The sequence below is a fragment of the Mustelus asterias genome, chromosome 24 (genome assembly GCF_964213995.1).
Source record: "Mustelus asterias chromosome 24, sMusAst1.hap1.1, whole genome shotgun sequence".
NCBI lineage: Eukaryota > Metazoa > Chordata > Chondrichthyes > Carcharhiniformes > Triakidae > Mustelus > Mustelus asterias.
In genome coordinates, this window is record NC_135824.1 from 51,682,875 (window position 1) to 51,811,866 (window position 128,992).

The window sequence follows — 128,992 nt, forward strand, 5'->3', positions numbered from 1 at the left end:
CCTCCAACTTAGCATCATTCTCCGCAACTTTGACCAGTACGGGGTGGAGTATTGAACCAAGGGGAGGGGGGCACAGGACTTTGTTACAGTCAGTGAATATTGACTGGGTGCCCCACATTCCTCCGCACTTGCTCCATTTTTGTTTTACCTCGCGCCTTCCGGAAACTTCTGTCACCTCGGGTCGCAGGCGAGGTGGTTCCTGTTCCACGCCATGCCTGCTTCACACAGATTCCAGCCACCAGGACTCTTTATAATGGGTATCGACAAACCTGCACCGATGCTTCATAATCTACTGGGTGCCTTCTCGGAGAGGGCACTGAATGACACTGGTGGTTGTCCAGTCCCGATGATTTGCAGAGTAACCTCGTATTGGCGGATTTAAAAAAAAATCCTCACTGGGTGCATTCAGTGTGGTAGAACGTCAAGTTTATTCTTCGCAGAGAATCACCAAGGAGAAGCCTGAACCCTGTGACAGAGGGGACATTTTGTTATGCAGGGGCATGGCTGCACTGAGTAGATAGTCACAGGCTCCATGACAGACCTGTGTCTGCTTGCTGATGTCAGGTGGGATTGTGACCTGGGTGGCATGGCTGGCCCCTCGGGGGGTGGGGGATGGTTGGTGGGAGGGGGTACCTGGCTAATGTTTCCTCTCCTAGTCGCGAGCAGTTGGCACTGTGGCTTCTAACCAGGTCATTAGCTGTGAGTCTGTGAGTTCGGCGAGAGCTGACTTACTCGAGCTCTGAATCTTCTGGAACCGCAACGGTTGATAATTTCTCCGGTGAGTTTTATGACTCTCCCCCGTAACATCTCCCCCCCCCCCCCCCCCCCCCTCCCCCTCCAAGGCAGAATAAACCGTTCCCCCACAATCAACAGTTACATAGAATGAGAATTCCCATTTAGGTCAGGTACTGCGGGGGGTGCAAGTGCCTGTGGACCCCCACCCCAAAGTGACAGAGAGAGAGAGCACTGACAGGAATTTACCCCAGTGAGAGTCAGCACCTTCAGGAAATGGATGCCAGTGAGAGACTGCATCGTCAGCACCTATCCCCCAGTGAAAATCAGTGCCATCAGGAACTGTATCCCAGTGAGAGTCAGCACCTTCAGGAACTGTCCCCCAGTGAAAATCAGTGCCATCAGGAACTGTATCCCAGTGAGAGTCAGCACCTTCAGGAACTGTATCCCAGTGAGAGTCAGCACCTTCAGGAACTGTATCCCAGTGAGAGTCAGCACCTTCAGGAACTGTATCCCAGTGAGAGTCAGCACCTTCAGGAACTGTATCCCAGTGAGAGTCAGCACCTTCAGGAACTGTATCCCAGTGAGTGTCAGCACCTTCAGGAACTGTATCCCAGTGAGTGTCAGCACCTTCAGGAACTGTATCCCAGTGAGAGTCAGCACCTTCAGGAACTGTATCCCAGTGAGAGTCAGCACCTTCAGGAACTGTATCCTAGTGAGAGTCAGCACCTTCAGGAACTGTATCCCAGTGAGATTCAGCACCTTCAGGAACTGTACCCCAGTGAGATTCAGCACCTTCAGGAACTGTACCCCAGTGAGATTCAGCACCTTCAGGAACTGTACCCCAGTGAGATTCAGCACCTTCAGGAACTGTACCCCAGTGAGATTCAGCACCTTCAGGAACTGTATCCCAGTGAGAGTCAGCACCTTCAGGAACTGTATCCCAGTGAGATTCAGCACCTTCAGGAACTGTACCCCAGTGAGATTCAGCACCTTCAGGAACTGTACCCCAGTGAGATTCAGCACCTTCAGGAACTGTACCCCAGTGAGATTCAGCACCTTCAGGAACTGTATCCCAGTGAGAGTCAGCACCTTCAGGAACTGTATCCCAGTGAGATTCAGCACCTTCAGGAACTGTACCCCAGTGAGATTCAGCACCTTCAGGAACTGTACCCCAGTGAGATTCAGCACCTTCAGGAACTGTACCCCAGTGAGAGTCAGCACCTTCAGGAACTGTATCCCAGTGAGATTCAGCACCTTCAGGAACTGTACCCCAGTGAGAGTCAGCACCTTCAGGAACTGTATCCCAGTGAGAGTCAGCACCTTCAGGAACTGTATCCCAGTGAGAGTCAGCACCTTCAGGGAGTGGGACCACAGTGAGAGTCAGTGATTATTGGCTGCAGCGACTGTAGTGAGATTAAAAGTGAAAATGATGCAAGTGGAGGTGCTAAGTAGCTACGCCTGTTTTACACTATTGCCCAAATGAATCTCCAGCTGTAATTTAGAAAAATCACAAATTCTCTTAGATTACACAATGCTCGCAAATTTTTGTGAAGTGAAATCTATGGCTCCATGTTGTTCTTTTAGCTTTGCGAGGATGTTTTATATAACTGAATAAATCAATTGTAAAACATTGTGCTTTTAATTTATTTAAAAACCGCTACTGCTGCTATTTAATTGCATCTTGCACAGATGGAAAGAAAGTCTCACCTTCGCAGTGCTAAAAATAAGCACTGCAGGAAGTTTGACTTTACTTCAGCTTGGTGCCAGGTCTGCAGTGCAAACTTCCCTCCAACGCAGCGCCAATTAGCACTGGCATTTCAGGGAATGGAAACTCATCAGTGGGCTGTGCTCACGGCTAAATAATGTACGGAGGGAGTTTTGCTATTTATCTAACCTGTGCTGTGCCTGCCCTGGGAGAACATGACTGTGTGTGATTGCGACCCGCTTTGCAACCCTCCCTTCCGTTTTTGAGCTGATTCGCAAGTCATCCATTGTATGTTTTCGCACACTCTGCCACTCTAAGGCCCGGGGCACAAGCGCCTTGGCTGACACCCCAGTGCAGCGCTGAGGGACTGCTGCGTTGTCAGAGGACCCGCATTTCAAATGCGACGTTAAAGCCCCCTCTGCCCCTCTTGGGTGGCCCTTAACGATCCCATGGCACTATTTCAACGTATTAGCAGGGATTCTCCAAATATTTATCCTTCAATCGACATCACAAGAACACATGGTCATTATCTCAATGTTGGTGGGAGCTTACTGTAAGTGCATTGGCCACCTTGTTTCCTGTATTAGAACACTGACTATACTTCAAGAGTACTTCATTGCTTGTAAAGGGCTTTGGGTTTTCGGTGATTATGAAAAGCACTATATAAATGCAAGTCCTTTCTTGCGTTTCACCCACCTGTGATTTTAATTTTTTTTTCTGAAAAGGGCACCGTGGTTAGCACTGTGAGCACATTTGAGAAACTATCACTTTCAGGTGTGCCCTGATCACTCCAGGGTCTCTCCGAGCGGCACAGTGGTTGGCACTGCTGCCTCACAGCGCCAGGGGACCCGGGTTCGGTTCCCGGCCTTGGGTGACTGCCTGTGTGGAGTCTGCACGTTCTCCCCGTGTCTGCGTGGGTTTCCTCCGGGCGCTCCGGTTTCCTCCCACAGTACGAAAGACGTGCTGGTTAGGGTGCATTGGCCGTGCTAAATTCTCCCTCGGTGTACCCGAACAGGAGTGTGGCGGCTCGGGGATCTTCCCAGTAACTTCATTGCAGTGTTAATGGGAGCCTACTTGTGACACTAATAAAATAAGACTTTAATGCAACAAGTCCTGTTGTACACAAGGGGGCAGTCACGCACCAGGAACCAGTGTGCCCCAATGCATCTCTTTGACTGGATCCTACCTCCTCTTCGCTTCCTATTCCCGAATGCACCATGCAGAACGTGAGCTGCACATTCAAGGAAGAAGTATTGAATATTGGGGCAAATAATATGAGAGGATGGCAAGCGTGACCTGACTTTAACTTCATGTTTGTCACTCTGTGCTTGCACTGTTTGTTGAGACGAGATTGGAGTTGCGGATGGATTTTGGATCTCTCGATCCTTACCTTTCCCATTCCTGTGCTGCATCATGAAGGCAACAGGGGATCTCAAAGCTGTGGAGAAATTCCGTGACCCCCTTTTGTGACGATTGACAAAGACTTGCTTGTATATCACACTTCCACTAGCCACCAGAGATTTGCACTCAATAAAGGTTTAGTCACTATTATGATGCTGGCATTACTCATAGAATCCCTACAGTGCAGAAGGAGGCCATTTGACCCATCGAGTCTGCATCCACCACAATCCCACCCAGGCCCTACCCCCATAACCCCATGCGTTTACCCTTGCTAGTCCCCCTGACACTAAGGGGCAATTTAGCATGACCATGCACCTAGCCAGCATGTTTTTCAGACTGTGGGAGGAAACCCGAGCACCCGGAGGAAACCCACGCAGACACGGGGAGAACGTGCAGACTCCGCACAGACAGTGACCCAAGCCGGGAATCGAACCCGGCTCCCTGGCGCTGTGAGGCAGCAGTGCTAACCCACTGTGCCACCACTCACGCGGTGTTACTTATGTTGGCCTGTGTCCTTGGAGAGGGAGCACATACTGTCTGTTGGTGTGGGTGAGACGCTTTGTGTCCAGTGGGCACCTGCAGGGACTTGGTGTCTTATTCCTTGCCCCATTTTAATTTCAATTTTGTAAATTTCCTTTGGGATTTGAGGCGGGATTTTCCAGCCGTGCTCATCCCAAGGGTGGAAAATCCCACCCGAGGAAAGGTCTGTGTCCCACCCACGACGATTCCCGTGGCCGGACAGGACGGGAAAATTCCAGCCTTTGTCTTTTTTGTTCTTTGCAGAATCCCTTTAATTTGTCCTTGAGTTATTAATTTGTATTAATTTCAAAGCATATAATGCTGGAATTCTATCCACTGGATGTGTCAGACGAAACTTTAACTTTGAGCAGTTATAAATCTTGCCCCTTACCCTGTAGTTTGTTTTGCTCTGGCCATCCTGATGAAGCAACCCTTCCCTTATGGTTGGACTCATTATTAGTTTTCAGTGGCACAATGGTTAGCACTGCTGCCTCACTGCAGCAGGCACCCGGGTTCGATTCCGGCCTCGGGTGACAAGTTCTCCCCGTGTCTGCGTGGGTTTCCTCCGGGTGCACCGGTTTCCTCCCACAGTCTCAAAGATGTGTAGGTTAGGCGGATTGGCCATGCTAAATTGCCCCTTAGTATCCAAAGATGTGTAGGTTAGGTGGATTGGCCATGCTAAATTGCCCCTTAGTATCCAAAGATGTGCGGGTTAGGTGGATTGGCCATGCTAAATTGCCCCTTAGTATCCAAAGATGTGCAGGTTAGGTGGATTGGCCATGCTAAATTGCCCCTTAGTATCCAAAGATGTGCAGGTTAGGGGGATTGGCCATGCTAAATTGCCCCTTATGTCCCAAGATGTGCAGGTTAGGTGGATTGGCCATGCTAAATTGCCCCTTAGAATCCAAAGATGTGCAGGTTAGGTGGATTGGCCATGCTAAATTGCCCCTTAGTATCTAAATATGTGTAGGTTAGGTAGATTGGCCATGGTAATGTGTGGGGTAAACACAGTAAGAAGTTTAACAACACCAGGTTAAAGTCCAACAGGTTTATTTGGTAGCAAAAGCCACACAAGCTTTCGGAGCTCCAAGCCCCTTCTTCAGGTGAGTGGGAATTCTGTTCACAAACAGGGCATATAAAGACACAGACTCAATTTACATGAATAATGGTTGGAATGCGAATACTTACAACTAATCAAGTCTTTAAGAAACAAAACAACGTGAGTGGAGAGAGAGCATCAAGACAGGCTAAAAAGATGTGTATTGTCTCCAGACAAGACAGCCAGTGAAACTCTGCAGGTCCAGGCAACTGTGGGGATTACAGATAGTATGACATGAACAATGTGTGGGGTTACAGGGATAGTGCGGGGGAGAGGGCCTGGGAAAGATGCTCTGTCAGAGTTGGCGCAGACTCGATGGGCCGAATGGCCACTTATGCTCAGTCGGGATTCCACGATTCTGCTGTGGTGTTCCAGCATTTTCCACCTGTGATGTGAGATTGTGATGGGGAGTGACAGGGATGGTATTGAGAGGTTATCTCTGCTGGTTGGGATTTCTAACACAGGCAGGGGGCGCGGCCTCAAGATGAGGTGCTGGTCGTTTCAGCCTGAGATGAGAAGTTTCTTCACTCTTTGGAATTCTCTGCCCCAGAGGGTTGTGCGTGCTCCGGCATTGGATATATTTAAGGATGAGATAGACGGGTCTCTCAGGGGATTGAGGGATATGGGGAGTGGGTGGGAAAATTGAATTGAAACCCCAAGACCAGTCACTATCGTACTGAATGGGAAAGCACGCTCATCGGGCTGAATGGTCTTACTCCTCCTATCCCTTGTATCGCTGCGCTTGATTCCCAGCATTGGTCGTCTTTCAATCTCTGTCCTGTCTGGAGACAATACACATCTCTTTAACCTGTGCTTAAAGCTCCCTCCACACACATTGTCTGTATCTTTAAGATCTGGTTGGTTGTAGGGATTCGCATTCTAATTAGTATTCTGTAACTTGATTTTGTGTCTCTGTGCCCTGTTTGAGAGCAGATTTCCACTCCATCTGACGAAGGAGCAGCGCCCCGAAAGCTAATGGCATTTGCTACCAAATAAACCCTGTTGGACTTTAACCTGGTGTTGTTAAAACTCTTACTGTGTCCACCAGCACAGACTGCAGGTTAAGCAGAGGGACTTGGGTTCGAATCCCGCTACGGCAGGAGGTGGAGTTTGAATTCAATTTTAAATATCTGGAATTAAGAATCTACTGATGGCCATTGTCGGAAAAAACCCCATCTGGGTCACTAATGTCCCTTTAGGGAGGGAAATCTGCCATCCTTACCCGGTCTGGCCTACACGTGACTCCAGAGCCACAGGAATGAGGTTGACTCTCAACTGACCCTCTGAAATGGCCAGGCAAGCCTCTCAGTTCAAGGGCAACTGGAGATGGGCAATAAATGCTGGCCCAACCAGAGATGCCCATGTCCCATGAATGAATAAAAAAAATATGTATGCTAGTGGTGTATCAGAAGTGACTTCCAGTGAGTGCATTGCCTTCTAGTGCTGAATATGGGTTTATTTTGTTTTTCACTGTATTACATTTGATTTGATTTATTATTGTCACATGTATTAGTATACAGTGAAACGTATTGTTTCTTGCGTGCGATACAGACAAAGCATACCGTTCATAGAGAAGGAAAGGAGAGAGTGCAGAATGTAGTGTTACAGTCATAGCTACAGTTCAGAGAAAGATCAACCTAATGCAAGGTAGGTCCATTCAAAAGTCTGATGGCAGCAGGGAAGAAGCTGTTCTTGAGTCAGTTGGCACGTGACCTCAGACTTTTATATCTTTTGCCCGACAGAGGAAGGTGGAAGAGAGAATGTCCGGGGTGCGTGGGGTCCTTAATTATGCTGGCTGCTTTTGCGAGGCAGGGGGAAGTGTAGACATCAATGAATAGGAGGCTGGTTTGTGTGATGGACTGGGTTTTGTTCACGATCCTTTGTAGTCTTGCGGAATTGGACAGAGCAGGAGCCCATACCAAGCTGTGATACAACCAGAAAGAATGCTTCCTATGGTCTGATGCAACAGTTGTGAAACTCGCAGTAGTGCCAGGGACCCAGGTTCGATTCTCGGCTTGGGTCACCGTGTGGAGTCTGCACGTTCTCCCCGTGTCTGCATGCGTTTCTTCCCACAGTGCGAAAGACGTGTTGGTTAGGGTGCTTTGGCCGTGCTAAATTCTCCCTCAGTGTAACCCGAACAGGCGCTGGGGTGTGGCGACTAGGGGATTTTCACAGTAACTTCATTGCAGTGTTAATGTAAGCCTTACTTGTGACACCGATAAATAAACTTTAAACCTCTCTGCCTCACTTGCTGTTCTTAAGATGCTCCTTAAAACCTATTTCGTAGCTCCTCCAAATATCTCCTCCTTTAGCTTGCCCGATTATGCTCTTGTCAAATGCCTTGGGACATTTTTCCATATTAATGGCATGTAAATGCAAGTTTCTAACCACCTTGTGTTTGCTCACTTGTTACCCTTGGTGCTGCCTTGCATGATTGATCTTGCCACATGACCTGAGTTTCTCCAGCTATCTGTAAGACATTATAAAAACATTGCGAGTGGGTGTCACGGCGGCACAGTGGTTAGCACTGCTGCCTCACAGCACCAGGGACCCGGGTTCAATTCCGGCCTCGGGTCGCTGTCTGTGCGGAGTTGGTATGTTCTCCCTGTGTCTGCGTGGGTTTCCTCCGGGTGCTCTAGTTTCTCTTGGGCCCCGAGGGCCCTTCTATTCTAGTTAAGAGCTGCGAAATAAGTACGGTGCGGGTAGATGTGTGGGTTAGGTGGATTGCCTGTGCTAAATTGGTTTGATTTATTATTGTCACATGTGTTGGGATACAGTGAAAAGTATTGTTTCTTGCGCGCTATACAGACAAAGCATGCCGTTCATAGAGTACATAGGGGAGAAGGAAAGGATAGTGTACAGAATATAGTGTTGCAGTCACCACTAGGGGTGTAGAGAAAGATCGGAACATTATTAAAGAGTTCGAAGGGGTTAGAGCTAGGTTTTAAGATCTTAGAACGAGAGCGAAAGATAGAATTAGAGGGCCCAGCTCGCAAGAAGTGGCCTCATTCCGGCGCCATCTTGTGTCAGGGGGATTAGCGGGATAAATACCTGGGGTTAGAGCGGGATTGTTGACGGTGCAGGCTCGATGGGCTGAATGGCCTCCTTCTGCGCTGTAGGGATTAAGATTGTGTAAGCAAACACGTCCTGTATGGTGCCTGCCACACTTGCATGTCACCGGCGTAACTTCCTCCTCTAACACTCCCTGTTTACTTGCTAACACCTTCCATCCGTTGTGTAGGTAACAACACTGTGACTCAGTGTGAGCAATGTTCTGTTAGCAATATAGGGGGGAAAAAAAAACGGTAATTTTAGGAGAGCTGTCCCAGAACTAGGAGAGTTTTGGTAATTTTGTGGGTAAAGGCCGCTATCTCTGATTTACCCAGATGGCAGTGACAGACGTCAAACAACAGTTTCTAACCACAGTTTATTGGAGGCTTCACATGCTGCTGACTTATGTCCGAAATTGTTGTGGGATTAGCAAGAAAATACTGTGAGTGCGATTCTGAGGGAAACGCTGCGATATTTGTCAATGTGGTTTGGAAAATAAACTGAGGAGAGAGGTTTGTGGCCTGCCCTGCAATCTCTGGATTGTGCTTCCAAGACTTTTTCAATCAGTGGATATGTTCCAGTCCAGTGCCCACCGATAAATGGAAGATTCTTATTGGTGACGAATCCCGGGTCTCGGGTGACACGTTTACCACTCGCCCCAGAGTTAGTGTTGGTCCAGAGCAAATTAAATAGTCCCTGTTTCTATCCGTAACCTCCAAAACGGCACTTGAGCTTGAGATAGTAACTTAAAGGGATGGATAAATGCATCACGTGTATCTAACCCTGGGCTAAGTGTGACTTGGCAGTGTTGGACGGGGGACAGTGTAGAGGGAGCTTTACTCTGTATCTAACCCCGTGCTGTACCTGTCCTGGGAGTGTTTGATGGGGGACAGTGTAGAGGGAGCTTTACTCTGTATCTAACCCCGTGCTGTACCTGTCCTGGGAGTGTTTGATGGGGATAGTGTTGAGGAAGCTTTACTCTGTATCTAACCCCGTGCTGTACCTGTCCTGCGAGTGTTTGATGAGGACAGTATGGAGGGATTTTACTCTGTATCTAACCCCGTGCTGTACCTGTCCTGGGAGTGTTTGATGGAGGACAGTGTAGAGGGAACTTTACTCTGTATCTAACCCTGTGCTGTACCTGTCCTGGGAGTGTTTGATGGGGGACAGTGTAGAGGGAGCTTTACTCTGTATCTAACCCCGTGCTGTACCTGTCCTGGGAGTGTTTGATGGGGGACAGTGTAGAGGGAGCTTTACTCTGTATCTAACCCCGTGCTGTACCTGTCCTGGGAGTGTTTGATGGAGACAGTGTAGAGGGAGCTTTACTCTGTATCTAACCCCGTGCTGTACCTGTCCTGGGAGTGTTTGATGGGGGACAGTGTAGAGGGAGCTTTACTCTGTATCTAACCCTGTGCTGTACCTGTCCTGGGAGTGTTTGATGGAGACAGTGTAGAGGGTGCTTTACTCTGTATCTAACCCCGTGCTGTACCTGTCCTGGGAGTGTTTGGTGGGGACAGTGTAGAGGGAGCTTTACTCTGTATCTAACCCCGTGCTGTACCTATCCTGGGAGTGTTTGATGGGGGACAGTGTAGAGGGAGCTTTACTCTGTATCTAACCCCGTGCTGTACCTGTCCTGGGATCTGCCAATTGTGAATGATCCACCCTTACCCACTCTGGTTTCACAGAAAGGAAAGTGGATAGTGTTTGTGTAATGGGTTAACCACGAGTAATCCACTTGCACCCAACGTGAAAATCACCACCCATACCAGGTGGCTTGGTCAACATCGGAATAAACACAATCACTCCCAAACTGATGTACTTTGTGGGATCTTTCAAAATGGCCATCTACCCATCCACTCCAGAAAGCTTGTGTGTAACCTGTGTTAGATGCCAAGGTTTGGATGTTCCTGCTCCTTAATTCTCTCTGTTCCTGTTGTCCCCGGGTTTCCCGGGATAGTTGTTATAATGAGGAGATCTCACTGCAGAGCGAGCTTGTGATCCAGCTCTGAGTTTCAGTCGTGATTGTGAACAGGCTCAATAACAGATTCAGAAGCAAGAGTTGCCTCCCAGTTAATGTTACCTAATTGTAATGAAACTCCTGACTTCACTCCTCCCATAATTAGGGGCTTTCCAACATCACACATGAGATTATTACAGACTCTTGCTGCCACTTTCAACCTAGCTCCTGTGTGTCTGCTTCTTGTTTCACACACAAATTAAACCAACACTGCCAATCTTTATTCAATCAAAATTACTCTGCAAAACGACAGGATTGCAGAATGAGAAACATTTTCACTGTTGGACACCTGGTACTAATATTCAACACTGCAGGACAGGTACAGCACGGGGTTAGATACAGAGTAAAGCTCCCTCTACACTGTCCCCCATCAAACACTCCCAGGACAGGTACAGCACGGGGTTAGATACAGAGTAAAACTCCCTCTACACTGTCCCCCATCAAACACTCCCAGGACAGGTACAGCACGGGGTTAGATACAGAGTAAAGGTCCCTCTACACTGTCCCCATCAAACACTCCCAGGACAGGTACAGCACAGGGTTAGATACAGAGTAAAGCTCCCTCTACACTGTCCCCCATCAAACACTCCCAGGACAGGTACAGCACGGGGTTAGGTACAGAGTAAAGCTCCCTCTACACTGTCCCCCATCAAACACTCCCAGGACAGGTACAGCACGGGGTTAGATACAGAGTAAAACTCCCTCTACACTGTCCACAACTGAGAATGATGAACTGGGAAGACTCGCCTGCTCCTCCTCCAGCACTACCATGGGATTCTTAACCTTCTAAAGTTAAAGTTTATTTATTTATTACAAGTAAGGCTTACATTAACACTGCAGTGAAGTTACTGTGAAATTCTCCAAGTCACCACACATCAGCGCCTGTTCGGGTCAATGTACCTAACCAGCAAGTGTTTCGGACTGTGGGAGGAAACCGGAGCACCCGGAAGAAACCCACGCAGACACGGGGAGAACGTGCAGACTCCACACAGACAGTGACCCAAGCTGGGAATTGAACCCGGGTCCCTGGCACTGTGAGGCAGCAGTGCTAACCACTGTGCCACCGTGCCATCCCTCCCGAACAGGCAGGAGTAATATGAGAGAGAGAGAGAGAGCACCTCCAACCGTGCTGGGCTCCTCATGTACCCCCCCCCCCCCCAGGGGATGGGTCAGCTGTGAGGATGAGCTCTCACTGCAGTGGGGCTTTATTGAATCCACAGCCTAAAACGGGTTGTCTGCTGTTCAGGTGAGGCATTGAAGTGAGACTCTGTCTGCCCCCGAGTGACTATCAAATATTGACACTGCTGGGAGAAACTAATGATGTGGAGATGCCGGTGTTGGACTGGGGTATATCCACTCCATCTGACGAAGGAGCAGTGCTCCGAAAGCTTATGATATTTGCTACCAAATAAAACTGTTGGACTTTAACCTGGTGTTGTGAGACTTCTTACTGGGAGAAACTAAAGCAGGGAATTCCCCCCCAGCGTCCTGGCCAACATTCGACCCTCAAGCTCGTTGTGGGAGCTTGCTGTGCACAGATTGGCTGCCCCCCCGCTTCCTAGCAATGCAGGAATGAGTACACCCAAGGTGGCCTTTCCTGTGCAAAGCTCAGTCAGAAGTGCTGAAGCCTCGGCACAAATGCTGCAACGGAGCAGTCAGTTGAAGTTGCAAAAAAAAATGCAGGGGGAAATGCTGTCATTTGTGTCGAGAGAGAGAGAGAGACTGCTGGTCTCGGCCAAGAACGCTTCCTGCCGTGTCCCCTCGATGTACAGTCCAAAAACTGCCCCTCGCCTTAGCTCCCTCCACAGCTGCCCCCTGACGCTGAGGACATCCACAGGGGCAAACCGAATGGGAGAAGCACCCCCCACCTTCCCCAAACATAAAACCCTGAAAATACAAAACAGGTCATGGCAAAGCATCCCTGGGGAGGGAGAGAGAGAGAAAGTTAACTGTGCAGAGGATGACCGTCCATCAGAAAAAAGAAGGGGGGGGGGTTCCAAGAAGATTGTTGGAGGGAAGAGCGAGAGAGAGAGAGATTTAAGAAAAAAAAAACCTCTTATTGCATTTGAAGGAAATGATTTGCAGACATTCTGAACGAGAGACGCAAGTCTGTTACACACAGCTGTTAAACACCACACCCATTTCCTGGGAGGCGTGGGGCTTTATAAATTCTCAATCCCTCGCCCACATGAGCCAAGAGCCTCCAACAACCAGTCTGTGACCTCTCTCTCTCTGTGTTTGTGTGTGGAGCGTTTACTAAAATTCTACCTCCCAAATTCGCAGCAATTTCCGAGGAGAGAGAAGTTTCACAAAACTTTTTGTTGTGTCAGACAAGATCAAACCAACACACAGCTACATAGTTGCTTTGCTGTTTCTTTTCTCCCCTGACATGTTTTGGAGTTTGCCTTGGAGAGGAAAGTGTATCATCATTTAAGCTTGAAGTTGCTTCATTCTGATTTGAAATTGGGGCTTTGCCTCCCGGATTTGGCTGCTACTGTCAAGAATATTTTGTTCTCTCTCTCTCTCTCTCTCTCCTGTAACCGATAAATCGTCAGCCAGCAGCCCCTGTTTGGAGGAGTCATTGTGTCACTTTCTGGCCAGGGACAAGGATGCAGTGCTGGGTCCTCCTCCCTCTCCTTGTCCTGCTGTGGGACATTCTGCCCGTCGCCCTGTCCCTCTCCACCTGCAAGACCATCGACATGGAGCAGATCCGGAAGAAGCGGATCGAGGCCATCCGGGGCCAGATTCTCAGCAAACTCAAGCTGTCCAGCCCCCCCAAGGCCGAGCAGGTGACCGTCACCAACGAGGTGATGGTGCTGTACAACAGCACCAGGGAGCTGCTGGAGAAGGAACAGCCGCCCCTCGCTGCCACCCAGGAGGACTATTATGCCAAGGAGGTACACCGCTTTGACACCCTGGGGGACAAGGCGGGAGGCAAGGGACAGGGTAAGTGATGCCCTCCTTGTGTTTGTGCCCCCCCCCCCCCCCCCAACCCACATTGCCTGTCCCAATCAGCTCTGAGAGAGTGCAAAACGCTGGACATTCTCAGCACATCTGTGTAGCTGAGAGGCTGAACTCCTGTTCCTCTCTCCAAAGAGGCTGCCTGACCTCCTCAGTATTTTCTGCCTGCTGTTTTCCTTTAAGATATCTTCAGCAAGAGGGTGGTAATCCAGAGTGGTTAGCACTGCTGCCTCACAGCGCCAGGGACCCGGGTTCGATTCCCGGGTCACTGTCTGTGCGGAGTCTGCACGTTCTCCCCGTGTCTGCGTGGGTTTCCTCCGGGTGCTCCAGTTTCCTCCCACAGTCTGGAAGATGTGCGGGTTAGGGTGGATTGGCCGTGCTGAATTGTCCCTTAGCACCAGGGGGACGAGCTAGGGTAAATGCAATGGGGTTGTGGGGATAGAGCCTGGGTGGGATTGCGGTCGGTGCAGGTTCAGCTCGATGGGCCGAGTGGCCTCCTTCTGAACTGTAGGATTTCTTTGATTCTATGATTGCTAGTTTTTTTTCTGAGTTGGAGGTTGGGCTTAGAGCAAGGGAGAAATCTGGAGTGATCAGGTGGAGAGCGAGATCCTGGAGTGATGCGGGGAGAGGGATCCTGGAGTGATTGGGAGAGGGGGAAGAGATCCCGCAGTGATCAGGGGGGAGAGAGAGATCCTGGAGTGGTCAATATGTTTATTTATTAGTGTCACAAGTAAGGCTTACATTAACACTGCAATGAAGTTACTGTGAAAATCCCCTAGTCGCCACACTCCTGTTCGGGTACACTGGCCATGCTAAATTCTCCCTATGCACCTAACCAGCACATCTTTGGACTGTGGAAGTCATCATAGAATCCCTACAGTACAGAAAGAGGCCATTCGGCCCATCGAGTTTGCACCGACCACAATCCCACCCATGCCCTACCCCCATATCCCTATATATTTACCCACTAATCCCTCTAACCTACGCACCTCAGGACACTAAGGGGCAATTTTTAGCATGGCCAATCAACCTAACCCACACATCTTTGGACTGTGGGAGGAAACCCACACAGACACAAGGGGAACGTGCAAACTCCACACAGACAGTGACCCAAGCCGGGAATCGAACCCAGGTCCCTGGAGCTGTGAAGCAGCAGTGCTAACCACCGTGCTATCGTGCCGCCCTAGTGTGGCGACTAGAGGATTTTCACTGTAACTTTATTGCAGTGTTAATGTAAGCCTACTTGTGCCACTAATAAATAAACTTTAAAACTTAAAAACACTGACAGTGATACCCCCGTAGAAATCAGCACTCTCTCACACCACGCGCAGTAGACTCTCCTGACAGCGGCAGAGTCCTTGCCTTAAATCTCAGGAAAGGAACATCTAATCTGCACACTAATCTTATCCTAGGGCTGGAGGCTGTACGCGTCTGATGATATCTCCAGGTTGTCCTCGTGTGACCCAGGCTCCATGACCTCACCTGGAGGGGCTACACTGATCGAGGCCACTGCTTTCTGCCTTTCCCTTGGAGAAACCAAGGGGAGAGTGGAATGTTCTCCCCAGAATGGTAGAAAACCCTTTTGCGTTTAAACCAAGTCCTGAAGGGATCAACAGGATTCTGGCTCGGCTTCTGCCTTTTACAGCTCCAAGATTAAAATAGTTTGGAAGCCCTCGCAAAATGACAAACAGAAATCCAAATTTGACTGGCCGAATTCTTCCAGGATCTGCACTGCCGGCTGGTGTTGCCAATCCTCCAGGATTGGCCTGGAATCTCCAGGAATCCTTTCATAGAATCCCTATAGTGCAGAAGGAGGCCATTCCACCCATCGAGCCTGGATTGACAACAATCCCACTCGGGCCCTATCCCCATAATCCCATGCATTTACCCTAGCTAGTCCCCCTGACACTAAGGGGCAATTTAGCATGGCCAATCCACCTAACCTACACATCTTTGGACACCAAGGGGCAATTTAGCATGGCCAATCCACCTAACCTACACATCTTTGGACACCAAGGGGCAATTTAGCATGCCCAATCCACCTAACCTACACATCTTTGGACACCAAGGGGCAATTTAGCATGGCCAATCCACCTGACCTGCACTTCTTTGGACTCCAAGGGGCAATTTAACACGGCCAATCCACCTAACCTACACATCTTTGGAGATTGAAGATCATTCTCCAGGACTCTGCTGTGTGTGATCCTGAATTACCATTAGCTCATTAAAAAAGATTGTTATTTTAAAAAGGATTTTTAAAAACATTTCTCATTACCCAGAGATAAAAAGGTTGACAATAGGGGAAAAGGCTGATTGGCTGACAGTCCAGCATCATCCAATTGGGTAAATGAGTCTTTGTGCTTTCTGATTGGTGTAGGAAGGCCGTATGTCACAAGGATGGATGTGTTGGCCGACTAATGGGTGGAGGGAGCAACTCATGACTGAACTTCCAGGAATACACTTGGTGGGAGCCCTGAGTGTTCCGCTGTTAGTCCCAACTCCCAACACCATCCATTGGCTCATTCTGCTGTTTAAGCTCCTCTGGACCCTCCTCCACCTCCTCCTCATTTCGCCCTATCACCACGTGCTATTCCTTTCTTCCCCCCTCCCATGTGTTTATCTAGCTTCCCCTTTTAATAAAACGGAAAATCAATAAATAAAACAAACCTGAGAGGGGGGTGATGGCTCCGGGTGGGGCGCTGTAACAAGAAGATGTCAAAGGATGTACTCCGGTTCCCCACCACAGCGCCCACCGGGCCTGATGCATGTCGGTGGACACTGCGTGGGTGAACGTAGCCACGGTCGAGGGGCAGACAGTCCCCTCAATAACCCGGCACAGTGGTTAGTAAAGTAAAGTTTGTTTATTAGTCACAAGTAAGGCTTACATTAACACTGCAATGAAGTTACTGTGAAATTCCCCTAGTCGCCACACTCCGGCGCCTGTTCGGGTCAATGCACCCTAAACCAGCACGTCTTTCAGACTGTGGGAGGAAACAGGAGCACCCGGAGGAAACCCACGCAGGCAACGTGCAAACTCCACACAGTCACCCAAGTCGGGAATCGAACCCAGGTCCCTGGCACTGTGAGGCAGCAGTGCTAACCACTGTGCCACCGTGCTGCCTCTAGCACTGCTGCTTCACAGCGCCAGTGACCCAGGTTCAATTCCGGCCTTGGGTCACTGTCTGTGCGGAGTCTGCACATTCTCCCCGTGTCTGCGTGGGTTTCCTCCGGGTGCTTCAGTTTCCTCCCACACTCCAAAGAGCTGCAGGTTAGGTGGATTGGCCATGATACATTGTCCTTTAGTGTCCCAAGATGTGCAGGTTAGTGGATTAGCAAGGTGGGTGGGTGGTGTTATGGGGATAGGGCCTGAGTGGGACACTCTCTTGGAGAATCGGTACAGACTCGTTGGGCTGAATGGCCTCCTTCTGCACTGTAGGCATTCTATGATGCTATGAAAATGGGATGGCCAGCAATTGCGATCAGTGAAGATGAGCATAAACCCTGAGGTAGAGGAAGACAGGAGATTGGGAAGGGTTCTGAGGCTGCAAGAGGTTACAGAGATGGGCAGGGCTGATCCCATGGAGGGATTTGAACACCGGCAATAAAAATCTAAAAGCAGTACCCGCCAATCTGCTGCTTTCCAGTGGAGCTTGGAGGGACAGAAGCGCGGGTGAGAATGTTGTGTATCAACATGCAGTACAGCAAGCAGACTGGGACAATCAGCAAGATCTGTTCAAAGGTATTTGTATACACAGGGAATGATATTCCAACACTCAGTAACTGCTCCATGTGCACGACAGCTGAATAATGCAGTCTCTGTGGGTATGCGTGAGTAACTGGCGTTTATAGATCTCTTTGTGCGTGTGCGCATCAGTGTTTACAAACCCACCCTGGGCTTTCTGTCTTTCTGTACACACAGCTTTACTCTGTATCTAACCCCGTGCTGTACCTGTCCTGGGAGTGTTTGATGGGGGGACAGTGTAGAGGGAGCTTTACTCTGTATCTAACCCCGTGCTGTACCTGTCCTGGGAGTGTTTGATGGGGACAGTGTAGAGGCAGCTTTACTCTGTATCTAACCCCGTGCTGTACCTGTCCTGGGAGTGTTTGATGGGGGGACAGTGTAGAGGGAGCTTTACTCTGTATCTAACCCCGTGCTGTACCTGTCCTGGGAGTGTTTGATGGGGACAGTATAGAGGGAGCTTTACTCTGTATCTAACCCCGTGCTGTACCTGTCCTGGGAGTGTTTGATGGGGACAGTATAGAGGGAGCTTTACTCTGTATCTAACCCCGTGCTGTACCTGTCCTGGGAGTGTTTGATGGGGACAGTGTAGAGGGAGCTTTACTCTGTGTCTAACCCCGTGCTGTACCTGTCCTGGGAGTGTTTGATGGGGTCGGCGCAGAGGGAGCTTTACTCTGTATCTAACCCCGTGCTGTACCTGTACTGGGAGTGTTTGATGGGGGACAGTGTAGAGGGAGCTTTACTCTGTATCTAGCCCCGTGCTGTACCTGTCCTGGGAGTGTTTGATGGGGGACAGTGTAGAGGGAGCTTTACTCTGTATCTAACCCCGTGCTGTACCTGTACTGGGAGTGTTTGATGGGGACAGTATAGAGGGAGCTTTACTCTGTATCTAACCCTGTGCTGTACCTGTCCTGGGAATGTTTGATGGGGGACAGTGTAGAGGGAGCTTTACTCTGTATCTAACCCCGTGCTGTACCTGTACTGGGAGTGTTTGATGGGGACAGTATAGAGGGAGCTTTACTCTGTATCTAACCCTGTGCTGTACCTGTCCTGGGAATGTTTGATGGGGACAGTGTAGAGGGGGCTTTACTCTGTATCTAACCCCGTGCAGTACCTGTCCTGGGAGTGTTTGATGGGGACAGTGTAGAGGGAGCTTTACTCTGTATCTAACCCCGTGCTGTATCTGTCCTCGGAGTGTTTGATGGGGGACAGTGTCGAGGGTGCTTTACTCTGTATCTAACCCTTGTGGGACTCTCCAACCCTCCATCTTTCTCTACTATCTTTCTCTTTGCCTCACCTCTCCTCTGGAAGCTGATCTCTCTCTTTACTCTGACCCTGGAAACTACCATCTCTTGCTCTATCATATCTGGAAACAAAGACTATATTCATCCTCCTCCACAAGTGTAGGATGTTAATTCTCTCCTCTCAACTCTCCTGGCATTTAGGAATCAACTCCCGACATTTCCACCACTTTGTGCACTGTGATAGTTGGAGACGGATCTGTATTCCTGTTAAAAACCCACCATCCACTGCTTATTGACCTTCCAACGTTGCTAGAGCCATTAACATGAGGAAGAATCCTGGGTTCTTTATTCATTCAAGGTATGTGGGCATTACTGGCTAGTCCAGCATTTATTGCCCATCCCTAATTGCCCTTGAGAAGGTGGTGGTGAGCCGCCTTCTTGAACCCGCTGCAGTGCCTCTGGTGTATGTCCACCCACCGTGCTGTTAGGGAGAGAGTTCCAGGATTTTGACCCAACGACAGTGAAGGAACAGCAGGCACATTTCCAAGGCAGAATGGTGTGTGGCTTGGAAGGGAACCTGCAGGTGGTGGTGTTCCCATGTGTCTACTGAGCTTGTCTTTCTAGATGATGGAGGTCATGGGTTTGGAAGGTGTTGTCTAAGAAGCCTTGGTGAGTCGCTGCAGTGCATCTTGTAGACGGTACACACTGCTGCTACTGTGTGTCGGTGGTGGAGGGAGTGGATGTTTGTGGATGGGGGGCCAATTAAGCGGGGCTGCTTTGTCCTGGATGGTGTTGAGCTTCTTGAGTGTTGTTGGAGCCGCACCCATCCAGGCAAGTGGGGAGTATTCCATCACACTCCTGACTTGTGCCTTGTAGATGGTGGACAGGCTTTAGGGAGTCAGGAGGTGAGTTACTCGCCGCAGTATTCCCAGCCTCTGAGCTGCCCTTGTAGCCACTGTATTTACGTAGAATCATAGAATCCCTACAGTTCCCGCTCGTAAAAGGATCGAGAATGAGAGGGACACGGAGTGATTTGCAAAAGAAGCAAATGTGATGTGAGGAAAAAACCCTTTCTCACCCAGCGAGTGGTCGGGGGTCTGGAATACGCTGCCTGGGAGTGTGGTGGAGGCAGCTTCAATCGAGGCATTCGAGAGGGCGTTGGATGATTAGTTGAACAGAAACAATGTGCAGGGAGTAAAGGGGTAAAAGGTAGGGACTAAGTCATGATGCTCATTGGGAGAGCTGGTGCAGACACGATGGGCCAAATGGCCTCCTCCTGCACTGGAACATTCCTGTGTATTCCCCTCCACTGGCCAACTGTGCCCTCAACTACCTTGGCCACGTGTTCTGAAACTTACTCCCTCATCCCTCCCTCTGCCTCTCCAACTCCCTTCCCTCTATTAAGACCCTACAAAACTCAACACTTTGACCCAATCTTTAGGCTGCCCATCCCACAGTTCAGAGTCCCATTTCCCACAGTTATGCCTCTGTGAGTTACCCTGGGATCCTGCAGCAAACCCCTGTATAACCTCGAGCTGGCTGTGTTCGAAGAGGGCGGCAGGAACTGCAGTATGATGCTCGCTCTGCGGCGCCATTGACAAAAATCCCCGGCTGATAATCAATTCTGACTTTCCTCTCTGATTCCCCATGACGTGGGCGGAATGGTGGCACAGTGGTTAACACTGCTCCGCCACAGCGCCAGGGACCCAGGTTCAATTCCAGCCTGGGGTGACTGTGGGGAGTTTGCACGTTCTCCCCATGTCTGAGTGGGTTTCCTCCGGGTCATCCGGTTTCCTCCCACACTCCAAAGATGTGCGGGTTAGGGTGGATTGGAGCGGCACGGTGGCACAGTGGTTGGCACTGCTGCCTCACAGCATCAGGGACATGGGTTCGATTCCCGGCTTGGGTCACTGTGTGGAGTTTGCATGTTCTCCCCGTGTCTGCATGGGTTTTCTCCGGGTGCTCTGGTTTTCCTCCCACAATCTGAAAAGCGTGCTGGTTAGGGTGCATTGATCCGAACAGGCGCCGGAGTGTGGCGACTAGGGGAATTTCACAGTAACTTCATTGCAGTGTTAATGTAAGCCTTACTTGTGACACCGATAAATAAACTTTAAACCTCTCTGCCTCACTTGCTGTTCTTAAGATGACCATGCTAACTTGTCTCTTAATGTCCAAAGATGTGTAGGTTAGGTGGATTGGCCATGCTAAATTGTCCTTTACTTGTCAGGGGGATTAGCATGGTAAATACATGGGGTTAGGGGGCATGGGTGGGATTGTTGTTGGTGCAGGCTCGATGGGCCGAATGGCCTCCTGCACTGTAGAGGTTCTATGATTTTTACATGGAAGAAGACAAGAGACTTGCATTGAGGCGGCACAGTGGTTAGCTCTGCTGCCTCACAGTGCCAGGGACCTGGGTTCGATTACAGCCTCGGGCCACTGTCTGTGTGGAGTCTGCACGGTCTCCCCGTGTCTGTGTGGGTTTCCTCCGGGTGCTTCGGTTTCCTCCCACACTCCAAAGATGTGCGGATTAGGTGGATTGGCCATGCGAAAATGCCCCTTAGTGTCAGGGGGACTAGCTAGGGTAAATGCATGGGGTTATGGGGTTACGGAAATAGGGCCTGGGTGTGATTGTTGTTGGCGCAGACTCGATGGGCCAAATGGCCTCCTTCTGCACCGTAGAATTCTATGATATAGCACCTATCGTGATCTCAGGATGCCCCAAAGCACATTACAGCCAACAAAGGGGTTTTTTGTTTTGGAAGAGTGGGCACTGTTGTAAAGTAGGAAAGGCAGCTGCCATTTTGCGCACAGCAAGATCCCACAAACTGCAATGTGATCATGACTGGATAACCTGTGTTGATTGAGGGGTTGATTCTGATTTGAATATTATTGTCACATGTGTTGGGATACAGTGAAAAGTATTGTTTCTTGCGCGCATACAAAGCATACCGTTCATAGAGCACATAGGGGAGGAGGAAAGGAGAGGGCGCAGAATGTAGTGTCACCGTCACAGCTAGGGTGTAGAGAAAGATCAACTTAATATATGGTTGATGGCAGCACGGAAGAAGCTGTTCTCGAGTCGGTAGGTACGTGTACTTGGACTTTTGTACCTTTTTCCCGACAGAAGAAGGTGGAAGAGAGAATGCCCGGGTTGCGTGGGGTCCTTGATTTATGCTAGCTGCTTTTCCGAGGCAGCGGGAAGTGTAGACGGGATGGATGGGAGGCTGGTGGTGGACTAGGCTACGTACACAACCCTTTGTGGATTTTGGCCAGGACAGCGGGGGCGGGGGGAGGGAAGATGTTACAGAGAGAGATTGAATAGGTTGGGACTTTATTCCCTGGAGCGTAGAAGATTGAGGGGAGATTTGATAGAGGTGTATAAGATTTTGATGGGTATAGATAGAGTGAATGCAAGCAGGCTTTTTCCGCTGAGGCTAGGGGAGAAAAAAACCAGAGGGCATGGGTTAAGGGTGAAAGGAGAAAAGTTTAAAGGGAATATTAGGGGGGGCTTCTTCACGCAGAGAGTGGTGGGAGTGTGGAATGAGCTGCCGGATAAAGTGGTAAATGCGGGGTCACTTTTAACATTTAAGAAAAACTTCGACGGGTTCATGGGTGAGAGGGGTGTGGAGGGATATGGTCCAAGTGCAGGTCAGTGGGACTAGGCAAAAAATGGTTCGGCACAGACAAGAAGGGCCAAAAGGCCTGTTTCTGAGCTGTAATTTTCTATGGTTCTATGGAAGGCGGGGGGAGGAACTGCCTTGCTTCTCTCCGAGATGCATCCACCCAAACAGGCCGACAGGATCTCGGTTTAACATCTGACCTCGGGTGAAGCAAGGTGGCACACGGTGACCTGAGACAGGTCCTGCGGTGAGTGTGACGGAGTTGGAAGTAACGGCTGTCTGTGGAATCTTGGTTTCCAAAGATGTCCACTAGGGCTGGGTTTTCTTGCCTCGTGTCCGGGTCAGTTGTCGAACCAACCGCCAACGGATATGATTGGTCAACAACCCCAGCAGATTGTCATGTGACGACCAGGAAGGCAGAAGCACAGCGAGACTGACCTTGTCCTGTGATTCTTGCGCTGCTCTGAAGTAAATAATGACTCACGTTATCTCAATTGCCTGGGAGATGTTTGTGGATGGATCTGCCAAAAGAAAAACAGTCCACAATGAGATTCCAGCTCCAACATTACAAAGAGAGAAGCCTGTACCACCAGTAGTTGTATCTACAATCTATTATAAACTCCTCTTGGATTCGCACTCCCAGTTACGGGCTCTTTTCGACTTACCAGAGAGCTTTCCTCTCCCAGTTTCTGCACTCACTGCCCTGGCGTATACTCCCGCTGGGTTACACTAGATTCCACCAGCCGTTCTAGTAACTTGCCTATTGGGGGTCGTAAGATATAGGAGCAGGAGTAGGCCTTACTGCCCCCCTCCCAAGCCTGCTCCACCATTCAACATAGAACCATAGAAAATTACAGCTCAGAAACAGGCCTTTTGGCCCTTCTTGTCTGTGCCGAACCATTTTATGCCTAGTCCCACTGACCTGCACTTGGACCATATCCCTCCACACCCCTCTCATCCATGAACCCGTCCAAGTTTTTCTTAAATGTTAAAAGTGACCCCGTATTTACCACTTTATCCGGCAGCTCATTCCACACTCCCACCACTCTCTGCGTGAAGAAGCCCCCCCTAATATTCCCTTTAAACTTTTCTCCTTTCACCCTTAACCCCTGCCCTCTGGTTTCTTTTCTCCCCTAGCCTCAGCGGAAAAAGCCTGCTTGCATTCACTCTATCTATACCCATCAAAATCTTATACACCTCTATCAAATCTCCCCTCAATCTTCTACGCTCCAGGGAATAAAGTCCCAACCTATTCAATCTCTCTCTCGTACATGTTCAAGGCTGACAATTTCCTCTCCCACCTCCCATGGCCCTTGGATTTCCTTAAGTGCCCCCGAGCCACTTCAGCAATTCCTTACTTGTGAATTTATTTAGCGGGAGGCGTTAGCCTAGTGGTTCCATCGCCGGACTATTAATCCAGAAACTCGGCTAATGTTCTGGGGGACCCGGGTTCGAATCCCGCCACGGCAGATGTTGGAATTTGAATTCAATAAAAAAATATCTGGAATTAAGAATCTACTGATGACCCATTGTCGGGGAAACCCCATCTGGTTCACTAATGTTCCTTTAGGGAAGGAAGTCCTTACCCGGTCTGGCCTACATGTGACTCCAGAGCCACAGCAATGTGGTTGACTCTCAACTGCCCTCCAAGGGCAACTAGGGATGGGCAATAAATGTTGGCCCAGCCAGCGACGCCCATGTCCCACAAATGAATTTGAAAAAAAAAATTTACGGGCTATTCGACTGCGGAGACCGTCACAGCCTGCTGCCCACACTCAGCATCCACACACACAGCCTCTCTCTCCAGAACTGGTTACAGGCTGGCAATAGGACACAAGCTGATTTTCTTTTCCCCCCCGTAACTCCAGTGGCCTTTTGCATCTCCCTTCCTCCCCTCCCTTTCTGTTTGGGGGAGGTAGGGTGGGGGGGGGGCAGTAGGTCGCTGTATCAGAAGATTGTGGGTTTAAGTGCCTCTCTGGATGTAAAGTCCAGCCTGACACGCTGGTGCAGCACTGTCGGAGTTTCCGTCTTCCAGATGAGATGTTACCCTCACCTACCCTCCTCTTGTTGAATGGGAAAGATCCCAGGGCACTATTGTGAGAAAGGGAAGCAGAGTTCTCCCCAAGCGTCCTGGCCACTATTCATCCCTCAATCAACGTTACTAAAACTGGTAGATCACAGCGTTCATCTCATTGCTGTTTATGGGAGTTTATCCTGTGGGAGTCTGTCCAGATCACTGCTACACTTCCTACATCTCAGCACAGACTATGACAAAATAGTCATAGTCACAAGTGGCACCAATAAATAACCTATACTAAATATTAAGAAAAATTATTGGCTGGCACAGTGCCACAGTGGTTAGCACTGCTGCCTCACAGGGTCCCAGGTTCAATTACGGCCTTGGGTCACTGTCAGTGCGGAGTTTGCACGTTCTCCCCGTGTCTGCGTGGGTTTCCTCCGGGTGCTCTAGTTTCCTCCCACAGTCCAAAGATGTGCTGCTTAGGTGGATTGGCCATGCTAAGTTGACCCTAGTGTCAGGGGGATTAGCAGGGTAAATGTGTGGGGTCACAAGAATAGGGCCTGGGTGGGATTGTGGCCGGTACAGACTCGATGGGCCGAATGACCTCATTCTGTACTGTAGGGATTCTATGAGTCTATTTTAATAAGTAGGCTTACATTAACACTGCAATGAAGTTACTGTGAAAATCCCCTAGTTGCCACACTCCTGTTCGGGTACACTGAGGGAGAATTTAGCACGGCCAATGCACCCTAACCCGCACATCTTTCAGACTGTGGGAGGAAACCGGAGCACCCGGAGAAAACCCACGCAGAGACGGGGAGAACGTCTAGATTCCACACAGACAGTGACCCAAAGCCGGGAATCGAACCCGAGTCCCTGACGCTGTGAGGCGGCAGTGCTAACCACTGTGCCACCGCCCAGCCCTATGGCTTGATTGGATGTAACGTGCTTTGAAAGGCGCTGTATAAAATGCAAGTCCCTTTTCCTCAAATTCATCTTCCCTGGATCGATCTGATATCAAATGGCAAGCGACATTTGTGCCAAACAAGCGCCAGGCGATGACCAACAAGAGAGAATCACAACCATCACCCCTTGACGTTCAGCGGGTTCCATCGCTGAATCCCCCCACTATCAAAATCCAGGGGGTTACCACTGACCAGAAACTGAACTGGACCCAACTGTACAAAAGCTGTGGCTACAAGAGCAGGGAATCCTGTACAGAGTAACTCACCTCCTGACTCCCCAAAGCCTATCCACCATCTACAAGGCACAAGTCAGGAGTGTGATGGAATACTCCCCACTTGCCTGGATGGGTGCAGCTCCAACAACACTCAAGAAGCTCGACACCCATCCAGGACAAAGCAGCCCCGCTCGATTGCTACCCCATCCACAAATATTCACTCCCTCCACCACTGATGCACAGTGGCAGCCAAGATGCACTCACCATGTCTCCTTCAACCGCCCCCTCGCAACCTGCGACCATCGAGACGGATGGGTCAGCAGACACATGGGGGAACACCACCACCTGGAAGTTCCCCTCCAAGCCACTCGCCGCCCCGACTTGGAAACGTATCGGCCGTTCATTCACTGTCGCCGGGTCAAAGTCCTGGAATTCCGTCCCTAACAGCACTGTGGGTGTACCTACACAGTAAGAAGTCTCACAACACCAGGTTAAAGTCCAACAGGTTTATTTGGGAGCAAAAGCCACACAAGCTTTCGGAGCCTTAAGCTCCTTCTTCAGGTGAGTGGGAATTTCACCTACACCACAGAGAGTGCAGCGGGTTCAAGAAGGCAGCTCACCGCCACCTTCTCGAGGGACAATTAGGGATGGGCAATAAATACTGAGCCCATCGACCCCAACAAATGTAAAAACTATTCAGCAAGGATTGGAAAAGTACATTATCATGTTAAACTGATGCTGTGAATCCACCTGTTCCCCAGAGTTTGGAGAATGATCAAAAGTGAGCGAAGACGTTGTGAGAATTGACAGTGAGGGAGGAGGCCCCAGTTCATGAAAACATTTCGAAAGAACCATCTGAGGACTTTAGCCAGAGTATCACACATTGTAATAAACAGCCGGAAACTCTAACCTCAAGGGGACTGGTAGATTCTTTTGGAATTTTCTGCTTGTGTTCTGCGGTCAGTTTAAAAGCAGGAGGGCGATGAATCAGCTGGTAAATGAGTGACAAGTTTTGGGGACCTTCTGTATTGTTCTTCCTCCCTCTTGCTGCAGGGGAAGTAGATCGATTTCGGAAATCCCACAGAGACAACAGTTTGCAATGATACACCTATATGACTGCAGCACAATGAAATGTCGCAACGTGATTCACAGCTAATCCAACTAAATCAGCCACAATATTGGCTTCTGTATTGGTAATGCAGAGCTCCACCTAACCACCAGACTCTCTCTCTTCTCCTTGTCCAACATTCGGAATTGCTCAAGCTCGGAGTTTCTTCCAGTTCATAGAATCCCCACAATGCAGAAGAGGCCATTCAGCCCATCGAGTCTGCACCGACCCTCTGACAAAGCATCTTACCCTTATCCCCATAACCCCACACATTTACTGTGGCCAATGCACCTAACCTACACATCTTTGGACCCTAAGGGGCAATTTAGCATGGCCAACACACACTGTCCATAACCCCCCACACACCCCCAGCAACACACACTGTCCATAACCCCCCACACACCCCCAGCAACACACACTGTCCATAACCCCCACACACCCCCAGCAACGCACACTGTCCATAACCCCCCACACACCTCCAGCAACACACACTGTCCATAACCCCCCACACCCCCCCAGCAACACACACTGTCCATAACCCCCCACACACCCCCAGCAACACACACTGTCCATAACCCCCCACACACCCCCAGCAACACACACTGTCCATAACCTCCCACACACCCCCAGCAACACACACTGTCCATAACCCCCCACACACCCCGAGCAACACACACTGTCCATAACCCCCCACACACCCCCAGCAACACACACTGTCCATAACCCCCCACACACCCCCAGCAACACACACTGTCCATAACCCCCCACACACCCCCCAGCAACACACACTGTCCATAACCCCCCACACACCCCCAGCAACACACACTGTCCATAACCTCCCACACACCCCCAGCAACACACACTGTCCATAACCCCCCACACACCCCGAGCAACACACACTGTCCATAACCCCCCACACACCCCCAGCAACACACACTGTCCATAACCCCCCACACACCCCCAGCAACACACACTGTCCATAACCCCCCACACACCCCCCAGCAACACACACTGTCCATAACCCCCTCCCCCACACACACCCCCAGCAACACACACTGTCCATAACCCCCCACACACCCCCAGCAACACACACTGTCCATAACCCCCCACACACCCCCAGCAACACACACTGTCCATAACCCCCCACACACCCCCAGCAACGCACACTGTCCACAACCCCTCCACATCCCCCCCAGCAACACACACTGTCCATAACCCCCCACACACCCCCAGCAACACACACTGTCCATAACCCCCCACACACCCCCAGCAACACACATTGTCCATAACCCCCCCACACACCCCCAGCAACGCACACTGTCCATAACCCCTCCACATCCCCCCCAGCAACACACACTGTCCATAACCCCTCCACATCCCCCCCAGCAACACACACTGTCCATAACCCCCCACACACCCCCAGCAACACACACTGTCCATAACCCCCCACACACCCCCAGCAACACACATTGTCCATAACCCCCCACACACCCCCAGCAACGCACACTGTCCATAACCCCTCCACATCCCCCCCAGCAACACACACTGTCCATAACCCCTCCACATCCCCCCCAGCAACACACACTGTCCATAACCCCCCACACACCCCCAGCAACGCACACTGTCCATAACCCCTCCACATCCCCCCCAGCAACACACACTGTCCATAACCCCCTCCCCCACACACACCCCCAGCAACACACACTGTCCATAACCCCCCACACACCCCCCCAGCAACACACACTGTCCATAACCCCCTCCCCCACACACACCCCCAGCAACACACACTGCCCATAACCACTCCGAACGTTTGTGCCTTGTGCTACCAAATAAACCTGTTGGATTTTAACCTGGTGTTGTGAGACTTCTTACTACATCTTTGGACGCTAAGGGGCAATTTAGCATGGCCAATCCACCTAACCTACACATCTTTGGACTGAGAGGGGAAAGTGGAGCACCCGGAGGAAACCCACGCAGACATGGGGAGAATGTGCAAGCTTCACACAGACAGTGACCCGAGACCAGAATCGAACCCGGGACCCTGGAGCTGTGAGGCGGCAGCGCCGACCACCGAGCCGCCCCAGTTACATTTTGGGAATTCTGAAACCGTTATGCTTGTGCCCCGCCACATATTCAACGGGTGGGGAAGAGTCAGTCTCCGCTTCCTTGACAACACCTGGAACATGTGACTCCAGACCCACAGCAACATGGCCGACTCTTAAACTGCCCTGGGAAATGGCCTGGCAAGCCACTCCGTTCGAGGGACAGTTAGGGACGGGCAACAAAAGATGCCCACATCCCATGAACGAATTAAGAAAAAAACACCCCTAACTAATCAGCCTGGACTGTGACCCCGTGTTCAAGATTCCCCAGCCAGGGGAAACAACCTCTGAATGTGTAACCCTGTAAAACCCCCCTGGAGTTTTTGTTGGAGAATGGATACGAGCGCCTCTTGGGCCAAGTGGTCCTTGCCGTAAATTCTCTCTAATCGCAAACTCAGTGGAACCTTGGGGATTGAGAAACTTGGGTTTTTAAAAAAATATGTATTGGGCTGTTATGAAACAACTTGAGCGTTTAACCTTTGGGTATTTCCATTTCCGATCCTCACTTTGACTGATTGTTCGCTGTTTTTATTCCTTGTTGAAGGCGTGTGAGAGAAATGTGACTGCGAGTGTGCAGGCTGGGACCTGCCTTGTGGCCTCGGGAGACTTGTATGCAGTTGGGCCTCAGGCTTATCACACACCACATTACTTCCCCTTTCAGTGGAGGGGACTAAGGAAAAAAAATGCTACCTTGTTTGTCAGTCCCCTTTCACACAGCGGCTGGGAGCACAAGGAACAAGGCTTTCGCTCCGGATCGTACAGCACAGAGGAGGCCGTTCGGTCCATAGTGCCCGTGTTGGCCCCTTTGCAAGAGCCATCCAGTTCGTCCCCTGCAACCGTTTCCCTTGTGTGTTAGGACATGAATTATAAAAGCATGTCGGAGGGCTTTGATGAATCATAGAATCGAATCCTTACAGTCCAGAAGGAGGTCGTTCGGCCCATCCAACCAGCACCGACCACAATCCCACCGTAACCCCACATATTTACCCTGCTAATCCCCCTGACACTAAGGGGCAATTTAGCATGGCCAATCAACCTAACCCGCACATCTTTGGACTGTGGGAGGAAACTGGAGCACCCGGAGGAAACCCACGCAGATACAGGGAAAACGTGCAGACTCCGCACAGACAGTGACCCAAAATGGGAATCGAACCCGGGTCCCTGGTGCTGTGAGGCAACAGTGCCAACCACTGTGCTGCCGCCCTCAATGAACCTCCGGTTTATGTAAGGGATGGAAAAAAAAGATGAAAGTGTCCCTTTTTTAAAAATTCATTTATGGGACGCTGGCTGGGCCAGCATTTATTGCCCATCCCTAGTTGCCCTTTGGGGGGGGGGCAGTTGAGAGTCAACCACATTGGCTGTGGCTCTGGAGTCACATGTAGGCCAGACCGGGTAAGGACGGCAGATTTCCTTCCCTAAAGGGGCATCAGTGAACCAGATGGGTTTTTCCGACAATGGTTTCAGGGTCATCAGTAGATTCTTAATTCCAGATTTTCTTTCATTGAATTCAAATTTCTCCATCTGCCGTGGCGGGATTCGAACCCGGGTCCCCGGTGCATTAGCTGAGTTTCTGGATTAATAATCTAGCGATTAATACCAGTAGGCCCCTTTGTTCCTCGCTGTTGGTGTCTGCCAGAGCTGCTTTCACTTCTCAATCTCGTCACTTTTCCTGTAAATTACGGGTCAGAGGGCAACATTTGATGAGGGTTTTGCAAAGATTCCATTGCAAGAGGAGGGTTAGTGAGTGGGGACCCCCCCTCTCTCTCTCTCTTCCCCCCCCGCCCCCTCCAGGCCAGAATTCATGGAGGGCGCAATAGCTGCCGACTCTGAGGGATCAGGCACGTGAAGCGGCAGGCAGTATCTGCTGCGTCCTCACAAATCATTCAGCACGGTGGCACAGTGGGTTAGCGCCACTGCCTCACAGCGCCAGGGACCCGGGTTCGATTCCCCGCTTGGGTCACTGTCTGTGCGGAGTGCGGTGAACCATAGATGGTTAGCACCATGGGTACTTGTACATATGTCACTCTTGTTACTGTTGGGGTTAGGGTTGGGCTGTTCTACCTGTTGGTATTGTTCTGTGGTACACTCCGGTTGGCTCCGCCTTCCTACAGGAGTATAAAGGTCACTGCACTGCCTGGTGACCCTTTAGTCTGGGATTGTATTGTTAAGCAGTATGCTCCATTCTTGTTACTAATAAAAGCCTTTATTTCCCGGGTACGATCCAGCCTCCCGAGTGAATTAATCGCACATCACGGAGTCTGCACGTTCTCCCCGTGTCTGCGTGGGTTTCCTCCCGATGCTCCAGTTTCCTCCCACACTCTGAAATTCGTGCTGGGTTAGGGTGCATTGGCCGTGCTGAATTCTCCCTCAGTGTACCCGAACAGGTGCCGGAGTGTGGCGACTGGGGGATTTTCACAGTAACTCCATTGCAGTGTTAATGTCAGCCTACTTGTGACACTGTGAAATAAACTTTAAAATACTAATTAACAGGGTCTGGCAAACAAAGGAGGTAAAACAGCAGCAAAGGGTTCGCTTCGATATTGTTAGGATGAATCTGTGCTCTGTATCTAACCCCATGCTGTACCTGTCCTGGGAGTGTTTGATGGGGGACAGTGCAGAGGGAGCTTTACTCTGTATCTAACCCCATGCTGTACCTGTCCTGGGAGTGTTTGATGGGGACAGTGTAGAGGGAGCTTTACCCTGTATCTAACCCCGTGCTGTACCTGTTCTGGGAGTGTTTGATGGGGACAGTGTAGAGGGAGCTTTACCCTGTATCTAACCCCGTGCTGTACCTGTCCTGGGAGTTTTGATGGGGACAGTGTAGAGGGAGCTTTACTCTGTATCTAACCCCGTGCTGTACCTGTCCTGGGAGTGTTTGATGGGGGACAGTGCAGAGGGAGCTTTACTCTGTATCTAGCCCCGTGCTGTACCTGTCCTGGGTGTGTTTGATGGGGGACAGTGCAGAGGGAGCTTTACTCTGTATCTAACCCCGTGCTGTACCTGTCCTGGGTGTGTTTGATGGGGGACAGTGCAGAGGGAGCTTTACTCTGTATCTAGCCCCGTGCTGTACCTGTCCTGGGTGTGTTTGATGGGGGACAGTGCAGAGGGAGCTTTACTCTGTATCTAACCCCGTGCTGTACCTGTGCCGGTGTGTTTTGTGTTCAGCGCTCATTATTTGACTTTTTGCTTGGAATGGGGCAGTGATGAAATGTGATAATTTGGATGTTTTGCTGACCTGATCTCTCTGCTTTCTTGTAGATAGTGACTCCTTCCACAAAACCTACCAGTTCAACATCCTGTTCAATGCCTCCAGTCAGCCGCTCCTTCACCGGGCCGAGTTTCGTCTTTACCGAATGGCCAGGGACGATGCTGTGGTGACCCACCAGAGAGTGGAGCTGTATGAGGTAACAGAGCGATGCACAGCGCACAGCCTCCAGGCAATCTCTGCCACCCCCTTCCTTACACCCTGAGCATGCAGAAATAGCAGCACGTTCTGGGGCTCGGGTCACTGTCTGCGCGGAGTCTGCACGTTCTCCCCGTGTCTGCGTTGGGTTTCCTCCGGGTGCCCCGGTTTCCTCCCACAGTGCAAAGATGTACGGGTTCGGGGGATTGGCCACGCTAAAATTGACCCTAGTATCAGGGGGATTAGCAGGGTAAATGCGTGGGGTTACAGGAATGGGACCTGGGTGGGATTGTGGTCGGTACAAGACTTGATGGGCCGAATGGCCTCCTTTCGGGATTCTGTGATCATTCTCTTGTATCTAGACTAGATGCAGGGAGGACGTTGGGGAATCTAGAACCAGGGGAATCTAGAACCAGGGGAATCTAGAACCAGGGAACACAGTCTCAGGACACGGGGTAGACCATTTAGAACCGCGATGAGGAACAGTTTCTTCACTCAGAGGGTGGTGGACCTGTGGAATCCTCTACCACAAGAGGTTGTGGAGGCCAGGTCACTGAATATATTTAAGGAAGAGAGAGGTAATTTTTTTTAGATTTTAATGGCATCAAGGTCTATGGAGAGAGTGTAGGATTATGACATTGTATTGAGGATCAGCCATGATCATGTTGAATGGTGGAGCAGGCTCGAAGGGCCTCCTCCTGCTCCTATCTACTATGTTTCTATCCGCTGTTCCTGTAGAGGTGGAGGTACATATGGACCGTCCAGCACAGATGATGGTGAATTGTCCGCTGTGTATTGTAGGAGTCTAATCGGTTAGCTCAGTTGGCTGGACGGTTGCTCTGTGACGCAGAGCGATGCCAACAGCGCGGGTTCAATTCCCGTAACGGCTGAGGCCGTTCCGCAGTCCCTACGGAGCAGAAGGAGGCCACTCAGCCCATCGAGCCCGCACTGACTGCAATGCCACCCCAGGCCCTATTCCCGTAACCTCACATATTTACCCTGCCGGTCTCTCGACACTAAGGGGCAACTGAGCATGGCCGATCCACCTAACCTGCACAACTTTGGACTGCGGGAGGAAACCGGAGCACCCCGAGGAAACCCACGCAGACACTGGGAGAATGTGCAGACTCCACGTGGGCAGTGACCCGAGGCCGGAATCGAACCCGGGTCCCTGGCGCTGTGAGGTAGCAGTCACCGTGCCACCCATTCATTGACAACCTCGCCTGAGGTGTGGTGATCCTCAGGTTAAATCATCACCAGTCAGCTCTCCCCCTCAAAGGGGAGAGCAGCCTATGGTCATCTGGGATTATGGCGATTTTACCTTTTATTGTAGCTGTTGAAATGCTGCCATGGAGATGCACACCCACACAGAGGAATGACATTTCCACTGCCCCTGTTGCTCATTAATAATATGACCCGGGCTCGAGCAGAGAGTTATCGCCCGAGTCACTGTGTGTCTCGTTTACTGTGTGATGGCGTAAGCCTGACCCCCTTCCCTGCTGCTCTCCATGTTGACACCTCTGCAAGGGACAGGGTCCCTGAGGGGACAGGCTGGATCCCAACCAGACTCTGGCACACAACTGGCCTCCTATTTGCCGTGGAGGCTACCTGGCGTTTTGGCAAGAGCCACCTTCCGCGGTGGCTGCGAAAGTCTGGCGCCCCATCTCGAGGCTCCTGTCCTCCCGCATGGGTTTCCTCCGGTTTCCTCCCACAGTCCGAAAGACCTCCTGGTTAGGGTGCATTGTAAGAAGTCTCACAACACCAGGTTAAAGTCCAACAGGTTTATTTGGTCGCAAATACCATAAGCTTTCGGAGCGCTGCCCCTTCGTCACACACAGTGTGACACACAACGTGTGGCGAAGGAGCAGCGCTCCGAAAGCTTATGGTATTTGCTACCAAATAAACCTGTTGGACCTCTAACCTGGTGTTGTGAGACTTCTTACTGTGTTCACCCCAGTCCAACGCCGGCACCTCCACATTAGGGTGCATTGGCCGTGCTAAATTCTCCCTCCGTGTACCCAAACAGTGTGGCGACTCAGGGATTTTCACAGTAACTTCATTGCAGCGTTAATATAACCCTACTTGTGACACTAATAAATAAACTTAAATTGTCTGAGCTGTCTAGATCTGCCGCCCTTCACTCTGCCTCACAATGTTCAGCATTTATGTTCCCGCTCGCAGACTGGCTCGTGCGTCTTTACAGATGTTTGAACAGCATGTTTCTACACGAGCGTGATCTCAGTGGATTCCAAAGCTGGCCGAGTTTTTAATGCCCGCAGTTTTTGACGTCTTGTTTGACATGTTTTTGCACCTGCGCAGTTCCATTTTCCACAGTTGGGCTGCTTGCGAAATGAGGCCAGCTCGTGAATCATCGCGATTGAAGTTCAGGTTCTGAGGGAAGGAAACCGAGACGGTGTCGAGAGCAGGCCCACAAGCCCTTTGAACTTTCACACATCAGCCCGTCTTGAAGATTGTGGGTGGCAGGTGGCCTTTTGACCCCTTGAGACCTGAGTTCGAATGCATTGCATTGGATAGCTGAACGTTTGGCTGGTTTCTCTCGGTTTCGGTTTTAGTTGAAGGGGAAAATTGCAGAGCTTGGGGTCCAGGTAGCAGAAGGCAATGGCGTGACAGGGAAAATTGGGACTGTGCAAGAGGCCTGAACGTAGAGAGCTCGGGAGGGTTGTAGGGCTGGAACAGCTGGCAGAGATAGTTTTCAGTTTTATTTATTAGTGTCACAAGCAGGCTTACATTAACACTGCAATGAAGTTACTGTGAAAATCTCCTACTCGCCACACTCTGACGCCTGTTCGGGTACACTGAGTGAGAATTTAGCACCTAACCAGCATGTCTTTCGGACTATGGGAGGAAACCGGAGCACCCGGAGGAAACCCACGCAGACACGGGGAGAAGGTGCAGACTCCGTACAGAGAGTGATCCAAGCTAGGAAATGAACCCAGATCCCTGGAGCTGTGAGGCAGCAGTGCTAACCACTTAGAGAGCTGACACTAAGGTGGCCGAATGCAGATGCTCCAAAGTATGATGCGGTGGGTGGCACAGTGGGTTAGCACTGCTGTCTCACTGCGCCAAGGGACCCGGGTTCAATTCCTGGCTTGAGTCACTGTCTGTGTGGAGTTTGCACATTCTCCCTGTATCTGCGTGGGTTTCCTCCAGGGTGCCCCGGTTTCCTCCCACAGCACAGCCTTCAGAGGGGAAGAGTTCTCCTGCCTCAGGCCTTGTATGTATCCCACATCACCACAACAACGCTTGGTGCCTGCTGTAGAGAGGGCACAGGGCCCAATATTTACTCGGTGGAGGGGGCAGTAGATTCTCACGACAAATTACAAAGGAAATTAAGTTTTGGAGGCCAACACCCAGTTGAGCTACACTGTCCCTACCACAGAACCACCCCTGGGGTCTCCCACATACACAAAAGGTCTGCCAGGCACAAACCTGGTCTCAGTCAGGCTGCAAGGCCCAGGCTGCACATATAACCTCGCCTTGTCTAAATCTTGTTGGCAATCCCAGAACCAAGAGCGTGTGTGCGCCACGCTCCCTCTTGGCTCCAGTCGAGCGCCTGCTGAGACGGAGAATCCCCATTCACGAGCCATTGTGATTCTATGATTTGGAACAGGTTGGGCTTAGAAATTCGTCGGACAGTCAAAGGAGGGAGTTGCCAGGTTTAGTGGCTTGGCCTGCGCACAGTGATCTCAGCTGGGTGCAGCTGCTGAGATGTTTCAATTCGTAGGATCATGTGGAACACAAGGAGACCATTCAGACCACTTGGATCTGTGCTGGCCCTTTTGAAAGATATCCAATTAGTCCCACACACACTGCTGTTGGGCCAGAACTTTTCTTTTTCTCTCTCTTTCAAGAATTAATCTAATTTCCTTTTTGAAGTCGCTGTTGATAGCGATTGCACAGAAACATTTCTCCCTAATCACCCTTCTTGTTTTTGTCAACTACTTCCAATCTGTGTCCATTCTTTAGTGTGTGTGTGTGTGCATGTTAGTGGAAACCATCGCAGCTAGAACAAAGTTCAGAACAGCACAGGAACAGGCCCTACGGCCCACCAAGCCTGCACCGACTCAGCATCTTAACCAGGCCCCCACACACACTCTCCGCCCGCCCGCCCGAACCCCGTAATCTTTCTAAACTAAAGACCTCTTGCCTGTACACGGTCCGTATTCCTCTATTCCCTGCCTATTTGTATATCTGTCAAGATGCCTCTTAAACGTTGCTGTTGTATCTGCTTCCACCACCTCCTCTGGCAACGCATTCCAGGCACTTACCACCCCCCCACCGTCTTAAAAACGTGCCTCGTACATCTCCTTTAAACTTTCCCCTTTTACCTTCAGCCTCTGTCCCCTAGTCATTGACGTTTCTACCCTGGGAAAAAGACTCTGACTATCCATTCTATTCATGCCTCTCATCATTTTGTAAATTTCTATCAGGTCGCCTCCTCAACCTCCGACGTTCAAGTGACGGCACGGTAGCACAGTGGTTAGCACTGCTGCTTCACAGCTCCAGGGTCCCGGGTTCGATTCCCGGCTCGGGTCACTGTCTGTGTGGAGTTTGCACATTCTCCTCGTGTCTGCGTGGGTTTCCTCCGGGTGCTCCGGTTTCCTCCCACAGTCCAAAGATGTGCGGGTTAGGTTGATTGGCCAGGTTAAAAAAAAAAAATTGCCCCTTAGAGTCCTGGGATGCGTAGGTTAGAGGGATTAGCGGGTAAAATATGTGGGGGTAGGGCCTGGGTGGGATTGTGGTCGGTGCAGACTCGATGGGCCGAATGGCCTCCTTCTGCACTGTAGGGTTTCTATGATTCTTCTATGATTCTATGACAACGAACCAATTTTGTCCAATCTCTCCCCATAGCTAAAACCCTCCAAACCAGGTAACATCCTGGTAAACATTTTCTGTGCCCTCTTCAAAGCCTCCACATCCCTCTGGTAGTGTGGCGACCGCAACTGTACGCAACATTCCAAATGAGGCCTAACTAAAGTTCTCTACAGCTGCAACATGACTTGCCAATTTTTATATTCCATGCCCCGACCAATAAACTACTTTATGCCATATTCCTTCTTGACCACCATATCTGGCACGGTGCCACAGAGGTTCGCACTTCTGCCTCACAGCGCCAGGGACCGGGGTTCGATTTTGACCTTGGCCGACTGTCTGTGCGGACTGTGCACGTTCTCCCAGTGTCTGCATGGGTTTCCTCCGGGTGCTCCGGTTTCCTCCCACACTCCAAAGATTTGCAGGTTAGGTGGATTGGCCATGATAAATTGCCCCTAAGTGTCAGTGGGACTAGTTCAGGTAAATGCATGGCGTTATGGGGATAGGGCCTGGGTGGGATTGTGGTCGGTGCAGACTCAATGGGCCGAATGGCTTCCTTCTGCACCGTTGGAATTCTATTGATTCTAGTTTGGGCACAGTAAATTGCACCTTAGTGTCCAAAGATGTGTAGGTTGGGTGGATTGGCCATGCTAAATTGTCCCTCAGTGTCCAAAGATGTGTAGGTTGGGTGGATTGGCCGTGCTAAACTGCCTCTTAATATCCAAAGATGTGTAGGTTGGGTGGATTGGCCAGGCTAAGTTGCCCCTTAGTGTCCAAAGATGTGTGGGTTAGGTGGATTGGCCATGGTAAATTGTCCCTCAGTGTCCAAAGATGTGTAGGTTAGGTGGATTGACCATGCTAAGTTGCCCCTTAGTGTCCAAAGATGTGTGGGTTAGGTGGATTGGCCATGGTAAATTGTCCCTCGGTGTCCAAAGATGTGTAGGTTAGGTGGATTGACCATGCTAAGTTGCCCCTTAGTGTCCAAAGATGTGTGGGTTAGGTGGATTGGCCATGGTAAATTGTCCCTCGGTGTCCAAAGATGTGTAGGTTAGGTGGATTGACCATGCTAAGTTGCCCCTTAGTGTCCAAAGATGTGCAGGTTAGGTGGATTGGCCATGCTAAATTGCCCCTTAGTGTCCAAAGATGTGTGGGTTAGGTGGATTGGCCATGGTAAATTGTCCCTCAGTGTCCAAAGATGTGTAGGTTAGGTGGATTGACCATGCTAAATTGCCCCTTAGTGTCCAAAGATGTGTGGGTTAGGTGGATTGGCCATGGTAAATTGCCTCTTAGTGTCCAAAGATTCAGACCGTGAAAGAGGGGCCTCGCGATCCTTCTGATCTTTTGGGTTTTGGGTGGATTAGGGATTACGGAGATCGAGTGAGTTGGGGATGTGGGTGGGTGCGATGTGTGGGCCTGGGTAAGATGCTGAGTCGGTGCAGACTCGATGGGCCAAGTGGCCTCATTTGGCACTGTCGGGACTCTTTGAGGGGAGCAAGTGAGTCATAACCTCATGATTGGCCCAATAAGGAAGGTTACCATGGTGATGTGTGTGTTGCAGGTCCAGGCTCAGCTGGCAGTATTATTACTCCTTCGACTTACAGAAAGTTGGAGTGATTTCAGCCTCGGACCGCTGTGTATTCAATTAGTGCGCTATGATAAACACTAAAATACAGCAATAATCGATCTTCAATGACGCAGACCCAACTTCATAATAAAATATTCGACTTAAATTACCAAATCTAAAATCCAGTTTGAATCCAGAGCGATTTAATCTGCTGTTTGTAACGGAGAAAAATCCTCGGGGACACAGCAGGCCAGTCTTGTACCCAGATTGGGTGGATCAACATTTAGCGATGTGAATATCTCTCCGAATTGAGTGCTGGAAGATCATTAAACAGGAAAGAGTGAAGCGCGGGAGGAGTGTGACGGGGAGGGGGTAGGATATATCGAGTGACGTTGCTGTTCTTGGTCAGAATGGAGGGGATATTCTTGTCACTCGTTTCGGCGGAACTCGCCGCTCTAAGTGACTCAATCGATTTCCTTCCACACCCGGTGCCAGTGTTGCCGTTCTCCACTCGCTGCGTTTTTTCTGGGGCCCCGACCCTGCTTTTCTCAAGAGGCGTTGCTGCGGTTTCAGCGGTGAGTGCTGTTTGCTGCAGTCCGTACCAGTTCTTTTTAAATCGATCCTAGGGGCTGCTTGTCAGGAGACCCAGACAGCAGCCTATTTATTTAGTGCGCTCGAGCAAACAGTCTACAGAGTCTATTCAGAAGGAGCCTCGCTGAACTACAGCAGAACCCATTTACCAGACTACCACAACTAAGGCTCTTCTAATGGTGAAAGTGGACCTCTTTGGAGCGGCATGGTGTGGCCTGAAGATATGCCACTTCTAGGAGGCGATGGCCTAGTGGTATTATCGCTGGACTATTAATTCCAGAAACTCAGCTAATGTTCTGGGAACCTGGGTTCGAATCCCGCCACAGCAGATGGTGGAATTTGAATTCAATTAAAATATAAAGTTCGTGTCACAAGTAGGCTTACATTAACACTGCAATGAAGTTACTGTGAAAATCCCCTAGAACATGGAATTAAAAGTCTAATGATGATCGCAAAACCATTGTTGATTGTCGGAAAAACCCACCTAACGTCCTTCAGGAAAGGAAATCTGCCGTCCTTACCCGGTCTGGCCTACATGTGACTCCAGAGCCACAGCAATGTGGTTGACTCTCAACTGTCCCCCCAAGGGCAACTAGGGATGGGCAATAAATGCTGGCCCAGCCAGCGACATCCATGTCCCACGAAATAATTTTTTTAAATGTCTGGAATTAAGAATCTACTGATGACCATGAAACCATTGTCGATTGTCGGAAAAACCCATCTGGTTCACTAATGTCCCTTTAGGGAAGGAAATCTGCCCTCCTTACCCGGTCTGGCCTACATGTGACTCCAGAGCCACAGCAATGTGGTTGACTCGCAACTGCCCTCTGAACAAGGGCAACTGGGGATGGGCAATAAATGTTGGCCCAGCCAGCGACACCCATGTCCCACAAATGAATTTTTAAAAACCATTAACCATCGGAGAAAAAAGATGGAGAGACATTTGTCCGAGACTGCCCCGCATTCAACGAGTTCTCAGAACCCAGAAAGGAATCGTCAGAAGATGACAGGAACTCTCCAGTCAGAAGATATTCCAGCACTGGCCATGGAAACAAAACACAAGAGAAGGCCATTCAGCCCTTCAAGTCTATTCTGACATTTGATTAGATCAAGACTGATATCTATCGTAACTCTCTCTAGCCACCTTAGTTTCCTTACTCTTGCCAAGGAAAGAATTCACGTCATTTTGGCACAAAAGGAGGTCACCTAGAATCCCTACAGTGCAGAAGGAGGCCATTCGGCCCATCGAGTCTGCACCAACCACAACCCTATCCAGTCCCTACCCCCGTAGCCCCACATATATTTACCCTGCTCGTCTCCCTGACACTAAGGGGCAATTCAGCATGGCCAATCCACCTACCCCCGCACGTCTTTTGGACTGTGGGAAGAGACTGGAGCACCCGGAGGAAACCCACGCAGACATGGGGAGACTGTGCAGACTCCACGCAGATAGTGACCCAATCGAACCCGGGTCCCTGGCACTGTGAGGCAGCACCGTGCTGCCACGGACTCGAGGGGCTGAGTGGCCTCCCCCCGTGCTATAATGACTCCACGCTCAGGAATCATTTGAGGTGAACGTATAATCTGCAAAGCATCATGACGTTGAGGATCTTTGAAAATCTGTTGACAGCAAACAGATTGAATTCTGAAGCAGCAAAACCACCAAGAACAGCCACAATGACGAGAAGCCTTCATCCAGCCATCTGAACTGCTGATAACTTAATAACCCTTAACCAGCTCCAAACGCATGGCGCAGAACGCAGCCAGTGTGAGCTCGGATACAATGCAGTAGCACTTCTCGCTCTGAGTAACCACAAGGGAAGCTGGTACACATTTAGTCCTGTTACCATAAATGATGTGGAGAGACTGACTGAGCCCTGCCCTGTGTGGGTATGGAGCTGCCTTTGTTCCCGTGTGTCTGGTGATGGCGTAACCAGTCAGGATTAATATCACACAGAGTTGGGCGTCAGTTGTTCCACTCTGGAATGCGGGCCTCTAAGCATTGCATTAAATACAATGTCGACTCAGAGGCAATCGAAGGGAACACTTGTACCTAGAGTCACAGAGATAGGCAGCAGGGAAACAGGCCCTTCAGCCCAACCCGTCCGTGCCAACCAGGTCTCACAAACTGAGCTCGTCCCATTTGCCTGTGTTTGGCCCCCTATCCCTCTAAACCTCTCCCATCCATGTACCTGTCCAAATGTCTTTTTAAATTTTGTCTTTTAAAAAGCATTTAGACAGTTACATGGGTATAGGGGGATATGGGCCAAACTTGGGACTAACTCAGAGTGGTTAAAAACTGTTGAAGTGGGTTTCTTTGGTTTAGGCTAACTGGTGGCGAGGGGGAGGAGAGTGGCGAGCAGAGGTTAAGCTGCAGATGGCATTATTATTGACACACCTGTACTGTGTGCCCCAGGTCCGTTCGCAGGTCAGCACGTACTTGGACAATCGCCTGCTGAAGACCAAGGAGAGTGACGAGTGGATCTCATTTGATGTGACGGACACAGTGAAAGATTGGCTGCAGAATCGAGGTAAGAGGAACACAGGTTAAAGCCAGTTTCCTCATGGAGAGAAAAGAAATACTTGTATTTATGCCATGCCTTATATCACCTCACCACATCCCGAAACACTCTACGGCTAGTGAAGAACTCCTTAATGAAGGTTAGTCACTTATCTTCTAGGACATTTGGGGTGGCACAGTGGTTAGCACTGCTGCCTCACAGCGCCAGGGAACCAGATTCGATTCTCAGCTTGGGTCACTGTCTGTGTGGAGTTTGTACGTTCTCCCCGTGTCTGCGTGGGTTTCCTCCGGGTGCTCCAGTTTCCTCCCATACTCCAAAGATGTGCAGGTTAGGTGGATTGGCCGTGCTAAATCGCCCCTTAGTGTCCAAAGATGTACAGGTTATGTGGATTGGCTAAATTTCCCCTCAGTGTCAGGGGGATTAGCAGGGTAAATACGTGGGGTGACGTGTTAGGGCCTGGATGGGATTGTTCAAGGCTCAATGGGTCAAATGGCCTCCTTCTGCACTGTAGAGATTCTATGATTTTATGTGGTGGCCAATAGATTGCTTACCAGAAGCCCAGACTTGGAAATGGTTCGGCCCCAGACACATGGTACATGTGGAAGAACCCTCCTTCTCACTGATGTCCAATTTCTGCCTTTTCCTGAGGTATTCTGACACTTTTGTCAAGAGTATTTTTGTAACTGCGCAGAAAGGTTCATTGTCCGTGTGGATCCATGGTTGAAATGAGGTTGGAGAGTTTCAGGTCAGCCCCATGACCCCCCACAGCTAAAGATCACTGATACTGTGCCACAAAATGTCAATAAATGCACATCTCACCCCGAATGCAGAGGGAAAGTTTCAACATTCGGTTCAGTATTGGGTATTCTTCTCAGATTAGGGAATTTGCACAGATTATTAGAACAATGAGAGAGCTTTACTCTGTATCTAACCCCGTGCTGTCCCTGTCCTGGGAGTGTTTAATGGGGGCAGTGTAGAGGGAGCTTTACTCTGTATCTAACCCCATGATGTACCTGTCCTGGGAGTGTTTGATGGGGACAGTGTAGAGGGAGCTTTACTCTGTATCTAACCCTATGTTGTACCTGTCCTGGGAGTGTTTGATGGGGGCAGTGTAGAGGGAGCTTTACTCTGTATCTAACCCCATGATGTACCTGTCCTGGGAGTGTTTGATGGGGACAGTGTAGAGGGAGCTTTACTCTGTATCTAACCCTATGTTGTACCTGTCCTGGGAGTGTTTGATGGGGGCAGTGTAGAGGGAGCTTTACTCTGTATCTAACCCCATGATGTACCTGTCCTGGGAGTGTTTGATGGGGGACAGTGTAGAGGGAGCTTTACTCTGTATCTAACCCCGTGCTGTACCTGTCCTGGGAGCGTTTGATGGGGACAGTGTAGAGGGAGCTTTACTCTGTATCTAACCCTATGTTGTACCTGTCCTGGGAGTGTTTGATGGGGACAGTGTAGAGGGAGCTTTACTCTGTATCTAACCCTATGTTGTACCTGTCCTGGGAGTGTTTGATGGGGACAGTGTAGAGGGAGCTTTACTCTGTATCTAACCCTATGTTGTACCTGTCCTGGGAGTGTTTGATGGGGACAGTGTAGAGGGAACTTTACTCTGTATCTAACTCTGCGCTGTACCTGTCCTGGGAGTTGTTGATGGGATCGCTTAGAGGGAGCTTTACTGATAGGACGGTGCAGGAAAGATTTATGAGAATGTTTCCAGGGACGAGGATCTCCAATTATGTGGCTTGATGTCAGTAGCTGCAAAATGAGTCATGCTGTCAAAGTTTTCCATCTTGCACTCATCAGAGCAGATTTCATACCAAGTTTATTTTATCAACCACAACAATTCACTGGGCTTTTCTCCTTTTTTCCATTAAACATCAGTGCAGGAGACAATAGTTCCCTGGTGCAACCTCCATGGCAACACCTCGACGAATCAGAGTCGACTTGCCAACCAATCAATGTCCCTTATCTCAAGCAGTATAAATTGTTGTTCCTTTTGAAATTTGCAGCAGCGCTTAGTGTTGTAGAACTTTCCAAGCTGCTTCACAAGGAATGTAAGCTGATGAAATGTGACATGGGGGGTAATAAAACTGGTGACCGATTAAGGATAAGAGAGAGGTAGAGAGGCAAAGAGATTTTGGGTTGATATTACAGAGTTTAGGGCTTTAGCTGGCTGAAGACAGGATGATGGAAGGGAAGGAAATTGGGGATGCACAAGGGGCTAGAATTGGAGACCCAAAGGGTTGTTGGGCTGGCTAAATAAAGAGCGGGGTGGGGAACGAGGTCATGGGGATGGACGTGGCACCACACTCATGTAATGATGCCTTGATCCATGTTCATAAGATATAGGAGCAGAATTAGGCCATTCGGCCCATCGAGTCCGCTGCGCCATTCGATCATGGCGGATATGCTCCTCATCCCCATTTTCCTGCCTTCTCCCCATAACCCTTCAACCCATTCCCAATTAAAAATCTGTCCAACTCCTCCTTAAATTTACTCACTATCCCAGCATCCACCGCACTTTGGGGTAGCGAATTCCACAGATTCACAACCCTCTGGGAGAAGTAGTTTCTCCTCAACTCTGTTTTAAATTTGCTGCCCCTTATCCTAAGACCTCTCGTCCTAGAATGTCCCGCAAGTGGAAGCATCCGCTCCATGTCTACTTTATCCATATCTTTCATCATCTTGTAAACCTCAATTTGATCTCCCCTCATGTGTTCCACATGACCTTCACAATTAGCAGCTGAGGCTACTATGGGAGTGAGGCATCTCTTAAAGGGACGTACCTTCCCCAACTCCTGCATCTGGACCTCTTCTTATGGTCTGTGCGGATGAATAATGCTAATTAATTCAACTGTTTCAACCCTGGGGCTCACTTTTACTTCCCACGGAATTTTGGCATCTGTACCGTTGAACTAAAGGTTTCCATCTGTGGTGGGTGTAGGCCCAGACCGTGTGGTTTCCAGCAGAGTCGGGTAAGAAGCTGAGATTCTTTCCCAGCTAGCTGTGAGCTTACTTTAATTCTAAATATTCCGCAGATCAGTCAACGGCACTTTTCTTTTACGCACCCAGGGGGGCGGTGGTTTATGTGAGCCAGTTCGGCAAGCTGCGTGGGATCAGGTTGTTAGACAAGACCTTGGTCTCATTCCACTGGAGTAGTGAGGGGGTGCTGCACTGTCACAGGTGCCATCTTTCAGATGACGTGTGAACCCCACCTCCACCCCCTCCCAAGTGGAAGTAAAGACCCCGTGGACACCACTCTGAAGTCAATATACATTCCCACAACCAGCCATCACGGGGCGGCTCTGTGGCACAGTGGTTAGCGCTGCTGCCTCACAGCGCCAGGGACCCGGGTTCGATTCCTGGCCTTGGGTCACTGTCTGTGCGGAGTCTGCACGTTCTCCCCGTGTCTGCGTGGGTTTCCTCCCAGGTGCTCCGGTTTCCTCCCACAGTCCAGAGGTGTGGGGGTTTGGTGGATTGGCCGTGCTAAATTGCCCCTTAGTGTCCAAGGATGTGCAGGTTAGGTGGATTGGCCGTGCTAAATTGCCCCTTAGTGTCCAAAGATACACAGGTTCGGTGGATTGGCCATGCTAAATTGCCTCTTAGTGTCTAAAGATACATCGGTTCGATGGATTGGCCATGCTAAATTGCCTCTTAGTGTCTAAAGATACACCGGTTCGGTGGATTGGCCATGGTAAATTGCCTCTTAGTGTCTAAAGATACACCGGTTCGGTGGATTGGCCATGCTAAATTGCCTCTTAGTGTCTAAAGATACATCGGTTCGATGGATTGGCCATGGTAAATTGCCTCTTAGTGTCTAAAGATACACCGGTTCGGTGGATTGGCCATGGTAAATTGCCCCTTAATGTCCAAAGATGTGCAGGTTTGGTGGATTGGCCATGCTAAATGCGCAGGATTAAGGGGGTTGGGGATGGGGGGGAGGCATAGGGCCTGGGTAAGATGCTCTTTCGAAGAGTTGGTTCAGACTCGATGGGCCGAATGGTCTCCTTCTGCACCGTAGAAATTCTCTGGTTGCATGGGAAACATAATCTGTTCACTATTTTGTTGTGTGATCTTGCTGTGCGCAAATTAGTCGCCACATTTCCTGCATAATGTGAGTGACCACAATTCAGATTGCTTCATTGACTGTGAAGTGATCTGGAGGGCAAGAACTGCATTGTGGGAAAGGCAACCTCTTTTCTTGATTCACTGATACAGCAAGGGTTATCGCTGGGGTTTGATAGAGGTCACCGTGGTTCCATTGGGAGCGGTACTGGGCTGCCTCTGGCAACCAACTAAGTGTGATAAGTTTCTGGTGAACCCCCCAGGATGCTAATGGTGGGCGGGGTGGGGGTGGGGCGGGGGGGGGGGGGGGTGGATTCAGTAATAATAATCCCACTGAATGTCAAGGGAAGAAGGTTGGAAGCTCTCATGTTGGAGATGGCCATTATCTGGCACCCGTGTGGAACAAGTATGACTCGCAGTCATCAGTCCGAGCCTGATTGTTGACCAGGTCTTGCTGTGAGGAGGTACAGATTGTTTCGGTGCCCGAGAGGTTGAGATCAGAGCTGGACTCTATGCACGAGTGTAGAATTGTAATGGATCCAGTTGCGAAAAGCCTTGATCTGTTGGTCAGAGTTTTACCGTCCTGCCCGCCGCGGGAATCGGAGCGGGCAAAGGAGCTGAGAATGGAAGGGTCCGTCGGGGGAGAGTTTACGGTTTCAAGACGTGTGAGGCCATAAACTCCCGCCCGGTCTGGGTGCAGTACGCGTCAGACGATAAGTGTGCTTTTGTGCTTCAAAATGAAATGGGTTTGTGCAGAGTCAAGCTGTGGACAGCGAGCAACACTCTCACACTCTTGTGTTTCCTTACAGTGACTGATCAGCAGTTGAAAATCAGTGTCCACTGCCCCTGTGAAACCGCCGACAAGAAGGAAAGCCTTCAGCTGAAATTCTATGGTAACCATCCCGCTGGAACCCACCTCCGCCACACATTACACGGAATATCTCACTTTCCTTCTAATCTTCTGCCCAGTCCACCAAACAGCAGATAGTGACCAGCGATTGAACTTTATTCATTAAACAGAGCGTGTAGAACATTTCAGTGGCTCAATGTAGACAGTTCATATAGTTCAAACCCGTTCCCCAAACCCCTCGATTAGATTCCAGTCTGTAATTCACTCCCGGGTATCTGTTATTCTATATATAAACCACCCCGAACCCCCCAATTAGATTCCAGTCTGTAACTCACTCCCGGGTATCTGTTATTCTATATATAAACCCCACCCGAACCCCTCGATTAGATTCCAGTCTGTAACTCACTCCCGGGTATCTGTTATTTTATATATTAACCACCCCGAACCCGTCGATTAGATTCCAGTCTGTAACTCACTCCCGGGTATCTGTTATTCTGTATATAAACCACCCAGAACTCCTTGATTAGATTCCAGTCTGTAACTCACTCCCGGGGATTTATTATTCTATATATAAACCAACCCAAACCCTTCGATTAGATTCCAGTCTGTAACTCACTCCCGGGTATCTGTTATTCTATATATAAACCCCACCCGAACCCCTCGATTAGATTCCAGTCTGTAACTCACTCCCGGGTATCTGTTATTCTATATATAAACCACCCCGAACCCCTCGATTAGATTCCAGTCTGTAACTCACTCCCGGGTATCTGTTATTCTATATATAAACCCCACCCGAACCCCTCGATTAGATTCCAGTCTGTAACTCACTCCCGGGTATCTGTTATTCTATATATTAACCACCCCGAACCCGTCGATTAGATTCCAGTCTGTAACTCACTCCCGGGTATCTGTTATTCTATATATAAACCACCCAGAACTCCTTGATTAGATTCCAGTCTGTAACTCACTCCCGGGGATCTATTATTCTATATATAAACCAACCCAAACCCTTCGATTAGATTCCAGTCTGTAACTCACTCCCGGGTATCTGTTATTCTATATATAAACCACCCCAAACCCCTCGATTAGATTCCAGTCTGTAACTCACTCCCGGGTATCTGTTATTCTATATATAAACCATCCCGAACCCCTCGATTAGATTCCAGTCTGTAACTCACTCCCGGGTATCTGTTATTCTATAAAAAACCATCCCGAACGCCTCGATTAGATTCCAGTCTGTAACTCACTCCCGGGTATCTGTTATTCTACATATAAACCATCCCGAACCCCTCGATTAGATTCCAGTCTGTAACTCACTCCCAGGTATCTGTTATTCGATATATAAACCACCCCGAACCCCTCGATTAGATTCCAGTCTGTAACTCACTCCCGGGTATCTGTTATTCGATATATAAACCACCCCGAACCCCTCGATTAGATTCCAGTCTGTAACTCACTCCCGGGTATCTGTTATTCTATATATAAACTATCCCGAACCCCTCGATTAGATTCCAGTCTGTAACTCACTCCCAGGTATCTGTTATTCGATATATAAACCACCCCGAACCCCTCGATTAGATTCCAGTCTGTAACTCACTCCCGGGTATCTGTTATTCGATATATAAACCACCCCGAACCCCTCGATTAGATTCCAGTCTGTAACTCACTCCCGGGTATCTGTTATTCTATATATAAACCATCCCGAACCCCTCGATTAGATTCCAGTCTGTAACTCACTCCCGGGTATCTGTTATTCGATATATAAACCACCCCGAACCCCTCGATTAGATTCCAGTCTGTAACTCACTCCCGGGTATCTGTTATTCTACATATAAACCACCCCAAACCCCTCGATTAGATTCCAGTCGGTAACTCACTCCCGGGTATCTGTTATTCTATATATAAACCATCCCGAACCCCTCGATTAGATTCCAGTCTGTAACTCACTCCCGGGTATCTGTTATTCGATATATAAACCACCCCGAACCCCTCGATTAGATTCCAGTCTGTAACTCACTCCCGGGTATCTGTTATTCTATATATAAACCAACTCGAACCCCTCGATTAGATTCCAGTCTGTAACTCACTCCCGGGTATCTGTTATTCGATATATAAACCACCCCGAACCCCTCGATTAGATTCCAGTCTGTAACTCACTCCCGGGTATCTGTTATTCTATATATAAACCATCCCGAACCCCTCGATTAGATTCCAGTCTGTAACTCACTCCCGGGTATCTGTTATTCTATATATAAACCACCCCGAACCCTTGATTAGATTCCAGTCTGTAACTCACTCCCGGGTATCTGTTATTCTATATATAAACCAACCCGAACCCCGCGATTAGATTCCAGTCTGTAACTCACTCCCGGGTATCTGTTATTCTATATATAAACCATCCAAACCCCGCGATTAGATTCCAGTCTGTAACTCACTCCCGGGTATCTGTTATTCTATATATAAACCACCCAAACCCCGCAATTAGATTCCAGTCTGTAACTCACTCCCGGGTATCTGTTATTCTATATATAAACCACCCCGAACCCCTCGATTAGATTCCAGTCTGTAACTCACTCCCGGGTATCTGTTATTCTATATATAAACCAACCCAAACCCTTCGATTAGATTCCAGTCTGTAACTCACTCCCGGGTATCTGTTATTCTCGATATAAACCACCACGAACCCTCGATTAGATTTCAGTCTGTAACTCACTCCCGGGTATCTGTTATTCTATATATAAACCATCCCGAACCCCTCGATTAGATTCCAGTCTGTAACTCACTCCCGGGTATCTGTTATTCGATATATAAACCACCCCGAACCCCTCGATTAGATTCCAGTCTGTAACTCACTCCCGAGTATCTGTTATTCTATATATAAACCACCCCGAACCCCTCGATTAGATTCCAGTCTGTAACTCACTCCCGGGTATCTGTTATTCTATATATAAACCACCCCGAACCCCTCGATTAGATTCCAGTCTGTAACTCACTCCCGAGTATCTGTTATTCTATATATAAACCACCCCGAACCCCTCGATTAGATTCCAGTCTGTAACTCACTCCCGGGTATCTGTTATTCTATATATAAACCACCCCAAACCCCTCGAGTAGATTCCAGTCTGTAACTCACCCCTGGGCATGTGTTAGTTATATATAAACCACCCCGAACCCCTCGATTAGATTCCAGTCTGTAACTCACTCCCGAGTATCTGTTATTCTATATATAAACCACCCCGAACCCCTCGATTAGATTCCAGTCTGTAACTCACTCCCGGGTATCTGTTATTCTATATATAAACCACCCCAAACCCCTCGAGTAGATTCCAGTCTGTAACTCACCCCTGGGCATCTGTTAGTTATATATAAACCACCCCGAACCCCTCGATTGGATCCTAGTTTATAACTCTCTCCCGGGTTTCTGTTATTGTGTATAGATTGTCAGAATTTTCAAAGTATTTTATTTTAAATTTGGGACCTGATAAAGTTGCAACTTTTGGTGCAGGTCAGTATATGTTTAAAGTTAACTCTTGGTGTATGATTGGCTCAGGATGGGCGGGGGGTGGGGGCGGATGAGGCAGGCACTGGACAGAGGGAAATCCTGGAAGGGAATGTGGGATTGCATGAATGGGAATGGGACGGGATGTGTGATCGTTGGGACAGCACCTTCACCCCCTCCACTTTCTTCTGTCTGAAACGCAGAGCCGCCGCGAGGAGATATGTCCGCAGTGGCGAAGCGGAACCGGAAAATCGCCCACATCCTCATCATGTCCACCCCCTCGACCCGGGCCGACGCGCACAGCCGGAGAAGACGGGACCTCAACACAGACTATTGCTTCTCGTAGGTGCCCCTTTCACCTTTGCGAGGCGCTGTCTCCGTGAGGGCATCCACTCTGTGATAAGTACAATCAAAGTGGCTGGACCGCCGTGGCTCCGGTCCCCTCCGGAGCAGGGGAAAGGCCATTCAGCCCCTCCATCCTGTCCTGCGAGTGAATTGGAGCGCAGAGGCATACAGCGCAGAAAAGGTCCTTCGGCCCATCGAATCTACACCGACAATAACTACCACTAAAGGCGGGCTAATCCCATTTTCCTGCACTCGTCCCATATCCCTGAATGTTGTGATATTTCAAGCGCTTATCCAAATATTATTTTCAGGTTTTAAGGCTTCCGGCCTCCACTTCCTTCCCAGGCAGCGCATTCCAGATTCCCACCACCCTCTGAATGAAAAATGTTTATTAAATCCTCTCTGAATCTCCTGCCCCTCAAACCAAAACTACGCCTCCCTGTGATTGACCCCTCAACCCAGGGAAACAGTTACTCCCTGCTCACCCTGTCATAATCTTATACACCTCCAATCATGGCCCCCCTCAGCCTTCTCTGCTCTAGAGAAAACAATCCAAACCTATCCGGTCTCTTTATAGCTCAAACGCTCCATCCCAGGCAACATCCCGGTGAATCTCCTCTGTACCTCCTCTAATGCTATCACATCCTTCCTATAGTGAGGTGACCAGAACTGCACACAGTGCTCCAGCTGTGGCCTCACCAACTCTCTGTAAAACTCCAACATTGCCTCGTTGCTCTTATACTCTGTGCCATGATGGCTGACCTGTTTCTCTATCATTGGCTCCATTATCCCAGTACATCTTTACTCCCTCTCTCAGCTTCATCCCAATGAGAGCATTGGCGTCCATGGACTCCCATTGGGTTGGTCCGTGATGGAACTGCGGTGGTTTACTGTTGCCTCTTGCAGTGTGGCTGACTAGGAAGCTCCCCCCCTCTTACCGTCTGCCATCGGACATGTTGGAAGGAGCTACGGGCTGATTATCAACCTGTTTGGCCACATTAAGGATGCACCATCCACGGCCATCAGTTCTTGAAGTGGGATTTGAACCCAGAGATTCTGGCCTGGAGCTAAGGACGCCGCCTGTTGCCCGGCACTGCGCCCGCTGCCCGGTGCTGCGTCCGCTGCCCGGTGCTGCGCCCTGCGCTGCGCCCGCTGCCTGGCGCTGCGCCTGCTGCCTGGCGCTGCGTCCGCTGCCCTGCATTGTACCCATCATAACAGGACCAGTGAGGAGGAAGACTGTTGTGTACACCTCATGCACAGCAATTAATGAAAGGATCTGACCCGGATATGCATCCATGAGTCCAAAGGCTACGATGCAAAGTTCTGTATGGGACCCTAACCCAACAAATGGGGCGGCATGGTGGCACAGTGGTTGGCACTGCTGCCTCACAGCTCCAGGGACTTGGGTTCAATTCCCAGCTTGGGTGACTGTCTGTGTGGAGTTTGCACGTTCTCCCCGTGTCTGCGTGGGTTTCCTCTGGGTGCTCCGGTTTCCTCCCCCAGTCCAAAGATGTGCGGGTTAGGGTGATTGGATGTGCTAAATTAACCTTAGTGTCCCGGGATGTGATAGGTTAGAGGGATTAGCAGGATAACTAAGCGGGGATGGGGCCTGGGTTATACAAGGCATTGGTGAGGCCGAATTTGGAGTATTGTGTACAGTTTTGGTCACCTAGTTACAGGAAGGATGTAAATAAGATTGAAAGAGTGCAGAGAAGGTTCACAAGGATGTTGCCGGGACTTGAGAAGCTGAGTTACAGAGAGAGATTGAATAGGTTGGGACTTTATTCCCTGGAGCGTAGAAGATTGAGGGGAGATTTGATAGAGGTGTATAAGATTTTGATGGGTATAGATAGAGTGAATGCAAGCAGGCTTTTTCCGCTGAGGCTAGGGGAGAAAAAAACCAGAGGGCATGGGTTAAGGGTGAAAGGAGAAAAGTTTAAAGGGAATATTAGGGGGGGGGCTTCTTCACGCAGAGAGTGGTGGGAGTGTGGAATGAGCTGCCGGATAAAGTGGTAAATGCGGGGTCACTTTTAACATTTAAGAAAAACTTGGACGGGTTCATGGATGAGAGGGGTGTGGAGGGATATGGTCTAAGTGCAGGTCAGTGGGACTAGGCAAAAAATGGTTCGGCACAGACAAGAAGGGCCAAAAGGCCTGTTTCTGAGCTGTAATTTTCTATGGTTCTATGGGTGGGATTGTGGTTGGTGGGCCGAATGGTCTCCTCCTACACCGTTGGGATTCTATAAAATAAAAATCAATCGATCTCACCATTGAAATTCGGTTGAATATTACTGCATTCCAAAGATGTCCAGGTTCGGTGAATTGGCCATGCTAAATTGACCCTAGTGTCAGGGGGATTAGCAAGGTAAACACTATGGGGATAGGGTGGGATTATTGTCAGTGCAGGCTCGATGGGCCAAATGGCCTCCTCCTGCACTGTAGGGATTCTGTGATTGAATATTACTGCTTTGCAGGAGTGGTACCGGACTATATCTGGCACTGAGGAACATAAAGAGAGAATAGCGAGGTGACCAAAGGTTTAAAGGAAGGAGAGTGTGTGGTTGAGGGGGAAGAAAAGTTTCAGGGGGGGTAATTGCAGAGCTTGGGGTCCAGGTAGCTGAAGGCAATGGTGGGACAGTGAAAATTGGGAATGTGCAAATGGCCCGAATTGCAGGAATGTGGAGAGTTCAGGAGGAGCTGGAACAGCTTGCAGAGATAGTTTTCAGTTTTATTTATTAGTGTCACAAGTAGGATGACATTAACGCTGCAATGAAGTTACTGTGAAAATCCCCTGGTCGCCACACTCGTGTTCGGGTTACACTGAGGGAGAATTTAGCACGGCCAATGCACCCTAACCCGCACATCTTTCGGAATGTGGGAGGAAACCGGAGCACCCGGAGGAAACCCACGCAGACACGGGGAGAACGTGCAGACTCCGCACAGACAGTGACCCAAGCCGGGAATCGAACCCAGGTCCCTGGCGCTGTGTGAGGCAGCAGTGCTAACCACTGTGCCACCGTGCCGTGGGGAGAGGGCGGTAAGGATTGAACAGTCTAACAGTCCGAGGTTCGCACTGGACGTATGGAAGAGGTACTTAGATGAGTGTCTTACTAAAATCCTGTATTGTCTTCATTATAACAGAACGAGCGAGGAGAAGAATTGCTGTGTGCGGCCCATGTACATTGACTTCCGAAAGGATCTGAACTGGAAATGGATCCATGAACCCAAAGGCTACTTCGCAAACTTCTGCATGGGTCCCTGTCCATACATCTGGAGCTCAGACACCCAGTACAGCACTGTAAGTATCAGGAGGATCTCCAAGCATCTGAAACCCCAGCTGATCACTGCTTTCCCTCCAGCAGCTCCCTCCATCAGTTTTGATTAGAGTATTATTAATGCCAGCAATTTCACTTCAGGCTCCCAAAGCCCCATCAATCACTCCCAGGACAGGCACAGCACGGGTTTAGATACAGAGTGAAGCTCCCTCGACACTGTCCCCATCAAACACTCCCAGGACAGGTACAGCACGGGGTTAGATACAGAGTAAAGCTCACGCTACACTGTCACCATCAAACACTCCCAGGACAGGTACAGCACGGGGTTAGATACAGAGTAAAGCTCCCTCTACACTGTCCACATCAACACCCACAGGACAGGTACAGCACGGGGTTAGATACAGAGTAAAGCTCCCTCTACACTGTCCCCATCAAACACTCCCAGGACAGGTACAGCACGGGGTTAGATACAGAGTAAAGCTCCCTCTACACTGTCCCCATCAAACACTCCCAGGACAGGTACAGCACGGGGTTAGATACAGAGTAAAGCTCCCTCTACACTGTTCCCATCAATCACGATGTGGAGATGCCGGCGTTGGACTGGGGTAAGCACAGTAAGAAGTGTCACAACACCAGGTTAAAGTCCAACAGGTTTATTTGGTAGGAAATACCATAAGCTTTCGGAGCGCTGCCCCTTCGTCAGATGGAGTGGATATCTGCTCTCAAACAGTGCAAACAGACACAGAAATCAAATTACAGAATACTGATTAGAATGCAAATCTCTACAGCCAGCCAGGTCTTAAATGTACAGACAATGTGGGTGGAGGGAGCATTCAACACAGGTTAAAGAGATGTGTAATGTCTCCAGACAGAACAGCCAGTGAAATTCTGCAAGCCAGGGAGGCAAGCTGTGGGGGTTACTGATAATGTGACAAAAATCCAACATCCCGGTTTAGGCCGTCCTCATGTGTGCGGAACTTGGCTATCAGTTTCTGCTCAGCGACTCTGCGCTGTCGTGTGTCGTGAAGGCCGCCTTGGAGAACGCTTACCTGAAGATCCAAGGCTGAATGCCCGTGACTGCTGAAGTGCTCCCCCACAGGAAGAGAACAGTCTTGCCTGGTGATTGTCGAGCGGTGTTCATTCATCCGTTGTCGTAGCGTCTGCATGGTTTCCCCAATCACTCTCAGGACAGGTACAGCACGGGGTTAGATACAGAGTAAAGCTCCCTCGACACTGTCCCCATCAACACCCACAGGACAGGTACAGCACAGGGTTAGATACAGAGTAAAGCTCCCTCTACACTGTTCCCATCAAACACTCCCAGGACAGGCACAGCACGGGGTTAGATACAGAGTAAAGCTCCCTCTACACTGTTCCCATCAATCACTCCCAGGGCAGGCACAGCACGGGGCTAGATACAGAGTAAAGCTCCCTCTACACTGTTCCCATCAATCACTCCCAGGACAGGCACAGCACGGGGTTAGATACAGAGTAAAGCTCCCTCTACACTGTCCCCATCAAACACTCCCTGGACAGGTACAGCACAGGGTTAGATACAGAGTAAAGCTCCCTCGACACTGTCCCCATCAACACCCACAGGACAGGTACAGCACAGGGTTAGATACAGAGTAAAGCTCCCTCTACACTGTTCCCATCAAACACTCCCAGGACAGGCACAGCACGGGGTTAGATACAGAGTAAAGCTCCCTCTACACTGTTCCCATCAATCACTCCCAGGGCAGGCACAGCACGGGGCTAGATACAGAGTAAAGCTCCCTCTACACTGTTCCCATCAATCACTCCCAGGACAGGCACAGCACGGGGTTAGATACAGAGTAAAGCTCCCTCGACACTGTTCCCATCAAACACTCCCAGGACAGGTACAGCACGGGGTTAGATACAGACTAAAGCTCCCTCGACACTGTCCCCATCAAACACTCCCAGGACAGGTACAGCACGGGGTTAGATACAGAGTAAAGCTCCCTCGACACTGTCCCCATCAAACACTCCCAGGACAGGTACAGCACGGGGTTAGATACAGAGTAAAGCTCCCTCTACACTGTCCCCATCAAACACTCCCAGGACAGGTACAGCACGGGGTTAGATACAGAGTAAAGCTCCCTCTACACTGTCCCCCTCAAACACTCCCAGGAGAGGTACAGCACGGGGTTACAGATTAAAGCTCCCTCTACACTGTCCCCATCAAACACTCCCAGGACAGGTACAGCAAGGGGTTAGATACAGAGTAAAGCTTCCTCGACACTGTCCCCATCAAATACTCCCAGGACAGGCACAGCACGGGGTTAGATACAGAGTAAAGCTCCCTCTACACTGTTCCCATCAATCACTCCCAGGGCAGGCACAGCACGGGGCTAGATACAGAGTAAAGCTCCCTCTACACTGTTCCCATCAATCACTCCCAGGACAGGCACAGCACGGGGTTAGATACAGAGTAAAGCTCCCTCGACACTGTCCCCATCAAACACTCCCTGGACAGGTACAGCACAGGGTTAGATACAGAGTAAAGCTCCCTCGACACTGTCCCCATCAACACCCACAGGACAGGTACAGCACAGGGTTAGATACAGAGTAAAGCTCCCTCTACACTGTTCCCATCAAACACTCCCAGGACAGGCACAGCACGGGGTTAGATACAGAGTAAAGCTCCCTCTACACTGTTCCCATCAATCACTCCCAGGGCAGGCACAGCACGGGGCTAGATACAGAGTAAAGCTCCCTCTACACTGTTCCCATCAATCACTCCCAGGACAGGCACAGCACGGGGTTAGATACAGAGTAAAGCTCCCTCGACACTGTTCCCATCAAACACTCCCAGGACAGGTACAGCACGGGGTTAGATACAGACTAAAGCTCCCTCGACACTGTCCCCATCAAACACTCCCAGGACAGGTACAGCACGGGGTTAGATACAGAGTAAAGCTCCCTCGACACTGTCCCCATCAAACACTCCCAGGACAGGTACAGCACGGGGTTAGATACAGAGTAAAGCTCCCTCTACACTGTCCCCATCAAACACTCCCAGGACAGGTACAGCACGGGGTTAGATACAGAGTAAAGCTCCCTCTACACTGTCCCCCTCAAACACTCCCAGGAGAGGTACAGCACGGGGTTACAGATTAAAGCTCCCTCTACACTGTCCCCATCAAACACTCCCAGGACAGGTACAGCAAGGGGTTAGATACAGAGTAAAGCTTCCTCGACACTGTCCCCATCAAATACTCCCAGGACAGGTACAGCACGGGGTTAGATACAGAGTAAAGCTCCCTCTACACTGTCCCCATCAAACACTCCCAGGACAGGTACAGCACGGGGTTAGTTACAGAGTAAAGCTCCCTCTACACTGTCCCCCTCAAACACTCCCAGGACCGGTACAGCACGGGGTTAGATACAGAGTAAAGCTCCCTCTGCACTGTCCCCCTCAAACACTCCCAGGACAGGTACAGCACGGGGTTAGATACAGAGTAAAGCTCCCTCTACACTGTCCCCATCAAACACTCCCAGGACCGGTACAGCACGGGGTTAGATACAGAGTAAAGCTCCCTCTACACTGTCCCCATCAAACACTCCCAGGACAGGTACAGCACGGGGTTAGATACAGAGTAAAGCTCCCTCTACACTGTCCCCATCAAACACTCCCAGGACCGGTACAGCACGGGGTTAGATACAGAGTAAAGCTCCCTCTACACTGTCCCCATCAAACACTCCCAGGACCGGTACAGCACGGGGTTAGATACAGAGTAAAGCTCCCTCTGCACTTTCCCCCATCAAACACTCCCAGGACCGGTACAGCACGGGGTTACAGATTAAAGCTCTAACTGTGTCCCCAGGAGATATTGAGCCTGATTTATTTTACTATTTTCCAAAAAATGAACCATTTAAAATGTAGTCCAGTTCCACTATCCCACCAGTGCTTAGCTATAACAATGTGACTGATCCTCTCTCTAACCCATTAAATTGGGATAATTAATTAGATCAACACAGTCTAATCCCGTTGTTATTTTATAAACCCATGAAATCGCCCATGTCTACGCTATTCATAATTAAACATACAGGGCGGAATCTTCCTGTCCTGGCTGCCACAGGAATTGTAGTGGGCAGCGAGTGGGGGGGGGGTACCATGCAAAGGTCCACTCACCTTGGGCGGGATTTTCCAGCGTTCGAGGCTGGAAAATCCCTCCCCCAGTCTCCCCTTTTGGTCTAACGAAGGTGTTTTCCATAGAATCCATAGAATCCTACAGTGCAGAAGGAGGCCATTCGGCCCATCGAGTCTGCACCGACCACAATCCCACCCAGGCCCTTTTCCCGTAACCCCACATATTTACCCCGATAATCCCCCAACACTAAGGGTCAACGTAGCAAGGCCAGTCCACCTAATCCGCACTTCTTTGGGAGCGTGGGAGGAAACCGGATGAGCACCCGGAGGAAACCCACACAGACACGGGGGGAATGTGCAGACTCCGCACAAGCGGAGTATCGAGTATAAAAGTTGGAGTGTTATGGTAAGGTTATATAAGGCATTGGTGAGGCCAAATTTGGAGTATTGTGTACAGTTTTGGTCACCTAGTTACAGGAAGGATGTAAATAAGATTGAAAGAGTGCAGAGAAGGTTCACAAGGATGTTGCCGGGACTTGAGAAGCTGAGTTACAGAGAGAGATTGAATAGGTTGGGACTTTATTCCCTGGAGCGTAGGAGATTGAGGGGAGATTTGATAGAGGTGTATAAGATTTTGATGGGTATAGATAGAGTGAATGCAAGCAGGCATTTTCCGCTGAGGCTAGGGGAGAAAAAAACCAGAGGGCATGGGTTATGGGTGAAAGGAGAAAAGTTTAAAGGGAATATTAGGGGGGGCTTCTTCACGCAGAGAGTGGTGGGAGTGTGGAATGAGCTGCCAGATAAAGTGGTAAACACTTTTAACATTTAAGAAAAACTTGGACGGGTTCATGGATGAGAGGGGTGTGGAGGGATATGGTCCAAGTGCAGGTCAGTGGGACTAGGCATAAAATGGTTCGGCACAGACAAGAAGGGCCAAAAGGCCTGTTTCTGAGCTGTAATTTTCTATGGTTCTATGGACAGTGACCCGAGCCGGGAATCGAACCCGGGTCCCTGGCTGCTGTGAGGCAGCAGCGCTAACCCACTGTGCCCCCCCCCCCACGGTTTAAATTTTGGAAATGAATTGTGAGGCCTTCTGCCTTTCCAAAGCCTCAACGTCTGTGCCCAGATGGCGAGGGGACGGAAATGGGACACGATGTGGAACTGAGGCCCAAGTAAGGTTTTTGGTGAGCTGTGTGACATCATCATCCTGCGACAGAAGGCTGTGAAATGACCTCTGCAAACAGGCCTCAGGAAGGATGGCGCACTCATCCTCAAATTCCTTTTAACATGTCGCTAAAATACTAGAGACAGATTTGAGCCGGCAATTGGCTGTTGGGGGAAGCTACTAGACCTTAAAGAGACGTTGTGAGGTGAATGGGATTCCCCCGTTGACTGGTTGGCGCTCAGCACGTTCAAGATTGTTGACTGCTCAGCCCCTTTGAGCTGCTGAATTATTTGATGAGAAAGATTTGGGTTGGATTTGATCAGAACTCTCTCGGGGGGTGGGGAAAGAACATTGGTCAGGCCACGTTTTGAGTCCCGGGTACAATTCTGGTCGCCCTGCTTTATGTTATTAAACTGGAAAGGGTGCAAGAAAGATTTACAAGGATGTTACCGGAACTGGAAGGTTTGAATTATAAGGATAGGCCGGGACTTTTTTCTCTGGAGTGTGGGAGGATGAGGGGGTGACCTTCTAGAGGTCGATAAAATCATGAGGGGCAGAGATAAGGTGAATAGACAAAGGCTTTTCCCCAAGGTAGGCGTGCCCAAAACTAGAGGGCATAGGTTTGAGGGGAAAGGGGGCCTGAGGGTGACTTTTTCGCACAGAGGGTGGTGGGTATATTGAATGAGCTGCCAGAGGAGATGGTAGAGGCATCATTTAATTGGACAGGTACATGGATGGGAAAGGTTTAGAGGAATGTGGGCCAAACACAGGCAAATGGGACTAGTTCAGTTTAGGAAATCTGGTCGGCACGTACGAGTTGGGCCGAAGGGCCTGTTTCCGTGCTGTATATCTCTATGGCTCTATAACAGTGGCTGGGATTTTCCTCTGGCAGAATTTTCTAGTCCTGCTGAAGGCAACCACACACCGCCCCCCCCCCCCCTCTTCCCCCACGGCTCAGCTGGTGAACAGCGTAAATTGCCATTGAGTTCGGCGGGACTGGAAGACTCAGCTGTTGGACAATGGCACGTCGCCTCTGGAAAACACTACGGGGGGAGGGGAAGAGGTGGTGGAAAACCTCGGTAACTTCTGTTCGGCGCAGGCCATGAGTGAACACTGAGGGGCAGGACGGTCCGGCCCTTCCTGCCGGCAGGGTCTTCCAGTCCCGCCGAAGGCGGCCCCCTCGCCGTGGGTTACCTGGCGGAGGGACAGGCGAACCATGCAAAACACCGGAGACACCAGCGGGGACTGGAAGATCTCAATGGCGAGCTCTCCCTCTACCGCTGGAAAACATACTGGATGGCGGGGCTGGAAATCCGCACCTTGGGGAGTGATGCTTCGAGATCGATAGCAGTGGGCACATTAACTGGCGCAGAACCACATGTACACACTCACTCACACACACACAGTTTTGTGTTGTGTTTCTATAGCTCTTGGGGCTAAAGGGATGGACGGATGTAGAGGGGGGATTAGGATATTGAATTCGATGATCAGTCATGATCAAAATGAATGGGGGAGCAGGCTCGAAGGGCCGAATGGCCTCCTCCTGCTTCTAGTTTCTATGAAACACTTAACCAAGCTAGTGATCAAATCTAACATGCCTACAGCTTTTATATAGAGAACAAAGACTGTTGAAAATTGAGCAACTGAGGCCAGGTTTGATAGAGACGGTGGCACATTTTTGCTTTCGATTCTACACTCCGTCAGTGTTTAAATGTCTAAATGTAGCAATGCCCGGATTCTCTAATGCAGAGATACCGGGGCTGTCCCCACACTGGAAGCTCCGGGGAATTTCCTCTGCCTTCGACTTTCCCCGAACGCTCCCTCTGTGAAAGCAGAAACGTCTCCTCTCCTTAGCCGGGTTTTCCCGAGCGCTCCAGCCTTTTCCTCCTGTTGCCATGGAGCTGACCTGCTTCAGGTTTTTACAGAGAAACAGCCACTCGTGCCACAGTGGGTCAGCGCTGCTGCCTCACTGCACCAGGGGCCCGGGTTCGATTCCCGGCTTTGGGTCACTGCCTGTGCGGAGTCTGCACGTTCTCCCCGTGTCTGCGTGGGTTTCCTCCGGGTGCCCTGGCTTCCCCCCACAGTCCGAAAGACGTGCTGGTTAGGGTGCATTGGCCGTGCTAAATTCTCCCTCCAGTGTAACCCGGACAGGAGTGTGGCGACTCGGGGATTTTCACAGTAACTTCATTGCTGTGTTAATGTAAGCCGACTTGTGACACGAAGAAATAAACTTTAAAAACAGCTTGTTACTACATACGAACAGCTGGTGTAGGCCATTCAGCCCATCGAGCCTGCTCCGCCATTTAACAAGACCATGGCTGATTTAATAGTGACCTCCCAACTGCATCCCGCCTACCCCCCGATAACCTTTCGCTCCCTCGCTTACCAAGAATCTATCCATCTCTACCTTCAAAATATCCAAAGACTCCAATTCCTCCACCTTCTGAGACAGAGAGTTCCAGAGACTCCCCACCCTCTGGCAGGAATCATTTGTCTGATCTCCGCCTTGCCCCTTATTTTTAAACAGTGACCCCCACCCCCCCCCCCCCAGTTCTAGATTCTCCCACAAGAGGAAACATCCTCTCCACATCCACCCTGCCAAAACCCTTCCGGATTTTATATCTTTCGATCGAGTTGTCTCTTACTCTTCCAAACTCCAGCAGACGCAGGCCCAAACTCTCCAACCCTTCCTCAGAGGCCAACCCGCCCAGTCCTGGTATGAGTCCAGTAAACCTTCTCTGACCTCCTCCCAACGCATTGACATCCTAGAACTGTGTTCATTTAAATCGTTGCTCGTTTGTGTCTTCATCCCATTTACCTGTCTTTGCTTCACCTCCTGGGATATCCCTCCATCGCAAATCAGTGCAGACAGATTCAGTTATTTTCCAGCTTTTTGGGTAGTGTTCCCGGTTCCCACTCTCCTCCGTGCAAAGAAATACTTCCTGATGTCACTCCTGAACCAAATGGTTCTAATTTTAAGATGATGTCCAACTCCCAGGACAGGGACAGCACGGGGTTAGATACAGAGTAAAGCTCCCTCTACACTGTCCCCATCAAACACTCCCAGGACAGGTACAGCACGGGGTTAGATACAGAGTAAAGCTCCCTCTACACTGTCCACCATCAAACACTCCCAGGACAGGTACAGCACGGGGTTAGATACAGAGTAAAGCTCCCTCTACACTGTCCCCATCAAACACTCCCAGGACAGGTACAGCACGGGGTAAGATACAGAGTAAAGCTCCCTCTACACTGTCCCCATCAAACACTCCCAGCACAGTTACAGCACGGGGTTAGATACAGAGTAAAGCTCCCTTTATACAGTCCCCATCAAACACTCCCAGGACAGGTACAGCACGGGGTTAGATACAGAGTAAAGCTCCCTCTACACTGTCCCCATCAAACACTCCCAGGACAGGTACAGCACGGGGTTAGATACAGAGTAAAGCTCCCTCTACACTGTCCCCCATCAAACACTCCCAGGACAGGTACAGCACGGGGTTAGATACAGAGTAAAGCTCCCTCTACACTGTCCCCCAATCAAACACTCCCAGCACAGTTACAGCACGGGGTTAGATACAGAGTAAAGCTCCCTCTACACTGTCCCCATCAAACACTCCCAGGACAGGGACAGCACGGGGTTAGATACAGAGTATAGCTCCCTCTACACTGTCCCCATCAAACAGTCCCAGCACAGTTACAGCACGGGGTTAGATACAGAGTAAAGCTCCCTTTATACAGTCCCCATCAAACACTCCCAGGACAGGTACAGCACGGGGTTAGATACAGAGTAAAGCTCCCTCTACACTGTCCCCATCAAACACTCCCAGGACCGGTACAGCACGGGTTTAGATACAGAGTAAAGCTCCCTCTACACTGTCCCCCATCAAACACTCCCAGGACAGGTACAGCACGGAGTTAGATACAGAGTAAATCTCCCTCTACACTGTCCCCATCAAACACTCCCAGGACAGGTACAGCACGGAGTTAGATACAGAGTAAAGCTCCCTCTACACTGTCCCCATCAAATATTCCCAGGACAGGTACAGCACGGGGTTAGGTAGAGTAAAGCTCCCTCTCCACTGTCCCCATCAAACACTCCCAGGACAGGTACAGCACGGGGATAGATACGGTGCGTGAGTGTGTGCTTGCTTGCGGGTACATGTGAGTATGTGTCTACTGCGCACCAATTTGTGGTCTTACCAAGGTTCTGTCTAAGTGTTTTAAATCTCGATGGAAAGACATGATTGAGGATTGGTGGAGCACTTGCCAATGTTTGTCCACGTGCATTTAGTATGAAGCCTAATAAGGTTACCACATCTCTCCTTTCCTTGCAAGGTCTTGGCTTTGTACAACTTGCACAACCCCGGCGGGTCTGCGTCGCCTTGCTGTGTGCCCCAGGTCCTGGAGCCTCTGCCCATCCTCTACTACGTCGGCCGACAGCCCAAGGTGGAGCAGCTGTCCAACATGGTGGTGAAATCGTGCAAGTGCAGCTGAGGATCGAGCAGAGGAGCCCAGTGCCAGGAAAATCCAGGGGCAGAAACATCGACCCAGCTCATCAAAGCCTCTCGGTGGATTCTATCCGTGTGGACAAACCCGACATATGACTCGTGTGAAAATAGAGGATCTCTGTTTGTTTTTTCCCCTTGTTCAATGACAGAACGTAACTGACTAATTCCTGGGGCAGTCTGACTCATTGCTGTCGGCTCCAGAATTCCAGTTCAGGCACAGCTCTAGGTTGGAGAATGACTTTTTTTTTTTAGTGTTTTTTTTATATTTTTTAAATGACGGACCTTCCTATAATTTATAAATCTAGGGCTCTTTTTTTGTGGACTGGATTGTTCTAGAACTTGCCTCCCGTTAATTTACCACATCCCACACAGTAGGCCTTAGGCTTCGAAGGCACCCATTGAATCGTGGACGGACAGTCTCCTGAAGGCCGCAGCACGTTTTACCAGAACCTGTCATCATGCTCCATGAATTTGCCTTCAAACCCGCTGATTAATGGGGAAGCGAGTCACTGAGATCCAGGAGAGGGGGAGGGAGGGGGGGGGGGGAGGGGGGGTGAACTTCTCTCAAATAGGGCAGCATTTTACCCTGTCTTGCTGCAGGACTGGGCCAAAGGCCTCAGGCCGGCGGGTAAAACAGATCTTAAAAAAAAAAGCAAAAGTAACGGAAAGCGAAACGTGGTTTACGGGATGACGGACTGAATGCGTCAAAAATCAGCTTGACGAGGGTAAAGAAGCCATTTTGAAACGAGCCAGAGTGGGAGGACATCAAGCACTTGGAAACAAGGCCCTAACAAAGAGGGATGGGTTTGGGGAAGGTTGGGATTGAAAGTCAAACTCCTTGTTAGCACCGTCCAGTCCGTTCTGAAGATTTCATTGAGTCCCGGAGTCTCAAGGCTGCAAACTGGATAAAGGCCGCAGTCCGCCATGTTGATTTGCGAAATGCGCCGCCATCTTTTTCCCAACAAACCAGCGGCCATCTTTATCCAGGTCATCGATTCTCAATGTTCCGCATCTGTATATTTCATAGGGAGGAGAGAAACTGCTCATGACGAACTTTCCGGGATGTTCCGTTGGTATCGAACCCCGAGAAAGTTAAGCTCGCACGTGATGAATTGCCCTCTGTCTCCGCCACTATTGTATGTGGATTCACATCTTTCGAATGCGATGTTGCTTCCTGAACCCCCTGAACTGAATTGGATCCATTGTTTGAACTTCATGATGCACTGGCGTGGTTGCTCCCCCCCCCCCCCCCCTCCCCGAAACGATTGGCACGGTCCACCCCTTTTGCGATGGTCCTGGGCTGGGATAAGCCTGGGGGGAGGGGGGGGGGGTTGGCGTTTGTGAGCAACCACCCACCCACCAACGCCTCCCGTTGTGCCCAGAATGACTTCGAATCCGGAATATCCCCAACTCAACACTGGAGCTCGTCTCTCAGAGCCCCGAGGGGGCTTTGCGTCGCCCGATTCCATTCCGTTCGCCGCTCCTCCCCTTTGTCCTGTGGATTTCTGACTCTCTCCCAGAAGGCGGAAGGCCCCAGCTCCATCCTGCTGGGATACGAGAGAGGAACCCTTAACTCCATAATTACTTCTGCCGAGCAGTCGCGGGGTCTGGAACCTTCCAAATGGCAGCCACACGCGACCCATAAGGGACTTCAGACTGCCAAGAGAATAATCTTTAAACAAAAAGAAAACGGTGTTAAAATGTTCATTGGACGTGTAGACTTTGGCTAATGGTTTTGAATTTGGTTTGTTGGGCCTAGTAGTCATTGGGTTGATGGCAATAAGGAATGTGAGGTTAAATGATATCTGTGCAGTTTGATCCAGGCTCCAGATTCTCCCTGTCCACCGGTGATCCTTCCAGTAACATGTGCTCCATTTTATCCGTCATTAATTAAGGATTTAATGGCTTTGTCTATCTCCTGCCCCCTCACCCCTGCGCCTCGCGGGCTAATCAAGTGGAGGGGTGTTTGGGAAGATGCCTTTGAACCAGTGGGTAGGCCAACATTACTCTGCGCTCCTCCTGACACAGGGTGGGTTGCTCTGACCTGCGGCTGAGAGAAAGGAAAACTTGTTTCCCACCGGAGTACGTAGATCGGACCATCCTGCAGCCCCCCCCCACAATGTCCTCTATCCCACACTGGAGCAGAACCAGATTCCCATTGGGTAACTGATACCCACGGGTTAGTGACGTCAAAAAAGTGGCTATTTCAACTCTGAAGAAACCATAAGTGGCATCATCTTGCTTTTTATTCGTACGGCCAAGCCAGCTTTCATTGCTCATCCCCAGTTGCCCTTCAGAACACCCACAGCTTTCACTTTTGTACCTTTTGGATACAACTGAGTGGCTTGCTAGTCCATCTCAGAGGGGCATTTAAGAGTCAACCACATTGCTGTGGCTCTGGAGTCGCATGTAGGCCAGACGGGGTAAGGACGGCAGATTTCCTTCGTAAGGGACATTAGTGAACCAGATGGGTTTTTCCGACAATGGTTTCATGGTCATCAGTAGATTCGTAATTCCAGATTTTTTTTTATTGAATTCAAATTTGTTTTTGGGTCCCCAGAGCATTACCCCGGCTCTCTGAATTACTAATTCACTGACTATACCGCTCCACCACTGCCTCCCCACATCTGCCCCATTTTCCAACTGGGTTTCCCACTTGTGTGACTGGGGAAGGGGAAGCAATGACCCCCCCCCCCCCCCGAGGCCTCATCCCTATCTCTGTAATCTCCTCCCCCCCCCCCGAGGCCTCATCCCTATCTCTGTAATCTCCTCCGGTCTTACACCTCTCCCGAGTTCTCCTGGAATCCTGGTCCCTTGAACATGTTTGATTTCCTTCCTCTACCTTTACCCGGCGACATCCTGAATCTCCGGAATTCCCTCTCCGCCCCGCCCACCTCCCTTTCTTCCTTAAAAATACTTCGGAAAACCTACCTCTTGGACTAAGTTTTTAGCCGTCTACTCGTTGGGAGTTCAGAAGGATGAGGGGGGGCGGGGGGGGGGGGGGGGTGATCTCATTGAAACTTACAGAATACTGAAAGGCCTGGATAGAGTGGACGTGGGGAAGATGTTTCCATTAGTCGGAGAGACTCGGATCCGAGGGCACAGCCTCAGAGTAAAGGGACAACCCTTTAGAACCGAGATGAGGAGGAATTTCTTCAGCCAGAGGGTGGTGAGTCTGTGGAATTCATTGCCACAGAAGGGGGCAATTTACTGAGTTGCCCCAGAAGGGGGCAATTTACTGAGTTGCCCCAGAAGGGGGCAATTTACTGAGTTGCCAGAGACATTAAAGGGCGCCAAAGTGAACAATGTCAAATCCAGTGATCGGAGCCTGTTGATGGCCGGGTGGTGGAGGGATGGGGGGGGGGGGGGGCTTCACAGACCCTGTGACCCCTTTAGTACAGTCGCAAACAAGCCGACCCTTCCCGAGCCAGGAGGGAATCGCCCCACAGAACCACCTGCATTTTAAGGTTAAACCTCAGCATGTCTGACTGCCGCTGATGGGTTTAAGCGGTGGGTATAACGAGAGACTGAGGGGGAACCCAGGACAGGATTTCTGTCCCGAGGCCTCCGCCCTCTTTGACTCAGATCCCAGTCTCGGGTCACCTCACCGACAGAACACTATTCCTCGCCAGGCCACCGGCAAGCGCTTCTGGAATGTTCTCTCGTTACCGAGAACGGCCTCTTTGTTATTGCCGCACAACTAAAAGGTCGACTCACTTGGGCCTCTGAACTGTTCACATCCCCTGTCCCAACACCAGGGGAACCACTCCGTGCTGCTGTTATCACTGAGAATGAAATGTTATCGTGTGGATCCCACAGGAAAGGGAAGCCTCCATTCACACTGGGTCATACGAGCTCTCTGCATCGACTTACACCCTCGTTAATCTTTCATCCAAAACCCGAAACCTTTAGACCTCCTGTCAGGAGTGTCAGCTGTGGCCCTCACAGGGCCTTGAGTTCAAATCCATCTCCAAGGCCAGAACCCGCCAACATCCAGGCTGACATTCCAATGTCGGACTGAGGGAGTGCCGCACTGCCAGTGCTGTACCGAGGGAGTGCCGCACTGCCAGTGCTGTACCGAGGGAGTGCCGCACTGCCAGTGCTGTACCGAGGGAGTGCCGCACTGTCAGTGCTGTACCGAGGGAGTGCCGCATTGCCAGTGCTGTACCGAGGGAGTGCCGCATTGCCAGTGCTGTACCGAGGGAGTGCCGCACTGCCAGTGCTGTACCGAGGGAGTGCCGCACTGCCAGTGCTGTACCGAGGGAGTGCCGCATTGCCAGTGCTGTACCGAGGGAGTGCCGCACTGCCAGTGCTGTACCGAGGGAGTGCCGCACTGCCAGTGCTGTACCGAGGGAGTGCCGCATTGCCAGTGCTGTACCGAGGGAGTGCCGCACTGCCAGTGCTGTACCGAGGGAGTGCCGCACTGCCAGTGCTGTACCGAGGGAGTGCCGCACTGCCAGTGCTGTACCGAGGGAGTGCCGCACTGCCAGTGCTGTACCGAGGGAGTGCCGCGCTGCCAGTGCTGTACCGAGGGAGTGCCGCGCTGCCAGTGCTGTACCGAGGGAGTGCCGCACTGTCAGTGCCAGACCGAGAGAGTGCAGCGCTGCCAGTGCCAGACCGAGAGAGTGCAGCGCTGCCAGTGCCAGACCGAGTGAGTGCAGCACTGCCAGTGCTGTACCGAGGGAGTGCCGCACTGCCAGTGCTGTACCGAGGGAGTGCCGCACTGCCAGTGCCGGACCGAGGGAGTGCAGCATTGCCAGTGCCGTACCGAGGGAGTGCAGCACTGCCAGTGCCGGACCGAGGGAGTGCCGCACTGCCAGTGCCGGACCGAGGGAGTGCCGCACTGTCAGTGCTGTACCGAGGGAGTGCCGCACTGCCAGTGCCGGACCGAGGGAGTGCAGCACTGCCAGTGCTGTACCGAGGGAGTGCCGCACTGCCAGTGCCGGACCGAGGGAGTGCCGCACTGCCAGTGCCGTACCGAGGGAGTGCAGCACTGCCAGTGCCGGACTGAGAGAGTGCAATGCTGCCAGTGCCGTACCGAGGGAGTGCCACACTGGATGTGACATCATACTGAGGCTGCTGGGTGGATATGAAAAATCCCTGGTCACTATTTCGGAGAAGGGGAGTTCTCCCAGCGAACTAGCCGACAATCACCCCCAAAAAACACCAAATAAACCAAGTTAATTGGATGCTTATCACATTGCTGTCTGTGGGAGATGGCTGTGCGCAGATTAGCCCCTACACTTCCTCCATTACAACACTGATTGGCCGTAAATGAGACTGGGTGGCCTTGAAAGGCGCTATATAAGTGCAAGTTTCTCCATTCCCCGACAGGAATCTCCAGGAGGTCACGATGAACACAGCCCAGCCGAGGGTTCGGTCCCACCCAGTGTGGAGACTGATCCCACGGGCGGAATTTTCCAGCCCCTCCCCCCATGGCGGGGAGGGCCAATCATTGGCTGGCGTGGGATATTCCATTCCCGTTGTTCGCGCCCCCCCCCCCCCTCTGCCATCGGTGGTTGGGGGCAGGTGGGGGGGTCACTATCGGCCGGACCAGAGGGTCCCGCCAAGGGGAAGAGGCAAAATATTTTTGCCCATGTTCAGAGTGTCTTTGATGCGTGACTGCATGGACACGTGACACTTTGGGGCTGCCGTAGACTAAAGGGCGCGTAGGAGGGGAAAAAATAGGCCCAACAGAGGGTCTCTGATGTGGTCCATACTGGAATGTGTGGGGCAGCAGTATTGTACCTGGTACACATTCCCAACACCACTCCCACTGTCAGCCCGAGGATTGGGAATGGGTAAAGGAGTTCTTTTATTCGCAGAACATTCATAGAATCCCTACAGTGCAGAAGGAGGCCATTTGGCCCATCGAGTCTGCACCGACCACAATCCCACCCAGGCCCTACCCCTGTAACCCCACACGGCACAGTGGGTTAGCACTGCTGCCTCACAGCGCCAGGGACCCGGTTCGATTCCCGGCTTGGGTCACTGTCTGTGCGGAGTCTGCACATTCTCCCCGTGTCTGCGTGGGTTTCCTCCGGGTGCTCCGGTTTCCTCCCACAGTCCAAAAGACGTGCTGGTTAGGTGCATTGGCCGTGCTAAATTCTCCCTCAGTGTACCCGAACAGGCGCCGGAGTGTGGCGACTAGGGGATTTTCACAGTAACTTCACTGCAGTGTTAATGTAACCCTAGTTGTGACGCGAATAAATAAACTTTAAAATTTATCCTGCTAATTGGCTTGACACTAAGGGTCAATTTAGCACAGCCAATCCACCTAACCCGCGCATCTTTGGAGTGCGGGGGGAAACTGGAGCACCCGGAGGAAACCCACGCAGACACGAGGAGAATGTGCAAACTCCACGCAGACAGTGACCCGAGGCCGAAATCGAACCCGGGTCCCTGGCGCTGTGAGGCAGCGGTGCTAACCACTGTGCCAGTGTGACGCGAGGCTCAGAGCTGGTGTTGGGCCTGGAGCTATGGCACAATCGGGGGAATGGTGCTGTCTCGATGGGCTTCACATTGGCTTAACAAATGACCATTTAAATCGTGTCCAACTCTCCCCTCTCTCAGTGCCAGGAGCCTTTGACCCAGGTGGTCCCTGTTGTCAGCATTTGCTGCCACTTTGTGCGGCTCTGCTTTGGTGAGGAGTGTTCCGGGTCCATCCTCTGGGAAGATGCGTCTTCAGAGCATCAACCCTACTCTCGGGGCAGTGCGAGCACTTGTTCCTTCCCTTCACGTTGCTAGGCTCTCGTGCAGGGACCGCTCTGGCGGAGTTGAGTTGAGCTGGCTCACTAACGCACCGAGGGACACACGGCCAGAAGGGGACTTGGCACTGAGGCAGCAACAGCACAAACTCCCCGTCCTATCTCACTGCGCTGGGCGCAGGCGGGAGGCTGCGTTCCTCGCTCTGTCTCTCACACTTCACCCAAAGTGGATGCTTCAGTTGTTTTCGAATCACAGTCACATTTGGAACATATTTTAACAGTTTTGAAATGAGGAAAATCTGAAACTCTTTCTAGCACGGTAAATCAGCTCTGGGAAGGTGTGTGTGTGTGGGGGTGTGTGTATAACTGTGTGATTGTGTGTGTGCATATGTAACAGTGTGTGTGTTCATGCGTGTAACGGAGTGTGTGTGAGTGCACATGTCAGAGTTGGGATGTGTGTGTGTGTATGTGCACGCGCGTGTAACTGTGTGTGTGTGTGTGACTGCATATGTTAGAGTGAGTGTGTGTGTGTGTGTGTCACAGAGCGGGTGTGAGTGCGTGTGTGACTGCGTGTGCGTGTCTGTGTGTGCGCGCGTGACTGCGCATGTGTGTGTGTGAGAGACCGCGTGTGCGTGTCTGTGTGTGTGTCTGCGTGTGCGTGTCTGTGCGCGTGCGTGTGTGTGACTGCGTGTGTGTGAGACTGCGCGTGCGTGCGTGTGTGTGAGACTGCGCGTGTGTGTGTGACTGCGCATGTCTGTGTGTGTGTGTGAGAGACCGCGTGTGTGTGTCTGTGTGTGTGTCTGCGTGTGCGTGTCTGTGCGCGTGCGTGTGTGTGACTGCATGTGTGTGAGACTGCGCGTGCGTGCGTGTGTGTGAGACTGCGCGTGTGTGTGTGACTGCGCATGTCTGTGTGTGTGTGAGACTGCGCATGCGTGTCTGTGTGTGTGAGACTGCGTGAGCGTGTCGGTGTGTGTGCGCGTGACTGCGCATGTGTGTGTGTGAGACTGCGCGTGCATGCGTGTGTGTGAGACTGCGCGTGTGTGTGTGACTGCGCATGTCTGTGTGTGTGTGTGTGAGACTGCGCATGCGTGTCTGTGTGTGTGTGACTGCGCATGTCTGTGTGTGTGTGTGAGACTGCCAATGCGTGTCTGTGTGTGTGAGACTGCGTGTGCGTGTCGGTGTGTGTGTGACTGCGCATGTCTGTGTGTGTGTGTGTGTGAGACTGCGCATGCGTGTCTGTGTGTGTGAGACTGCGTGTGCGTGTCGGTGTGTGTGCACGTGACTGCGCATGTGTGTGTGTGTGAGACTGCATGTGTGTGTGTGTGACTGCGCATGTCTATGTTTGTGTGTGTGAGACTGCGTGTGTGTGACTGCGCATGTCTGTATGTGTGTGTGTGTGTCTGTGTGTGTGTCTGTGTGTGTGTGACTGCGTGTGACTGCACATGTCTCTGTGTGTCTCTGTCTCTATTCAAACCGCATCGCTGATCACTGAAGGTTTAAGGAGTTTGCGACCTATGTCGCCAACCCTTTTTCGTGACTTGGTTTAAAATCCGGTGGCCCCATTGGGAAAAAACCCTGACTTTCCTTTTAAAACGACACACAAAATGGTGTTTCACAATGAAATAAATACAAGTTCCTTTGTAAGCAACCTTTGATCCCTTTTCCGTATTGGTTCAGTATTATGAAAGTTCCAAGCTGTCTCCTGTAATGGTCTCACCTTCTCCCCCCACACTGTGTTTTGAATGTTTTTAATGTATAAAACCACAATTGTAAATAGTTAATAAAGAATTTTACAGATGCCTGCAGACCGCTTGCTCTTTTATTCTCCAAACCCTGATCTCCTCAACCCCTCAGAGGGCTGTGATTAAAGGTTTTACAGATATTTCGCCCTACCCTACACTTCAGCAAGGGTCTATCTATATCTCCCTATACAATATTAAAAATTTTAATTTGCACATACATGTTATCAATTTTCCATTGTAAGTTCCTACATTCACAGTTATGATGGCAGCTATGTATGTAAACATGTCACGTTGTAATTACACACTCCCAACAAGTAGGGGCATTGTAATGGTTATTTTTAAATTATTAATTCGTGCCCATCCCTAGTTGCCTGAGGGCAGTTGAGAGTCACATGTAGGCCGGACGGATAAGGACGGCAGATTTCCTTCCCTAAAGGACATTAGTGAACCAGATGGGTTTTCCCCACAATGACACTAGTTTCATGGTCATCAGTAGATTCTAAATTCCAGATATATTTTATTGAATTCAAATTCTTCCATCTGCCGTCGCGGGATTCGAATCCGAATTCTAGTTCCCAGAACATTAGCTGAGTTTCTGGATAGTAGTGTAGCGATAATACCACTGGGCCATCACCTCCCCTAGGATCATAGAATCCCTACAGTGCAGAAGGAGGCCATTTGGCCCATCGAGCTTGCGCCAAGGGACATTAGTGAACCAACGGGGTTTTCTGACAATCGACAATGGTTTCATGGTCATCAGTAGATTCTTAATTCCAGATATTTTTTATTGAGTTCAAATTCCACCATCTGCCGTGGCGGGATTCGAACCCGGGTCCCATAAGACCATAAGACATAGGAGCGGAAGTAAGGCCATTCGGCCCATCGAGTCCACTCCACCATTCAATCATGGTTGATTTCAACTCCATTTACCCGCTCTCTCCCCATAGCCCTTAATTCCTCGAGAAATCAAGAATTTATCAATTTCTGTCTTGAAGACGCTCAACGTCTCGGCCTCCACAGCCCTCTGTGGCAATGAATTCCACAGAGCCACCACTCTCTGGCTGAAGAAATTTCTCCTCATCTCTGTTCTAAAGTGACTCCCTTTTATTCTAAGGCTGTGCCCCCGCGTCCTAGTCTCCCCTGCTAATGGAAACAACTTCCCTACGTCCATCCTATCTAAGCCGTTCATTATCTTGTAAGTTTCTATCAGATCTCCCCTCAACCTCCTAAACTCCAATGAATATAATCCCACGATCCTCAGACGTTCATCGTATGTCAGGCCTACCATTCCTGGGTCCCCCAGAACATTAGCTGAGTTTCTGGATTAATTGTCTGGCGACAATACCAGCAGCATGACAATCGGGTGATCCCATGATACATGCGGAAATAGAATGCACATATATCAAAATGAGGGCAGTATATCTAACCCTAATGGGGTTGGAGTTACACTGGAGGCACATTGTTAATATTCTGTCCTGCAAGGCTGTTCTATCATTCAATAAGATCAAGGTTAATTTTATTCTTTTATGGGATGTGGGCATCGCTGGCTGGGCCAGCATTCCTTGCCCATTCCTAATTGCCCCTTGAGCAGGGATCTACCACCCTTGTCCTTCTAGATGGTAGAGGTCGTGGGCTTCCGAACAAGCGGGGCTGCTTTGCCCTGGATGGTGTTGAGCTTTGAGAGTTGTTGGAGCTGCACCCATCCAGGCACGTGGGGAGTATTCCATCACACCTTCAACCACTGCCTGTGGTAGCAAGATCCAAATTCTCACCACACTTTGGGTAATTAAAAATAAAGTCAATGGCTGGAATTTTACCCCCCCCCCCCCCCTCCGGGACTCGGAGCGGGCGAGAGGTGGAGCATGGCAAGTTCCGTTAACCTTGGGCAGGATTTTACGCTTTCAGGACCAGCTCAATAGGTCTGTCGAGGGCCTCTGGGTCTCATCATGACTTTGATCACTGTTCCTTGGCATCCCCTCCCCCAACCCCTTCCAAGGTGGTCTAGACGGTGGAAAGCCAAAGAAGCCTCAAACGTTGGCCACACATACCCCTCGGAGGGTTGTGAGGAGGTGGAGGAAATTAGAATCCTAGATTTCCTACAGTGCAGAAGGAGGCCATTCAGCCCATCGAGTCGGCACCAACTCTCCGAAAGAGCATCTTACCCAGGCCAAACCCTCTGCCATATTGGCATTTACCATGGCCAATGCACCTAACCAACACATCTTGAGACATCAAGGGGCAATTTAGCATAGCCAATCCACCTAACCTGCCCAGCTTTGGACACTAAGGAGCAATTTAGCATGGCCAATCCACCGAACCTGCACAGCTTTGGACACTAAGGGGCAATTTACCATGGCCAACCCACCTAACCTGCACATCTTGGGACAGTAAGGGGCAATTTAGCATAGCCAATCCACCTAACCTGCACATCTTTAGACACTAAGGGGCAATTTAGAATGGCCAATCCACCTAACCTACACATCTTGGGACACTAAGGGGAATTTAGTATGGCCAATCCACCTAACTTGCACATCTTTGGAGTGTGGGAGGAAACCGGAGCACCCGGAGGAAACCCACGCAGACATGGGGAGAACGTGCAAACTCCACACAGACACAGCCACCCAAGGCCAGAATTGAACCCGGGTCCCTGGCACTGTGAGGCAGCAGTGCTAACCACTGTGCTGCCCACTGTGTAAATGACAGAAACAGGGAGGGTTGTGGCCAAGGAGAGATCTGAAAAGGACTGGAAAGCGGTGTAAATTAGTGAGCACAGGAGGTGCGAGTTGACAACTGGCGTTCGGGGGTAAATTTGAGGGTAAATGTGGAGGGGGGGACAAACCTCAGGCTGGGGGGTTGCGTTGGAACAATCGGGTCTCGATACCAAGGAGGGGGCGATACCTACGGAGGTGCAGAAAGTGGGGGATATGGTGTCGGCTCACCTCGGGGTCAAACATGACTCTGAGATGGCGAGGTGACTTCAACCTCAGACAGTGAAGGGAATGAGATGGAGTCAATGGTTAGAGAGTGAAAACAATGGTTTCTATCTTCCCAGAAGTTAATTGGAGGAGGTTTCTGCTCTTGCAGAGCTGAAAGTGTATATAAATGTGGAGTATTATATACTCCGGCTCTCTGTGTTCATATTTATAAATGTATATATAATTATTATTGTTTTTGGTCTCTCCCAGTGAGCTTATTAAGTTTGTCTGTTCTCTCAACGCATTCCAGGCTTTGGCGAACAGGTTGCGTTCTGGTCTCCTCATTCCCTGTACAAGTTCCGTCTTGTCCAAGTTCAGTCACTGATGTGAGGTATCATTGCTTTAACCAGGGCCGTGGAATCCAACACTCTCAAATATCCATTCCCCGCTACTGCGCCCTTTAACCCATCAAATAGACTCCACCTCCCACATCCTGACAAAGGAGCCTCCCCCCAGATCTTAACTGAGATTTCACCCTCCTCGGGACTCGATGCCTTCGCTGGCTGGACTCGGGGTGAGATTTGCAGGCTATTCGGCCTGCCGGATCCCGACTGGCCCTTGCCTTCCACACAAGTTCCTTTCTCAACCGGCTGTTGGGAGAGGCACCTGATGGGGCAAACATGGTGGTTGGCGCTACTGCCTCACAGCGCCAGGGACCCGGGTTCGATTCCCAGCTTGGGTCACTGCCTGTGCGGAGTCTGCATGTTCTCCCCGTGTCTGCGTGGGTTTCCTCCAGGTGCTCCGGTTTCCTCCCATAGTCCAAAGATGTGTAGGTTAGGTGGATTGGCCGTGCTAAATTGCCCCTTAGTGTCCAAAGATGTGTGGGTTAGGTGGATTGGCCATGCTAAATTGCCCCTTAGTGTCCAAAGATGTGTCGGTTAGGTGGATTGGCCATGCTAAATTGCCCCTTAGTGTCCAAAGATGCGTAGGTTAGGTGGATTGACCATGCTAAATTGCCCCTCAGATCATAGAATCCTACAGTGCAAAAAGAGGCTATTCGGCCCATTGAGTCTGCACCAACCACAATCCCACCCAGGCCCTATCCACATATCTCCCCACTAACTCCTCTAACCTATGCATCCCTGGACACTAAGGGGCAATTTAGCATGGCCAATCAACCTAGCACACACATCTTTGGACTGTGGGAGGAAACCGGAGCACCCGGAGTAAACCCACGCAGACACGGGGAGAATGTGCAAACTCCACACAGACAGCGACCCGAGCCGGGATTTGAATCCAGGTCCCTGGAACTGTGAAGCAGCAGTGCATTAGCACTGTGCTACCGTGCCGTCCAAAGATGTGTAGGTTAGGTGGATTGGCCATGCTAAATGGCCCCTTAGTGTCCAAAGATGTGCAGGTTAGAAGGATTAGCCATGGCAAATCTATGGGGTCACAGGGATGGGACGGAGGAGAAGGCCTGGCTTGGATGCTCTGTCAGAGAGTCGGTGCAGATCCGATGGGCCGAATGGCCTCTTCTGCATTGTAGGGATTCCAGGATTCCCGATCCTCACTGACTTTCCATTGGCCCCCTGGTCCGGCTGCGCATCAGTTTTCTCATCCTGCTTTTCAAATCCCTCTCTGAAGCCGCCCATTTCCGATTTTCGGAACTTGCTCCGACAATATTCCAAGATCCCGAACTCCCTTCAATTCTGGCCTCTTGCATGTCACTGATTTTTATCACTCCACCATTGGCAGCAGTGCCTCCAGTTCCCTGGGCCCTCCATTTTGAAACTCCTTCCCTAAACCTCTCAACCACACTCCCCTCCTTTAAGATGCACCCTGAAATCTAACACTCTGACCTGGCCTTGGTTTCATGTGTCTTAATATTGTCTCAATTTTTAATTTTTCTATCCAGTTTTACTCCTCGAGTACGCCCAGTGTCCCAGCTATCCTCGATTTATACTCCTTAAACAGAGGGGAGGCGATGGCCTAGTGGTATTATCACTAGACTATTAATCCAGAAGCTCAACTAATGTTCAGGGGGACCCGGGTTCGAATCCCGCCACGGCAGATGGTGGAATTTGAATTCAATAAAAAATATCTGGAATTAAGAATCTACTGATGACCCATTGTCGGAAAAACCCATCTGGTTCCTTTCGTGAAGGAAATCTGCCGTCCTTACCCGGTCTGGCCTACATGTGACTCCAGAGCCACAGCAATGTGGTTGACTCTCAACTGCCCTCGGGCAACTAGGGATGGGCAATAAATGCTGGCCCAGCCAGCGATGCCCATGTCCCACGAATTAATTTAAATTAAATAAATTAAACAAAAATGGGTTGGGTGGCAGTGGGGAAGATGTCTCTACGTGGCTTGGTGAGAATTGCTCACGTGTTTCAGATTGGAATGTTTAGCAATGTGTTCAGGCCTGCTGTGTAAATGCAAATTGTTGTTTACGCTCCACCTCAGCAGGTCTGGGACAGGCCCGGGAGGTGTGGTGTTATTCACTCTCGGTTGGTGATCATCTTCTTCCAGGCGTGCCAGCCCAAAGTGGGGTAAACGAGCTCCTCTGCCTCCCCATCGAATGGGGGCATGCACTGGAGGTGAGACGGGGTAAGCTCAAAGGAGACGTGACGGACACATTTATGACATTAAGTTGGGCGGCACGATGGCAGAGTGGGTTAGCACTGCTGCCTCACAGCGCCAGGGACACAGGTTCAATTCCCAGCTTGGGTCACTGTCTGTGCGGAGTCTGCACGTTCTCCCCGTGTCTGCGTGGTTTCCTCCAGGTGCTCCGGTTTCCTCCCGCAGTCCAAATTGTATAGGTTAGATGGATTGGCCGTGCTAAATTGCCCCTTAGTGTCAAAAGATGTGTAGGTTAGGTGGATTGGCCATGCTAAATTGCCCCTTAGTGTCAAAAGATGTGTAGGTTAGGTGGATTGGCCGTGCTAAATTGCCCCTTAGTGTCCAACGATGTGTAGGTTAGATGGATTGGCCATGCTAAATTGCCCCTTAGTGTCAAAAGATGTGTAGGTTAGATGGATTGGCCATGCTAAATTGCCCCTTAGTGTCAAAAGATGTGTAGGTTAGGTGGATTGGCCATGCTAAATTGCCCCTTAGTGTCAAAAGATGTGTAGGTTAGGTGGATTGGCCATGCTAAATTGCCCCTTAGTGTCAAAAGATGTGCAGGTTAGATGGATTGGCCATGCTAAATTGTCCCTTAGTGTCAAAAGATGTGTAGGTTAGATGGATTGGCCATGCTAAATTGCCCCTTAGTGTCAAAAGATGTGTAGGTTAGGTGGATTGGCCGTGCTAAATTGCCCCTTAGTGTCAAAAGGTGTGTAGGTTAGATGGATTGGCCATGCTAAATTGCCCCTTAGTGTCAAAAGGTGTGTAGGTTAGATGGATTGGCCATGCTAAATTGCCCCTTAGTGTCCAAAGCTGTGCAGGTTAGGTGGATTGGCCATGCTAAATTGTCCCTTAGTGTCCAACGATGTGCAGGTTAGATGGATTGGCCATGCTAAATTGCCCCTTAGTGTCCAAAGATGTGCAGGTTAGGTGGATTGGTCATGCTAAATTGTCCCTTAGTGTCCAAAGATGTGCAGGTTAGGTGGATTGGTCATGCTAAATTGCCCCTTAGTGTCCAAAGATGTGCAGGTTAGGTGGATTGGTCATGCTAAATTGCCCCTTAGTGTCCAAAGATGTGGGGGTTAGGTGGATTGGCCATGCTAAATTGCCCCTTAGTGTCCAAAGATGTGGGGGCTAGGTGAATTGAATTGGCCATGCTAAATTGCCCCTTAGTGTCAGGGGGATTAGCAGGGTAACTGCATGGGGTTATGGGGATAGGGTCTTGGGTGGGATTGTGCAGACTTGATGGGCCGAATGGCCTCCTTTTACACTGTAGGATTCTATGATTCTATACACAGAGACTGGTAGGTGTCTGGAACGCGCTGCCAGGGGTGGTGGTGGAGGCAGATACGATAGGGCTGTTTAAGGAGCTTTGAGATAAGCACATGAATATGCGAGGAATAGAGGGATATGGAGCAAGGGCAGGCAGAAGGGGCTAGCTTAATTTGGTGTCATGTTCGGCACAACATTTGGGCCGAAGGGCCTGTTCCTGTGTCTGTACTGTTCTATGTTCTAATTGCGTCGTGGTTGATCTATACCTTATCCCACCGTGCTTTCATCACCCGCAACACTCCTGCATGGCAATAAAACGATATATCTCACAGCCAGAGTGGCAACCTGTCCCTTTGAATAACCCTCCTGGGCCGCCTGCTCCTGAGCCCTGGCCAAACTCACCATCAACAGGCCCAGGCAGCGGGTAACCGAGGGGGGGGGGGTCGCCCAACCCAACCGTCTGCCCCTCTACCCCGGCGACATTCACAGCCGGGGGTCCCTAGAGAGGGAGCATGCGGAATCCACGGGTACCATGGAGCTTCTGTACCCGTTGGGCCCCGCAGAGACTGGAGTTTGTTATTTACTCTTTGAATCAGATTTTGATCTGATGTTTTAAGTTTCATTTGTGATTTGTTTTTTGTTGAAGGCAGTGTCCCTTTAAGGGGCTGTCCCTTTAACTTGTCCCTCACTTTGTTTGATTTAAAATCATAGAATGCCAACCATGCAGAAAGAGGCTATTTGGCCCATCGATTCTGCACTGATTCTCCGAAAGAGCATCCCATCCAGACTCTCCCCTCCAGCCTATCCCTGTAATCCTGCACATTTAGCGTGGCCAATCCACCTAACCTGCACATCTTTGGACACTAAGGGGCAATTTAGTGTGGCCAATCCACCTAACCCACACATCTTTGGACACTAAGGGGCAATTTAGCATGGCCAATCCACCTAACCTGCACATCTTTGGGACACTAAGGGGCAATTTAGCATGGCCAATCCACCTAACCTGCACATCTTTGGACACTAAGGGACAGTTTAGCACGGCCAATCCATCTAATCTGCATATTTTTGGACATTAAGGGACAATTTAGCATGGCCAATCCACCTAACCCACACATCTTTGGACACTAAGGGGCAATTTAGCGTGGCCAATCCACCTAACCTGCACATCTTTGGGACACTAAGGGGCAATTTAGCATGGCCAATCCACCTAACCTGCACATCTTTGGACACTAAGGGACAATTTAACATGGCCAATCCACCTAACCTACACATTTTTGGACACTAAGAGGCCATTTAGCATGGCCAATCCATCTAACCTGCACATCTTTGGACACTAAGAGGCCATTTAGCATGGCCAATCCACCTAACCTACACATTTTTGGACACTAAGAGGCCATTTAGCATGGCCAATCCACCTAATCTGCACACCTTTGGACTATGGAAGGAAACCAGAGCATCTAGAGGAAACCCACGCAGACACGGGGAGAACGTGCAAACTCCACACAGACAGTCACCCAAGGCTGGAATTGAACCCGGGTCCCTGGCACTGTGAGGCAGCAGTGCTAAGCACTGTACCACCATGGTTATTTATTTTGACTCAAAAGTGTGGAATTAGTCTGATGCACCAAGGCTTCTTAGGCAGCACCCGCGACTTCTACCATCTAGAAGGACAAGGGCAGCAGATCCTGGGAACACCCCCACCTGCAAGTTCCCCTCCAAGTCAGTCACCATCCTAATTTGGAAATATATTGGTCGTTCCTTCACTGTTGCTGGGGTCAAAATCCTGGAACTCCTTCCCTAACAGCACTGTGGGTGTACCTACACCACACGGACTGCAGTGGGTTGAAGAAGGCGGCTCACCACCACTTTCTCAAGGGGCAATTAGGGATGGGCAATAAATACTGGCCCAGCCAGGGATGCCCACACCCTGTGAATGAAGTAAAAAAGGGCAGTGCCACTCACGCTAGTCAGATTACCCATGTGACCCAGTTCTTCCTTAGCGTGTAAACAACGCTAACCATAATTGCTGTCTTCCGAGCTCTATCCAATGACTGCCGTGCAAAATGGAGGTCCACCTCATCAGGTGCATTGTGGGATGGTCAATAAATGTTGGCTTTGGGTAGATGCTGGGAAGATGTCCCCGATGGTGGGGGGAGTCCAGAACCAGGGGCCACAGTCTGAGGATATAGGGTAGACCATTTAGGATGGAGATGAGGAGACATTCCTTCACCCAAAGAGTGGGGAATCTCTGGAATTCGCTATCACAGAAGGTAGTTGAGGCCAAGACATTGCACGTTCTCAAGAAGGATTAGATTTGGTCTTGGGTAAGGCAATGACCTAGTGATATTATCGCTAGACTATTAATCCAGAAACTCAGCTAATGTTCCGGGGACCCGGGTTCGAATCCCACCACGGCAGATGGTGGAATTTGTACTCAATAAGAGGAAAAAATCTGGAATTAAGAATCTACTGATGACATTGTCAATTGTTGGAAAAACCCATCTGGTTCACTAATGTCCCTCAGGGAAGGAAATCTGCCGTCCTTACCCGGTCTGGCCTACATGTGGCTCCAGAGCCACAGCAATGTGGTTGACTCTCAACTGCCATCCAAGTACAACTAGGTCACTGAAAGTGGCAACGCAGGTGGAGAAGGTAGTCAAGAAGGCATACGACATGCTTGCCTTAATCGGCCGGGCATTGGGTTTAAAAATTGGCAAGTCATGTTGCAGCTTTATAGAACCTTAGACCGCACTTGGAATATAGTGTTCAATTCCGGTCGCCGCACCACCAGAAAGGATGTGGAGGCTTTGGAGAGGGTACAGAAAAGATTTACCAGAATGTTGCCTGGTATGGAGGGCATTAGCTATGAGGAGAGGTTGGAGAAACTTGGTTTGTTCTCACTGGAGCGACGGAGGTTGAGGGGCGACCTGATGGAAGTCTACAAGATTATGAGGGGCAGAGTGGATAGTCAGAAGCTTTTTCCCAGGGTGGAAGAGTCAATTACTAGGGGGCACAGGTTTAAGGTGCGAGGGGCAAGGTTTAAAGGAGATGTACGAGGCAAGTTTTTTACACAGAGGGTGGTGGATACCTGGAACTCGCTGCCGGGGGAGGTAGTGGAAGCGGATACGGTAGTGACTTTTAAGGGGTGTCTTGACAAATACATGAATAGGATGGGAATAGAGAGATATGGTCCCCGGAAGGGTAGGGGGTTTTAGTTCAGTCGGGCAGCGTGGTCGGTGCAGGCTTGGAGGGCCGAAGGGCCTGTTCCTGTGCTGGAATTTTCTTTGCTCTTCGTACTAATAAATGCAGGCCAGCCGGCGACGCCCATGTCCCATGAATGAATTGAAAAACAGAAAGGGAACAAAGGAGATAGGGGGGGAAGGAGGGATTAGGGTATTGAATTTGATGATGATAATGACTGGGGCGTGCAGGCTCGAAGGGCTGAATGGCCTCCTCCTACTCCTCGCTTCAATGCTTCTATGTGACACCCACGTCCCAAATTGAGAGTTACGAGCAAACCTTGCCACACAACTCTAGACATGTGACACAGGTCCCATTGATCGATGGGGATGATAGGGAGGGATTATTCCACACGGCCCCTCCTGAGGGTTATATTTCGGGCCGTTGGGTGTTGTAAACACGTCCTGTTGTGAGCATCTGTTTACCAGGATCGAGCTGGGTTAGTCAGCAGCCATGAGTCAGAAGGAGGTGTTTGCCCACCAGTGTGGACTTGTTTGGTGTTGTGGAAAGGCTGAGAGTCTCCCTGAGCAGCTGCTTAGATCATCATCACCATCGTAACTTCAGTAATTACACCCTCATTACTCAGAAGGCATTGTGGCCTGTAACTTCACATTCTCCCACTCACTCACCGTCAAGCCAATTGCCACAAAAGGATTTGTTGAAAACTTTTTCTCAGGAAGGAGATTTTGTTTTGGGGGGGGCGGGGGGGGTGCTCGGTTTCCCACTCTAACTTTCACTGGGGCCACAGCAGAGTTTGACCGGATGGGAGAATCCAGTCAATGTTGTCCCGATCTGACATGATGTCCTTGCTGAGATGTTGGAATAATTCCCTCTCAATCTATTCCTGAGAGGAAGGTCGCTCCGGATCCACATCCCAACCTGGGTGTCATTCTTTTGCCGTTTTCTCCTGCATTTCCACTGTCCATCCTCTCCCCAATATCCACACTCCGGGGTCAGCATGGTAGCACAGTGGTTAGCACTGCTGCTTCACAGTGTCAGGGACCTGGGTTCGATTCCTGGCTTGGGTCACTGTCTGTGCGGAGTCTGCACATTCTCCCCGTGTCTGCGTGGGTTTCCTCCGGATGCTCCGGTTTCCTCCCACAGTCCGAAAGACGTGCTGGTTAGGGTGCATTGGCCGTGCTAAATTCTCTCTCTGTGTACCCGAACAGGCACCGGAGTGTGGCGACTAGGGGATTTTCACAGTAACTTCATTTCAATGTTAATGTAAGCCTACTAATAAATAAACTTTTAAAACATACCCATACTCCAGCCTCTCCCTCGATATCCACGCCATTCTTTTCCCCATATCCCCACTCCAACGCCTTCCCCATATCCACACTCCAACGCCTTCCCCATATCCACACTCCATCAGGGTGGCACAGTGGGTTAGCACTGCTGCCTCACAGCGCCAGGGAACCGGGTTCGATTCCCGGATTGGGTCACTGTCTGTGCGGAGTCTGCACGTTCTCCCCATGTCTGCATGGGTTTCCTACGGGTGCTCCGGTTTTCTCCCACAGTCCAAATATGTGCAGGTTAGATGGATTGGCCGTGCTAAATTGTCCCATAGTGTCAGGGAGACTAGCGAGGGTAAATACATGGGGTTATGGGAATAGGGCCTGGGTGGAATTGTGGTCGGTGCAGACTTGATGGGCCGAATGGCCTCCTTTTGCACTGTAAGATTCTATGATTCTATCGTTTCCCCCATATCCACACTGCATCCTCTCCCCCCATATCCACACCCTATTAGAACATAGAACATAGAAAAGCTACAACACAAACAGGCCCTTCGGCCCACAAGTTGTGCCGAACATGTCCCTACCGACTAGACTTACCTATAACCCTCTATCTCACTAACTTCCATGAACTTATCCAAAAGTCTCTTAAAAGACCCTATCGAATCCGCCTCCACCACCCCTACCGGCAGCCGATTCCACGCACCCACCACCCTCTGAGTGAAAAACTTACCCCTAAAATCTCCTCTGTACCTACTCCCCAGCACCCTAAACCTGTGACCTCTTGTGACAACCATTCCAGCCCTGGGAAAAAGCCTCTGAGAATCCACTCTTTCAATACCTCTCAACATCTTATACACCTCTATCAGGTCACCTCTCATCGTTCGCCTCTCCAAGGAGAAAAGACCTAGCTCTCTCAACCTATCCTCATGAGGCATGCCATCTAATCCAGGCAACATCCTTGTAAATCTTCTCTGCACCCTTTCTATGGCTTCCACATCCTTTCTGTAATGAGGTGACCAGAACTGGGCACAGTACTCCAGGTGGGGTCTGACCAGGGTCCTATACAGCTGCAGCATTATCTCCCGAATTCTAAATCAATTCCTCTATTGATGAAGGCCAGTATTCCATACGCCTTCTTAACCACAGCCTCTACCTGTGACGCTGCTTTGAGTGTCCTATGAACCCGGATTCCAAGATCCTTCTGATCTTCCACACTGCCAATCGTCTTACCCTTAATATTATATTCTTTCATCCTATTCGACCTGCCAAAATGAACCACCACACACTTATCTGGGTTGAAGTCCATCTGCCACTTCTCCGCCCAGTCTTGCATCTTATCGATGTCTCGTTGCAACTGCTGACATCCCTCTACACTATCCACAACACCACCAACCTTTGTGTCATCAGCAAACTCGCCAACCCATCCTTCCACTTCCTCACCCAGGTCATTTATAAAAATCACAAAGAGCAAGGGTCCCAGAACAGATCCCTGGGGCACTCCACTGGTGACCGACCTCCATGCTGAAAAAGACCCATCTACAACCACTCTTTGCCTTCTGTGGGCAAGCCAGTTCTGAATCCACAAAGCAACGTCCCCTTGTATCCCATGCCCCTTCACTTTCTCAATAAGCCTTGCGTGGGGTATTATTGCTATTCTTGTCCTAATATCCGCAACAGTCGCCCTCTCTCTGCCAGGGTAGAACCATCTGCCTTCCACTCTGCTTCACCAATGGGGTGTATCGATAAACAATATTTCAAGTGACTCGGAGTCGGGGCAATTTAACTGGCCCCCAAAACTCCTTAAACACACCCCCCTCCCACCACTCACCCCCCTCCCACCTCCCCGACCCCCCCCCGGCCCCCAGCCCGGGTCTCACTGTCTGTTCACTGCGATTCAGGGTAAAAGGGGGCAGAGCTGTCATCTCTGTCATGCCTGGATGCACCAGGGGTGTAATTAGCAGCGAGTTTCACATCCTGTTCCAGCCCAGAATGTTCCGAGAGATACTGCGTTAACATTCCCCTCGGGAGATAGACACCAGTACACGGAGCGTCAGATATTTCTGGAATTCCTTATCCAAGCAGAGAATTCGAATGTCCTTCGGAACTGGGCTCACAACTTCCGTCCCCAATAACATCACCTCCAACAGCACTGGATCGAGGTGCGCAGGAATAGGAGGGGCCCAGACAGGGTAGACAAGAAAGACTTGTTTCCCCCAAGCTGAGGGGGGCGATTACCAGGGGGGCATAGATTTAAGGCAGTGTTAGAGGGGAAGTGGGTTTCCTCCGGGTGCTCCGGTTTCCTCCCACAGTCTGAAAGACGTGCTGGTTAGGGTGCATTGGCCGTGCTAAATTCTCCCTCAGTGTACCCGAACAGGCACCGGAGTGTGGCGACTAAAGTTTATTTAATAGTGTCACAAGTAGGCTTACATTAACACTGCAATGAAGTCACTGTGAAAATCCCCCAGTCGCCACACTCCTGTTCGGGTACACTGAGGGAGAATTTAGCACGGCCAATCCACCCTAACCAGCATGTCTTTTGGACTGTGGGAGGAAACCGGAGCACCCGGAGGAAACCCACGCAGACACGAGGAGAACGTGCAGACTCCGCACAGACAGTGACCCAAGCCGGGAATCGAACCCGGGTCTCTGGCGCTGTGAGGCAGTAGTGCTAACCACTGTGCCACCATGCCACCCCTGTATCGTATCTCAGGGATTTTCACAGTAACTTAATTGCAGTGTTAATGTAAGCCTACTTGTGACAATAATAAATAAACTAATGAATAAATAAACTTTAACTTTTACGTGAGGAAGATCTTTTTCACCCAGAGGGTGGGGGGTGTCTGGAATTCACTGTCTGAGTTGGTGAAACCCTCAACTCACTTAAAAGGTCCCTGGATCTGGATCTGAAATGTTGGAACCTGCAAGGCTACAGACCACGGTGGCACAGTGGCACAGTGGTTAGCACTGCTGCCTCACAGCGCCAGGGAGCTTGTTTCCATTCCCGGCTTGGGTCACTGTCTGTGTGGAGTTTGCACATTCTCCCCGTGTCTGCGTGGGTTCCCTCCGGGTGCTACGGTTTCCTCCCACAGTCCAAAGATGTGTGGGTTAGGTTCATTGGCCGTGCTAAATTGCCCCTTAGTGAGAGGGGGCTTAGCAGGGTAAATATGTGAGGTTACGGGAATAGGGCCTGGGTGGGATTGTGGTTGATGCAGGCTCGATGGGCCAAATGGTCTCCTTCTGCACTGTAGGGATTCTATGATTCTATAATTCAGGTGCTGGAAAGTGGGACTAAAATAATTTTTTTTCTCTTTTTTGGGCCAGGGCAGACACGATGGGCTGAATGGCCCCTTTCTGCACCATAACCAACTTTTACAGATGCACCACAGAAAGCATTCTTTCTGGATGTATCACAGCTTGGTATGGGCTCCTGCCCTGCCCAAGACCGCAAGAAACTACAAAAGGTCGTGAATGTAGCCCAATCCATCACACAAACCAGCCTCCCATCCATTGACTCTGTCTACACTTCCCGCTGCCTCGGGAAAAGCAGCCAGCATAATCAAGGACCCCACGCACCCCGGACATTCCCTCTTCCACCTTCTTCCGTCAGGAAAAAGATACAAAAGTCTGAGGTCACTCACCAACCGACTCAAGAACAGCTTCTTCCCTGCTGCTGCCGTCAGACTTTTCAATGCACCTATCTCGCATTAAGTTGATCTTTCTCTATAGCCTAGCTATGACTGCAACACTACATTCTGTACCCTCTCCTTTCCTTCCTCCCTATGTACTCTATGAAGAATATGCTTTGTCTGTATAGCGCACAAGAAACAATACTTTTCACTGGATCCCAATACATGTGACAATAATAAATCAAATTCAATCAAATAAACCTTTCTGTCAATGTGGATTTACAAAAGGGACATCATGTTTGACAAACCGTCTGGAGTTTTTTTGAGGGCGTAACGGGCTTATCATTAGATAAGTTTCCTTTTGATGTTTTATTTCAGTTCCAGTCCAGTTTCGGGACGTTAAACAAGGTCCTCTTGTTGAAACCATTGTGTTAGAACAATTAGCCATTAGGTCATTAGCACCATTATTGGAGATGAAGACCTGCGAACTGCTCTCTGTTTGAAGTTGGCTTGGGCGGACAGACTGTCTTTTGGACTCTTGTGTTCACTTGCTTAGAGTGTTTAAGTGATGCAAAGAGTCATGATGTGGAGATGCCGGCATTGGACTGGGGTGTAAAGGAGTCTAACAACACCAGGTTAAAGTCCAACGCAGCAAACTTTGGCAGCAAACGCCACTAGCATTCGGAGCGCTGCTCCTTCGTCGGGTGAGTGGGAGGTCTGCGAACAAACAGCTCCTGTCTGGAGACAATAGTAGATATCTGTAATAGACAATTACAGATAGTGTGACATGAAGCCAAGATCCCGGTTGAGGCACACATGAGGACGGCCTCAACCGGGATCTTGGCTTCATGTCACACTATCTGTAACTTGGCTGGACTTGCAAAATCTGACTGGCTGTCCTGTCTGGAGACAATACACATCTCTTTAACCTGTGCTTAATTCTCTCTCCAGTCACATTGTGTGTACCTTGAAGACTTGATTAGCTGTAAAGACTCGCGTCCCAATCATTATTCATGATTCTGTAAATTGAGTTTGTGTCTTGAGATGCCCTGTTTGTTGGTGATTGTTAGCATGGCCAATCCACCTAACCTGCACATCTTTGGACACTAAGGGGCAGTTTAACATGGCCAATCCACCTAACCCGCACATCTTTGGACACTAAGGGGCAATTTAGCATGGCCAATCCACCTAACCTACACATCCTTGGACACTAAGGGGCAATTTAGCATGGCCAATCCACCTAACCCACACATCTTGGGACATAAGGGGCAATTTAGCATGGCCAATCCACCTAACCTACACATCCTTGGACACTAAGGGGCAGTTTAGCATGGCCAATCCACCTAACCTGCACATCTTTGGACACTAAGGAGCAATTTAGCATGGTCAATCCACCTAACCTGCACATCTTTGGACACTAAGGGGCAATTTAGCATGGCCAATCCACCTAACCTGCACATCTTTGGACACTAAGGGGCAATTTAGCATGGCCAATCCACCTAACCCGCACATCTTTGGACACTAAGGAGCAATTTAGCATGGCCAATTACCTAACATCCAAATTCTTGGACACTGAGATGTGCAAACCCTACACAGACAGTGACCCGAGGCTGGAATTGAACCCAGGTCCCTGGCGTTTTGGGGCAGCAGTGCTAACCCACTGCGCCACTGTTGGTTAATCGGTTAATTTGTACTTTCAAGAGTGTATAAAAATATTCTGCTGGGGCACTGCAGGGAGTTGTTATGTACGAGATAGAGACAGTGGGTGGAGGTGGAGGTGGAGGTGGAGGTGGAGGAGGAGGTCGAGGTGGAGGTGGAGGGTGGAGGTGGAGGGTGGAGGTGGAGGTGGAGGTGGAGGGTGGAGGTGGAGGTGGAGGTGGAGGGTGGAGGTGGAGGTGGAGGTGGAGGAGGAGGTGGAGGAGGAGGAGGTGGAGGTGGAGGTGGAGGTGGAGGTGGAGGTGGAGGAGGAGGTGGAGGTGGAGGTGGAGGAGGAGGTGGAGGTGGAGGTGGAGGGTGGAGGTGGAGGTGGACGTGGAGGTGGAGGTGGAGGTGGAGGTGGAGGAGGAGGTGGAGGTGGAGGTGGAGGTGGAGGGTGGAGGTGGAGGTGGAGGTGGAGGGTGGTGGAGGTGGAGGGTGGAGGTGGAGGTGGAGGAGGAGGGTGGAGGTGGAGGAGGAGGGTGGAGGTGGAGGGTGGAGGTGGAGGAGGAGGTGGAGGGTGGAGGGTGGAGGGTGGAGGTGGCGGTGGAGGGTGGAGGTGGAGGAGGAGGTGGAGGTGGAGGTGGAGGAGGAGGTGGAGGGTGGAGGTGGAGGGTGGAGGTGGAGGTGGAGGTGGAGGTGGAGGAGGAGGTGGAGGTGGAGGTGGAGGAGGAGGTGGAGGTGGAGGTGGAGGTGGAGGTGGAGGAGGAGGTGGAGGAGGAGGTGGAGGAGGAGGTGGAGGTGGAGGAGGAGGTGGAGGTGGAGGGTGGAGGTGGAGGTGGAGGGTGGAGGTGGAGGGTGGAGGTGGAGGTGGAGGTGGAGGTGGAGGTGGAGGGTGGAGGTGGAGGTGGAGGTGGAGGTGGAGGTGGAGGTGGAGGGTGGAGGTGGAGGGTGGAGGTGGAGGTGGAGGTGGAGGTGGAGGGTGGAGGTGGAGGAGGAGGTGGAGGTGGAGGTGGAGGGTGGAGGGTGGAGGGTGGAGGTGGAGGAGGAGGTGGAGGTGGAGGTGGAGGAGGAGGTGGAGGGTGGAGGTGGAGGAGGAGGTGGAGGAGGAGGTGGAGGAGGAGGTGGAGGGTGGAGGGTGGAGGTGGAAGAGGAGGTGGAGGGTGGAGGTGGAGGGTGGAGGTGGAGGTGGAGGTGGAGGTGGAGGGTGGAGGTGGAGGTGGAGGGTGGAGGTGGAGGGTGGAGGGTGGAGGTGGAAGAGGAGGTGGAGGTGGAGGTGGAGGTGGAAGGTGGAGGTGGAGGTGGAGGTGGAGGAGGAGGTGGAGGTGGAGGTGGAGGTGGAGGGTGGAGGAGGAGGTGGAGGAGGAGGTGGAGGTGGAGGGTGGAGGTGGAGGAGGAGGTGGAGGAGGAGGTGGAGGTGGAGGTGGAGGGTGGAGGTGGAGGAGGAGGTGGAGGTGGAGGTGGAGGGTGGAGGTGGAGGAGGAGGTGGAGGTGGAGGTGGAGGAGGAGGTGGAGGTGGAGGTGAAGGAGGAGGTGGAGGTGGAGGTGGAGGTGGAGGTGGAGGAGGAGGTGGAGGTGGAGGTGGAGGAGGAGGGTGGAGGTGGAGGGTGGAGGTGGAGGAGGAGGTGGAGGAGGAGGTGGAGGTGGAGGTGGAGGTGGAGGAGGAGGTGGAGGGTGGGAGGTGGAGGTGGAGGTGGGGGAGGAGGTAGAGGTGGAGGTGGGGGAGGCAGGGGGATGGTGGCAGAGTGGTGATGTCACTGAACTCGTAATCCAGTGATCCAGGCTTCAAGGGGACACGGGTTCAAATCCCACCCCGGCCGCTGGTGGAATTTGTTTTCAGTTAATAAAATCTGGAATTGAAAACTAGTCTCAGTGACGGTGACCGTGACAACGATCATCTATTGTCGGAAAAACCCATCTGATTCACTAAGGTCCCTTTAGGGAAGGAAATCTGCCGTCCTTACCCGGTCTGGCCTACATGTGACTCCAGACCTCGACAATGTAGTTGCCCTCTGAGATGACTTAGCGGAGAGACAGTTAGAGATGGTACAATGTGAGCCTTGCCAACGATACTCGTATCCCATGAAAGGTAAAACTGATGCTGCATCCCATAAATAAACCCACGACCAAGAGAAGGAAACATAACTAATTTCATTTAGTCCATGTAACGTGTAAGAGAGGGATATCAGGATTTTAAAAAATCCATTCGTGGGACATGGGCGTCGCTGGCTGGGCCAGCATTTATTGCCCATCCCTAGTTGCCCTTGAGAAGGTGGTGGTGAGCTGAATGGCTGGCTAGAGCACTTCAGAGGATAGTTGAGAGTCAACTGTAGGTCTTTGATTTGATTTGATTTATTATTGTCACATGTATTAACATACAGTGAAAAGTATTGTTTCTTGCGCGCTATACAGACAAAGCATACCGTTCATAGAGAAGGAAAGGAGAGAGTGCAGAATGTAGTGTTACAGTCATAGCTAGGGTGTAGAGAAAGATCAACTTAATGCGAGGTAGGTCCATTCAAAGGTCTGACAGCAGCAGGGAAGAAGCTGTTCTTGAGTCAGTTGGTACGTGACCTCAGATCTTTGTATCTTTTCCTCAACGGAAGAAGGTGGAAGAGAGAATGTCCGGGGTGCGTGGGGGTCCTTGATTATGCTGGCTGCTTTTCCAAGGAGTCACATGTAGGCCAGACCAGGTAGGGACGGCAGATTTCCTTCCCTAAAGGGACATTAGTGAACTAGATGGGTTTTTTCTGACAATCGACAATGGTTTCATGGTCATCAGTAGATTCTTAATTCCAGATTTTAAAAATTGAATTTAAATTCCACCATCTGCCGTGACGGGATTTGAACCCGGATCCCCAGAACACTGGCTGAGTTTCTGGATTAATAGTCTAGCGATGGTCGGCTTATGATGAAAGTGAGGAGGTGTGGGATAGAGGGAAAGTTGGCCGATTGGATAGGTAACTGGCTGTCTGATCGAAGACAGAGGGTGGTGGTCGATGGAAAATTTTCGGATTGGAGGCAGGTTGCTAGCGGAGTGCCACAGAGATCAGTGCTTGGTCCTCTGCTCTTTGTAATTTTTATTAATGACTTAGAGGAGGGGGCTGAAGGGTGGATCAGTAAATTTGCTGATGACACCAAGATTGGTGGAGTAGTGGATGAGGTGGAGGGCTGTTGTAGGCTGCAAAGAGACATAGATAGGATGCAAAGCTGGGCTGAAAAATGGCAAATGGAGTTTAACCCTGATAAATGTGAGGTGATTCATTTTGGTAGGACTAATTTAAATGTGGATTACAGGGTCAAAGGTAGGGTTCTGAAGACTGTGGAGGAACAGAGAGATCTTGGGGTCCATATCCACAGATCTCTAAATTCCACTCAAATGGATAGAGCTGTGAAGAAGGCCTATAGTGTGTTAGCTTTTATTAACAGGGGGTTGGAGTTTAAGAGCCGTGGGGTTATGCTGCAACTGTACAGGATCTTGGTGAGACCACATTTGGAGTATTGTGTGCAGTTCTGGTCACCTCACTATAAGAAGGATGTGGAAGCGCTGGAAGGAGTGCAGAGGAGATTTACCAGGATGCTGCCTGGTTTGGAGGGTAGGTCTTATGAGGAAAGGTTGAGGGAGCTAGGGCTGTTCTCTCTGGAGCGGAGGAGGCTGAGGGGAGACTTAATAGAGGTTTATAAAATGATCAAGGGGATAGATAGAGTGAACGTTCAAAGACTATTTCCTCGGGTGGATGGAGCTATTACAAGGGGGCATAACTATAGGGTTCATGGTGGGAGATACAGGAAGGATATCAGAGGTAGGTTCTTTACGCAGAGAGTGGTTGGGGTATGGAATGGACTGCCTGCAGTGATAGTGGAGTCAGACACTTTAGGAACATTTAAGCGGTTATTGGATAGGCACATGGAGCACACCAGGATGATAGGGAGTGGGATAGCTTGATCTTGGTTCCAGATAAAGCTCGGCACAACATCGTGGGCCGAAGGGCCTGTTCTGTGCTGTACTGTTCTATGTTCTATAATACCTCGAGCCCATTCTAGCTCCCCCACCCATCAGGAGAGGAGAGGTTGGAGGACGAAATGTTGAACGAGGCTGGATAATTGAGCTGGAGAACAGGGAAAGTATCCACAAGGGTGAAGAAGAATACTAAGTAACGGGAAAGGGGGCTGTATCGCAAAGATTACGCATATTTCTCACAACGATGCCCCCTCTCACACCACCTGCAACAGGCTAGCTGGTTTTAGTTCTAATTAGAGTTAGCACCAGCTACAACGCTCGGGGTGAGTCCAATGTCACAATAGGGTCATCTTCATCCACTCCAAAAATTCAATGCTGGGGGCGACTTTTCAGTGCCCCCCAGCGAGGGAGGGAGCGATCTTTCAGAAATCCTGGGACTTGATCACTCTTATGCTCGTCAGAGTAAGGATCGCTCACTGTGTAACTGTACAGAGTCGCTGTTTATTCAGCAGGGTAAGGATCACTCACTGTGTAACTGTACAGAGTCACTGTTTATTCAGCAGGGTAAGGATCACTCACTGTGTAACTGTACAGAGTCACTGTTTATTCAGCAGGGTAAGGATCACTCACTGTGTAACTGTACAGAGTCACTGTTTATTCAGCAGGGTAAGGATCACTCACTGTGTAACTGTACAGAGAGACTGTTTATTCAGCAGGGTAAGGATCGCTCACTGTGTAACTGTACAGAGTCACTGTTTATTCAGCAGGGTAAGGATCACTCACTGTGTAACTGTACAGAGTCACTGTTTATTCAGCAGGGTAAGGATCACTCACTGTGTAACTGTACAGAGTCACTGTTTATTCAGCAGGGTAAGGATCACTCACTGTGTAACTGTACAGAGAGACTGTTTATTCAGCAGGGTAAGGATCACTCACTGTGTAACTGTACAGAGTCACTGTTTATTCAGCAGGGTAAGGATCACTCACTGTGTAACTGTACAGAGTCACTGTTTATTCAGCAGGGTAAGGATCACTCACTGTGTAACTGTACAGAGTCACTGTTTATTCAGCAGGGTAAGGATCACTCACTGTGTAACTGTACAGAGTCACTGTTTATTCAGCAGGGTAAGGATCACTGACTGTGTAACTGTACAGAGTCACTGTTTATTCAGCAGGGTAAGGATCACTCACTGTGTAACTGTACAGAGTCACTGTTTATTCAGCAGGGTAAGGATCACTGACTGTGTAACTGTACAGAGTCACTGTTTATTCAGCAGGGTAAGGATCACTCACTGTGTAACTGTACAGAGTCGCTGTTTATTCAGCAGGGTAAGGATCACTCACTGTGTAACTGTACAGAGTCGCTGTTTATTCAGCAGGGTAAGGATCACTCACTGTGTAACTGTACAGAGTCATTGTTTATTCAGCAGGGTAAGGATCACTCACTGTGTAACTGTACAGAGTCACTGTTTATTCAGCAGGGTAAGGATCACTCACTGTGTAACTGTACAGAGTCGCTGTTTATTCAGCAGGGTAAGGATCACTCACTGTGTAACTGTACAGAGTCACTGTTTATTCAGCAGGGTAAGGATCACTCACTGTGTAACTGTACAGAGTCGCTGTTTATTCAGCAGGGTAAGGATCTCTCACTGTGTAACTGTACAGAGTCGCTGTTTATTCAGCAGGGTAAGGATCACTCACTGTGTAACTGTACAGAGTCGCTGTTTATTCAGCAGGGTAAGGAGCGCTCACTGTGTAACTGTACACAGTCACTGTTTATTCAGCAGGGTAAGGATCACTCACTGTGTAACTGTACAGAGTCACTGTTTATTCAGCAGGGTAAGGATCACTCACTGTGTAACTGTACAGAGTCGCTGTTTATTCAGCAGGGTAAGGAGCGCTCACTGTGTAACTGTACACAGTCACTGTTTATTCCGCAGGGTAAGGATCAGTCACTGTGTAACTGTACAGAGTCACTGTTTATTCAGCAGGGTAAGGATCACTCACTGTGTAACTGTACAGAGTCGCTGTTTATTCAGCAGGGTAAGGATCACTCACTGTGTAACTGTACAGAGTCACTGTTTATTCAGCAGGGTAAGGATCACTCACTGTGTAACTGTACAGAGTCACTGTTTATTCAGCAGGGTAAGGATCACTCACTGTGTAACTGTACAGAGTCACTGTTTATTCAGCAGGGTAAGGATCACTCACTGTGTAACTGTACAGAGTCGCTGTTTATTCAGCAGGGTAAGGATCACTCACTGTGTAACTGTACAGAGTCGCTGTTTATTCAGCAGGGTAAGGATCACTCACTGTGTAACTGTACAGAGTCATTGTTTATTCAGCAGGGTAAGGATCACTCACTGTGTAACTGTACAGAGTCACTGTTTATTCAGCAGGGTAAGGATCACTCACTGTGTAACTGTACAGAGTCGCTGTTTATTCAGCAGGGTAAGGATCACTCACTGTGTAACTGTACAGAGTCACTGTTTATTCAGCAGGGTAAGGATCACTCACTGTGTAACTGTACAGAGTCGCTGTTTATTCAGAAGGGTAAGGATCTCTCACTGTGTAACTGTACAGAGTCGCTGTTTATTCAGCAGGGTAAGGATCACTCACTGTGTAACTGTACAGAGTCGCTGTTTATTCAGCAGGGTAAGGAGCGCTCACTGTGTAACTGTACACAGTCACTGTTTATTCAGCAGGGTAAGGATCACTCACTGTGTAACTGTACAGAGTCACTGTTTATTCAGCAGGGTAAGGATCACTCACTGTGTAACTGTACAGAGTCGCTGTTTATTCAGCAGGGTAAGGAGCGCTCACTGTGTAACTGTACACAGTCACTGTTTATTCCGCAGGGTAAGGATCAGTCACTGTGTAACTGTACAGAGTCACTGTTTATTCAGCAGGGTAAGGATCACTCACTGTGTAACTGTACAGAGTCGCTGTTTATTCAGCAGGGTAAGGATCACTCACTGTGTAACTGTACAGAGTCACTGTTTATTCAGCAGGGTAAGGATCACTCACTGTGTAACTGTACAGAGTCGCTGTTTATTCAGCAGGGTAAGGATCTCTCACTGTGTAACTGTACAGAGTCGCTGTTTATTCAGCAGGGTAAGGATCACTCACTGTGTAACTGTACAGAGTCGCTGTTTATTCAGCAGGGTAAGGAGCGCTCACTGTGTAACTGTACACAGTCACTGTTTATTCAGCAGGGTAAGGATCACTCACTGTGTAACTGTACAGAGTCACTGTTTATTCAGCAGGGTAAGGATCACTCACTGTGTAACTGTACAGAGTCGCTGTTTATTCAGCAGGGTAAGGAGCGCTCACTGTGTAACTGTACACAGTCACTGTTTATTCAGCAGGGTAAGGATCAGTCACTGTGTAACTGTACAGAGTCACTGTTTATTCAGCAGGGTAAGGATCACTCACTCTGTAACTGTACAGAGTCACTGTTTATTCAGCAGGGTAAGGATTATTACTGTGTAATTGTAGAGTCACTGTTTATTCAGCAGGGTAAGGATCACTCACTGTGTAACTGTACAGAGTCGCTGTTTATTCAGCAGGGTAAGGATCACTCACTGTGTAACTGTACAGAGTCGCTGTTTATTCAGCAGGGTAAGGATCACTCACTGTGTAACTGTACAGAGTCACTGTTTATTCAGCAGGGTAAGGATCACTCACTGTGTAACTGTACAGAGTCGCTGTTTATTCAGCAGGGTAAGGATCACTCACTGTGTAACTGTACAGAGTCACTGTTTATTCAGCAGGGTAAGGATCACTCACTGTGTAACTGTACAGAGTCACTGTTTTATAGAATGAATTAGATTTGACTGGGAGAGTTCCAGAGAGATATTGTGAGATATGGGGAACTGAAGGTATGTGTGTATCGGCCGCTCCATCTTCCCTGTTATCTCCATTTTCAGTCTCAACTGCTTTCTGATCCCAAACACGATCCTGCTGCCAATCAAGTGCCAAACAGGAAGGTCAGAGTTGAACTTCAAAGGGCAGCAGGAGGTCAGTGTCAGAGTGTTGAGTCAGAATGTGTTGCAATGACTGTGCTGTGTCCGAGACTCCTCTCTGCAATCCTCCAGCCATTCCCAGGATCAGTCCTGGACACTCTGGGCCTCGTATTGGCTGCAATTGTTTATCAACACAAACTATGATTCTGCCTTCCTTTCTCTCTCTGCATCTGTTTATTTCCTCTCTCTCTCTCGCTGCCTCTCTCTGTCTGTCTCACTCACTGTCTCACTCACTCTCTCTTGCTGTCTCCCTCATTCTGACACTCAACACCCGTCTCTCTCTCTCTCTTAATCCCTCTGCTTCTGTCACTCTCTATCATTCCCATCCCTCTCTATTTCAATCAGTGTTTTCTCTCTCTCTCTCTCTCTGTCTCCCTGCATCTTTTTCCCTCGTTTTGCTCCTCCATCTGTCTCGCTGTGTTTTGTTCTCCCTCGGTCTTGTTCTCTCTCCATCTCACCATCTGTCTCTTCCTGCCTCTCAGTAACTGTATCTCTCTCTCTCTCTCTCTATCTCTCTCTATATTTCTGTGTCCTCCTCTTCCTTTCTCTGTCTATCTGTCTCTGACTTTCTCTCCCTCACTCTCCCTTTATCTCTCAGCCTGTTCCTCTCTGTTCCTCTCTGTTTCTCTCTCTCTTTATCTCTCAGCCTCTTTCTCTCTCTCTCTCTGTCTACCTCTCTCTCTCTCTTTATCTCTCAGCCTGTTTCTCTCTCTCTCTCTCTCTTTATCTCTCTGTCTCTTTCTCTCTCTCTTTATCTCTCAGCCTGTTTTTCTCTCTCTCTCTCTGTCTCTCTCTCTCTTTACCTCTCAGCCTCTTTCTCTCTCTCTCTCTGTCTATCTCTCTGTCTCTCTCTTTATCTCTCAGCCTCTTTCTCTCTCTCTCTGTCTATCTCTCTGTCTCTCTCTCTCTCTTTATCTCTCAGCCTGTTTCTCTCTCTCTCTCTGTCTATCTCTCTGTCTCTCTCTCTCTCTTTATCTCTCAGCCTGTTTCTCTCTCTCTCTCTCTCTCTCGTTATCTCTCTGTCTCTCTCTCTCTCTTTATCTCTCTGTCTCTCTCTCTCGTTATCTCTCAGCCTGTTTCTCTCTCTCTCTCTCTTTAGCTCTCTGTCTCTCTCTCTCTCTATCTCTCTGTCTCTCTCTCTCTCTTTATCTCTCAGCCTGTTTCTCTCTCTCTCTCTCCATCTCTCTGTCTCTCTCTCTGTGTCTCTTTCTCTCTCTTTATCTCTCAGTCTGTTTCTCTCTCTCTCTCTCCATATCTCTCAGTCTGTTTCTCTCTCTCTCTCTCTCTCTCTCTATCTCTCTCTCTCTCTTTATCTCTCAGTCTCTTTCTCTCTCTCTCTCTCTCTCCATATCTCTCAGTCTGTTTCTCTCTCTCTCTCTCTCTTTTTATCTCTCAGTCTGTTTCTCTCTCTCCATTCCTTTGCCTCCTCCGGCTGTCTCCTGAGGTGGTCTTTCATTGGGTTTGAAGACATTCTCAAATGTCCTGGGTGAGGTGTGAATTGCTAACATCCCCTATGTAAGTTGTCAAGGTCTGTTGGTTTTAAAAGAGCTTCAAACCCGAAGCTTATCGGTTGCCTACACCTGACGCAGCCTGGGTTCAACCAGCATCTTGTGTATCTCTGAACAACCAGCTGCCATCTGTGAAACTCTCAAACAAATGGGTCTCAGATTCTGATGGCGATAGAATGTTAACTGTGGTGTCCGGTTCTCGCTTCACCCTTTACCTACTTTCTGCCTTTGTGTTTGGAACCACAGTGAGTGGAGGCCAGCTCTGGGTGTGAGTGCGAGCAACATCGCAAAAAGGTGGCAGAGCAGGGCGCGAGGGGCGGGTGGTTAATGTGGGTGCCATAACCAACACGCACGGTCTGGAGGTATACCAGTGTTAGCCGCGTGAGATCCAGGCCAGAGGGTAACTGATGCGCATCAATTGGACACGAGGCACAAAGCTTCGGTAAAAGAAGGCTTTTATTAACTAACAATGGAACTATCAGAACTTTGACACACTATCCCAGACTGAAGAGGTCCCGCCCGAGCAGGGGGTCTTATACCTCTCCCAGGAGGCGGAGCCCGACTGGGATGTGCCACAACAGTAACAACCACAGGTGGATCAATCCCACCCTAGCCCAACAACAACATTAGAACAATCCCACAGTGGGAACCAACGATGGTTCACCACAGTAACACAAACCCAAAAGTTCCGGAAACATCCGCACCCCCCTCCCCCCCCCCCGCTGCAGCCCCCCCCATCCTCCACCATCCCCGACACACCCCAGATCCCCCCCCTCCCTCACCCCCCTCACTCCTCTGACTAACAAGTCAACATTTCCACTCACATTTATTCTGGGAGATTCCACACGGTGAAACCGTGACCTCAGACTCTCTACATTCCCCATGTACATGGTTTAACCTTGTGTACGCACGTCTCCTTGCGTACACGGTCTGTTCTCATGTACGTGGTGTGGCCTCAGATGCACCTCTTCATGTACATGGTGTCTCCTTGCGTACATGGTATGTTCTCACGTACAGAGCATCCTCTCGTGTACATCGTATCGCCTTGTGTCCATGGCGTGTTGTCATGTACACAGTATCTCCTCATGTGCTTGGAATGTTTCTGTGTTCGAGTTTTTCTCACGCACATCATATCTCCCTGTGTAAGTAATGTGTACAAAGTTGTGATAGGTGCTATAAAAATGCATTATTTAAATAATCTTGGAAAGGATGTGGGCATCGCTGGCCGGGTCAGAATTTATTGCCCATCCCTCATTGCCCCTTGAGGAGGTGGTGGTGAGCTGCCTTCTTGAACCTGCTGCAGTCCCTGTGTTGTAGGTAACCTGGTGTTGTTAAACTTCTTACTATGTAGGTACACCCACAGTGCTGTTAGGGAGGCAGTTCTGGGCTGGGAATACTGCGGCAACTAACTCACCTCCTGACTCCCCAAAGCCTGTCCACCATCTACAAGGACACAGGTCAGGAGTGTGATGGAATACCCCCCACTTGCCTGAATGGGTGCAGCTCCAACACTCAAGAAGCTCAACACCATCCAGGACAAAGCAGCCCCGCTTGATTGGCACCACATCCACAAACATCCACTCCCTCCACCACCGACACACAGTGGCAGCCAAGTGTACCATCAGTGCCTCACAGCGCCAAGGACTCAGGTTCAATTCCCGACTTGGGTCACTGTCTGTGTGGAGTCTGCACGTTCTCCCCGTGTCTGCGTGGGTTTCCTCCGGGTGCTCCGGTTTCCTCCCACAGTCCGAAAGACGTGCTGGTTAGGGTGCATTGGCCGTGCTAAATTCTCCCTCAGTGTACCCGAACATGTGCCGGAGTGTGGCGACTAGGGAATTTTCACAGTAACTTCGTTGCAGTGTTAATGTAAACCTACTTCTATTGCTAATAAATAAACTTTAACCCACCAAGGTTCTTTAGGCAGCACCTTCTAAACCCATGATCACTTCCATCTAGAAGGACAAGGGCAGCAGATACATGGGAACACCACCAACTGCAAGTTCCCCCTCCAGGTCACTCACCATCCTGACTTGGAAATATGTCTTTGATTTGATTTGATTTGATTTATTATTGTCACATGTATTAGTATACAGTGAAAAGTGTTGTTTCTTGCACGCTATGCAGACAAAGCATACCGTTCATAGGGAAGGAAAGGAGAGAGTGCAGAGTGTAGTGTTACAGTCATAGCTAGGGTGTAGAGAAAGATCAACTTAGTGCGAGGTAGGTCCATTCAAAAGTCTGACGGCAGCAGGGAAGAAGCTGTTTTCGAGTTGATTGGTACGTGACCTCAGACTTTTGTATCTTTTTCCCGATGGAAGAGAGAATGTCCAGGGTCCTTGATTATGCTGGCTGCTTTGCCGAGGCAGCGGGAAGTGTAGACGGAGTCAATGGATGGGAGGCTGGTTTGCGTGACGGACTGGGCTACATTCACGACCCTTTGTAGTTTCTTGGCCTTTCCTTCACTGTCACTGGGTCACTTCCCTAACAGCACTGTGGGTATATCTACACGATGCGGAGATGCCGGCGTTGGACTGGGGTGAACACAGTAAGAAGTCTCACAACACCAGGTTAAAGTCCAACAGGTTTATTTGGTAGCAAATACCATAAGCTTTCGGAGCGCTGCTCCTTCGTCAGATGGAATGGAAATGTGCGCATTGGGCGGCACGGTAGCGCAGTGGTTAGCACTGCTGCTTCACAGCTCCAGGGTCCCGGGTTCGATTCCCGGCTCGGGTCACTGTCTGTGTGGAGTTTGCACATTCTCCTCGTGTCTGCGTGGGTTTCCTCCGGGTGCTCCGGTTTCCTCCCACAGTCCAAAGATGTGCGGGTTAGGTTGATTGGCCAGGTTAAAAAAATTGCCCCTTAGAGTTCTGAGATGTGTAGGTTAGCGGGATTAGTGGGTAAATATGTGGGGGTAGAGCCTGGGTGGGATTGTGGTTGGTGCAGACTCGATGGGCCGAATGGCCTCCTTCTGCACTGTAGGGTTTCTATGATACAGGGACAGCAGTGATTCAAGAAGTCAGCTCACCACCAACTTCTCAAAGGGGAACTTGGAATGGGCGATAAATACTGGCCTTTGCCAGCTGTGCCCACATACCATGAATGAATTACGAAATATGCCTCAGTCTCCTTCAAGGTATAAGACCACAGCCGAGACCGGGTGCCCGGGAGGTAGACATTCCTTCCTTATGTTTGCCACCTCACTTCCTTGACCTCCCAGGAAGACCTACCCCCCTCTCTCCACAACCCCTATACCGCCCCCCCCACCAGCCAGTGGCAATGATTAACCCACGCACCTACAATCCATTCATACCTCTCTGAAGGAATGTGGTTATAATGAGGAGGGAGTTGCAGAGAGAGAGGTGAATGATTAGAGAGGGAGTGTCGTCGTGATAATAACGCTCAGATGAACCACAGGCCCTACACAGAGGCAGCACAGGGCAGCCCAGTGTCCCAGGGTGAGCCGTCTCTCACTTTCCTCCCTGTTATTTAATCTGGTGCAGGTAAATGTTGCTTCCAGTTGTAATGAGAGTGAGAATTCGAAGCTGTCCCTCTGAGGGTTATTGTTACTGTCTGTCTCCCACAGCCCCAATTCAGAGCGATCGGCCAATCATGTTCCTTCCGCGTAATCTCTCCCAAGAACCCATCGACAGGGAGTTCATCCATCAGATCCACTTAAAGTGACAGTCCCAAACATCAGATCCACTTAAAGTGAAAGCCCCAACCATCAGATCCACTTAAAGTGACAGTCCCAACCAGCAAGATCCACTTAAAGTGACAGTCCCAACCAGCAAGATCCACTTAAAGTGACAGTCCCAATCATCAGATCCACTTAAAGTGACAGTCCCAAACATCAGATCCACTTAAAGTGAAAGCCCCAACCATCAGATCCACTTAAAGTGACAGTCCCAACCAGCAAGATCCACTTAAAGTGACAGTCCCAATCATCAGATCCACTTAAAGTGACAGTCCCAACCATCAGATCCATTTAAAGTGACAGTCTCAACCATCAGGATCACTTAAAGTGTCAGTCCCAATCATCAAGATCCACTTAAAGTGACAGTCTCAGCCATCAAGATCCGCTTAAAGTGACAGTCCCAACCATCAGATCCACTTAAAGAGACAGTCCTAGCCATCAGATCCATTTAAAGTGATGGTCCCAACCATCAGAACCGTTTAAAGTGACAGTCCCAACTACCAGGAATTCTTTAAAGTGACAGTCCAGCCTTCCTGAACTCCTTAAAGAAAGAAACTCACTCTCGGTAATCCTTCATCTTGGGAGTCCCATCCGCAGAAAATGTTTGCAGAATGTTCCAGAAGCAATCTCATTTATCGGACTTCCCTTAAAGGGAAGATGCGACCCCGGGACTTGCTGTAATGTTACATTCCCACAGGAGACGGTCCTTATTCCGGGATTGGTGGAGTTAAGGAAGTTGCTGACAGGAAGCAGAATGAGGAATGGGTGGTGATCTGCCGCGGCCACTCTGACCGACAGAGCAAGGAATCTCCGCCAGGAACCATGGGATAAATGTGTGGGATTGTGGGGGGATGGGGGGTAATGCACTCTGTCAGAGAGTCGGTGCAAACCCGATGGGCCGAATGGCCTCCTCCTGCACTGTAGGGGTTCTACGATTGTATGACAACGAGAAGAGACCTGCAGCCCCTCCCCCACTTTTCACCTCACTCTGTACAATCCAATGCCCTTGACAAACAGCACCGCTATTTTGGGACAAGGGAGATCGCCAGGTGCCTGCACAGCAAGATCCCACAAGGCAGTAAATGACCAGCACACCTGCATTTGGCAGCGTTTCATAGAATCATCGAAACCCTGCAGTGCAGAAGGGGGCCATTCGGCCCGTCGAGTCTGCACCGACCACAATCCCAACCAGGCCCTACCCCCAAATTCCTACATATTTACCCGCTAATCCCTCTAACCTACGCATCTCAGGACTCTAAGGGGCAATTTTTTTTTAGCAAGGCCAATCCACCTAACCTGCACATCTTTGGACTGTGGGAGGAAACCGGAGCACCCGGAGGAAACCCACGCAGACACGAGGAGAATGTGCAAACTCCACACAGACAGTGACCCAAGCCGGGAATCGAACCCAGGTCCCTGGAGCTGTGAAGCAGCAGTGCTAACCACTGTGCTACCGTGCCGCCCTTTAGCACGGCCAATCCACCTGTACATCTTTGGAGTGTGGGAGGAAACCGGAGCACCCGGAGGAAACCCACGCAGACACGGGAAGAACGTGCAAACTCCACACAGACAGTGACCCGAGGAATCGAACCCGGGTCCCTGGGAGTTTCCCTATGAAGATTTTTTTTCCTACTTAAAGTTTTCCCTTTAACAACTTTCCCTCTAACAAGTTTTCCCGACTTAAAACAGATTGCAACTTAATTTAAAGGGGGATGGCGGCTTAGTGGTATTGTCACTGGGCTAGTAAACCAGACACCCAAAGTAATGCTCTGGGGACCCGAGTTCAAATCCCACCACTGCTCCAAGTGAAATTTAAATTCAAATGAATAAATCTGGAATTGAAAACTAATCTCTTTAATGGTGACCATTAAACTGTTTAAAGTTTATTTCTTAGTGTCACAAGTAGGCTTACATTAACACTGCAATGAAGTTACTGTGAAAATCCCCCAGTTGCCATGCTCCAGCGCCTGTTCGGGTACACTGAGAATCATAGAAACCCTACAGTGCAGAAAGGGGCCATTCGGCCCATCGAGTCTGCACCGACCACAATCCCACCCAGGCCCTACCCCCACATATTTACCCGCTAATCCCTCTAACCTACGCATCTCAGGACACTAAGGAGCAATTTTAGCATGGCCAATCAACCTAACCCGCACACCTTTGGACTGTGGGAGGAAACCGGAGCACCCGGAGGAAACCCACGCAGACACGAGGAGAATGTGCAAACTCTACACAGACAGTGACCCAAGCCGGGAATCGAACCCAGGACCCTGGAGCTGTGAAGCAGCAGTGCTAACCACTGTGCTACCGTGTCGCCCTCTAAGGGACGGCGAATTCTGAGCGAGAATTTAGCACGGCCAATCTGCCTAACCAGCACGTCTTTCGGACTGTGGGAGGAAACCGGAGCACCCGGAGGAAACCCACGCAGATACTGGGAGAACGTGCAGACTCCGCACAGACAGTGACCCAAGCCGGGAATCGAACCCGGGTCCCTGGCGCCGTGAGGCAGTAGTGCTAACCACTGTGCCACCGTGCCGCACTGCAGTGATTGCCGTAAAAACCCATCTGGTTCACTCATGCCCCCTTAGGGAAGGAAATCTGCCGTCCTTACCCGGTCTGGCCTACGGGTGACTCCAGAGCCACAGCAATGTGGTTGACTCTCAACTGCCCTCTGAAACGACCAAGTGAGACACTCAGCTCAAGGGGCAATTAGGGATGGGTAACAAATGTTGGCCCAGCCAGTGATGCCCACGTCCCATGGAAAGAAATATGTAAAAGTGATTGGAATGATTAAATGTTTGACTGACGCACTCTCACTGGTCTGACATTTGATCAATTCCATTGCAATAACACAAACTCTGCCAGTTTTGGAGTCTTCCTCGTTGCCTTTCTAATTGACAGGAACAGTGGGTTGAATATTCGAGGGAGACTGGGAAGGTGTGGAGAGATAAATAAGCCACAAACCGCAAAGTGGAACCTTGGAGTGTTTAGACTGAGTATTTCTGTTTATAGAAACCTGTTTATCAAGGGGTTTTTGTAAAGTCACTGACGGCGTAACAGTGTGTCCGGGAGTGTGACTGTGTGTATCTGAGACTTTGACAGCGATCCCTCTGAGAACCTGGGTAAATGAAGCGAAGATGCCGATTGTCCATTGAATGGTGGAACGGGCTTGTGGGGGGGGTTGAATTCCAGTCCCCCTGTTGCATGGGGCTCTTCCCTCTCTCTTTCCCCGCAGATTTGTCGAGTTAAAAGTTGGTTCTTTTGATCCCCTTTGTTACTAAAACGCTATTTATAAAGGATAACTGGTGTAATCAGCAAGTTTGCGGATGACACGAAGATGGCTGGACTTGCGGATAGCGAAGAGCATTGTCGGGCAATACAGCAGGATATACATAGGCTGGAAAATTGGGCGGAGAGGTGGCAGATGGAGTTTAATCCGGATAAATGCGAAGTGATGCATTTTGGAAGAAATAATGTAGGGAGGAGTTATACAATAAATGGCAGAGTCATCAGGAGTATAGAAACACAGAGGGACCTAGGTGTGCAAGTCCACAAATCCTTGAAGGTGGCAACACAGGTGGAGAAGGTGGTGAAGAAGGCATATGGTATGCTTGCCTTTATAGGACGGGGTATAGAGTATAAAAGCTGGAGTCTGATGATGCAGCTGTATAGAACGCTGGTTAGGCCACATTTGGAGTACTGTGTCCAGTTCTGGTCGCCGCACTACCAGAAGGACGTGGAGGCTTTAGAGAGTGCAGAGAAGGTTTACCAGGATGTTGCCTGGTATGGAGGATCTTAGCTATGAGGAGAGATTGGGTAGACTGGGGTTGTTCTCCTTGGAAAGACGGAGAATGAGGGGAGATCTAATAGAGGTGTACAAGATTATGAAGGGTATAGATAGGGTGAATGGTGGGAAGCTTTTTCCCAGGTCGGAGGTGACGATCACGAGGGGTCACGGGCTCAAGGTGAGAGGGGCGAAGTATAACTCAGATATCAGAGGGACGTTTTTTACACAGAGGGTGGTGGGGGCCTGGAATGCGCTGCCAAGTAGGGTGGTGGAGGCAGGCACGCTGACATCGTTTAAGACTTACCTGGATAGTCACATGAGCAGCCTGGGAATGGAGGGATACAAACGATTGGTCTAGTTGGACCAAGGAGCGGCACAGGCTTGGAGGGCCGAAGGGCCTGTTTCCTGTGCTGTACTGTTCTTTGTTCTTTGTTCTTTGATAACCATCCCGGTTCAGGTGTCAGAGAGGATCCCAGGCGCAGGGGTCCCGGGGAGCGTTCAGCATTTCCATTTTCAATTGGGCCGGCACAGGCGAGACGGGCCGAATGGCCTGGCTCCACGCTGTCTGTAAGGTTGCCTCGAATGGCACGGAAAAGGGCCAATGTGCCCAACTAGTCCCTACTGGCACCAGCTGGCAGAATGGTATCGTAAGTCGGGGGGGGGGTTGCTGGGGAGTATCACACCACAGATGGGTATTGAACAGCGGGCATCGTTGGCTGGGCCAGCATTTATTGCCCATCCCTAATTGCCCTTGAATTGAGTGGCTTAGGGCAGAATATACGACCTTAAAATAGGCCTCGAGTGATCGGAACATTTTCTATTCTCTCTATGGGCTGCCATTAGCAGCCTTTCCCCTTGTTTTCTGTGGCTATGACTCATCCTTCATTCCCTCACCTTACAGGATAAATATCTCCCACTTTCTCTGCCTTTTAGCTTTGACAAAGGGTCATCGGGACTCGAAACGTCAGCTCTTTTCTCTCCTTACAGATGCTGCCAGACATGCTGAGATTTTCCAGCATTTTCTCTTTTAGTTTCAGATTCCAGCGTCCGCAGTAATTTGCTTTTATTTATTATTGTAACTATCAAATCCACTCACTCGATGAGATCATGTATCTTAATTTGTTACTTTATTCATGGCATGGTGACACAGCGGTTAGTGCCGCTGCCTCACAGGGCCAGGGACTCAGGTTCGATTCCCAGCACGGGTCACTGTCTGCGTGGAGTCTGCACATTCTCCCCGTGTCTGCGTGGGTTTCCTCCGGGTGCCCCGGTTTCCTCCCACACTCCAAATATGTGCAGATTAGGGGGATTTTAAGTTTAAGTTTAATTTTATTAATGTCACATGCACTTTTGTGAAAATCCCCCAGCCGCCACACTCCGGTACCTGTTCGGGCACACTGAGGGAGAATTTAGCCCGGCCAACGCACCTTACAAACATGTCTTTCGGACTGTGGGAGGAAACCCACGCAGAGACAGGTAGAATGTGCAAAAACCACAGTGACCCAAGCTGGGCATTGAACCCGGGTCCCTGGCGCTGTGAGGCAGTAGTGCTAACCACTGTGCCACCGTTCCCCCTCGGGTAAGTATGTGGGGTTGTAGGGATAGGGTGGGATTGTTGTCGGTGCAGGCTCGACGGGCCGAATGGCCTCCTTTTGCACTGTGGAAATTTTACATGGGTGTCGCTGGCTGGGGGGGGGACAGCGGGAGAACCGGGGGGCCTTGTGTCCATTTGAGAGAATTTCGGGGAAGGTTTGGGATTTGTAATAAGTTTTCCCACTGAAATCATCATCTACAGCAACTAGCGTCCTGTATTCATAACAGGATCCGGACTTGACAGCAAGGAACACATGGACAGGAGGAGGCCATTTGGCCCCTTGTACTTGTTCCCGTATTCCAATTAGATCATAGAATCCCAACAGTGGAGAAGGAGGCCATTCATCCCATCGAGCCTGCGCCAACAACAACCCAACCCTATCCCCGTAACCCCTGTGTATTTACCCTGACAATCCCCCTGATGCTAAGGGCGGAATTTTACCGGGATGTCCACCCGAGGTTCGCACGACCCCACCCGAGGCCTACGGAGAATGCCGATCTCCGAACTTCGCCGGACCCCAGGATTCGGGGGGGGGGGGGTTGGTGGTGTTGGGGGGGGGGGAGGGGGGCGTGCTGGTAAAATTGCGGCCTCAGGGGCAATTTAGCATGGCCAATCCACCTAACCTGCACATCTTTGGACACTAAGGGGCAATTTAGCATGGCCAATCCACCTAACCCGCACATCTTTGGACTGTGGGAGGAAACCGGAGCACCCGGAGGAAACCCACGCCGACACGGGGAAAATGTGCAGACTCCACACAGAGAGTGACCCAAGCTGGGAATCGAACCCGGGTCCCTGGTGCTGTGAGGCAGCAATGCTAACCACCGTGCCACCGCGCCACCGCGCCATGGTGCATCATAACTCCATCTACCTGCCTTGGACCCTCACAATCTCAGTTTGGAAATTTTCAATTGACTTCCACCCCTCCCGGAAGCCTAACCCCGCCCCCCCCCCACCTCCCCCCCCCCATCCCCCCACCCCCCCAAACTCTCCAAGGCAACTTGGGATGGGCAATAAATTCTGACCAACCAGCAACGCCCATGTCCCACGAATGAATAAAAAAAATTAAGTTGCTCTTCCTCTTCACCCTCGCCATGATTGTAACACTACATTCGGCACCCTCTCCTTTCCTTCTCCCCTATGTACTCTATGAACGGTGTGCTTTGCCTGTATAGCGCGCAAGAAACAATACTTTTCACTGTAATAACATCTCGACAAGGGAACCACATCAGGTCAAAAGCAAATTACTGCGGATGCGGGAATCTGAAACCAAAAGGGAAAATGCTGGAAAATCTCAGCAGGTCTGGCAGCGTCTGGAAGGAGGGAAAAGAGCTGACGTTTCGAGTCCTTTGTCACAACTAAAAAGGCATAGAAAGTGAGAGATATTTATACGGTCGGGTGACCACATCAGGTTGTTCCGGGATGAGGCTGGTAGTGGGTGGGGGTCTGTGGGGGTCTCCTCGGCTGAGCTAACGTGCAGCTCACACCTGCGTGAGGCGAATGGGCCCCCCCCACCCCCCCCCCCCCGCCCCCTTGTGGCCCAGGAGGCCTGGAATGCCAATGATTCAGCTGTGGGAGTCTTTGATGTGGCTTCAGGGGATAAACAAGGCCTGACCGACCGCTGGCTGCAATAAACTGACTCCTTCCCCAGTATAAATCACTGCCTCACCACATGTGAAAGCTGCAGTTTAAAAAACACCCAGTGCTTTTTCCTGAAGTGGTCGGTGTGGATACCGCGCCGGCAAATATTTACCAAGCTCATTATATCCAATGGCCCAGCGCCCACCACTACCCCCTCCCAAGCTCCTTACGGCCAACAGCCACCCCCCCGACAGCTGTTGAGTGGCATCTGCACCCAGACACTGCCCAGATCACGAGAGATTTCACACAGACCCCGGCATCTCCCCCTCAGCTTTTTATTTCTTTATTAATTTATGGGCCAGCATTTATTCCCCATCCCTAGTTATTATTTGGCTCACAGGGCTTAGGCTGAAAGGGCGAGCAGGGGTGAGTTGAATTCATTTTTGCACTTTCTACCTGGTACTGGCAAGGTATCTAGAGGGGATGGGTGTGCAGGCAGTGCAATGTTCCTCTTGCACTATGTTTGAGGTGAGGGACGACGACAGTGTCCCTACTGATTACACCTGTGGGAAGTGCACCCATCTGCAGCTCCTCCAAAACCGTGTTAGGGAACTGGAGCTGGAGTTGGATGAACTTAGGATCATCAGGGACGCAGAGGTGGCCATAGACAGAAGCTTTAGGAATACAGTTACTCCGAGGATTGAAAACAGATGGGTGACGGTGAGAGGGGCTGGGAGGAAGCAGTCCGTGCAGGGATCCCCGGTGGTCGTTCCCCTTAGCAACAAGTATTCCGCTTTGGATACGGTTGAGGGGGATGACATACCAGTGGGGAGCCGCAGTGAGAGGATCTCCAGCACTGTGTCCGTCTCTGTGGCTCGGGAGGGAAAGGGGGAGAGCGGGAGGGCGATAGTTATTGGGGACTCGTTAGTTAGAGGGATAGATAGGAGGTTCTGTGGCAGCAAAAGAGACTCACGGATGGTATGTTGCCTACCGGATGCCAAGGTCCGTGATGTCTCAGACCGTGTTTTCCAGATTCTGAAGGGGGAGGGGAAACAGTCACAAGTCGTGGTGCACATTGGTACCAATGACATAGGTAAGAGAAGGGACGGGGATTTAAAGCAGGAATTTCTGGAGCTGGGCTGGAAGCTGAGAGCCAAGACGAAACATGTGGTCATCTCTGGTACGTTGCCGGTACCACGTGATAGCGAGTTGAGGAACAGGGAGAGAGTGCAGTTAAACATGTGGTTGCAGGGATGGTGTAGGAGGGAGGGTTTCAGATACGTGGATAATTGGAACACGTTCTGGGGAAGGTGGGACCTGTACAAACAGGACGGGGTGCACCTGAACCAGAGGGGCACCAATATCCTCGGAGGGAAATTTGTTACGGCTCTTCAGGGGGGTTTAAACTAATTTGTCAGGGGAGTGGGAAAGGGAGTTGTAGTCCAGAAGTCAGTGAGGGTGGTGAGGTATTGGGGAAGGTATCAGGGTCAAGGGTGGGTACTGGTAGACAGGAAGGTGGGTTGAAGTGTGTCTACTTCAATGCAAGGAGCATCCGGAACAAGGTAGATGAACTTGGGGCGTGGATTGGTACTTGGGACTACGATGTTGTGGCCATTACGGAGACGTGGGTAGAACAAGGACAGGAATGGTTGTTGGACGTTCCGGGGTATAGATGTTTCACTAAGTGTAGGGAAGCTGGTAAAAGAGGTGGAGGAATGGCATTGTTAATCAAGGATAGTTTAACGGCTGCGGAAAGGCACTTCGTGGGGGATCTGCACACTGAGGTAATATGGGCTGAAGTTAGAAATAGGAAAGGAGCGGTCACGTTGCTAGGAGTTTACTATAGGCCCCCAAATAGTAATAGAGATGTGGAGGAAGAAATTGCTAAGCAGATTATGGATATGTGTGGGGGTCACAGGGTAGTTGTCATGGGGGACTTTAACTTTCCAAATATTGATTGGAACCTTTGTAGGTCAAATAGTTTGGATGGGGCAGTTTTTGTGCAGTGTGTGCGGGAGGGTTTCCTGACACAATATGTGGATGGGCCGACTAGAGGTGAGGCCACATTGGATTTGGTACTGGGAAATGAACCGGGCCAAGTGTTAGATTTGGTTGTGGGAGAGCACTTTGGAGATAGTGACCACAATTCGGTGTCTTTTGTTATTGCAATGGAGAGGGATAGGGCCGTACGGCAGGGCAAGGTTTACAATTGGGGGAGGGGTAATTATGATGCGATTAGGCAAGAATTAGGGGGCATAAGTTGGGAACCGAAACTGTCAGAGAAAGGAACTAATGAAAAGTGGAACTTTTTCAAGGAACAAATACTGGATGTCCTTGATAGGTATGTTCCTGTCAGGCAGGGAGGAAATGGCCGAGTGAGGGAACCATGGTTCACAAAAGAGGTGGAATGTCTTGTGAAAAGGAAGAGGAAAGCTTATGTAGGGATGAGGAAACAAGGTTCAGATGGCTCGATTGAGGGTTACAAGTTAGCAAGGAATGAGCTGAAAAAGGGGCTTAGGAGAGCTAGGAGGGGACATGAGAAGTCCTTGGCGGGTCGGATCAAGGAAAACCCCAAGGCTTTTTACTCTTATGTGAGGAATAAAAGAATGACCAGGGTGAGGTTAGGGCCGGTCAAGGACAGTAGTGGGAACTTGTGTATGGAGTCAGTAGATATAGGCGAGGTGATGAATGAATACTTTTCTTCCGTGTTCACCAAGGAGAGGGGCCATGTTTTTGAGGAAGAGAAGGTGTTACAGGCTAATAGGCTGGAGGAAATAGATGTTCGGAGGGAGGATGTCTTGGCAGTTTTGAATAAACTGAAGGTCGATAAGTCCCCTGGGCCTGATGAAATGTATCCTAGGATTCTGTGGGAGGCAAGGGATGAGATTGCAGAGCCTTTGGCGTTGATCTTTGGGTCCTCGCTGTCCACGGGGATGGTGCCAGAGGACTGGAGAATGGCGAATGTTGTTCCTCTGTTTAAGAAAGGGAATAGAAATGACCCTGGTAATTATAGACCGGTTAGTCTTACTTCGGTGGTTGGTAAATTGATGGAAAGGGTCCTTAGGGATGGGATTTACGACCATTTAGAAAGATGCGGATTAATCCGAGATAGTCAGCACGGATTCGTGAAGGGCAAGTCGTGCCTCACAAATTTGATAGAATTTTTTGAGGAGGTAACTAAGTGTGTTGATGAAGGTAGGGCAGTTGATGTCATATACATGGATTTTAGTAAGGCGTTTGATAAGGTCCCCCATGGTCAGCTTATGATGAAAGTGAGGAGGTGTGGGATAGAGGGAAAGTTGGCCGATTGGATAGGTAACTGGCTGTCTGACCGAAGACAGAGGGTGGTGGTCGATGGAAAATTTTCGGATTGGAGGCAGGTTGCTAGCGGTGTGCCGCAGGGATCAGTGCTTGGTCCTCTGCTCTTTGTGATTTTTATTAATGACTTAGAGGAGGGGGCTGAAGGGTGGATCAGTAAATTTGCTGATGACACCAAGATTGGTGGAGTAGTGGATGAGGTGGAGGGCTATTGTAGGCTGCAAAGAGACATAGATAGGATGCAAAGCTGGGCTGAAAAATGGCAAATGGAGTTTAACCCTGATAAATGTGAGGTGATTCATTTTGGTAGGACAAATTTAAATGTGGATTACAGGGTCAAAGGTAGGGTTCTGAAGACTGTGGAGGAACAGAGAGATCTTGGGGTCCATATCCACAGATCTCTAAAGGTTGCCAGTCAAGTGGATAGAGCTGTGAAGAAGGCCTATAGTGTGTTAGCTTTTATTAACAGGGGGTTGGAGTTTAAGAGCCGTGGGGTTATGCTGCAACTGTACAGGACCTTGGTGAGACCACATTTGGAATATTGTGTGCAGTTCTGGTCACCTCACTATAAGAAGGATGTGGAAGCGCTGGAAAGAGTGCAGAGGAGATTTACCAGGATGCTGCCTGGTTTGGAGGGTAGGTCATATGAGGAAAGGTTGAGGGAGCTCGGGCTGTTCTCTCTGGAGCGGAGGAGGCTGAGGGGAGACTTAATAGAGGTGTATAAAATGATGAAGGGGATAGATAGAGTGAACGTTCAAAGACTATTTCCTCGGGTGGATGGAGCTATTACAAGGGGGCATAACTATAGGGTTCGTGGTGGGAGATACAGGACGGATATCAGAGGTAGGTTCTTTACGCAGAGAGTGGTTGGGGTGTGGAATGGACTGCCTGCAGTGATAGTGGAGTCAGACACTTTAGGAACATTTAAGCGGTTATTGGATAGGCACATGGAGCACACCAGGATGATAGGGAGTGGGATAGCTTGATCTTGGTTCCAGATAAAGCTCGGCACAACATCGTGGGCCGAAGGGCCTGTTCTGTGCTGTACTGTTCTATGTTCTATGTTCTAGTTGCTCTTGGAGGGCAGTTGAGAGACAACCACATTGCTGTGGCTCTGGAGTCACTTGTAGTCATGATGTGGAGATGCCGGCGTTGGACTGGGGTAAACACAGTAAGAAGTTTAACAACACCAGGTTAAAGTCCAACAGGTTTATTTGGTAGCAAAAGCCACACAAGCTTTCGGAGCTCCAAGCCCCTTCTTCAGGTGAGTGGGAATTCTGTTCACAAACAGGGCATATAAAGACAGAGACTCAAGAATTCGGAGCTCCGAAAGCTTGTGTGGCTTTTGCTACCAAATAAACCTGTTGGACTTTAACCTGGTGTTGTTAAACTCCTTACTGTGTCACATGTAGGCCAGACCAGGTAAGGACGGCAGATTTCCTTCCCTAAAGGACCTTAGTGAACCAGATGGGTTTTTCCGACAATCGGCCATCAGTAGATTCTTAATTCCAGATTTTTAAAAATTGAATTCAAATTCCACCATCTGCCGTGGCGGGATTCGAACCCGGAGTCCCCAGAACATTGGCTGAGTTTCTGGATTAATAGTCTAGCGATAACACCACTAGGCCAGCGCCTTCCCCGTAACTCTTTCTGCTCTCCGGGAAGGCTGGAGGAATTCCGGGATTCCTTCATTTTCCCTCATGGAGAGGGGAAAGGTTTTTTTTAAAAGTTTATTTATTAGTTACAAGCAGGCTTACATTAACACTGCAATGAAGTTACTGTGAAATTCCCCTAGTCGCCATACTCTGGCACCTGTTTGAGTCAATGCACCCTAACCAGCACGTCTTTCAGACTGTGGGAGGAAACCGGAGAACCCGGAGGAAACCCACGCAGACACGGGGAGAATGTGCAAATTCCACACAGACAGTGACCCAAGCCGGGAATCAAACCCGGGTTCCTGGCGCTGTGAGGCAGCAGTGTTGACCACTGTGCCACCGTGAGTGGGAGCTGGAGAGGGAGATGTGAGGGGTCGAGGGAGAGAGGGGAGCCTGAACCGGCAACAATCCCACCCAGGCCCTCTCCCCCCGTAAACCCATGTTTTTACCCCACTAATCCCCCTGACACTAAGGGGCAATTTAGCATGGTCAATCCACCTAACTTGTACATCTTTGGAGTGTGGCAGGAAACTGGAGCACCCGGAGGAAACCCACGCAGACACGGGGAGAACGTGCAGACTCCGGACAGACAGTGACCCAAGCCGGGAATTGAACCCGGGTCCCTGGCGCTGTGAGGCAGCAGTGCTAACCACTGTGCCACCGTGGTCTGTAGCCATGCAGGTTCCAACATTTCAGATGCTGATCCAGGGACCTTTTAAGTGAGTTGAGGGTTTCACCAACTCAGACAGTGAATTCCAGACACCCCCCACCCTCTGGGTGAAAAAGATTTTCCTCACGTAAAAGTTAAAGCTTATTTATTCATGAGTTTATTTATTAGTGTCACAAGTAGGCTTACATCAACACTGCAATGAAGTGACTGTGAAAATCCCCTAGTCGCCACACTCCGATGCCTGTTTGCGTACACTGAGGGAGAATTTAGCACGGCCAATGAGTATAAAAATTGGCAGGTCATGTTGCAGCTGTACAGAACCTTAGTTAGGCCACATTTAGAGTATTGTGTTCAATTCTGGTCGCCACACTATTAGAAGGATGTGGATGCTTTGGAGAGGGTACAGAAGAGGTTTCCCAGGATGTTGCCTGGTCTGGAGGGTATTAGCTATGAGGAGAGGTTGGATAAACTCGGTTTGATCTCACTGGAACTGCGTGTGTTGAGGGGCGACCTGATAGAGGTTTACAAGATTATGGGCCCTATTTCACCATTTTGATTCTAAGTGCTGGGCGGACTTGAAACTGGGAGTGTTTCAGATCCGACTTTTAGACCCGTTCTCAGGCGCCCCCATACGCACTCCGCCTGGAAAAATATCAGCGATTCCGAATCGCGCTCGAAGCCTGAGGGCGGGGCTTAACGCGCCCGGAATCCTGCAGCTCCGATCGGAGCCTCCAACTGCGCAGAAAAATAAATGATAGAATGCTTCTCCCCTGCCACATCGCTCCCAGGCCGGATAATGCCTCCCCCTGGCCCCCACAGACATTGCCCCCACCCCCACAACATTACTGACCCCCTTATCCCCAACCCCCTCCGCCACCCATACAGATCGGGGGCCCTCCCTCCCTTCCCCCCCCACTGATCCCAGGCAGAGTGGCAGCGGACCCCCCCCTTCCCCCTCACTGATCTCAGGCAGAGTGGCAGCGGATCCCCCCCTTCCCCCTCACTGATCTCAAGCAGAGTGGCAGCGGATCCCCCCCTTCCCCCTCACTGATCTCAAGCAGAGTGGCAGCGGATCCCCCCCTTCCCCCTCACTGATCTCAAGCAGAGTGGCAGCGGACCCCACCTTCCCCCTCACTGATCTCAGGCAGACTGGCAGCGGACCCCCCCTTCCTCCTCAGTGATCTCAGGCAGAGTGGCAGCGGACCCCCCTTCCCCCCCTCACTGATCACAGGCAGAGTGGCAGCGGACCCCCCCTTCCCCGTCACTGATCACACGCAGAGTGGCAGCGGACCCCCCCTTCCCCCTCACTGATCTCAGGCAGAGAGCCGTTGTACGCTCAGCACTTACCTCCTCACTGACTAGAGCGCCCGAATCGGACTGTTGTGGAGTGTATCTGTTTTGCGTCGATTCTGGACAGGCGAACGCGGTGGTAAAGGGGGAGGTGCTGGTAAGGTTGGGCGTGCAGCCCATTAAGTCCATTTAAATACATGCAAATGCATTTAAATGGCCGTTGCGCCCGTTTCGGGCTGATCGCGGCCATTTTTTGGCCTTGGTAAAGGGGGAACCGGCGCGGAGGCGGGCGTGGATTGCGCTACTCGCCTCACGCCCGACTTTACCAAGTTTCCATGCCCAAAAACGGGCGCAATGCGACGGCAAAATCGGGCCCGATGAGTGGCATGGACAGAGTGGATAATCAGATGTTCTTTCCCAGAATAGAAAAGGCAAGTACGAGGGGACATCGGTTTAAGGTGCGTGAGGAAAAGTTTAGAGGAGATGTGCGAGGCAAGTTTTTTACACGGAGGGTGGCGAATGTCTGGAACGTTCTGCTTGGAGGGCCGAAGGGCCTGTTCCTGTGCTGTACTGTTCTTTGTTCTTTGGCCAATGCACCTAACTAAGGACTTGCCACCTCCAATCTTGAAGTGAGTTGAGCGGGGAGAGTGCCTGAATCGGAGGAGGGGTTCAATCTTGAGGGATTGTAGAGTTGGAGGGGAGAGAACACCGCAGGGAGTTAAGACATCCTGGAACGTTGAAACTGGGGAATTGATTCAAGCCTGGGGCCGGGGGACAACCCAATTCTTCCCCCTCCTTTCAATAGCACTTGACTATCAGTTGGTTCTGGTGGTGAGTTGGACACAATACTCATCACAGTACTATTGACACAGGAAGTAGACTTCTCAGAGAAGAGGAAGGGCTGTCAACATTGGACAGGAAGTGGCTTATTAATAGAACGTGTTTATTAATCATGCAGTTGGAAGTTGCAACATCCCCACAAAAGCAACTCTGGGTGTTAAGGAACAGGAAGCCACCATCAAAGGGTGAACTTTCGCACTTGGTAGCTGCACACTGGAATCTTTTTTTTTTAAGTGGATGAACACGTGGTGGTGCATTATAGTCCCAGTGGGAAGGAGGTGTATGTGTGTATCATGGGGCAATGACTCTCGTCTCTTGGGGATTGGGTTGGCGCAAGCCCACAAGAAGTGCCCAGAGCAAAGTTGGCGATTGGCACCACCCAGAGTCGTTCAACTGTTGAATGTTTGATGAACACCAGTATAGCAACAGCGCGGTAACAAGGTTCAGACGGGACCTATTCTCTCATCCTCCTGTTCAAATCATAGAATCTCGACAGTGCAGGAGATGCCAATTGGCCTATCGAGTCTGCACCAACTCTCTGACAGAGAGGCCTTTTCCCCCACCTTCTCCCTGTAACTCCACTCATTTCCCAAGACCAATCCACCTAACCCACACATCTTTGGACACTAAGGGGCAATTTAGCACGGCCAATCCACCTAACCTACACATCTTTGGACACTAAGGGGCAATTTAGCATGGCCAATCTACCTAACCTGCACTTCCTTGGACACTAAGGGACAATTAAGCATGGCCAATCCACCTAACCTACACATCTTTGGACACTAAGGGACAATTTAGCATGGCCAATCCACCTAACCTACACATCTTTGGACACTAAGGGACAATTTAGCATGGCCAATCCACCTAACCTACACATCTTTGGACACTAAGGGGCAATTTAGCATGGCCAATCCATCTAACCTACACATCTTTGGACACTAAGGGGCAATTTAGCATGGCCAATCCATCTAACCTACACATCTTTGGACACTAAGGGGCAATTTAGCATGGCCAATCCATCTAACCTGCACTTCTTTGGACACTAAGGGGCAATTTAGCATGGCCAATCCACCTAACCTACACATCTTTGGACACTAAGGGACAATTTAGCATGGCCAATCCACCTAACCTACACATCTTTGGACACTAAGGGACAATTTAGCATGGCCAATCCACCTAACCTACACATCTTTGGACACTAAGGGACAATTTAGCATGGCCAATCCACCTAACCTACACATCTTTGGACACTAAGGGACAATTTAGCACGGCTAATCCCTCTAACCTGCTCACCTTTCGGACTGTGGGAGGAAACCGGAGCACCCGGAAGAAACTCACGCAGACACGGGGAGAACGTGCAGACTCCGCACAAACAGGGACCCGAGGTTGGAATCGAACCCGGATCCCTGGCGCTGTGAGGCAGCAGTGCTAACCCACTGTGCCACCGTGCCGTCCCTGAAATTCTGCCTTCCGGTTGAATTTGGATTGAATTTTGGGAAAAGTTCCAGGAAAGGCGCTTCAGCTCAACAGCGGAGTCTTGCTCATTTAGACTTGCATAATGCAAGAATGGCGGGAGAACAGGACCACTGGGAGGTGTGAAAACCTCCGGCAACAAGACAGCGCACTGTCTTTCTAGACAGCAATCCAGTAAAGAGTGGACAGTTGTCACTCAGCATCAGCGCCCCACAGAGATCGGGGCCGTCCCATTCCGAGATCCAGCTCCGAAATCTTGTCCCAACCAAACACTCCCAGGACAGGTAAAGCACGGGGTTAGATACAGAGTAAAGCTCCCTCTACACTGTCCCCATCAAACACTCCCTGGACAGGTACAGCACGGGGTTAGATACAGAGTAAAGCTCCCTCTACACTGTCCCCCATCAAACACTCCCAGGACAGGTACAGCATGGGGTTAGATACAGAGTAAAGCTCCCTCTATACTGTCCCCATCAAACACTCCCAGGACAGGTACAGCACGGGGTTAGATACAGAGTAAAGCTCCCTCTACACTGTCCCCATCAAACACTCCCAGGACAGATACGGCATGGGGTTAGATACAGAGTAAAGCTCCCTCTACACTGTCCCCATCAAACACTCCCGGGACAGGTACAGCACGGGGTTAGATACAGAGTAAAGCTCCCTCTACACTGTCCCCCATCAAACACTCCCAGGACAGGTACAGCATGGGGTTAGATACAGAGTAAAGCTCCCTCTACACTGTCCCCCATCAAACACTCCCAGGACAGGTACAGCATGGGGTTAGATACAGAGTAAAGCTCCCTCTATACTGTCCCCCATCAAACACTCCCAGGACAGGTACAGCATGGGGTTAGATACAGAGTAAAGCTCCCTCTATACTGTCCCCCATCAAACACTCCCAGGACAGGTACAGCATGGGGTTAGATACAGAGTAAAGCTCCCTCTATACTGTCCCCCATCAAACACTCCCAGGACAGGTACAGCATGGGGTTAGATACAGAGTAAAGCTCCCTCTACACTGTCCCCCATCAAACACTCCCAGGACAGGTACAGCACGGGGTTAGATACAGAGTAAAGCTCCCTCTATACTGTCCCCCATCAAACACTCCCAGGACAGGTACAGCACGGGGTTAGATACAGAGTAAAGCTCCCTCTATACTGTCCCCCATCAAACACTCCCAGGACAGGTACAGCACGGGGTTAGATACAGAGTAAAGCTTGGCCTGGCCTACAGGTGACCGCAGATCCCCAGCAACGTGACTCTGACACTGACCAAACGAGGGACTGCAGCGGGTACAAGATGGCAGCTCACGACCACCTTCTCAAGGGGCAATTGGAGATGGGCAATAAGTGTTGGGCCGAGCCAGCGACACCCACACCCCAAGAACAAATAAAAAACGGAGGGGAACGAAGACTCACAGGGCCAATTTTTACCGTCCAATCTTCCACGGGAATTGTAGCGAGCGGGACACGGATTATGCAAAGGTCCGTTGATCTCGGATGGGATTTTCCAGTCTTGGGGCGAGCGTAGCCGGAAAGCCCCACCCAGAGAGTTTTACAGGAGGCCCTTCAGCCCATCGTGTTTGTGCAGACTATCAAACACTTATCCATTCTAACCCCATTTCCCAGTTTTGGGGTTTCAAGTGCTGATCTAAATGTTGCGAGGGTCCCTGCCTCTACCACCCTTCCGGGGTGCAAGTTCCCAGATTCCCACCACCCTCTGGGAGAAAAAGCTTCATCAATGTGACGAGGACTGTTATGTGAGAGTTGGCCGGGGGGGTGGGGGGGTGGGTGGTGGCGGGGGGTGGAATGGAAGTGCGATGGTGTTTATTGGCCATGTGACTTGGGTTTCCAAACCTCTCTTGCGATCGCGAGCGGGCTGGGGGACCCCAAGATGGCCGGATTGTTGGAGCAACGCGAGGGGTTAACGGCTGGGTGGCCACATCAAAGCGTTTACCACAGCTGCCTGGCATGAGATCCCAACTTGGAGCAACTCCCAAGTGTTTAATTGGATTTCCTTTTGAGTAATTGTCAGTGTGTCTCACGATAGCCTCCAGCCCTGATTCCCTCCACCACCCCCCCTCCCTCTCTCTCTCTCTCACTCTCTCTCTCGCCCTTGCCAATCTTTTCCCAGCTGCCTCCCCGCCACCTTCCCCACGAGCCCCCCCCCCCACCCCGTCCTTCTTTCCCAAAGAACAAGCCGGAACGATCGTGCTCACAAACCACAAAGTGGGGCCGAGTTGCAAAGGGCCCCACAACAAAGGAAAACCCCTCTTCAGAACTCAGGATGGCGTGAGGGGAGAGGGAGAGAGAGAGAGAGCAGGAATGGAGTGAGTAGCCTCAGGCACGGCCTGAGTGAGGTGAATCATCAACTATTTCACTCCATGACTCTCGGCGATTGAGCTGTGAGATTAGGCCGCCTTCCATTTCCTGACCACCTCTTGGGTGGACGAATCATCCCTCGCTTGTTTAGGAGTTGCGTTGTTTGTGCAGGGGCTGGGGGAGGGGTGGTGGGCGGAGGGGAGTGCCGGTGGGGAAGGATATTCAGGTAACCTGTTAATAGAAGCTTCCGGCTTCTGCTCTGTTCACAAGTTGACAAGGAAGGAATGTGCGGCCTTTGTGTTCACTGACAGGACGGATCGGGTAGCTGGGATCGGAAGGGCGGGAACTTACATTTCTTGGGTGTTGGTGACCCCAGGCCCAAAACGCTTCCCAGCCAATCAACAGCTGGAGGCGTCTTCGTCGTTGCCATGTCGATAAAATGGCCGCCAATGTGTGCCTGGCAAACAGCAACGCGATCATTGCCAGATCTTTCCCTTCCTCATCCGCATTTCCTTGGAGCAATCCCATGGGACCTTCCTTCAATTCCCGCCAGGAAGGTCAAAGGGAGGCCTACGCTTAACGTCTCACTCCGGAAGGCCTCAGCCTTGGCTGCACAGCACTCCCGCAGCACTGCGACACTCCCTCAGCACTGCGGTACTCCCTCAGCACTGCGGCACTCCCTCAGCACTGCGGCACTCCCTCAGCACTGCGGCACTCCCTCAGCACTGCGACACTCCCTCAGCACTGCGGTACTCCCTCAGCACTGCGACACTCCCTCAGCACTGCAGCACTCCCTCAGCACCGCGGTACTCCCTCAGCACTGCGACACTCCCTCAGCACTGCGGCACTCCCTCAGCACTGCGGCACTCCCTCAGCACTGCGGCACTCCCTCAGCACTGCGGCACTCCCTCAGCACTGCGACACTCCCTCAGCACTGCAGCACTCCCTCAGCACCGCGGTACTCCCTCAGCACTGCGGTACTCCCTCAGCACCCCAGCACTCCCTCAGCACTGCAGCACTCCCTCAGCACTGCGACACTCCCTCAACACTGCAGCACTCCCTCAGCACTGCGGTACTCCCTCAGCACTGCAGCACTCCCTCAGCACTGCGACACTCCCTCAGCACTGCAGCACTCCCTCAGCACTGCGACACTCCCTCAGCACTGCGACACTCCCTCAGCACTGCAGCACTCCCTCAGCACTGCGACACTCCCTCAGCACTGCGACACTCCCTCAGCACTGCGACACTCCCTCAGCACTGCGACACTCACTCAGCACTGCAGCACTCCCTCAGCACTGCGACACTCCCTCAGCACTGTGGCACTCCCTCAGCACTGCAGCACTCCCTCAGCACTGCGACACTTCCTCAGCACTGTGGCACTCCCTCAGCACTGCAGCACTCCCTCAGCACTGTGGCACTCCCGCAGCACTGCGACACTCCCTCAGCACTGCGACACTCCCTCTGCACTGCAGCACTCCCTCAGCACTGTGGCACTCCCGCAGCACTGCGACACTCCCTCAGCACTGCGGTACTCCCTCAGCACTGCGGCACTCCCTCAGCACTGCGGCACTCCCTCAGCACTGCGGCACTCCCTCAGCACTGCGACACTCCCTCAGCACTGCGGTACTCCCTCAGCACTGCGACACTCCCTCAGCACTGCAGCACTCCCTCAGCACCGCGGTACTCCCTCAGCACTGCGGTACTCCCTCAGCACCCCAGCACTCCCTCAACACTGCAGCACTCCCTCAGCACTGCGGTACTCCCTCAGCACTGCAGCACTCCCTCAGCACTGCGACACTCCCTCAGCACTGCAGCACTCCCTCAGCACTGCGACACTCCCTCAGCACTGCGACACTCCCTCAGCACTGCAGCACTCCCTCAGCACTGCGACACTCCCTCAGCACTGCGACACTCCCTCAGCACTGCGACACTCCCTCAGCACTGCGACACTCACTCAGCACTGCAGCACTCCCTCAGCACTGCGACACTCCCTCAGCACTGTGGCACTCCCTCAGCACTGCAGCACTCCCTCAGCACTGCGACACTTCCTCAGCACTGCGGCACTCCCTCAGCACCGCGGCACTCCCTCAGCACTGCGACACTCCCTCAGCACCCCAGCACTCCCTCAGCACTGCGACACTCCCTCAGCACTGCGGCACTCCCCCAGCACTGCGGTACTCCCTCAGCACTGCGACACTTCCTCAGCACTGCGGCACTCCCTCAGCACTGCGGCACTCCCTCAGCACTGCGACACTCCCTCAGCACTGCGGCACTCCCTCAGCACTGCGGTACTCCCTCAGCACTGCAGCACTCCCTCAGCACTGCGACACTCCCTCAGCACTGCAGCACTCCCTCAGCACTGCGACACTCCCTCAGCACTGCGACACTCCTTCAGCACTGCAGCACTCCCTCAGCACTGCGACACTCCCTCAGCACTGCGACACTCCCTCAGCACTGCGACACTCCCTCAGCACTGCGACACTCACTCAGCACTGCAGCACTCCCTCAGCACTGCGACACTCCCTCAGCACTGTGGCACTCCCTCAGCACTGCAGCACTCCCTCAGCACTGCGACACTTCCTCAGCACTGTGGCACTCCCTCAGCACTGCAGCACTCCCTCAGCACTGCGACACTTCCTCAGCACTGTGGCACTCCCTCAGCACTGCAGCACTCCCTCAGCACTGTGGCACTCCCGCAGCACTGCGACACTCCCTCAGCACTGCGACACTCCCTCAGCACTGCAGCACTCCCTCAGCACTGTGGCACTCCCGCAGCACTGCGACACTCCCTCAGCACTGCAGCACTCCCTCAGCACTGCGACACTCCCTCAGCACTGTGGCACTCCCTCAGCACTGCGGCACTCCCTCAGCACTGCGGCACTCCCGCAGCACTGCGACACTCCCTCAGCACCGCGGCACTCCCTCAGCACTGTGGCACTCCCTCAGCACCGCGGCACTCCCTCAGCACTCCGGCACTCCCTCAGCACTGCGACACTCCCTCAGCACCGCGGCACTCCCTCAGCACTCCGGCACTCCCTCAGCACTGTGGCATGCCTTTAACCTCTCAATTCTCTGCATAGCTCTGCACCTTCCTGGGGAGGGGATGGCCCTGGTGGTGTTCTGAGGCCTGCATTGGGCTGGGAGGGGGAGGGTAGGGAGGGCTTGCTGCTTCCCAAACAGGGAGGGGTGGTTGAGGGAACCTTCCCCCCTATGCAGGTCAAATCCCAATGGCCCCCAACGCCATTGGTTGAATTGGAAGAGATTCTCATTAACCCACGTCAAGGTGACGGTTCGGATTTACCTTGCTATCTCTCAGCCAATGAAACGCTTCTCAGCTGCGGCCGCTATGAGAAACCCTGGCGACCAACTTGTGCACAGCAAGCTCCCACAAACAGCAATGCAGAAAGGGCGGGAAAATTAAATGAGGGGTAAATATTGGCTGGAATTCTCCAACCTTGCCCCCCCCCCCCGCGGCTGGGATTCTCTGACCCCGCTCCCCGGCTGGGATTCTCCGACCCTGCCTCCGCGTCTGGGATTCTCCGACCCCGCTCCCCGGCTGGGATTTTCCGGTCTTGCTGCGGTGAATGGAGATTTGACTGAGCGCCAAATGGTGGCGGGGCGAGAGCGGTTGGAGATTTCAGGCCCTGGGCCCGGATACCGGCGGGGGGGGGGAGGGGGAGGTGGGGGGGGGGAGAACGCCCTCAGCTCTTCTTCAGAATCGTGCCGGGGGATCTTTTGGGTAGGAATTCCACCACCCCGCCCTCCACCACCGCCCCCCCCCCCCCAAACTCCTCCCCACCCCCAAAACGTGCTTTCCGGCGATGGACGTGGCTCATCATTGGCTTCTGTGGGATTTTCCAGTCCCGCCGATGTCTGCGGTGTTTTGTGTGGCCAGCCCATCCCACCATTGGGGGGGAGAGGAGGGTGGGGGTGGAGGGGGAGGGAGGGGGAATCTAAAGATCTCGCTGAAGGAAGGGGGCGAGGAAGAAAATACCGCCTTCCACCTCCATCTGAGCAAGCAGACAGGGCCCTTTCTTTGACCCCCGAAGACTGCAGCATGGCGCCACACCAGCCAGTCAACCTAGATTTTGTTCTCGAAAGTCCCTGGAATCGGATTTGAAGACCTGACGCCGGATCAAGAGTGTGAGACCCACTGAGTGGGGCAGAAAAGTGAGCCCTCGGGGGCCTGGAGTGTGTTGGTCGCCCCCGAACAGGGCGGGGTGCGGCCTTCGCCTCCCTGAGGCCTGTGGTAGTAGGGCTCCAACAGAGACACAAACACGAGTAGGCCCCAGGCTCTGGCGAGCTCCGGCAGCCTTTCTCATGAGACAGGATCTGACTTTTTTCCTCACGACATGAATCATTTCTGCTGCTTTTATTCCCAAAAAGGAGAAAAAAAAGATTAAGCCAATGCTGAACACATGAAAAGCCAATTCCAGTTATAGCAGTCAGGGCCTGGAGGTGTGGCGGGGGGGGGGGGGGGGGGCGGTGTTGGCAGGCGGGGGAGGGTGGCTTTCTGGGGAGTGCGGAGAACTTCTGCCAAGTTACACAGGAAGTGTGTGACATGGAAATGAGCAACTGTGAGCGCCGCCTAACATCTTTCTAACCCTCAGCTTGGTCTGTCGGAGATCTGGTTCCAATATAAGGCGAACTGTGAATGAGAAGCAATTATTTATGTTACTACGTCTGGGCAATGACATGGTGAAAAAAGATTCCACGATGGTTCATGTTCTTGGAGAAGCCACTACAGGAAGGCTTCTGTGCCCTGAAGAGACAAAAACATTCATCACACGTTCCAACATTAACTACTCCTTCTTGGCTGTAACTTGAATTACTTTCCAATTCAAACTTCCATTTTATTTGATTTATTATTGTCACGTGCAGTGGGATGCGGTGAAAAGTATTGCTTCTTGCGCGCTCTGCAGGCCAAAACCATACCGTTCATAGAGTACATAGGGGAGGAGGAAAGGAGAGGGTGCACAATGGGCAGCACGGCGGCACACTGGTTAGCACTGCTGGCTCAGGGACCCGGGTTCGATTCCCGGCTCGGGTCACTGTCTGTGCGGAGTCTCCCCGTGTCTGCGTGGGTTTCCTCCGGGTGCTCTGGTTTCCTCCGAAAGACCTCCTGGTTAGGGCGCATTGGCCGGGCTAAATTCTCCCTCAGTGTACCCGTGTGGCGGCTCGGGGATTTTCACAGTAACTTCATTGCGTTGTTAATGTAAGCCTACTTGTGACACTAATAAATAAGCTTTAAGCTTTGAGAAAGAAAGGAGAGGGTGCAGAATACTGTGTCAGAGTCATCGCTGGGGTGTAGAGAAAGATCAGCTTAATATAAGGTGATTTGATTTATTATTGTCACATGTATTGGGATACAGTGAAAAGTATTTGCCAGAATTCTGCGTCACAGAGGAGAATGATTAGCCCCTTGTTGCGAGGCCCTCTTTATAATCCCCCGCCCTCCTCCCACTGCTTACCCCTCCCCACCAACCCAGCCAGGCCCCATCCGCATCTAGGTGGGATGGGATTCCAAGCATGAGGGAGGACACACAGTGGTCCATGACCAGAAGGCCTGGAAGTGGACCGGAGACGTTGGGGAAGGAGGGAGGGAGGGAGGGAGGGAGGCCACAGCGGGAATAAACCAAGATTTCCTTGTCTCTGTCCTGAAGGAGTGATATTGGACTCGAAATGTTGGCTCTGTTTCTCTCTCCAAGGATGCTGCCAGACCTGCTGAGATGATCCAGCATTCCCTGTTCCTAATCCAAGATTGCCTTTGCCCATTTGGTCATGGAATGCAGGTATCCAACCCTAATTGGCCATTCAGAAGGTGAGCCGCCATCTTGAACCGGCGCTGTCCCCAGTGTCAAAGAAGTTCCAGGATTTTTGGTGTTCTGATGTATCTGCTGCCCTTGTCCTTCTAGATGATAGCGGTCACAGATGGGAACAGGATGGAGGCACGTGTAGGCCAGACTGGGTAAGGACAGTGGATTTCTAATGGGCATTACGGGTGGAGTTGTCCAGCCGCGCTCGCCCCAAGACTGGAAAATCCCACCCGAGGTCAGTGGACCTTCTCATGGTCCTGTCCCGCCCACTACGATTCCGGTGGTGGGCAGGAGTGGACATTCCACGCTATGGACTTTTACGACAATCGATGATGGTTTCAAGGTCATCATTAGACTTTTAATCCCACATTTGTTATTGAATTCAAATTTCACCAGCTGCCCTGGTGGGATTCGAACACAGGTCCCAGAGAATTATCCTGAGTCTCATAGAATCATAGAATCCTACCGTGCAGAAGGAGGCTATTCGGCCCATCAAGTCTGCACCGACTACAATCCCACCCAGGCCCTATCCCCACAACCCCATGCATTTACCCTGCTAATCCCCCTGACACTAAGGGGCAATTTAGCATGGCCAATCCACCTAACCTGCACATCTTTGGACACTAAGGGGCAATTTAGCACGGCCAATCCACCTAACCTGCACATCTTTGGACACTAAGGGGCAATTTACCATGGCCAATCCACCTAACCTGCACATCTTTGGACACTAAGGGGCAATTTACCATGGCCAATCCACCTAACCTGCACATCTTTGGACACTAAGGGGCAATTAAGCATGGCCAATCCACCTAACCTGCACATCTTTGGACACTAAGGGACAATTTAGCATGGCCAATCCACCTAACTTGTACATCTTTGGACACTAAGGGACAATTTAGCATGGCCAATCCATCTAACCTACACACCTTTGGACACTAAGGGACAGTTTGGCATGGCCAATCCACCTAATGTGCACATCTTTGGACACTAAGGGACAGTTTGGCATGGCCAATCCACCTAACCTGCACATCTTTGAACACTAAGGGACAATTTAGCATAGCTAATCCACCTAACCTAAACATCTTTGGACACTAAGGGACAATTTAGCATGGCCAATCCACCTAACCCGCACATCTTTGGACACTAAGGAGCAATTTAGCATGGCCAATCCACCTCACCTACACATCTTTGGACACTAAGGGACAATTTAGCATGGCCAATCCATCTAACCTGCACATCTTTGGACACTAAGGGACAGTTTGGCATGGCCAATCCACCTAATGTGCACATCTTTGGACACTAAGGAGCAATTTAGCATGGCCAATCCACCTCACCTACACATCTTTGGACACTAAGGGACAATTTAGCATGGCCAATCCATCTAACCTGCACATCTTTGGACACTAAGGGACAATTTAGCATGGCCAATCCACCAAACTTGTACATCTTTGGACACTAAGGGACAATTTAGCATGGCCAATCCATCTAACCTACACACCTTTGGACACTAAGGGACAGTTTGGCATGGCCAATCCACCTAATGTGCACATCTTTGGACACTAAGGGACAATTTAGCATGGCCAATTCACCTAACCTGCACATCTTGGGACACTCCTGGAGAAGTTCTATATCATCCCAAGCCTGCCTCCACACAAGGACTTCACCGATCCACCTGCTGCCTGCCTCCCATCATGCCAACCTGGTTGGCTAAGCCCAGCCTGACAAGGAGTAACAGCGGAGACCCCGTGGCAGGCGGGGATGAAAGCAACACACCGCCATTAAAAGCCACTCCCTCGCAGTCCCATCCACCCAGCTTCAGTCCGCCATACCATCATTGGGGACTCCTTAACCATATCCACGCAGGCCCAAGCCTTTGTGCAGCAAATTGGCACCTTTGGGTCTTGCCGGGAACCCGGGCTACTGCGGTGGTGGCCCCTCCAGGTCAAAGACTCACAACGCTGCCCCCCCCCTCTGTTAGAGAAGGACTCGGTTTAGCCACTGTGGAAACTGGTTTCTGGTTAGATCATCACTGAACATGGGGCCACACGTTGCGTGTGCTATCAGACTCCAGTCCTCCGAGCGAGTGGGAGGCAAATGGTAATCTTGCGAGAGAAGTATTTCTGCGTAATTATTGCCCCATACGCTTGGAGCCACGGTTCAAAAACAACATTGAGACAAACACAGAGATGTCTGGGCAGGATGAGGTGAAAAACACCCTCACATTAACTTTCTATTTTTAAACAAGCCCGTTCCACCAGCCCACTCACATTGTTCCCGCTGTCAAAGGCAGGGCCGGGGGAGGACTGTTTGGGCAAGTTTCACCCCAGTGGCACCAGGACAGAATGACATCAAACGCTGCCTGTTTGAGGTGTTCATTTGGAAAGGCTAGCACAGACACGATTGGCCAAATGGCCTTCAGCCGCGCTGTAACAATTCTGTGATGATTTGTCCCAACGACGCATAACTAGAGTAGTTACAAGCTACACATTGGTGCAACCCTCGCAGCAGTTAGAATTGATAGGTGCTTGATGGCCAACGCAGACCTGATGGGCTGAAGGGCCTTTTATCATAGAATCTTGGTTTTCCAAAGTGCAGAAGGAGGCCATTTGGCCCATTGAGTCCGCACCGACCCTCCAACAGTGGAGCCAACCTAGGCTCTGTTCCATAATCCCATGGATTTACCCCACTAATCCACCTAACCTGCACATCTTGGGACACTAAGGGGCAATTTAGCATGGCCAATCCACCTAACCTGCACATCTTTGGGCACTAAGGGACAATTTAGCATGGCCAATCCACCTAACCTGCACATCTTTGGGCACTAAGGGACAATTTAGCATGGCCAATCCACCTAACCTGCACATCTTTGGGCACTAAGGGACAATTTAGCGTGGTCCATTCACCTAATCTACACATCTTTGGACAGTGGGAGGAAACCGGAGCACCCGAAGGAAACCCATGCAGACACGGGGAGAATGTGCAAACCCCACACGGACCCAAGGAATCGGACCCGGGTCCCTGGCGCTGTAAGTGCTCAGTAAGAAGTCTCACAACACCAGGTTAAAGTCCAACAGGTTTATTTGGTAGCACAAGCCACAAGCTTTCGGAGCGCTGCTCCTTCGTCAGATGGAGTGGAAATCTGCTCTCAAACAGTGCAAACAGAGCAGAATCAAGCTGTAAGCGCTAACCACTGTGCCACCTGATGGCCGGAACGTTC

The 128,992-nt window shown here is 50.7% G+C and overlaps 1 protein-coding gene across 1 annotated transcript; it reads left to right on the top strand.

Moving 5' to 3' along the window:
* The first annotated feature begins 12,717 nt into the window (after positions 1-12,717).
* LOC144511384 (transforming growth factor beta-1 proprotein-like) lies at positions 12,718-66,241 on the top strand. The gene is made up of 7 exons (XM_078241687.1): positions 12,718-13,473; positions 31,760-31,905; positions 41,309-41,423; positions 46,292-46,375; positions 50,035-50,173; positions 53,318-53,474; positions 63,069-66,241. Exons 1-7 carry the CDS (start codon positions 13,137-13,139, stop codon positions 63,225-63,227), a joined length of 1,137 nt encoding a protein of 378 aa, XP_078097813.1. The 5' UTR covers positions 12,718-13,136; the 3' UTR covers positions 63,228-66,241.
* Positions 66,242-128,992: the final 62,751 nt, after the last annotated feature.

Bases quoted from the DNA above. Each gene is read 5' to 3' on its own strand.
- LOC144511384 (XM_078241687.1), top strand. From the start codon at position 13,137: ATGCAGTGCTGGGTCCTCCTCCCTCTCCTTGTCCTGCTGTGGGACATT. The intron at 46,376-50,034 runs GTAACCATCCCG...TCTGAAACGCAG, and splicing joins CCTTCAGCTGAAATTCTATG to AGCCGCCGCGAGGAGATATG. The intron at 50,174-53,317 runs GTAGGTGCCCCT...TCATTATAACAG, and splicing joins AACACAGACTATTGCTTCTC to AACGAGCGAGGAGAAGAATT.